General features: G+C 62.5%; 1 protein-coding gene across 18 annotated transcripts; it reads left to right on the top strand.

Annotated features, from left to right (window-relative positions):
• The first annotated feature begins 6,196 nt into the window (after nt 1-6,196).
• Nucleotides 6,197-113,398, top strand: MEGF6 (multiple EGF like domains 6). 18 transcript variants are annotated; one of them, XM_058552701.1, is made up of 38 exons: nt 6,197-6,563; nt 12,401-12,535; nt 17,640-17,749; nt 31,351-31,455; nt 81,322-81,444; nt 89,894-90,019; nt 90,933-91,055; nt 92,192-92,314; nt 92,710-92,847; nt 93,425-93,544; nt 93,953-94,075; nt 94,659-94,829; nt 95,232-95,363; nt 96,108-96,236; nt 98,314-98,442; nt 99,228-99,362; nt 99,439-99,573; nt 102,084-102,209; nt 102,733-102,864; nt 102,961-103,089; nt 103,250-103,381; nt 104,029-104,157; nt 104,255-104,383; nt 104,683-104,811; nt 105,261-105,389; nt 105,702-105,830; nt 106,091-106,219; nt 106,351-106,479; nt 106,672-106,803; nt 106,936-107,064; nt 107,626-107,754; nt 108,758-108,886; nt 109,121-109,249; nt 109,585-109,713; nt 109,819-109,947; nt 110,566-110,694; nt 112,561-112,608; nt 112,933-113,398. In XM_058552701.1, the coding sequence occupies exons 1-38, from the start codon at nt 6,457-6,459 to the stop codon at nt 112,995-112,997; spliced, it is 4,734 nt and encodes a 1,577-aa protein (XP_058408684.1). In that variant the 5' UTR covers nt 6,197-6,456; the 3' UTR covers nt 112,998-113,398. The 18 variants fall into 18 exon arrangements, with proteins under 18 accessions (XP_058408684.1, XP_058408694.1, XP_058408687.1 ...); XM_058552711.1 differs by lacking the exon at nt 106,091-106,219; XM_058552704.1 differs by lacking the exons at nt 112,561-112,608; nt 112,933-113,398 and adding an exon at nt 110,799-112,554.
• Nucleotides 113,399-113,718: the final 320 nt, after the last annotated feature.

Below are 113,718 nucleotides of genomic sequence, written 5' to 3'. Positions count from 1 at the left end.
TGTCCATCTCCTCTCTAGGCAGGGTGCTCCCCCAGGGCAGGCACTGGTCTGCCTTGTCACAGCTTGTATGAATCTCCTGCGACTGCCATGAGAAATGACCACAGACTCAGTGGCTAAAAAACAGAAATCTTTTCTTTCACAGTTCTTGAGTTCAGAAGTCTGAAATCCAGGGCAGGGCTGGTTCCTTCTGGAGGCTCTGAGAGAGAGTCCATCCGTGCCTCCCTCAGCTTCTAGTGGTTGCCAGCAATCTCTGGCATTCCTTGACTTGTAGATGCATCGCCCCATCTCTGCCTCCATGTGGCTGCGTGGCCTTCTCCTTGTGTCTCTGTGTGTCTCAAGTCTCCGTCTCTTTTCTCTTGTAAGGACACCTGTCATTGGCTTTAGGGGCCACCCTAAATTCAGGACAATCTCATCCAGACATCCTTAATCACATCTACAAAGACCCTTTTTCCAAATCCAGGCACATTTGCAGAAACCGGAGGTTAGGACTGGACATCTCTTTTGGGGGGACACAATTCAACCCACTACACTGCTGTACCCCAACACCTGGCGCTGTTGTGTGAGTGGGGTGAAGGTTTCTGCTCTTGGTGTTGGCAGACAATCTGCAACACCCTTCTCGATGCTGCTGCCCGCCCCGCTAAAGGGCAGGGATGAGTGAAGGGGGAGGGCCTGTCTCTTCACCAAACAGCGGTGGTACATGTTGACCCAGCCCAGCAGGCGGGCGGGTCAGAGGCTGAGTGGAACCAGCTTCGGAAATGCCGCTCTGCTGTTTGTCACCCACGCGGACGGAGGCACAGAAGGGCACCCCGCCTGGTCCAGGGCCTCACAGCTGGTCAGCAGAGGGGCCCTGACCCAGGCATCTGCTCCGCAATCCCCATCCTACCCACCGAGCTCGGGGCCCCATCTCACGGCCCACTCTAAGTTTGTGTAGATTGCTTCTTTGATTTTAGTTTCTCTTCTGGAGCAAATGAGGAGATTTAGAAATGAACTTCAGAACCAGCTACTCAAGGACCTCCCACTGAATTGGCAAAATGTCTGGTGTAGGGTTTCAGATGCCAAGCTCTGCTTGTCTGGAGGTTTCCCCCATCTCTGGCTCCAACCAGAAATGCCGCTGATTCACGGTCAGCCCGGAGGGGCCTGTTTGTGGACACCAGCAGAGTCTCCCTCGCCGTTAGGGAGGCACAGACCCCTGTGGACACTGCATGCGCGGGCCTCTCATCCGAGGGCCTGAAAATGCCTTTGGTGCTAATTAATTTGCCTGCTCACTGTCAGGAGAGTGTCTGTAAACATTCAGACTAGATGGAGATTCGTCTCTCAGATTGCCAGCAAGGTGAGTTTGGGGAGCTCGGGAGGCTGTGTGGACCCCTCTCCGTGGGCCCTGTCCTCCGTCTCTCCGGGGACTAGAGCAGCAGGGCGGCTCTGGGCAGGCGGCAGGAAGCAGTCTGTGTGGAAGCGACCAGCCAAGCTGTGGGGGGACTCTCCCTTCTCCCCACGTTATTTTTCCTTGTACCAAAGACTGTTTTTATCATTTCCAACAAAGAATGAGACAAAAATATTGAAAAGCAGCACCTTTTAAAAATGCTTTCCCCGCACCCTAGAGCGTTGTTGGCCTGATGTGAAAGGGAACCGTGTTCTCCCCCTCCACTTGGGGAGGCTCCACACCACAAGTCTGTGGGTGAGCCCGGAGAGGCCACCTGGGTGCCGCCGGCAGGCTAGTGAGTGTCCACTGGATCTGAGGCTGGGCCGCTGTCAACTCCTGGCTTCCTCGCTGGCGCCTGCTATCGGGGGTCTCTTCCTGGCCCGAGTGAGGTGCCTTCCGTTCGGTGTCACACACCCACTAACACTCGGGATTGTGAGGGCCAGACCGTGTCTGTACCTTGTGAGTCGAGTCAGTGAATCCCAAGGTGGAATGGGGACGTCTTGCTACAGTTTGGCTAAAGGTTTCCAGGACGGGAATTTGGGCTGGGACCTGAGACCTGAGATGGGCACACTCCCTCCTGAGCTCCTTTTGAATCAATGGGAGTCTGAGGCCATGGATGTACGGAGGCCTTGTGGGTGCACATGGGGCCCGAGGTTTTCAATTCCCCAATCCTACACCAGGGCAGCGCCCCACAGTGTGGGCCGCGTGCCTTTTCTGCACCGCCAGAGGGTGAACCTTCCCGCCACAACTGTTGCCCTTCCCAAGGTTGATTACTGTGAAGATGCCAATTCTTCTGGAATTAATGTATATGTTTAGTGCAATTCCAGTAAAAAGTCCAATGCAGCTTTGAAGGAACTGGATACAGGGACTCCAAAAGAAGAATGACAGGCGAGAATTACTAGTGTAATTTGCGGAGTAAAATAAATGAGTGACAGGGAGGTGCTCCCGTGCAATCACCTGAGCCTGTCGCCGGTAGCTTCCAGGAGGATGACCATGGCGCACCGCTGTCCCACTGCCATGATGCAGGGCAGATGGTGGAACCCTTTGGGGTTGGAGCCAGAATCAGTGGACATACCTACAGGCAGATCCTATTTGCGGTTCGTCCAGGTTAAGATGCTGTGTCGCGTGGGTGGAAGCAGGCAGGCTGGCCAAGGGCGGTGGCACAACCAGACAGCTATTGAGTGTCTCGCTTTGCAGCACAGAGCAGGGTAAACTCCACTTGAAATAAATACATGCAAAGTTAATGAAGAAAGAACATATTCATGATCTTTGTAAGCTAAGTGCTTATTTCTAAGCAATGGAGGAAACAGCAGCGTGGAAAACTATACTTTATTAAAAAAACTTGGGCCGGCCCCGTGGCTTAGTGGTTAAGTGCGCGCGCTCCGCTACTGGCGGCCCAGGTTCGGATCCCGGGCGCACACTGATGCACCGCTTCTCTGGCCATGCTGAGGCCGCATCCCACATACAGCAACTAGAAGGATGTGCAGCTATGACATACAACTATCTACTGGGGCTTTGGGGAAAAAAAGGAGGAGGATTGGCAATAGATGTCAGCTCAGAGCTGGTCTTCCTCAGCAAAAAGAGGAGGATTAGCATGGATGTTAGCTCAGGGCTGATCTTTCTCACACACAAAAAAAAACAACAAAAAAAAACTAAACTGTGCATTCAAGTACACAAAATTAGAAACTTATATCGTCTGGAAGCATTGTCAATCCTATTAAAACTGAAACTACAGACCAGGAAAATGTGTGCAATGTCTCACAAAGTGTCCCTTTGTTATGAAAATGGACAAAGATAGATAATTCTTAGGGGCTATTTATTGTGTTCTGTTTGGTTTGATTACTATAAAAGAAAACTTGTTCGAGTTAAAGTTAAGCGGTCGGATGCTTGCCCGTAGCCCACATCTCAGGTCTCAGACTGGGCAGAGGAGATGGGTGGGGGTGCTGGGGGGAGCACCAGGGAGGCAGGACAGCCCGCGTGAAGGGAGCTTTGCTTTGAGAGGTGAGCTCCCTGCTGCAGAGTCATCCCTCTACACGTATGCCTGAGAATGTCAGCTCTGTCTGGGGCCCGCAGTCCTCCCCAGTGGGTTCCCCGCGGGATGGCAGGTGTCCGAGCCAAGGGACCTCCAGCAGGAAGGGCACACCCTCTTCCCACCTGCCTGCCGCCTGGCACCTGCCTTAGCACTGTTCACCTGGCAGCTGACCTTGGTGCCCGGGACTGTGGGGTGGGTAGATGCTTCAGGGGCCCTTCCAAGTTGGGGGCAGGAGGGGGCTGGAATGTGTGCACAGGGTCGTGTATTTTTGTACACTTAGCAAGGTAACTTATTTTTACATTGCTTTTCTTAAAGAAGGCCCCCTTCAATTTTATATATTTCGGGCCCTGCCAAACCTGGATCCCCTCAGGGTGCACCCAGATTCTTTCCCTCTTCCTTAGAGAAGCTGGAGAATTTTCTGAAGCCACAAGTTGCCCTCACTCCACTGTCCAGGGCAGGCTGGAATTCAGTGGGGAGGCTGGCGAACATCTGAAAGGTGTTCATGCATTCACTCAACACACACTTATTGGGCACCCATTTTGTGCCAAGCACAGCTCTAGAAGAGAAGGCTAAGTGGTAAAGACGGAGAAATGGGTGGGCCCGTTGGGAAGCTCTTGGGGTGGGGCACTCACAAATGCTTGCTTGCACTCCAGGACCGAGGTGAGGCGCGTGGCTCTCTCGGGAAGACAAGGTGCTAGGGATCCTGGGCGAGCGTGGGCCTGGAACCCTGGCGTGGGCCGGCCCTGTGGCTGTGATCCCAGCGAGGGACCGAGGGGCAAGAGTAGGAGCAGGGTGGGCACACAGGGGTCATGTTTGGGGCATCAGCAAGCAGGGGGCCAACCTGTATTTGGGGCTTCAGAAGACAGTGAAATCACCTTGCTATGTACTGAATTGTGTCTCCCCGAATTCACATGTTGAAGCCCTAACCCTAAATGTGACTGTATTTGGAGGGGCCTTTAAGGAGGTGATTAGGGTTAAATGAGGTCATAGGAGTGGGGCCCTGATCCTATAGGGCTGGAGCTTTATATGAAGAGGAAGAGACACCAGAGCTCGCTCATGCTCTCTCCCTGTCTCCCCCGACCACGTGAGGACACTGGGAGAAGGCGGCCGTCTGTAAGCCCAGAAGTGGACCTCGCCAGGAACCCAACTGCTGGCACCTTGATCCTGGACCCTCAGCCTCCAGAACAGCAAGAAAACAAATGTCTGTTGTTTAAACCTCCTGGTCTGTGGTATTTGTTACACAGCCTGAGCTGACTGAGACACCCCTCAACTTGTCCAGGGGCAATCAGACTTGCTGGACCTCTGTCTACTGTCTGGCCTTGAGTGGTTTTCTCTGATTTATAGGCAGCAGGGTAGAGGGTTTAGCGAAGGTCCCCACAGCCAGAACCCTGTGTTCAGTTCCCAGATCTGCAGTTTACAAGCTGGGTGATTTGGGGGTGCTGTCCCCCCCAACCTCAGTTTCCTCATCTGTACAGCAGGGTAATAGCAGCACAGACCTGACAGGACCTCTTTCCCCCCCAAATAAGATGACTGTAACCCTCCAGGCAATGTGGAGGGCTCAGATAGATGGGGGGACACTGTTGCATCTCCATTGCTTCTGGACAGCTGGGGGTCCCCGCCTCCCAAGCCCCTTCAGCCAATGCTCTGTGTGAGGGCAGGGGTTCTTCACCCTTCCTAGTCACTGAGACCACACGAAGTGTTGGGGGAGGGAGGTCCCAAGGAAGGGGCCCTGCTGGGCTTTGGAAGGGAGGCCGACCATCTGTGGGCCTCTGCAGCTGGGTCTGGCAGGGGTTCGCCCTCCACACAACTTCAGGTGACTAACAGGGTGCCCAATTGGCCCCCATCTGGTCCCACCCAAGACTGCACCTCCCTCCCCTCTTCAAAAACCTCCTGAGGGGATTGTCCCTACCCCAGGGACCCCATGACCGCCAGAAGCACCCCTGGAGCACCCCCGGAGCACCCTCTGGAGCACCTAGGAACCCCCTCCCCCCGGAGTAAGTGAATTCCAAACCGAAACCAGGTTTAAAAGGAGAGAAGTTAAGTCCTCCCCAGCGAGAGTCCTGCCCTAGACCACCTCTGGGGAGCAGGATGACCCCAACCCCAGGCCACTGGCCAAGAGCGCTCTGCGCAGAATAGGACTAAAAATGCCCAGGGGGTGGCTGGTGAGCACCAACGTGGGTGCCAAGGGGGAGTGCCCAGACGCACAGGGAGGGCTCGCCCGGAGCAGGAGGGGATGGGACGTCAGGGGTGATGGTGGACGGAGCATCTGCGGGGAAGACAAGCCGAGGCCGGTTCCTCATGGGACTTGAGAGGGACGGAAGGCTGAGGGCTGCCCCTGAGCACGGAACTCTGGCGTCCGGGGGTCCGCGGAAAGCTGCCTTTGCCGGGAGTGAGGGGCGTGCCTCCTGGCGCCCCGCCCCTCCGGGGTTTGCCTCTCTGGTCGCACGGGACCTGGGACTTTCAGCTTGAGGGGAGCAGGGAGAGCGAAGGGACTGCGCCGGCCCGGCAGGGAGACTGGGGGTGTGGACCCGAGCGGGGCTGCAGTGGGGCTGAAAGCCGGGAGGTGCCGGGCTAGGGGTAGGGGTCTGGGCGGGACTGGGGCGTGCCAGGGGCGTGGCTCGGCAGTGGTGGGCGGGGGGTCGGGGCGGGGACGGGCTGTGGGCGGGGTCGGGGCTGGGGTCCGGGCCGGGGGCGTGGCGAAGGCGGGCCGGCCTCTCGGACGCGCGGCTCCGCGCACACAGGGTTCACCGCGCCACGGCGGGTGTCGGCCTGGGCACACCCAGGCGCGCAGGTCTCCGCGCTGACCGTAGGGCGCGAGCGGGAAGCCGGACCCTCCGCACCTGCAGCGTCCTCGGGCTCGGCGGACCCCGCGCGGACACCTGTGGCTGCGCCCGGTGCGTCCCCCGGGCCATGGCGCACGTGGAGGCGGCGGCTCTGCGAGGCCCCCGGGGCCGCTTGTGAGCTGGGGACCGGAGGAGGGACCCGGCGCGGAGCCGCGGGCACGATGCCTTTCCTTCCCAAGGCGAGGGCGGCCGGGCGAGCGGTGGCCCTGGCCCTGGTGCTGCTACTCCCCGCCGTGCCAGCGGCCGCGCTCCGCCTGCAGCCCACCATGTGAGTAGCGAGAGCAGGAGGGCTCGGCGGGACGTCCGGAGACCCGGGCCCCTGGGCGGCTTTGTCCCTGGAGCCCTGATAACAGTGGGCTCTGCCGTAACTGGGGAGGGGAGGTTAAGAGGCAAGTTTCCGGGGTTGGGTCTGGGGGCGCTTCCGTGGCAGGGCCACCCCGCCTCTCTCCTTCCCCTTCCCCCTCTCCCTCAAGTCTGCAATGTGGATTTGCACACTAAGGCAGATGCTGCGCTCTGGACCAGAGGTGAGGGAATCTGGGTCCTTGCCGGGCAGGGTCTGGCTAGGGAGCCCAGTTTGGAGAAGGCAGAAAAGAAGCAGTAAGTTCTCACTTCCTTCCAAAGCCTGTCTCCTGGGGCCTGGGGGGCCTGTGCAGGGGCGGTTGTGCCCAGACAGGGAGGGGGCCGTCTGGAGTTGATTTATGTGTTAAACACGTGCGCTTTGGGGCTGAGAGACAGGAGATGGAATTCAGTACCAGAATGGGCAGGAAGAGAGGGTCAGGGAGCCAGCCGAGATGCATTTAATTTTGAAAGATGATTCCCCAACGGGCCATTTAGCGGTCTCTCTTAAACAGCAAATCGATCCTTGTGCTGGCCTCAAAGGAAAACTGGTGCCGACGCGAGCCAGTCTGGAGGAGGAGGTGGAGGGCAGCGTTCCTGCAGGGTGCTGGGCCTGGGGTCTGCAGAGCTTGGAAAGGCTGTTGAGGGGCTGCAAGAGGGGCAGGGGGCAGCCCAGGCTGGGGTTAGGGCCTCCCAGAGGGCCAGGCAGCACGGAGAGGACAGGTTTCCAGGCAGAGCTGGGGAGGGGGCAAGTCCATGCCCCCAGGGACCCTCACCCCAGGAGCAGGGTCTGGGGGCCTTTGCATCCAGGAATGTGAGCGGCTAAGTCCCAACTCTCCACGTGACTTCTGCCGGACATTCCTCTTTCTTGTGATCCATTCCGGGGAGTTTAGTTTGTCCAGGAGAAGCCGCAGCCTCCGACTGGATTATCATGGTGGCTGTCGGCCACTCAGCCTGCCTGCTCTTCACATGGTTGGCCAGGGACTTCCAGAGGCCCAAGCTCCTGGGAATTTCAGGGTGCTGGTCAGGGTGGGCAGCAGCTCAGCCGATGAGGACAGAGGGCTTTGCTCTTAAGAGGGGGCTTCTGCCCCTGCGCGCTTGTGGAGACTGCCGGCCGCCCTTCCTGGGCTCCCTTCCCTGAGCCCCTGGGGAGTGCAGCCAAAGACTGTTTCCATAAGGTCTGCCCGCTCACCTAGGGCTCAGGGAGCCTCCAGCCAGTCTGGGGAAAGCCTTTCCAGCCAGTGGCTAGTGGCTGCATGAGAGGTCAGTCTCTCTCCGCTTCACGCTTTTCCCAAAGCCTCCCCTCCCTCCCTCTTCCCTGCTCTTCAGATCCTGGGCTCTTTCAAGGCTCCACCCATTGCTCCTCCTCCCCCTCCTCTCCTCCTCCTTGGGGAGCCTGGGGGCCTGTGCCCCTATTTCTTGGTCCTGAGCTTAGCCACTCAGGGCTTCTATCCTCAGATTGCCCCACTCATGTTGAGTTCTGTGCCACCTACGCGCACACCTTCCCCAGCCCTCACGTTTTGTAAGCGCCTGGCACGGGCCCCGACATGCAGTAGGGCCGCAGTGGGCGCTGCTGGCTGGCTGAACGGGATTGGGGGGAGGGCTCTTCTGCTAGACCCCAGAGAGATTTCTCTGCTGGGCTGTGGAGAATGATGTTGCTTGTTCTTGGGCTCCCGCTGGCGGAACGTGTCCAGCTTCAAAACCAGCCACTTCTCATTTAAGCCTCTAAACTGAATTTCTGCTGCCGTGGAAGAGTGGCTTGCCTTTCTTCCTGGGGCCTGGAACGACTACGGACCACATGTAGGCCTGGCCCGAGGCTGCTGGCTGGGCTGTGGAAGCAGGGTCTGGGGACAGGGAGACGACGTCCCCACACACTGGAGCTCTGACCGGCTGCGGTCCGAGGCTGCACGAATCAGAGGAGACGTCTGCTCCAGGACTCGGCTTCCCTGGGGCCGGAGGCCGCTCTGGGCAGCTGAGCCAGGAAAAAGGCCAGGGCTTCAGACCCCTCTCATCCAGGGAGAGCTGGCCCTCCAAACTCAAGTCCCCACTTGCAAGTAGCCTTTGGACCGACCCCCGGCCCTGAGGGCTGGAACGGCTCCGTTTGCCAGGCTGAGCCTTCCTCAGGCCGTTCAGAAGCCCTCTCCTCACTGCTCAGGAGTCAGAAAGCTGAGCTGTACTTTCAGGGGCCCCTGGGAAGCTACTGGGAGCCCCCCTTTGGGGCCCTGCCTCCCTGCCTTTCCTGGGGGGAGGGGACGGAGTGCACCCCCATCACCAGCCGCTGCGCGCCAGGCCCTGTGTTTGGTGCTGCACACGTGCATGACATTGCACTTACTGTCCAGTTGTCTAGTGGGAGGGACTCCAGGGGTCATGGCATCCTTGGGCCCCAGGGCTGGAATTGGGTCACCTAAGCCCAGAGAGAGATGCTTCCCACGTGCCCGCTGCACCCAGGCCGGGGGACGCGTGTTCAGAGGTCAACTGGAGGGGGGGTAAAAACAGGAGTCCATGAAAGACATAATGGCGACACTCCTCGGCAGCACGGCCTCCTCCTGGACGAGGGGGTGTGTGCAGCCAGGCATCCCCGGCTGGTGAGGCTGGCTGTCCCTGGCTTTCCCAGCCTCACCTCCTCACCCTGGGGCCCAGGGGCCTAGAACGCCCACCCTGGAGGGCACTTCTCGTGCCCACACTCACCTCTAGCTCCGGGCAAAGGCCACCAGCCTCCAGGAGCCCCGCTCTGCCCTGGAGCGGATGGCCCCCCACTGCGATGAGCCCCACCCCCCGACCGAGCTGAGTTCACTTTGTAGTTTCCTGCCTCGCCCCGACTTTCCAAGCTCTGCGTGGGGCGTTTCTCCTCCCACTGACTCAGTGGCCAGACCACTGTCCCAGCTCTCCCCGCAGCCCCTGGCACCCCTAAGGACCCTTGCGCTCTGTGGCATCCCCTCCCTGAGGCCTCCAAGCTGGCATCCTGTGAGCTGAGCTGGGTCGGCAGGAGGGAACAGTGGTGATGTCCTAGGGGATGTGAGGCCCTGGGACCCAGAAACACAGGGACTTTCTCTGAGCCAGGGCCCATGCCAGGTTCCAGACATGCGCGGTCTCATCTCAGGAGCACAGGAGCCATAGACTCACCTGCTGCCGTCACGCCCTCTTTACAGATGCTGAAAGAGGCTCAGAGAGGGTCAGCAACTTTCCTCAGGCTGCACAGCAGGCCCCAGGTCTGGGTTGTTGGTTCTTTTTTTTTTATGAGGAAGATTAGCTCTGAGCTAACATCTGTTGCAGTCCTCCTCTTTTTGCTGAGGAAGATTGGCCCTGAGCTAACATCCATGCCCATCTTCCTCTACTTTATATGGGACACTGCCACAGCATGGCTTTACAAGTGGTGCATTGGTCTGCACCCAGGATCCGAACCTGTGAACCCCAGGCCGCCAAAGCAAAGTGGGTGAACTTAATGGCTATGCCACCGGGCCGGCTCCATGGGTTGTCGGTTCTAAAGCCCGTGCTCATAACTGCCCTCCTCAGCGTCACCTCCATCCTCAGAGGATGATAGAGCCACTCACAATGGCCACCCACAGCACAGGGCTATTTCAGGGTCAGGGCTGGGGCCTGCAGCCAGGAAGCTCAGGGGCCCGCCCCCTTCCACTCTTCACTAGGAAAGCTGAGAGTAGACATTTGCGTTGCCAGGCACAGGTGTGGGCAAAAGAATTTGGAGCAAAAATGGTGCAACATCTATAGCAGTTCGTTGGGGCAGGATTCAGTTTGCAAATGGCACTGTTTTTCCTGGCTAGAGAAGCAGCCCATTGGCTGCCTGGGTGCCCCAGCATCAGGAGTAACACCAGCTGACACCCACCTGGCCATCAGGAGCCTTTCCGGACTGGCTCATGTAAGCCCCACAAGAGCCTGCGCCGTCAGCGCCGGGAGTCCTCATGGTCCAGTGCGGAACCGAGGCAGGAGAGGCTCCGCAGGCTGGTGTGTCTCCTAGATGGTAGTGGGAGCTGAGGTCCAAACCCAGGCTGCCTGGCAACGGAGTCCTTGCTTTGAACTGCTGGGCTAGTGGTTCTCAAAAGTGAGTGTGCTTCAGTATCCCTGGAGGGCTGCTTGCAGCAGGATGCCTGCCTTCCCCAGCTTCTGATTCAGTGGGTCTGGGGCCCAGAGAATTTGCATTTCTGATGAGTTCCCAGGAGAGGCTGCCAGGGACCCCACTTGTAGAACCACTGCCCCGTGCTCTGCTGCCTGGGCATAGGGCAGGGTCAGAGAGACCGTCCTGGGTGACAGCCATGGGAAGGCGATTCCACCGCTGAGGTGAAGGGCATGGAGGCCCCATTTCCTGGAACCCAGAGAGAGCTGCAGCTGCAGACGGGGCGCCCAAGGGTGCTGTGGCCTGGTATGAGGAGCACAGCCCCCACCCAACCGCCCTTGGCAGGAAGGGAGCGAGGAAGGACAAGTACCCAGCTTTTCTCTCCTCCCACCCTCCAGTCTCCTGCTGGTCCTCCTGTGGCCAGACCCACCCGGGGCCAGAGGGCAAGGATGTGTGTGTGTGTGCTTGTGAGTGCGTGTGTGTGTAGCCAGCCTTGGGCCAGCACAGCTGGACAGGGTGGGCCAGAGTCTCCGAGTGCTGAGCCCTGGAGGACGGGCCAGCCCAGCAGACCAGCCGTGGACGTCGGGGCCTCATGGGGATTTTGAAGTCCCTGCCTGGCTTGGGGTGCGAGGGTAGTAATGAGGCCAGATGGTTTTAGGTACAGGGGCTGTGGGCTATGCCAGCGAGGCCTAGCAGAGTGGGGACCTCAGGTAGGAGTTGGGAAGGGGCCCTGTGCCCCATTTGCCAGGCCTTCTGCACCCCCAGCTTGGAACCAGACTTGTCCGAGGGGTGAGCCCAGAGCTTGGCTCATGTGGGAGGAGGCGCCTTGCCCCGGGCTGGCCTCTCTTCCTTAGAGGCCCCGTGAAATCTGGCTAGCTCAAAAACTTCATGAAGCAGTGAAACTTTGCCTTCTCTCCAGAAATTTACCTCTGTGGGGACCACCCGAACCCTGAATCAGGGCAGGCTTGCTTAGCGTCTCTCCAGGATGCCTTTCCCCTCACCTTCTGGAGCAGGGTGGGCCCCTCCTTCATCATCCCGATCACTACCACCTCCTTCCCGAGCAGGCGTGTTCCTTGTCCATATGCTCACCTGAGGGGGCTCAGCGGGGCTGGGGGGCCCCTGAAATTGCAGGGACGGTGGTCACTGGGAGTTGGCTGCACCCTGCCCCACCTGTGCCCCACCCTGTGCTGCCTGGTTGCCCCCCTCTCTTCCACACCTTGCTGGCTTGTCCTAGGAGCGAGCTTCCGCTCAGCCACGCGCCCCAGCACGACTAGCTCGAGGGACATCTCTGAGGCCGGGATGGCGGGGCAGAGAGAACCTAGGGGTGCAGTCAGACAGACTCAGGGTCAACGTTGCTGTTCCCGCTGACCCCCAGTTCCCATTTCAAGGGGGCAGTGGTGTCAACATGTTGGTGTCTTGGGAGGATTGGAGCAATGCTATGGGCAGCATGCAGCCTGTGCATGGGGGATGCTCAGATGTGTCCCTGTGGTTTTCCGTTTTCCTGCTGAGCCCCCACACCCTCCAGCCTGGGCCTACTGCAGGCCTGGGGTGGGCATTGGGCTGGGCACCCTGCCATGGGGGCTGGCCTGGGTTCTGGACCCCTGTCTAGATGGCTGGATACCTGTGGGCAGGCATGCAGGAGGGCTGGTGCCTGCCAGCTCTTGGTGGCCGGGACGCTGACCGTCTGTCCTCTGTCTCAGGCCCCACGTGTGTGCTGAGCAGGAGCTGACCCTGGTGGGCCACCGCCAGCCCTGTGTGCGGGCCTTCAGCCAAACGGTGCCCGTGTGGAAGCCGGGCTGTGGCCGGCAGGTGTGGTGCGTCAGCCACGAGCGGAGGTACGTGCTGGGGTCCCGGGGTCCCGTGTGGGAGTTGGGGCTCTGCTCACACCCAGAGCAGCGTTGACTACCCAGGAGCGGGGTGGTTGGGGCAGGACGCTCCCTGATCTCATGGCCACGTGCAGCCCCCTGAAACCCCTCCCTCATCTGAGGTCAAGTCCTCTCACACCCGCCTTGGGGTGAGGCTGCCACAGCAGCAATTCCCAGACTGCAGCATTCCTGCTCAGCGGGCACCGGGGGCCTTCATGGGTGGGTGGGGGGGACCCTGCAGGGAGGGGGTGCTCTTAGAGGGATGGGGAACCCTGTGGAGGAGGTGGAGACCCTTTGGGGAGAAGGGAAACCCTTCAGGGAAGGGGTCTCAGTTGGGGAGGACCCCATGGGGCAGGCAGGGACCCTGCGGGGAGGAGTGCTGGCCACTCGAGCAGGTGAAAAGCGGGCGCCCGGCCTGCTGAGTTCCTGGCGGAGACGGCTGCTGCCTGACCCTGGGCCTCATTCCCAAGCCCATGTGAAACCTTTTATTGCTCAAGATTTTATTTCAAAATCAAACGTAGGGCGTGCCTTTGCATACCTCTCCTCTTTTTATAGACTTGGGTTCTGGAATCTGCCTGATTGCAAAGCTGGGGCATGGGAGGGGCTCAGCTGGGGCAGCTCCCCCGGCCTGGACGCTGGCGGCTGCTCCGGGTTAGACGAGGAAAGGTGGGACCATGTCCTCAGACCGTGTCTAGCGTCTCTGCGAGGTCTTTGGGAGGTTCCCTGCGTGGTGTCATCCATGTGGGGTGTGCACCTGCTGCGTCTGCCCCAGGAGCTCCAGGGTGGCTGGTTCAGGGTGCAGCTTGCATGTTAAATGTGTGTCTGCTGTGTGATTTGTGCGTGTTCGCAGGAGAGAAGGTGCCGTGAAGCTCTAACAGTGGTTCTCGGCCGGGGGACCCTGGCAGTGTCTGGGGAGTTTCGGTTGTGTGAGGTGAGCTGGGGGGACGGGCTGCTGTAGCCAGCAGGTGGAGGCAGGGACGCTGCTCGACACACTACAGTGCACAGGCCGGCCCCTCAGCAGTGAAAGATCCCCCTGGATGTCAGGAGGCTGAGGCAGAGACACCCTGGGCAAAAAAGAAGAAATCTCCCTCATGCTTCCCGAGAGGTGTGCACTGTAGTCTGGCCTCTGGCCTCCACGCTTTCCAGGATGTACGTGTATTTACAAAACGGGCATCAGGTCCCGTCAGTCGCACGCACCCCCCCCGCAGCAGCTCGTGGTGAACAGCTCGTGTTTTGGAAGCAGCTGGAAGCCCTGTGGACCCAGGGCTGGGGAGTATGGTGGCCATGCCGGGGAAGCCCCCGGGGGTGGCCGTCAGGTGATTTCTCCATCGCTGGTCTCCAGGCTGGCTGGACAGAGGGGAACAGCGTTTCCAAAGTGTCTGGGTGTCTTCAGCCTCCTGGCGGGGCGTCTGGTGGGGAAAGTCCGACTGTTGGGGGGCCACGCTGCCGGGCTGTTTGCGGCGGGGCCACGGCCTCTCTGCTGTGCTTCGTGTCTGGGGGTCAGTGTTCTGTGTCGGGGTGTCCTGGGAAGGCTCAGGAGGGGCCCATGTGCAAAGCAGGTTCGGGGATCCTCTCCTTACACCGCCCAGCTCGAGGCGTCTGGAGCCTCCCTCCCCGAAATGCGGCGGTCCTGCCTCAGGTCTGCTGGAGCAGTTGGGCCCCTGGCCTGGGGTGGGGGCAGCTCAGTGGATGGGCAGCCATCCGGTCTGCCTGGCTCTGGAATGTAGCTGAGGTCCCCCTTCACTCTACACTGTGCTGTTCTCAGCACCAGGTGAGCAAGAGCTGTCACCACCACCCTGCCCATGGGCCATCGGGTGGCCTGTAGGGTTTTCTGGAACCAGCACCCAATGTTGGTGGAGGACCCAGCCTCACTTCCCTTCTGGAGGGCTCCCGGTGCCATTAATGTGTCAGCCTCTCCCACGACGCCCACGGCTGAGTTCACCATGCCAGCCGTGGGAGGTTTCCCGAATGCCTTGTCCAGATGTTCCTCCAACAGCTGTCCAGGCTATGGCTGGCACAGAGGACAGCCTCTTGCTGGCATGCTCCTGTTCGTCCTTCACAACCCCACAGAGCCTGGGGCTTCCCCGTGAAGCTGGCCCTGAGCCCCCGCCCTCCCTTCTGCCCATCTGCCCAGACCCGCGTCCAGCCTTCCTTTGTTGATGTCCCTTCTCCTCCTAGCGTGTCAGGATGTTTTCCTGACAAACCTGCCAGCCAGCACAGGCCACCCCAGGCTTGGGGAGCTCCCCAGGGTGTGTAAAGGGACCGCTGCCCTCTGGGTGTGTGGTCCATGCAAAGGAAGAAAGGGAGGAGGAAGGAGAGAGGGAGGAGGGAGGAGAGAGGGAGGAGGGAGGAGGGAGGGAGGAGGGAAGAGAGAGGGAGGAGGGAGGAGGGGATGCCTGGAGCATGGAGTACACGCGTGTGCCCCTCCCAGCAGGCCCACCCCTGCTGCGCTGTGGGCTGGGCTCTGAGGTGGCTGCAGAAGGTGCAGGAGTGGGCACCAGCCTGGTAGCCACGTCCCCCTGTTGACCCTGGCCCTGCCATGAGTGGCTGGAGCCCGGGTGAGCTGCGTCCTGTGTGAGCTGTGTCCCGTGTGAGCTGTCCCTGTGTGAGCTATGTCCCGTGTGAGCTGTCCTGTGTGAGCTGTGTCCCGTGTGAGCTGTCCCTGTGTGAGCTGTGTCCCGTGTGAGCTGTCCTGTGTGAGCTGTGTCCCGTGTGAGCTGTCCCTGTGTGAGCTGTGTCCTGTGTGAGCTGTCCCTGTGTGAGCTGTGTCCCGTGTGAGCTGTGTCCCGTGTGAGCTGTGTCCCGTGTGAGCTGTGTCCCGTGTGAGCCGTCCCTGTGTGAGCTGTCGCATGTGAGCTGTGTCCTGTGTGAGCTGTCCCGTTGAACTGTGTACCATGTAAGCTGTGTCCCGTGTGAGCTGTCCCGTGTGAGCTGTGTCCCGTGTGAGCTGTCCCTTGTGAGCTGTGACCCGTGTGAGCTGTCCCTGTGTGAGCTGTGTCCCGTGTGAGCTGTCCTGTGTGAGCTGTGTCCCGTGTGAGCTGTGACCTGTGTGAGCTGTCCCTGTGTGAGCTGTGTCCCGTGTGAGCTGTCCTGTGTGAGCTGTGTCCCGTGTGAGCTGTGTCCCGTGTGAGCTGTGTCCCATGTGAGCCGTCCCTGTGTGAGCTGTTGCATGTGAGCTGTGTCCTGTGTGAGCTGTCCCCTTGAACTGTGTACCATGTAAGCTGTGTCCCGTGTGAGCTGTCCCGTGTGAGCTGTGTCCCGTGTGAGCTGTCCCTTGTGAGCTGTGACCCGTGTGAGCTGTGTCACCTGATAGCTGCAGGGGAATGAGGGGTCTGCACTCTCGGGGGCCGTGGGGGCTGCAGGCTGACCGGCTCTCTCCAAGGGTCTCTAACTTTTGGGGACATGGGGGAGGGTGGCCGATGGGCCTGGTGGGCCCTGTCTTCTGGGTGACCGGGAGGAGCTGCACGTAGCCCCGGGAGAGGGATAAATATTTACGGTGGAAGGGCCCAAACACTCTCTGCTCTGCCAAATGTTGTCTGCTGCCGTGGTCGGTTTCTCTCAGGCAAGTGGTTTCATGTCCTGCCAAAGTGGTGTTTTGCAAAGCCCTCCCGAGTCACTCTGTGCAGTGTGCACGCACTCATGCTTCCGGGAAGCAGCCCTTGTTTGTTTGCGGGGTCTGGGTCCCCAGGGGGCCACGGGCTTCCCACCACTCCCAAGGGCCAAGCCCCAGCATGCTGGGAGGTGTTTGTTACCTGGGGATGGCAGCCCAGGTCCTCCCGCCGTCCCAGGGCTCAAGGGCCCTCGACCCAATGGCTGTTGGCCAGCGTCGGGTCCCGGTTCCCACAGACAGCGGTGGGGGTTGAGGTGGTTGTGCCTGGAGGCTGCAGGGTGGCTCCGGGGGCGTCCCTTTCCTCTCCTTCAGTTACCCCTCTCTGTACCTCTCCCTGCCTCCTGCCCCCACACATCCGCATGTCCAGGTCTGCCGTTGTAAACACGAGGGCCTCATAGCCGTGGGGCCTGAGGGGCTGTGCTGAGCGCTGAGTCCTGTTTGAGTTTCCTCTGGCTGCTCTAACAAATTATGACAAGCTGTGGCTTAAGACAACAGGGATTTTCTCTCTCTTAGTCTGGAAGCCCGGAATCTGAGATCCAGGTGTGGGCAGGGGTGGTTCCTCCTGGAGGCTCTGAGAGAGAGTCTGTCCTGGGCCTCTCTGCCAGCTCCTGGGGATGGCCGGCGATCCTCGGCGTGCCTAGGCTTGTAGACATGTCACTCCAACTCCGCTTCTGGCATCGCATGGCAGTCTCCCCTCTGTCTGCGTCCAGATTTCCCTCTTCTTGTAAGGGTAGCAGTTGTCGGGGTAGGGCCCACCCTAAGCCAGAGCCTCATCTTGACTTGGTGACATCTGCAAAGACCCTATTTCCAAATGAGGCCACATTCACAGGTTCCGGGTGCGCACAGATTTTGGGGGACACCACTCAGCCAGCGCAGCAGTAAGAGACACGGGGTTGGGGCGGGTGGGGGCAGTTAGCCGTCCGGCTTGCTGACCGTCACCAGATGGGGGTGGGGGTTGTCTGGGCAGGGGAGGGCTGAGGACAGGAGTCAGGGGGGTTCCCCAGGAGGGTTGGCAGGGGCGTCGGACAGATCCTTGGGTCGTTGCAGCCCACTCGCTGAAGAACCAGAAACAGAGCTTTCCGGAAGGGCAGAGACCCTCCCAAAATCTGAGGCCCACCTGAAGAGGAGCCAGGACGTAGGATCTCTGTTTAGGGGTGCAGCCAGAACCAGGGGCAGCCTGGCTGTGCTGAGTGGGGTAGAGAGGGGGTGGGGTAGCATGTTCCCGGGCAGAGCACGGCAGGAGGCCACTGTTGCTGGCTCCAGGACGGCCGTGCGCCCCCCTGCTGGCCCGTCGTCCATGCGGTGTGGCCCCCCCCAAGCGTTGACCTGCTCAGCTGTGAAGTGGGGACAGTCTGAGAGGCAGTCTTATGGAGGGGATGTGACCAGAGCCAAACGCAGTGGGTGAAATGCCGTGAGCGCTGGTCTCTCCATGGTAAAACGCTTCTCTTCTCTCTTCTTTTCTAGAACCATCTACTACACAAGCTACAGGCAGGTGTACGCCATGGAGGCCCAGACCGTGTTCAGGTGCTGCCCGGGGTGGAGCCAGCAGCCCGGTGACCGGGGCTGCCTCTCCCGTGAGTGCTCCCTTGCCCGTCCCGCCTGCCCTGCTGTCCGGCCTGCCACCCCCCGGCGGACAGAGGCCGCGTCTAACGGGGAGGGGTTCTCTGGCTGCAGCGGGATACAGGCCCTGGGTTTCTGCACTGGGTGGGATGGCTCCCAGGAACTTGAAGGGCTTCCAGGGCTACTCATTCTGCCACTCTGTCGCCAAAGCCTGTTAAAGTGAGATACTAAAGGAGAAGGCACAGCAAATTCCCCCCACACTGATGTTGGCAGGAGCCGCAGAAAGAGAGAACTGGGGTTGGGGGATGCTCTGAGCCAGACGGTGGGGAGCCAGCTGCTGGTGCCCGAGTGCCTGGCACTGGGAAGGGGTCTGAGGGCAGCCCCGGGCCATGAGTTGGTGTCACGGGACTCAGGCGCCTCTGAGCCTGGTTCGGGGCCAGCGTTATGGAGTGTGACCCCTCACCCATGCCCACACCCCTGCTCTCAGAGTCCTTCTGCCTGCTTTGTTTCCAGAAAGGCCTGGCACTGGGCAGCGGGCCCTCGGCCTCTGTGGGCGCATGAGACAACAGCTCCCATTCTGGCCCTCGCTCGCTGGCGCCCTGGGCCCAGTCTTCCTGTCTACCGAGTGGAGCCTTAGTCGCTGCCTCCCTCAGAGGGGGAGGACCTGACAGACGTGGGAGGGAGGGGACCCCGTGTATCAGCACATGCGAGCGACATGTGCTGTCGCACACGACAACCCAACCCCGGGCAGACAATGGCAGCCTCCTTTATAGACAAGGAGACTGAGGCTCTGAGAGGCGGGGCCGGGGCTGGAACTGACTTGTCGGATCCTAGCGGGCGGCTGTGAGGCCTCTGCTTTGGAAAAGGAATAGCGCTCCTGGCTGTGAAGTCTAGCTGCACGGGGTGTTTGGAAAGGGCGCCTGGCACAGGTGGGCTGGCAGGTGAGCGTAGGCACAGGAGGGTGTGGGCACAGGGGAGTGTGGGGACAGGAGGGTGTAGGCACAGGGGGATGTGGACACAGGGTGGCCGGCAGGTAGGTGTGGGCACAGGTGGGCATGGGTACAGGGGTTGTGGGGACAGCTGGGCTGGCAGGAGAGTGTAGGCACAGGTGGGTGTGGGCATGGGGGTGGGGAGTGGGCAGAGGGGGGCCGGCAGGTGAGGCTGAGTGGGTAAGAGGAGTCAGCAGGTCAGCCCAGAGGTCTGGCCTCCCCAGAAACAGTGATGTGGCATCCTGTGATGTGAGGTGAGGGACGAGACTGGGCCGTATGGGGTGGCTGGGGGTCAGGGCTCCCCCAAGTCGGGGGGTAACTGTGGGTGGGCCGTTCTGTGACTGGGACGGGAACTAGACACAGCCGTCTTCGTGGCCCCTGGGTCCCTCCTCATACAGAAAACGAAGGGGCCAGTAAACGGGGTCCAGAGATGTCCCCACCTGAACTCCAGCGGGAAGAGGGGAAAGAAAAGGACGTGGCGATGTTTTTCCATGAAAGGAAATGAACAGTTCTCTCCAGGAAGGGAGTTGGAGGATGGAGGAGAAGGAAGCGGCTCAGGGGCCTCCCGTGTGGGCAGGAGAGACGGTGGGGGCCGGGGGTGGGTGCTGGCCAGCCGGGCCCTCAGTGGGGCGGTCAGGCCCCGGCAGCGGCCCTCCTCCCCGGCGCTCTGATCGCAGCGGCTGATGGGAGCCAGTCTCTGCTTCTGGCGTCTGGGAAAACAAAGGGGTCTGTTGAGTGGGGCGCAGGGCAGACATCAAAGCCGAGGTCCCCTGCGTTCCTGCTCTGAGGCGGGGTTCCTCAGGCCTGAGGAAGGTTGCTCTAGTAACTGGTGAACCAGGAATTGGGGTGGGGAGAGGGATTGGGGTTTACGGTTGTGGGGAGCACAGCCTCTCACACCCGGGAAGGGACATGGGTGCACAACTGCACGGCCGGCCCGGGGAGTGGGGCCCTCTGGGCTTGGCCTCCTGGGCTTGGGGAGCGGGTGTGGGTGCCTCTCATGGGCCGGGGGAGGGGAGCCAGGGTGCAGGTCCAGGTTTGCACGGCAGCATCCCTGTGATCATTGTCCCCTCTGCACCCCTGAGCTGGGGTCTGGTGACCCTTGGTTTCTTCTCTGTCTTGGAGTGACCATTCCAGGGACAGATGGGGAAAGTGGCGGGGCCAAGGGCCGGGCAGACCCTGGGAGGCCAGGTTGACCTCTCCCCACTTTGGATTTGGGGCCTGAGTGCTGGCTTCTCGGGAACTTGGGGCCAGCACTGGGACAGGTCTACAGGGACAGGGTTGTGACAGTCTTTTGTCCCCAGTCTGGCTTTGCCTGAGCTCCCGGCCTGTCCTGCAGCTCTGCCTTCCTGTGCCCATGGCCAGGAAGGATGAGGTGGCTCTGCCCTGGCCTGGCCAGTGGGCAGCAGAAGGAATGCAGCTGGGGGCCAGGCCACACTGCTCACTGGGAGGTGGGGCCCCAGATGGGCAGAACCACTTCAAGTTCCTCAGCTCAGGGAGGGGTCTCAGCCGGGACCCTCCCAAGGGCAGCCTGGGCCTGGCAGAGGTGGAGGAAACGGGCTGGGGCTGGACTGAGATGGTGGGGAAATGGGGGATGGGGGCGTCTCAGCTGCTGGGCCAGGCCTGGGGGATCCAGGCTGTCACATCCACTGGAGACACAGGACAGGGTCCCCATGTGTATCTTGAACTTGAAGCTTTGGCTTTCTTGGTTGTTTGTTTTTAAAAAATCATTTTTAGGGCAGGATTTACTGATTTATGTATTTGGCTTTTGTCTGTTTGTTTTAATGATCCAGGAAAAGCCCTGTGATCTGGCCCCTTGGGACCTCGCTTGTCCCCCAGTGTCTGGGTCACCAGTGTGTGCAGGGGAGGGGGTGGAGTTCTCACGGGCGGGAGGGGTGCTGGCATGTGTGCATTTGTTCATTCATTCATTCATTCACTCACTCATTTGTTCGGCTTTTGCTCAGCTGCCACTGAGCACTGGGGATTCAGTGCCTGCCCGTGGGGAGCTCACGTCTGACGGGGAGGCTGGCCGCTGGCAGATTCTGATGTGACAAGGGTGTGATGGGGAGCACAGAGTCAACCGGGGCGTTGCTGTGAGGATGGGCAGGCGAGGCCAGCCAGGGGGGATTGGGGTGTGAGGGAGCCGGTGGGAGCCCTGGGCAGGAGGAAGTGTGGGGCGGCTGGGGAGGCAGGCGCACACATGGGAGCAGAGGGCAGCACGGTCGGTGTCAACGGGGTGGCCGAGGAAGGTGGGCGAGCACGGCCTTCCTCAGCTGCCCCTCTGCTGGGGAGTGGGCTTCTCGCTGTAGCTGAGCCCTGTGGTCACTCTGACTTGTAGTCACTCAGCGCTGGTTTCCCAGCTCCTGTGGAGTCAGAGCCTTCCGGAAGCCTCGCTCCAGCTCCTTTGTGCATTCCCCACCCTGTTGGCTCGTTCAGGGGGTGCTGGGGCAGGTGCAGGGTTGGATCAGGCACCGTCTTGGGCGGGGAGTCTCGGGGTCCCAGCAGGTACCGGAACCCCCAGTCCCTGGAGGCCCTGCCTCGGTGGGTCAAGTGAGAGTCTGGGGTGGCCGCTGGCATGCCTGTGGGCTCCAGGCCTGCAGGGGGGCAGGGTCCTCCGAGCCCCCCAAGCGAGCAGAGAGCGTGGTGACTGAGGCAAAGTCCCCATGTGGGAGAGGCGCTCTTTCCTGCAGGGGCCCCAAGGTCGCGATGCTCTGGCTCTGCCTCCTCCCCCCTTTCTCACCCTGTGCCCCTTCCTCCTTTCTCCACCATCCTTGCAGTCCTTTCCTTCCCATCCAGGCTTTCTGCAGCCAAGGGACCCCAAGAGGTGGTCAGGCTGGGGTGGGACAGGGCCAGACACCCGCTGGCCCCTGCCCCACTCTACCAGCCGTAGTGAAATCGCCTCACCTCCATGTGACCTGGAAACGCGGCCGCATGCGGGGCGGTGTTGGGGCCCGTGGTGTTTGTGTAGGGTGGAGGAGGAGGCATGATGCCCGTGTGAGACAATGGCAGGAAGCTCTGAGTGATACTGGGATTTCTCCGAGACCCACTTAGCAGCACTTTTGACCGGGACATGACCGAGAAGAAGTGCTGGCTGGGCGGGACGGTGGTGCCTAAGGACCAGAGGCTTCCCCAGGATCTGTGTGGCCCCGCTATGCATGCGCCGTGGGGGGCAGCTGGGCTCTGACCCCTTCTGCCATGGGGGGCCAGTCTCCCTGCTCAGTGGTTATCAGTGATAGTCAGGTGACAAATTCTGCCTGGAGCCTCCCCATGTTTCAGCTACAGTTGCCTTGGGTCCAGGTGCCCCCTCATCGAAGGGGGGGCCCTGAATGCACAGATGAGGTACCTGGCCTGGAGCAGCTGTACTCCCCAGGCCCCTGCATGCAGACTCTGAGATGGACACTCCCAGGAGTGAGGCACCAGGAAGACTGTCTGCAGCTCCTGTCTCTACCTCGCTCTGTGTGGGCTGGGCTCAGTCCATCCAAGGAGTCCGTGCGAGGAGGCCACAGGATGGACAGGCAGGGCCCGAGGAAGTGCCAGGAGCCACACCAGCTCTGTGGGATTTGAAGAGCTCTGGGAAGGGAATTCTGTGGTCCAGGAAGCTCTGGGTAAAACACGGTTAAGCAGATTCCATTTTTGCAGGACTTCTCAGAGCCTTTAAAATGCTAACGTGCACTGTAGATTCCTGAGACAGACTGTGTAGTGTTTTCCAAACAAATTCTTTCTTTAAAAAGAAAGGAAGAAAAAGAAACAAAGTCAAAATAATAAAAGTGTCCCTAAAGCATTTGCTGAGAAATACTGACACAGGCGATCTATTCGACAAAGGTTTGTGGAGGGCCAACGGTGTGCCCGGCGCTGTGCTCGGTGTGGGAGGGGGTGGTGGCGGAGACTGGTGCCAGCCCTGTTCTCAGTGAACTCGTGTTCTACAGCAGGCGACACTCAGGAAAGCAGGCAAGCAGTTCTGTGCCAGCTGGTGTGTGAGAAATGCTCCAGAGAACAGTGAGGGGGGCAGGGGCTGAGCGAGGGTGGTGCTGGCTTGGGTAGGGGTCCGGGAAGGCCCTTCTGTCCAGGGTGTGGGTGGCCTGTGTGATGTGAGCAGTGGGCCTCGCGCATGCCTGGGGAAGAGATGCCGATGGCAGAGGGAACAGAAGGTGTGAGGCCCTCAGGCTGGAGCAGGTGGAACAGCAGGCAGGAGGGAGCAAGGTGAGGCCGGGGAGTGGGGCTCACACACTGCCACAGCTGGGGGCTTAGAAAGCTCGTGTGTACTCTCTCACGGTTCTGGAGGCCAGAGGTCTGAAATCTAGGTGTCGGCAGGACCGCGCTGCCTCCGGGACTCTAGGGGAGGATCCTTCCCGTGGCTCCCAGCTCCTGGCGGCTGCTGCAGTCCTCGGCTTTTGGCCGCATCACCCGTCTCTGCTCCGTCTTGCCGTGGCCGTCATCTCCTTGTGTGTCTGTGTCCCTTTCTGTCTCTCATAAGGACACTTCACTGGATTTAGGGCTGATCCCAATCCAGTGTGAACTCAGTCCTTACCTTAGTCACACCTACCAAGGCCCTGTTTCCAAACAAGTCGCATTCTGAGGTCCTGGGTGGATGTGAATCTTTGGGGGACGTGATTCAGCCCACTACATGGGGGCAGGTCCTGGGGCCCTTGTAAGGACGGGGAGCCAGTGCAGGGTTTGAGTGGAGGAGGGACACAGTCTGCTGTGCAGGGCAGAGGCCCAAGCAGGACGGCCAGGAGCCCCCTCCTGATGGCCCAGGGGAGAGGTGACGGGCTCGGCCCGGGATGGTTGGGGAGTGGGGGTGAGACATGGTGGGATTCTGGATTTGCAGATGGAGTGAGAACTGGGTCTAGAAGGCTCTGCCTTGGCTGTGCCACTGAGAAGGCTGGGGTCACAGGACTTTGGAGGGTACCAGGCCCCGTGTGCCCTGGGTGGGTGGGGTGGCCTGGCCTTGACTCTGGAGCAGACCCTGAGAGGTGCTGCAGCCTGGGGAGGACACTGAGTGTGGTCACAAGAGTTTTCTCCATGGACTGTCCCAGCCCCTCGGCCACTCCTGCCTTCTTGCTGCCCGAGGGAGGCCAGGCCATCTGGGGGATTGACATGGTTTGTTGCTGCAGGAACTGGGGAGGGGCTGTGCCATTGCCCCCTGCCTACAGGTGAGGTTGGCTGAGCGAATGGGAGCCCCGGCCGCTGGATGCAGCCCTGGATCTGGGCGGCATTGCGCCTTCAGTCTTGGTACTTAAGGTCAGGGGCCCCTGGGGCAAGGGCTGGGCTTGGCGCCCCTGTGTCCAGCTGTCCGCTGCCAGGAGGTGGGCCCTGCAAGTCCCTTCCCTCCTCTACGATCCTGTGGCTCTGGGCCTGGCTGCTAGGGGCCTGCTGAGAAGGAGCCACAGGAAGGCCGCCGTGAGACCCCAGCGGGGGGCCGCCCTCTGCTTTCCTGCCTCTGCCTTCGGCTTTTCCTTTTCCGTTCTGGACGCACGTCAGCCCCGCGCCCGGCATGGGAATTTGCAGAGCCAGCATCTCTACTCTCCTGTCCTCGGTGTGGGCACAAATGCCCACGCGGTTGCTGGGGGCAGGGCATGTTGTTTTGTTGTCCCCTGACCCCCCAGGTCTCTCCAAACCGTGGAGTCACATCCAGACTCAGATGGCACCGTGCCCATGTTTGCACACCCATGCATGCTCCTGCATCGAGACGTGCTGTCTGCCTAGACGAGCTTGCACACTCATAGCCTCACATATATGTGTGCATACACACGCACACATGCATGGGTTAACTTGCACGCTCACTCACACATGTGCACACAAGCACACTTGCATGCACGTGCTCATGCTCACACACCTGTACACACACATGTTCATGCTCATTCATGCATGTGTGCACAGTCTCACACTTGCACAAGTGTGCACATACCCACACGTGCTCTCACTCATGTTGTGCTCACAATCACGATCGCAGTCCCACTGTGGGCCCATGGAGCCAAAGTCCCTCCCTTTGGAGTCCTCAAGACACATGGGGGCGGGGCAGGTGCAGGGGCAGAGGGTAGTGACCTACAGCCTGCCCCCTGCCCCCTGTGCCCTCAGGGCTGAGACCCGCATGGGGCTCTCTGTCATCACTGTCTCAGACACAGTCCTGGCACTTACTTCATGACCTTAGCAGAAGGGCGTGGGGAGTTTCACTCATTGATTCGGCCAGGAGTTACTGATGGTCAGCTCGGTTCTGGTCCCTTGGCGGGCCCTGCTGATTCAGGACCCTGAGCCTCCCCTGGGGGCTGCGGTGCAGTGGGGAGCACAGGCAATGGGACACAGACATGTCACTGCCACCCAGAGCCCAGAGCAATTCCAGTGCCAGACGGAGCTGGCAGTCCAGGTCCAGGCCTTCTGGAAGGTTCCGGGTGCACGGCCCCTGCCCTGCTGACCACCTTTGGGGAGGTGGGCATGGTGGGGGTCGGGAAGGAGGAGGAGCAGGCGGGGACGTGCTGCCCTGCTCGGGTCTGCTTTCTGGGGGTTCAGCGGCCTGGGATGGACGCTGGGGCCTGGAGGGGGCAGAGGCTGTCTGCACCAGGTCCTCTCGGCCTCCCACCTCTCTTATTGACAGGACACGGTCTCCCAGACCGGTGTGGCCAGCTTTTGTCCCAGACTTGCTGCCGTGCGGAGGCGTTGAGACCAGGGCCTGACTCTGGGCAGAGAGTCTGTCCACCCTCCTGTCTCCTGGGACCCACCTGTGTGGTGGGCGCTGGTCTAGGCGTGGGGCCTGCAGGGCTTGGCCCCTCCGTGGAAATGTGGAGCCTCAATGTCCAGCGTAGCCGGACTGACTGCCTCCCGGCAGCAAGGGTCTGGGTGGGGGCAAGTTGAGGTGGGGGCCTATGGTTGGGGCCCCTAGCCCCCAGCCAGCATTGGGTAGAGGGCCAGCAGGTTTGGGTGGTAGGAACAGGGACAGAGGGACAAGGCGGGGGCGGCTCAGGGCCTTGAGGGGGCTTGGGTTCCAAAGGAAGTGGCCTCCCTTCCTTAGCCACCGCTGGCCATGAGGTGGCACCGTGGTTCCCACGCCCGCCCGCTCACAGGCAACTCTTATCAATGGCTTGGGTGAGGTTTAGGAAACACTGCCCGCAGCCTAGGCCGATGAGGTGAGAACCACCCCTGAGCGGCAGCGCTGAGTCCCCATGGTCTCGTGCTGAACCAGCGTGCCCTGTGGGGTGTCTGGGCCGCTGTGGCGGAGGTGCCGGGGGACACAGGCATGTGCTCACTCTCAGGGCTGGCTTCAGGAAGGCCCACATTCCTTCCCCGTGCACATTTGGCGACCTTGGCTGTGTGTTCATAGCCTGCAGGTGCATGGCCTGGCAGACTGGGAGAAATTGGTCAGCCTGGATCACACCTGTCCACCTGGGCTCACTCCAACTTTCCACCAGATGGACGCTGGGGAGAGGAGAATGAGCCGGGGGCCTGGCCAGGCGGCAGTTCCGAGGAAGTGGCCTGGAGTCTGCACTTGCAGAAACCGAGCACTTGGAGGGGAGCGGAGTCCTGTTTCCATAGTCAGCCCGTCCTGGATGGGGCCTGCGCTGGGCGCTGCGCCAGCCGCTCACGGCGGGTTTGCTGGAGGTCCGGCCGGGCGCAGGTGTTTCTGGCCTTTCTGCATAAGAGGCGGTGGCTGGTTAAGATGCGGCAGAAGATGCCTAGATGCACTGCCCTCGCCCTGCCACCGTGCTCCCCAAATCTGCCATCCTGCACCCAGGCCCGGCAAGGAGCACCCTCGGGACTGGATGCCCTTCAGAGCCCTCCCAGCCGCTGGTTCTGGGGATATGGGCAGACCCACCCAGCCTCACCCCAAAGCAAAGGCCTGGTCTAGGGAAGCTGGGGTGATTGGCAAATGGTCACCGTCCCCATGCCTCCCGCTCCCAGTGTAAACTAGGGAGAGATGTTCCTCATGGCAGGTGAGGAGACCACACGGCCCTGGAAGTGGGCTCTGCGGGCGAGCTGTGTGTCTTCAGGTTCAGGTGACACTCTGACGTTGGAGGTGACACCGACAGAGAGAAGTGTCGTTGAGAATACTGTGTTTGATGTGTGCAAGTGGCCTGTAGTGGAGCGTAGCCCGAGTTTCTAACCCAGTGATAAATCAGAGCTGGAACTTGAACATGCGTCCACAAAACCCAAGCTCCCTTGCTCTGCAAAGCATCTGGGGCGGTGGGGAGCCCTTGGGGGTCAGGGCAGCAGTTCCTGGGGGGCCTTCTCCAGCCATGCAGTCTTGCCCTGGCTCAGGCCTTCCCTCTGCCTGCTTGGCCCTCACAGGACACGGCCGCCTGGTGGCAGCAGACCCCGTGGGCACTGTGGGCTCCACGTCACCTGCACCTGCCCTTGCATTTCTCACACTCGTGGGTTCAGATGGTTCCTTCCGGGGCCCAAGGGTCCTGTGAGTGCAGTCTCGGCCAAGCTGACAGCCACAAGGGATGGTCCCCAAGCAGACCTCTTGCCTCAGCCCTGGCACAGTACGTGCTTGTAAGATTCTTTTTTTTTTTTTTTAAATTAACTAATATTAAGTATAAAAACAATTTGTTACTTAGCAATCTCTGAATTGTTTTGCGAAGCCCCGGGCACCTCCCACTGAACACCACGTAGTGAGGTTTTACAGTTTAATTTCCAAGTTTCCCACCTGGTCTTCCTCCTGTCTGCCCCTTCTCTGCATTACGTGGTGCCCTCCCTCTTCTCACGGAGGAGATCCACGGCCCCACCTTAAAGCCGTGGTCGGATGCTCTGAGCTCTGTTTCCTCAGGGGCGAGCTCTCCCACTATGTGACTGTGGGTCTCTTTCCTCAGCTGTTGGGTGGTTCTTTGGGGGCTTGTCCTTGTGGTGGAGACAACGTGCTGCCACTGTCCCATCTGTGCTCTCCCCTGGGGGTGTGTGGGAGACACCACCATTGTTTGCTGGTTTTAGTGACAGTGGGAGCAGGTAGGCTCTGCTGCTGACCACTGCCCTGTGGTCCCTGACCACTGCCACGTCCTCCTGACGTGAGAGGTAGATCCCCGTGGTGCTGCCGGGCCTGTGGGGTGGGGTCATGTGGGGCTGGACCCCCCAGGTGCTCTTCGGGGGGCCTGTCACTTTGTGGTGGTGGTCTGTCCTGCCCCGGGCTCCCCTCCTGCCATGCGTGGAGCGTGCCCAGCGCCACTCCATGCCACCCACGCAGGCCCTGGTCCCAGGCTCCCTCTGTGGTATCCTTGTCTTTCCGGCATCCCACAAGCCTTGGGGCAACCAGGAGCACCCTTCTGGGTGTGGGGTGTAGCTTTGTGCATCTTTGTTGTGAAACCTGTTCTTTTTTTCCGTCTATGGATGTGCTGCCATGTGCCCCCCGTCTTGCATCCTGAGCGCCTGTCCTTCCCCCAAAGGCTGCTCGACAAATACCTTGCTCACGTCCAGCTCTGCCTGCCGTCAGTTGTCTGTTCATTCACTCATTCATTCATTCAAGAAAACTCATCCAGCACCTTCTAAGTATTGGCGGCACTGAGGAGCACGATGGTGAGCAAGGTGGAGATGGTGCCTGCCCTCAGCGAGCCACGGCTTGGGGTGGGAGATAACTGTCGCCCCCACTAAGTGCTTAGGTGAGATCGAGAGGTGCTGTGGTGGGAACCGCAGGTTGCCATGAGCTCTGACTGGGGCTCTTCCTCAGACTCCCTGAGGAAGTGACATTTGGGGGAGAGACAAGTGTCCAGGCAGACAGCAGCTGAGAGCTAGACAGGGTCTGACGAGAGGCTGGGTGGCTTTGTGCCAAGTCAGCGGAGCGCCACTGAAGGGTTTTCAGCCGGAGGCCCTGTGGTCCGATTCCTATGGTAAAATATCACGACGGCTGCAGGTGGAGAAAGTCGGGAAGCAGGAGCAAACACCAGGGCCAGCTAAGTGGCGTCTGTGGCGAGCGATGGTGGTGGCTCTGAGCGGCGTGGAGGTGGACAGAAAGAGTGTGCCGAGCTACAGTGGAGGTGGAACCCATTGGCCTAGCTTTGGGCTGGACACGGTGTGAGCGATCGAGTGCCCGTGAGGACAGCTCCTGGGTTTCTGGCCCGGGCCTCTAGGTCATGGTGACACCATTTACATTTATGGGGTGGGAGGATCCGTGGCCGTCTGTCTATAGACAGTAGTCTGATTGGCTCATCTGGGGTCTGTCCAGCGAGCTTGTGGCCGCATCAGCCTAGGATGGCGATCCATGACTGATGTCTGTCCTGGGCACAGGACAGAGCCGTGGTACCCTGGCCCGTGTGCTTGTCGCTGCCCAGGATGGCGATCGATGACATGTCTGTCCGGGGTGCAGGACAGAGCCGTGGTACCCTGCCCATGTGCTTGTTGCTGCCCGCTCCAGGGATGGATTCGGCTCCACTTGCCTCGAGAGGTGGAGTCTTCAGCCTGGACCGCCAGGGACGCTGCCGGTCACAAAGAGGAGGGGCGGGATCTTGATGGGCTTTCAGAGCTCTTCTCCTTTCCTCAGTTTAGAATTAGGCTGGGGGCGGGGGTGGAGAGGGGTGTGGGATGAGGGACATGGGAGCACCGTGGGTGCAGGCTCCAGAGAGAGGGCCTGACAACGGGGAGGCCTGGGCCAGCCGGGAGGACAGGAGGAGCCACCGGCTTCAGGCAGAGCGCCCACCTTGGGGGCAGGAACAGGCAGGGCGTGCTCCTTTCCCCTGAGCTCCGAAACCAAAATCAGAAGTGGATGCGGGGCAGGGCGCTGGCCACTCGGGCTCCCAGGCTGGGCCTTAATGTGGGCAGGACCTGAGAGAGCTCCTGGGGGCCAGAGTCCAGAGGGTGGGCTTCCAGGCTGGGCACCTGCTCCCCAGCGCAGGGGTGGCCCGTCTTGAGGTAGTTTGGGGCTGGAGGTCTCTGGGACAATGAAATCCTTCTCAAGATGTGAAAAATAAACACAGCTGGCTTCTCCTCCTCGATAAAAGTGCAGGAGTCAATAGGTTTCAGACCCTCAGCACGTGGGACACTGATGCTGCATGGGCGTGGTTCCAGGGTCACCACATGCTTCCTCCGTCACCCCCTATGCCACCTGCTTTGTCCCCCAGCCCCTCACTTCCGCCCCATTTCATTCGTACCCTCCAGCTGCAGGTGTGGCCTGGTGGGAGGAGGCCGGTTGGGCCTGAGTTTGCTGGGCCTGAATGAGCGCCAGCTGGGACCGCTGCAGGGTGGCCTGAGTGGGGATCCCTCCAACACGGGGACAGTGGCCTGGTTATGGGACATGGAGGAGGAGCAAGCATCCCCAAAAGGACCTGTTTCTCCCTGGGCTGGGCTGGGTCCTCCTGACCCCAGATGCTAAGTTGGAGAGCCTGGGGCCTGGGCCCTCCTCCCTGGCTGTGTGACCAGGGGCCATGTGCTGCATGTCTCTGAGCCTCGGTTTCCTTGTCAGGCACAGCATCTGGTGCAGAGGTCTGTCTGGACGCATGTGCCTGGCCAGCATCCCTCCCCCAGGGGCCTCCCACATCTGGAGCTTCTCTCCCTGGTCCCGGCGGGAATACCATCAGTGACACATAAGCTCGCTGAACCCACAGGTTGCACCAGGCTCTGGAGCTTTTGGGGAGCAGGTCACTGTTCAGAGCACTCACCCAGTGAGCACCCTGGAAGCCTCTGGACTGAGGCCTGGGCCATTGGGGTCAGGAGGGTGAGGGCACAGCCCACCTGCCCCGGCCTTGCCCTCCTGCATGTGGGGATGTGAGGATGGTGGCTGCAGGGCCAAGAAAATTGGTGCCAAAGCGCCCCAGGAGGTACCTGGTCCAGCCGGGGTCAGGGTACTTGCTGTGACAGGGGCCAGGGGGCAGTTTGGGACTGTCGAGCTGCAGGGGAGCTGGCTGTGAGCCTTAAGGACCTGTCCTTCCCCACCCAGAGCCCCCTCCTCCAGAGCCAGCTGCAGCCTCCTCCACCCGCTGGTGGCCTCGTGCTGGGAGGGTGGGGCTCATCAGCACCCCAAGGCGTGGGTGGGCGGCCTCCGTGGGCCTGGCGGGGTAGGGTCTGGAGAGGAGGTGGAGGGGGCCGGCCCCTCCCAGCCCTGACCCCCAGCCAGGACCCTCCCATCCTCCTCTCCCCAGGGCCTGCTGGCCTGGGCGGGCATTGCCCCTTCTCGGGGTGGGACTGGCCTGGTAGTTTCCACCATCAGGGTCTTGCAGGGAGATGGGGAGTCCTCAGCCAAATTTTCAGTCCCCCTTTCATCTGTGGGCTGTTCTCCCTGCGTCCCCCACTCCCTACCCTCCTCCCATAGGCCCCCCACCTCCTGCCTCCTCCAAATGCCCTGGAGCTCTTTCACGTCCAGTGGAAATGAGAGGGGGTTTCTGCCCCACTCAGGGGTGTGTGGGGCGGTGAGGCTCCCATGGGCGTGGGGTGGTGTGTGACCCAGGACAGCAGAGCTGGGGCCAGTGACCTCACGGGAGTCGGCACTGCCTGCCAGTGAGACCCTCCCAGGGTTCAGGGGCTCAGCCCTCAAGGTGCGTTCTAGGCTGCTGTGGGAGGATGGGCTTTCCTTTCTGTGTTGAGGCCCGAGGCCTCAACTTAAGGGGAGATTCATGGTGGGGGGGATCCCCAGGGACTTTGTGTCCTGGTGGGCGGGCTGGGGGCTGCCCCCAGGCTCTGTACCTCCTCACGTGCCTTCTCTCCTCTCTCCACAGCTGAATGTAGTGCTGGCCTCTGTTTTAATGGTGGCCGCTGTGTGCCCGGCTCAGGCCAGCTGTGCCACTGTCCCCAAGGCTTCCAGGGTCCTCGCTGCCAGTATGGTGAGTGGAGACCCCTCTGGGCACCGAGGCCCTGGCTGTGGGCGGAGGGGTGGGGGGGCACAGCTGTGCAGGGGCAGTCCCTGGACAGACGGGCATTCTCCAGTCCCCTCACCCTGCTCCCTGCAGCCCATCTGAGGTTGTTGGGAGGAGGGGGTGAACCTGAGATCCCATAATCTTAGCGCCCACCCTGTCCAGTCCTGCCCTCTGTGGATGGGGACGGCAGGCGCAGAGATGGCAGGGTCTGGCTGGGGTTGCTAGGCAGGCCGGGAAGCAGCCCGTCCCGGGGGTCTCCGAGCTGCACTCCAGCTTGCTGGCGGCTCTCGTGTCATTAATGTTGAAAGGTGGGGGACGTCGGGGCCCCACCTGAGGCGACTGGCTGAGTAAACCTCAGCACACCCGTAAACAGGCAGCCTGACACATGGTGCAAATCAAGCCCCGGTGCACGCGGCGTCCTGTGGGAGGATATTGATGGTGCCACCGGTGGGTACGGGCTCAGAGCCAGCACGTGGTGTCATAGAATTTTTGTAAAGAAAGGTGCATACAAATGCATGAATATTGTCAAAAGAACTCCCGCAAACACGCACCTCATCTCTGTGAGTGGTGGGGGGCGTGAGCGCTCCTCACTGCTTGGTCCAGAATCCGCTCGTTGTGCACGGAGCCCACAGCATCCTGTTGGGACAGGGCGCAGAGCCACGGCCACCCTTGAAATGAAATACTCCCAGACAGTTTCCGGTGCCAGCAGCTGGGGCTTCTTCCAGGTGGATGCTGGGCTTACGTCCTGCCACGCACTGCAAGCTTCTGGATGCCCAGCAGGCAACTGGAGGGAACTCAGGAAATTGGGCCATAGGAGGTCCCCCTGTTTGTAGAGGGGACCCCTGCTCTTTCGCTGTTCCCTGTGTGGTCACAAGCGGTGACCCCCTGCCACCCCAGCACTGGGCCGAGGGCAGGGGTCCTGGGGAGGTGCTGGGTCCCAGAGTTCTGAGACAGGTGCCCGTAGCCGGGGGTGCTGATGACTGTTGAAAAGGCTGGCTGTTTGGGTGGCTCTGATCACTTATCGAAGGCCCTCTGTTAGCTGGAAGGTTCTTTGAAGAGCCAGCTCCTTGAGCTACTGCTTCCTGGGCTCTGGGTGGCTGGGAGGGCTGTGCCCGGGCCATGCAGTGAGACTGCTGTGTTGCTCAGATGAACGTGCCCTTCCAGGGGCTGGGGGTCCCTGCCCTGAGCCCTGTGCCTTCCTGGCTCCAAGCCCCAGCCACGTCTCCTTGTGGTTTCAGACCCCGACCCCCTCTGTGGACTGAGCAGAGGTGACCCCCCAACCCTGATGCAGGCTGGGTCCAGGCCGGGATCGGGGGGACCCAGCTGTCATGACTTGCCTCTTCTCGGGGTCTTTAATTATGGCCCCAGGTGGGTGTGGAGAAATGTGTTGAGGACATTCAGTTTTATTCCTCTAACATTTTTGAAATGCACACCACTTTACTTCACTTTCGTTCGGGAATATCAGGGTGTGTGGGTGGGGTGGGAGGGATGTCCAGACTTGAGCTGGCTCTGGGAAGGTTGCCGGGACGGTCAGCAACACAGACCCTGCTGTGGTCCCTCTTGTGGGGGGAGGGTGGCGAGGCTGTGACTCTGGAGTGTGGCCTGTCCTGGGTCACGTCCTCCGGGAAGCAGCCAGGGACACCTGCCCTCCCCTGTCAGGGCCAGCCTTCCTCCAGTCCCCTCCCCTTTCCTCCACCCTGCTTTATGTCAACCGTCAGCTCCCCCTCCATCGCACCTCCTAGCCTGCCACTCTGTCCAGGCGCCTGGCTCTGAGCCTCACGGGCCAGCACTCCCTTCATACTGAGCAGCACTCCCTGCCCTTGGTCTCTTAGGTACCAGGGTACAAGGGCTTGCAGGGGTGTGGTAGGGAGGGAGCTAGGCATCCAGCGGGGGACTTGGGCATCTGGTGGGGGGCTCAGTATGGGGGACCTGAGCATCTAGCAGGTGAGGGGGTCCAGGCATCCAGCAGAGAGCTCAGTAGCCAGCGGGGGCTCTGCGTCCAGTGGGAGGGGGCCTGTCTCGCCCAGTTCCGGGGGCCCAGGGCAGCACCTGCTGAGTGGGCTCAGATCCACACTTAGGTGCTCCGGGGTTGGTGGAGGCTGTACTCACATGTGCCTGCCAGCCTCTTGTGGCTTGGGATTCGGGCTTGGCTTTGCCTCCAGAGCAGCCCCAGGTCTCCATGGTCATCGTGGGGATGGCCTCTCTGGGTGGGAGGAGGGCTGGGAAGCTGGGAGCACCTGCCTGTCCCTGTGCCATGCTCTGCCTGTGTCCCCTCATTGAATCTTCACTTCATCCGCTTTGTGGAAGAGGAAACCAGGGTCAGGGAGGCCGGGCAGCCGCTGACCACTCAGCAGAGCTGGGACTGAAAGTTCACTCTGTCCAAGTGAGCACCTGGAACCTTCCGGCCACGCCATCTCCCGGTGCGGTGCCTGACTTTGGTCAGCGTGGAGCCCTGTTGAGATCTGCTTTGGGGGAGATAGTGACAGATCCCTGGTCCCTACCCTGCGCTGACTGCCAGGCAGGGTGGGCAGGGGCATCTGCACCAGGAGAACTGGGCCTGTGACCACCTTCGGCCCTGTGGCGGGGGGCTTCCTGGGAGAGTGGCTGGTCAGGGGGCAGATGTGGCCTTCAGGGGGCAGTAGGTAAAGCTGGAGAGTGGCCACTGGGCCTCTTCTTGGGGTGCTCTCTCCTGGAAGAAAGGCCGAGTGTGCAGGGCTGGGTATGCAGAGCTGGTGTGCAAAGCTGGGTGTGAAGACTGTGTGTGCAGGGCTGGGTGTGAGGGCTGGATGCAGACATAGATGTTCAGGGCTGGGCATGAGGGCTAAGTGTGCAGAGTGGGTGTGAGGGCTAGGTGTGCTTGGCTGAGTGTGCAGGGCTGGTGTGCAGGGCCAGGCGTGAGGGCCGTGCCGCCTGCAGGGGCAGCCCCTGTCCTTCTGCTCACGCCCAAACCTCCCGCAGTGCCTTCCTGTCCCTGCTCCACGCTGGGTTTCAACACAGAAGACCTGAGCTCTAGCGTGGTTGGGAATATTTAACTAACTCCCAGTTATAATTGATTCCAGTTTTGAAAATAAAAGCCATATTTTTTGGTTCCCCCAAATTCTTTTATTGGCATAAGAGTGGAGGAGAGAGAAAGGGACCCTGCTGGGTTGATGTGGAGAGCAGAGGGGGAGGGCCCCTAGGCAGAGCCCCTCCCTCTGCAGGCTGCCGCCTGCCCACGGTGGCTCAGCTTTGTTCCACCTCTGCCTCCCCCGCCCCCGGAAGGCTGTCTGCGGAAGCAGCTGGAGCACAAAGGGGGCCTGTGCTGTCCAGCCTGAGGGGCCTGGGGGATGGGGGGCTGGTCCTGGGCGCGCCCACAGCAGAACCCCCATCCCGCCCAGCCCAGCCCCTTGGTGCAGTCAGGGCCAGGGCGCTGTTTGTCCAGGGTGGCTTCTGTGCCCTGTGACGCGCCTGTGGGACCCAGGATAATGTACTAGACCCCAGTTGCCCCTCCTGTTAGGGGGCATAAGATAGTGGGTCTGTGCAGGTCACAGGCGTCAACGCAGGTGAGGCACGGAGCGCCCTGGTGGGCGAGAGAACCACGGGGTGCTGGTGGCGGTCTCTCCCCAAAGGCCTGGTCTGTTGGGTGTGAGGGCGTCAGGAATGGGGATGACAGGGTGGCCAGGACAGACCCTTGCTCTTGGGGTCACCACGTGCACAGCATGCCTGAGCTTCTGTGGGGTGCAGCTCCCATGCAGTGTCTCCCTCGTGGTGGCCTGGGGTCATGGGGGAGGGAGGCGGACCCTGGGGACCCCCATCCCTTGCTGGGCTCTGGGGGTCCTGCTGGAGCATCAGGTCCATCAGATCGACCAGGAACGGTTCTCACCAGCTGAAAATAAGGATCCATCCTCCCTGCGTGCCTGGATCACACTGTGTGTGCTGCCTGAGGGGGCACGGCTGCATGCCCCCCACCCCCGTATCTGCTGGTGACGTGGCTCTTCCTGCCGCTCAGGTTAGCCAATAAAGACGTGTGCTTGGGAACATGCTACTTTTTTTTTTTGTGAGGAAGATCAGCCCTGAGCTAACATCCATGCTAATCCTCCTCTTTTTTATTGCTGAGGAAGACCGGCTCTGAGCTAACATCTATTGCCAATCCTCCTCCTTTTTTTTTCCCCAAAGCCCCAGTAGACAGTTGTATGTCATAGCTGCACGTCCTTCTAGTTGCTGTATGTGGGACGCGGCCTCAGCATGGCTGGAGAAGCGGTGCATTGGTGCGCGCCCGGGATCCGAACCCGGGCCGCCAGCAGGGAGCGTGCACACTTAACCGCTAAGCCACCAGGCCGGCCCCACACACTACTTCTTAATAGCTTTCTTTTGTACTATAAATGGTGACAGAAGGACCACTAGTCATTTCTCATGACTTGTTCTCACCTGACCTCGTGGATGAGAGCAGTCTCTGAGAACCGAGGCCTGGGTCACCTCCAGGTACCTTCTTGGTCCAAGTTTCTTGCCCTGTAAAATGGGCAGGTTGCTGGGTCTCTGAGGCAGTTCTGGGAAGGCTCCCTGGTCCAGCTGAGGACAGGGCATCAGCACTGCCCAGCAGAGGGCTGGTGGTCCAGAGGGCTTCCTGGAGGAGCTGGGCCTGTGGGCTGGAGAAGGTGTGAGGAGGTTCAGGTGGGTCAGGGTGGGCTTTCCAGACGGGAGATAGGCAGGAGCACAGGAGCAGAGAGGAGGGAGTAAATCAATTTGGCCCGGAGGGGCTCCCGCAGAATCTTTTCCGCCTGGAATCCGAATATCCTTAGCTTCCCTCTCTGAGGGAAAGACCTGGAACCAGGAGGGCTGTCCTGGGGCTGTCCTGGCAGGTAGCCCTGAAGACCTGGTGTGGCCTGCTCCTGCACCCCCACCCCAGCCCGGCTGGGAGAGACGTCAGTGGTCTTGCCTGGAGCCTCCACGCCCAGGCCCTCTCTGGGGCCTTTGGGGTCCTGCCTTTGGAAGGAGCCTCAGTTTCCCCACCTGAGTAGGAAGTGGAGGGCGAGGGTCCCCAGGAGTGGGCTGGATGGGGCTGTGGAGCTGTGGGGGCCCCGCGGCCACGCCAGGAAGCAGGGCAACAGGAGCAGGTGGCTTGCCCTGAGGGCACAGAGGCAGGAGGCAGGCCGGCGGGTCCTGAGCCCTGGGCGCTGGCTCAAGGGCGACTCTGTTTCTAAACTGGGATAATTGGTTAATGGCCAGGAAGCCGGCCTTCTCGGGCCGCCCTTCAGTGCTGCCCACTGTGTCCGATGGTGGGAACCTGACCGCTGGCGAGGGGGCTGCTCTCGGCCACCCGCTGTGACCAGGCCTGGGAGCTGCTGCTGCTCCGGAGTTTGACTCTCGGGAGGGGTGGGAAGGGAGGACGGCCAGCTGGCCCGCCCACGGGAGAGGCTCCAGGAAGGCCTGGCTCTGGGGCAGGGAGGTTTCCTTTCGCAGCCTCCCTCCATCTTGCATACGCTGAGGGCACGGCCCTGGTGGGTGCTGGAGCTGCGCCGGCCGGCTGAGGCCGCGTCCCAGCACCTCTGTGGTCCTACCGCCTGCCACAGGGTCCGTCTCCTGAGGCTTGCAGCCACAATGGCCCTAACCTGGCCTGATTCCGTCAGGAGGCAGCTCAGCCCTGTCCTGTGGGTGTGGTCTCAGGTTAACCTGTCCTGCCCCGCCTCTGACCTGGATCCTAGGCTGTGGTTCCTGCCTCCCCATGCTGTTCCCTGCATCAGCATCTGGGCTGGGCCAAGCAGAAGGCTTTCCAGTTTGAGGCTGGAGTGGCTGTGCCAGCTCAGTGTGGTGGCAGGGCCATTTGAGGGCCGTGCTGGCCGTCAGCACGAGGTCAGCTAGCTTCCAACCTCAGGGGTTGGAGTGCATCCTTCCTGAGCACCTGGCACCTTTCACCCAGGTGGGCACGCGCCTCCTGGCTTCTGTCCCCTGCCTGGGCTGCCCTCAGGGTCCAGCCTTTGAGGAGCTTGGTGCAGTTTCTGGGTAATCAGAAAACCCGGTGACCCAGCAGCCTGCCGTGCATGGCTCTCCTCTCCCTGAGGGTGGCCCCACCAGGCCCCTCGCTCCGCTCCGCTCTACTCCGCTCCCCGCCTGGGTGGAGAGAGTGGCTGTGGCCTTTGGCTTCTCCCCACATGCCCCATTTGTCTACACTCGATCCCTCCTTCGAGGACAGTTCTCGGAACCTCCAGAGAGCCCCACTTCCCTGCAGGAGTGGCCCTGGGGCATCCACCGGTGGCTCCTGCTGTCTGGGCTGGGGGCTGTCTCTGCCGTGGGAGGGCAGGGCCTGTGTGTTGAATGGAGGGTGTGGGTGGCTTTGACTCTGGCCTCTGGCCTTGGTCCCTACTGGCGTGACAGTTGGCAGGGACAGGAGTGGCTGCTCCAGGTCCGTCCTGTGCTTTGCTCGGGCCACGTCCCTGCAGGGCGGTGGGTCTGCAGACAGCCTGCTCCCGGACAGCCTGGAGACGGCCCGCACGCGGAATCCCAGCCTGTCTTTCAAGGCGGCTGACTCTGGGAAGGGCATTCGTGTTCGCCCAGTGAGTCGTCTAATTACCAGGTTCATCCCATCCCCAGCACCCACAAAGGCGCCTCTGTCTTTTGGGAGGACTGTGTCCTCTGGGCCCGGCCCGTGCACAATGGGCCTCTCCCAGGGCTGGTTTCTGAGACGGGGTGGTCTCTAATGACATAATTACAGCAGGAGAAACGAAGAGGCAGATCCTGCAGGGCATGGGGGGTCTGTGAGCTCGTCCCACCTGCCCCCATGCCGCCTGGTGGGGTGTTTAGTGAGTGGGTGTTTCAAGTGCCCCCTGCCCACGCGGGGCCTGCTGTCCAGGCAGGATTGAGGCTGGGTCTTCAGAGAAGGCAGAGACCTCCATGCCTCCCTGGGGCTGCCCCAGGCTAGAGGCCTCTCCTCACCCTCCTGGGAGGTCTCCTGAAAGGATCCTGTGAGTCCACCCTCCCCTGCTTCGGCCACACTGTGCGCCGCCCCCCCCCAGCCCAGGAAGCTGTCCCAGCCTCCCGGTGAAATGCTCTTCTCTGGACTTGGAGGGCGTCCTGGTGTGTGCCCTGGGGGACTGGATGCTTGTCTCGTTCTACAGATGGGGACACTGAGCCCGCAGTCCCTGAGTTGTGAGGTCAGTGATGGGCTCAGTGGTGGCAGACAGCCCCTGGACCCACCAGGGTGGGGCCAGATGGTCATGGAGGCCCTGCTGGAGTCCGGGAGCCTGGATGGGGTCTGGATGACCCATGCTGCCCCAGTACCCTGTGTGAGTCCCCAGATCGTCAGCGCCTAGGTACTGACAGAGTGTGGGTGCAGGAGCTCCCTCCGGGTATGTTTGGGGCTGAGGGCCTGCGCCTGGGCCTCTGGCAGACCTTTTCCTGGCAGCCCACTGGGCCGAGTGAAGCCAGACGGCTGCCCACTCACTAAGAAGCCGCGGTGCCTGATTTATAGCCCCCGGCTGGCCACGGTTGATGACTTGGTGCTTTCTATTCTGGGCAGAGGAATAGCTGGGCCAAGCCGGGTGGGGTGGTGGTGACGGCTCGGGCCGCCTGGCCCCTGGCCCTCGGAGACCCCGCACTGCACAAAGGTACTCCCATGCGCCTCCCTGCACCCTCTTGTCCTTCAGACCCTTGCCGGCTCAGGCTTTCTCAGCCAGTGCAGAGGAGCAGAGGGCAAAGCCCAGCCCAGGAGGCTCGATAAGACAGGTGTCTGCCCTGGAATGCTCACGGCCCTGCGGGGGCGGGGGGGAGGGGGGACCGGGGTTGGGGACGCCCGCACCAGGAGGGGCTGAAGGGCGGGCAGCCGGGTCGGGGCACCAAGGCAGCGGAGGTGGCAGGAGAGGGCTGGGGAGGGGAGTGCAGCCTGTGGGGGTCCCTGCACTTGGAAGAGACCCCACAGTGCACGTGATGGGCCCTGCCCTCCAGACATCGTGTATGTGGAAGGGAACTACGTACAGAGCTGCCTGAGCCCTTCCGTCCGGCCCGGGTGGACCCACCGTCCTGCTCCCAAAGGGGCCACCCCATGGGGACCCCCTAGGGTATCCAGGGCCACTGCTGAGTCCCCCACTGTGTCGGGCCCCTTCTCATCACCCCAGGAATCTGCCCTCCGTGGGAGCCTCCGTGGCAGGCTCACCTCTCACCCCCAGCGTAGGAGCGCATTAATGAGGCAATAAAATGCAGCCAGCTGGAGGAGGCTGCGGGGTCTGAACTCCTGGAGAATTGCTGCCTGGGGTGATCCTGCAGTCAGCAGCCAGTTCTGGGCCTGGTTCAGCCTCCACAGCACTCCCAGGCCCCTCGTCCGTCCGTCCCTCCGTCCGGCCACGTCCCTGTCTCCTGCTGGCAGTGCCCTGGGGCCTTGTGGTGGGAGGGCCGGGGGCAGCGGGCACACAGCCCTGGGTGAGCCCCCGAGCCCTGGCTGCTTTCTGGGTGCCTGGACGGGCGTCTCAGCCTGTGTCCACTCTACCCCGCTGTGCCCGCCGAGCGCTGGCCGCCCGGAGCCGCAGCTGTTCAGGAGCAAATTCCAGGAAATGTGCTGATTGCCCGTTTTCAGGATTCCTGGGGCCTGTGCCTGTCTCCCCCTCCCAGCAGGATAATTAATGAGGGGTCTGCGAGCGAGGGAGCTGGCATCGGCGTCCCAGAGTCAGCTCTCGGGTCTCGGCGGCTCCAGGCATTCCAGAGCAGGGCCTGGCCCTCTGCGCCGGGGGTTGAGCTGGGGCCTGGGCAGTGTCTCACGGAGGCAGGCCAGCTGATAACGGGGCGGTTACCGCGGAGGAGGAGGCGCGGCCAGAGCGTGCTGCCAGCCCGCTAAACTGGTCTCCTGCTGGCTGTGGGGAACTGCTGCCCAGGTCAGTCCTCTGCCCACATCTGCTCCGCTGGGAGCCAGGCGCGGCCGGGGGCCAGGGCAAGATGAACCTGTGGGTTAGCCTTCCACAGAGGGGTCCTCCAGCGGCAGCCCTGGGGTCAGTGGTCTCAGGAGGGAGGAGGTTGCATCCCCACAGGGCCCCACGCTGCTGCCTGTCCTGTGGCGTGTCGGGATTCCGCAGTCGGCCTCGATGCCAGGAGGGAGCACAGGCCAGTTCCCGGAGCGCAGGCATCGCACACATCCGTGCATACCCGTGCACATCCGTGCTCTCCGCGGTGGACGTGGCCACCCTGACGTGCAGACTCTCGACCTTCCTTAGGAAACTGCAGTGCGTGTGGGCATGTGAACCCCTGAGGAGGAGACACCCTGACAGTCCTGTGGTCCCTCCGTTTAATCAGGCAGTTCAGAAGGATCTAGGACAGTGGACGCCTCTGTGCTAAGCCCTGGTTCCCCTCTGCGGGGCCTGTCCACCGCCCAGCCCAGGCTCAGTGCCCCCACAGACAGAAGGGGCGCCCTTTGCTCGTCTCAGCCTGACGCCACCAGCATGGCCTTGGCCTTCCCGTGGGCTAGCTTTGTGCTGGTCATCTGTAGGCTCCCTTCCAGAGGGCGGGCAGTGCCCTCTCTGCCAGGGAAAAGGAAGGGCGAGGTCTGGCAGCAGACCTGCCGAGGACGGCACGGCTTGTTCATCAGGCCAGCGCGCTCCACACCGCATCCCCTGACTATCGGCCTCCTACACAGAGCGGGTAGGACTTTTCCTTTTGTGCTCCAGCTGCATCCTGGGAGGTTCGCAGGGCTGACGGTTCTGCCCAACGCTGGCTGGGCCTCGAGAGCCTGTTGCAAGCAGGCAAGAGGGCCTGTCGCAGGGTCAGTGTTCCCTGGGATCGTGAGTCCACCAGGCCTTTCTGCTCATCCTGGGGACTCTGGATCCAGCACCCGGGATCTCGGATCTGCCCACCTGGAAGTCAGGGCAGCAGCGCTGGGAGCTAATGCCTCCCGAGGGCCTCCCTCTGGGCGTCAGTCACAGCGTGATGTGCCGAGGGCACAGGCGGGGCGGGCTCAGCATCAGAACTCCTGGCTGCCTCTGACCTGCTGGGGACCCCTTGCACAGCCCCTTCCTTCCTCCCCATGGGGCACACTCACACCCGAGGACCACCGCCACTTTAGAGTCTCGGTGCCTGTGTCCTGCGCTGGCCTGTCTACCCCCAGCCCACCCTGGCTGGACTTGCCCCTCTCAAGGACTGTCCTCCAGGCTGAGAGCAAGGCAGGCTGGGGACAGGGGGATTTGGGCTGGCTCTAGGCTGGATCCAAGACAGACCACCACCTCCCAGGGCTAGTGAGCTGGGCCACAGGTGGGCCAAGGGTGGTAGAGCTGCCCTTCCCTTGAATGGGCATCTCTGGGTACCCCTGGGTGACAAGGGTCACAGGAGGGGCAGGAGGTTGTCCTGGGGAGGAGGTGGCACAGACGAGGTGTCCGGTGCCCAGTGCAAGCGCCTGACCCATGCAAGGGCCCTTCTTTGGAGCCCCTGCGGGGAGCGTGGCCGGCTCATCGGGAGCTCGCACAGCCTGACCCTGAGTGGAGCTTCACGCGGGGTCACCGCCCCCCAGACCCCCTGCCAGAGCTGCAGGCCTGGGGGGCCCAGGGGAATGTGGCGCTCTGCTGGGCTCTTGCGCTGTCCTGTGGGGTCCTCCAGCCCCTCTACACAGGCTCCCACCCCCGCTTTGCAGATGGGGGCACTGAGGTTTACGAGGGGCAGTGTTCAGGGCCAAGTGGCCATCCTCCCACCTGCCCTGCCTCTGGGAGACTCGGTGCAGGGCTGAGCCAGGTGGCTTGTTTGTTGTTGGCAGAGCTGCAGGGGCAGGTGTGGGCACAGGGTGGGCTGCAGGCTGTGCCGACCACTCTGCTCACAGCCCCCAGACCCTCCCATCTCCCGTCTTTTGGGGAGCATGCACAAAGTTGGCTGAGCCATCTGGATTCCCATGTGAGGGGGAAGGGGCCAGGCTTTCTGACCCTTTCTGTCGCCTGTGGCTAGAGGATGCCCCACCCTGGCCCAGCCAGCCCCGGGATCTCCCTGCTGGACCCATAAACCCAGAGCCATCAGGCAGAGCCTAGAGTGCCTTGGGCCTCCAGGATGGAGGAGCTGAACTTGGACTCCAGCCCGTCACTCTCCTCCTGCCCCCTGACCCGCCTGGACAGGCTGCATGGTCTCTGAGGTCGGTACACCGTGGCTCAAGGTGCCAACAGGCGGCAGAGTGAGACCCAGAGCCTGACCATGTTCCTCTGTCCCTGTGGCCGGGAACTGGCCACGATCATGGTTTTGTTACATGGGGCTTTGTATGACGTCCCCAGGACTAGGAGGGCCGTCCCAGGAGAGTTGGGAAGTGCTGGCCATCATGCCACAGAGCTCCTGCGTCACACCCGGGAGGCAGAAGGGCTCTTTCCTGGACGCTGGTCCAGCTGGGGAGCTTCTGAGGACCATGCCAGGAGGGTCTTGGGCAGTGTGACCCCTGTGTCCTGGGAGCCCAGGACTGCTGGAGTGCCTTGAGGTTGGCCACCTCCGCTAGCCCTCGGAGGCCACAGACACACCCGCTCCCTGTGGGCGTAGGCAGAGGTCAGGTGGATGGCTTCGGGGTGGTGGGGCCAATCCTGGGCAGAGCTGTCTTTGGCAGCAGCATGGGCACCTGCTCGTCCTCGAGTGAACATGGTCCCGTCTCCTGGTTTCTGAGCCTCATCCAGGCCAGGACACCAGGGAGGGTCCGGATGGGGGTGCAGCACACAAAGTCACCCCACCTGGCTCCCCTGCCCATTTCTGATGCCAGGGCTCCAGGAAGTGGGCACCTGGGCCCCACGCCTTGGACAGCTGCCCTGCCCGTCTGTCCCAGGGCAGAGGCGTCTCCTAGGTGGGTGGGGACTTGGTTTCCCCCAGATGCTGTGGGATGGTGCTTCTGCCGGGATGGCTGCCCTGACCTGAGAACTGAGGCCCTGGGTCAAAGGCGGCGGACAGATGCTGTAGGATCCCAGCCTCTCCTTTTACAGACTGAACTGTGGCCTATAGAGAGGGCGGGTCTGCCCAAGGCCCCTCTCTGTGTGCTCCGGAAAGGCAAGCACCAAGTGGATCCCTGCTGGGCTCCCTCTGCGCTGTGTGAATGAATGAATGAATGAATGAATGACATGGGGGCTCCGAAGCTAGTGGGTTGGGTAGGGTTCCTGCAGGGAAGATGCCACACCCGAGGCCTCAGGGCACAGGCCTGGTGGGATGGGAGAGGGGGCAGCTGGCCTCGCACACTGAGCAGTGTCCACTGGGCTTCACCCACACAAGGCAGACGATGTCCACACGAGGCAAGGCTGAGTGTCCCCTGCCCTTCTCGGCCCTTGGTTGGCGCCAAGCTCCGAGACTGCTCCTGGCTCTGGGACCCCCTGGAGGGTCCAGGGATGGGGAAGGAAGGCCCAGAGGCTGTCTAGGAACATGGGGGCCCCAAGCAAATGGGCTCAGGAGCCTCCCCTCCCCAGAGCTGCAGGTCCCCAGCCTCTCAGCTCAGAGCCAGCCCACGGTGCCCTCAGCCCTCCCTGTCCTTCCAGAGCTTTCCCCGGGCTGCAGGAAGGCACCGAGAGAACAGCCACAGGGTGGGTCAGGGCTCATGGACCCTCCTGGAAGGGCCCCGCCCACCTTCCCCGCTAGCGCATCAGGGCGGGCGCCGGCGTCCCCTTGTGGCGACGATAGGCCAGAGCAGGCACCCTGGCTGCCTGGGATTTAACGTCCCTGTGAATGCGGGCAAGGGGCGTCAGGCTCCGTGCATTCCTCACCCACTCCTGGTGCCAGCCCAGCCTAGTGACGCCTGGTGTCACATCTGACAGCTGCTGAGGCCTGAGGGACACAAGTGGGAAAGAGGATGACACCCCGACAAGGGGTCCCGGGGCAAGAATGGGGAAGGAGTGGCCTGGGCGCGCACCGCATTCGTGTATTCACTCATTCACTCATTCATTCATTCATTCATTCATTCATTCATTCACTCACTCATCCACCGTGTGCCAGGCCCTGGGCTGGGAGTCAGCTGAGAAACCAAACAGAATCCCTGCCCTCTCGGGCCTGCGTCCTGGCAGGGGAGATGACAGGAAGCAAAGATAAGAATTCAGGAGTGGTAGCCGGGAGAACCTGTCAGCAGGGGGATAGGGCCTGACTGGGGCCGGGCTGCATGAGTGGGGGTGGCGGGGCCTCCCAGGACTTAGTAGATGCAGTGGACAGCTGTGTGAAGACCTGGGGCGGGTCCAGGGAGGGGACACCGCCAGCACTGTGAGGCAGGGGGCCGGGTCAGCCGGGGTCTTGTAGGGCACGGCCAGGGGGTTTATTTGGCATCTGTCACTTAGTGTTCATTTGTGGAGTGTGCACTTCCGTTAGAACTTCTGAGAGCTTGAACTCGGGACGGGGCAGCAGACTTGTGCTTTAGGACCCTGCCAAGGTGCTGAGGCCAGAAGTTCAGGGAGCCACGGTGTGTGTGCTGGTGGCCAGGGCCACGTCAGGCCAGGGCAGAGAAACGGAGCCAGCACAGTGGGCAGAGGAGGCCGGCTGTGGGTACAGGTGAGGGGAGGGCAGCACGCTTGCTGATGGGCCCCTCGTGGGCTGTGAGGGAAAGAGGGGGCTCCCAGGGTCTGGTCCTAGTGATGGGGTGGATAGCAGTGCCTTTCCTGAAATCAGGAAGACCAGTCTAGGAGCAGACCACTGGGAACATGGAGCTTCTGTTGAGGCTTCTGTGCCAGGAGGGGCAAGCCTGGAAGAGAGGTGCCCTCTGGCCACGGGGTTTTGCCCAGCATCCTGGGGAGCGGTGGGCTGTGGTCTCTCCGGGCATCTGGGCACATACCTGGGCAAGGCCACAGCCTCCCCTTCCTGGATGTGTAGACACCATAGGGCTAGAGCCTCTAGATGCTCAGGTGGCTGCACCAGCCTCCGTCTGGTCTGTGTGTCCATCTGTAGAATGGGGGCTGCACTTGCCAACCCTCGCGGGCCTCTTGCGTGCTAACACCCGAGTGTCAGCCTCATCTCTCTTCCTGGGGGAGTCTGGGGAGCTGGAGGAGGGCTCTTTGCAGGAAACGTGGCTCTCATACCAAATCCAGATCCGAAAAGAAATGATTATTACCGTTTAATTTCCTTCTTTCTGCAAGCATTCTTCTAGCAAATACGTGTTGGCCTTTCCTCTGTGCCAGGCGCGACTGGGGTCTGCTGTGTGCAGCCAGGGGGAGGCAGGTGTCCCACTGCCAGAGCTGTGATGTGGGCCATGGAGGGGGGACGTGTAACTTGGGCCTGGCCTGGTCTGGGGTGGGGTAGCTGCTCTGTGGGGTGGCTCCATGCTCCTCTGCACTTGCCTAAAATCGACCATCTATCTGTCCGTCTAGCTGAGCCTGTAGCTCTGGGGTGCCTGTTGGCACCAAGCTTGGGGCTCGACCCTGGGAGGCATGGACCTGCCCTCGTGGCCTTAAGTGACCTATAGAGAGACAAGGGTGAATCTAGGGGGCAATGAGGATAATGCTGAGGGTTTGGACAGATGAACAGACCACGTACAGAGGCATAGGTGATATATGTGCCTGCCTGGGCTGGGCTCCCTTCCCCGAGCTGGGCAGGGGGCTGAGCTGGTCAGCAGAGCGGGCGGCCTCTGGGGAAGTGGCCCATGTGTAGGCTAAGAAGGGGTGTAGATGAGAGCCAGGCCATGGGATAGCATAGGCACCCGGGCGGGCAGAGGGATGCCTCTTTGGAGAGGTTTTCCAGCCATGTCCCAGGAGCTCTTGGAGAGAGCGAGCCACCCGCCCAAGGGTGAGTCCTGGGAGGGGCCAGCTCCTCGCCTCCACTGTAACCTCACCTGCTCAGGAGCCGGCCCGGGGGAGACGCTGCCACCCCGGCCTCGTGTCCTGGTCAGGGGTGGGTCTGGCCGAGGGGCTCCAGGCGGAGGAGCTGCTTGGCTGGCCAGAGGCTCAAGGTGTCCAGCCCAGAGGGGGATGCTCCCGCCAGGGAGGCATAAAGGGACAGCCAGGCATCGAGCAAGGTGTCGGAGCCTGGCTGAGCACTCTCACCTCAGCCTACGTGGGCTCCCATGGAGGCCCCACCCTCTCCTGGAGAAGTGCTGAGTCCCCAGTTCTTCCTGATCTTGGCCTAGAGACTGAGGAAGAAGCAAAGAGAGGGTGTCGCGTCCTGTCGTCCGGACCAGAGGGTGGACGCCTGGTGTTGGGGCCCTGCGAGTCCTCTGGGTTGCCCTGTTCAGGTCTCAACTATTCTGGGGATTAGAATTGCTCTGAGTGGACCCCACATGAGCCCAGAAATTTGGGTTCTTGGCACAGAGAGAGAAAGACACGCACGCACATACACGCACATGAACGCACGTGAGTGCACACACCCAAGCATGCACACGAATGCACACACGTGCACGTGCACACCCTTGCACGCAGGCACACATACCCTCATGCACATATGCATACACACACACTTGTGCATATGTGTGTACACACATACACTTGAGTACACTCATGCACACACAGAAGAGATGGGCTGAGAGTGTACATGGCTCGGCCCACACCAGCCCTTCCTAAGCCTCACCCCCTGCCGTGGAGGCAACTCCAAAACAGGGCGCTGGCCTCCAGGCTGCAGCCGGGCCTGCGCCGCCAAAAAGCTGAACCGTCCCAGGAACTCGGCTCGGAGGGGGGTGTGGAGACCTGGACGTTTGGGGAACCAAGGAATGTTCTTGGCTCCCTTCTGGGCCTTTTACGTTTTGTCTTGTTTTCTGGGAAACAAATGGGAAAAAAAAGTCCCATTCCCACATTTTTGGAGGCTGATTTGTATAAACAGACCAAACCCGATAACTTTCAGAGTAAACAGAGAAACTGCCCGAAATCAGGAAGGCGGCTTCGGCCTCGGGCGTGGCCCAGACGCACTTGCCTGAGCTGTGCCTTCTCCCACATCCCATCCTCTTCCTTCCGCTGCTTCAGCATTTCTGGAGGAGGCGCGTTTCCGTGGGCACACGCGGGGTGTAGGACGAGAACGGTGCGTTTTCATGGGACCCGGCTCCCATGGGCTGGTGGCCTTAGGCAAGCCCCCAGGGTCGCCGGGCCCAGGGTGTCCATCTCTAAATAGGCAGCGAGTCACTTGGCAGCTGTCAGGTGTCTGTGTAAAGGGCTTCCGAGTCCTTGGTACTCAGTGGATTTCGGCCCTGATGGTGGCTGTCACCACGGTGGCTGTCACTCACTGCCGCCTGCCGGGCGTTGGGGCTGTTGGGTCCTGGGCTGATGGCAGAGGTGATGGAGTCCTTTTGGTTCTGCCCCAGGTGGTTGCACGTCCTTGAACGCCATGAATGACACCTCAGGCCGACTGCTCCCTGGGGTCCTGCTTAGGAACTTTCCGGGCCCCCTGCTGCCAGCTTTGCCTGACCGTCTGTGATGCCCCCTCCCCCTGCCATCTTGGACCTCAGGGGGCTAAACTGGCCGCCGAGGGTCTCCCCTTAGCCTTTGTGCCTTGGCAGAGCGCGTAGCGCCCCCTCCCTTCACGGGTCCCCCGAAGCTCTGCTTGAAGCCTGAATCTCCTTCTTCTGCCATCTTCCAGCCAGACCCAGAGCCTGTGTCTGATGAGACTGTGCCCGCCTCCCCTTCTGAAGGCTGGCTCCAGCCGGGTGGGGCCTCTTCCTTCATGGCACCCCCTGCCTGCTGGAGTGCCCCCTGCCAGCAGGCGCTTGGTGAAAACTCGCAGCTTCACTTGACCCCGGCCACCTCTGTGCCTGCCCGGGGGGTACAGAGGGGCCAAGAGCTGACCGCTACCCTGCGGAACCTCCGGGTTCTAGATAGGTGTGTGCCGAGCACAGGAGAGCCTGGGAGAGGGAGAGCCCAGCACCCCACTTACAGCTGGTCCCTGTGACCTTCTCCCAGGAGACTGCCGGGTGACCCTGGAAATCCAGAGCGGGTGAGGCCTGTCTGACCGTTTCTAGGCGACCCACTCTTGGTTTCCATGGTTGCTGTGGAAACCACAGAGGGTGGGGGGTTGATGGGCCAGCCTCTCCCGGCCCTGGGAAGGAACCTTCCAAACCTGGAGAGCTGTCTCTGCCTCCCCAAGCTTTCCTCTGGGAAAACCATGGGAACAGCTCAGCCTCCTTCAACGCATATTGCTAAGTGGAGGAAGCCCGTCTGAAAGGCTGCATACTGCATGCTTCCAACTACATGACGTTCTGGAAAAGGCAGAGCTATGGAGATGGTACGAAGGTCAGTGGTTGCCGGGGCTTGGGGGAGGGAGGGATGAATAGACGAGCAGGGAAGATTTTTAGGGCAGTGAAACTACCCTGTGTGACACTGCAATGGTGGGTACCTGTCGTCACATTTGTCAGACCCACAGACCGTGCAGCTCCGCGTGAGCCTCTGTGAACTGTGGGCTGTAGTTGATGACGCCGTATCGGTACTGGCCTCTCCATTGTGACAAATGTGGCAGGAATGTAGGACGTTAGGAACAGAGGAAGTGGCGTGTGTTGGGGGAGGGAGCACGTGGAACTCCATACTTTCTGCTCAATTCTTCCATAAACCTACAAGTGCTCTAAACATAAAATCTATCAATTGAGAACAAAGGAAAACAAAATGAAAGCCCAGTCTGTGGGACTGGCTTTGGCTGACCCGGTCCTGAGAAGGCCCCCCACTTTCTGGTGTTTTCTTAGCATATTGCTTAGTGTTTGTCTCCTGAAAATGGGCTCGATGGTTTCAGTCTCTCTCTATCTGTCCTCGCACCCCACCCCAGAAGCCATGTATTTCCTAATTGTCATTGTTACAGACGTTTGGAAGTTGGTATCTCGGTCAAGCATCGAGATTCCCAGTGTCGTCCACGCAAACCTCTGAGCACGTGACGTGAGGGGGCTGTTCTGTTGCAAGGTCAGTTACTTCGCCTAACTAGGAGAAACCACCCAAGGAATGCAGGGGTCTTAAAATGAGTCTCGAGACTGAGGTATCATTAGGGGGCGAGGAGCTGGGTGTGCTGCCCGGCCCCACCATGTGCTGCCCGAGCCCCCAGGTTTCCTTCTTCATCCGCTGGTCCCAGCGCTGGCCTCGTACAGAATTAGGTCCATGCCAGACCTTGCAGATGTGGCAGTGATGGATGGGAGACAGGGAGAGGTCTTCCAGGGGATTCAGTTTTAGAAGAAAATGAGAAAGCAGGTCGGAAGAGCCACGCATTCGCATACATATGAATGAATGTCAGAGGGAGAATGTACTGAGAGAAAGGAGGAAAGGGCAATGCGGGAGGGCGGTCCTGCCAGGCTCCCAGGAAGGAAGGAAGGAAGCTGGCCAGGCAGTTTCTGGAGCTGCCACTAGGGGGTGACATTGGACCAGCACAGCTTGGTTGCTGTCCAGGTGAGGATGGACAGGAAATGTGTGTGCTTCAGAGTGTGCTGGGAGTCCAAACAAGAAAGCCTCGCTTTAGCAAAGCCAGGCCGTAAATCCTGAACTTCCCGAGCCAGTAAACCCTGGGGGTTGTGGAGGGGATGGTTGCACTGCCAAGCAGTCTTCCTGAGCAGGGGGGTCTGTGGGATTCCTTTAGATGGCAGACTGTCCAGCAGCACTGAAGACAGGCGTGGCATTCAATGTCTGTTCTTCACACAGTGGGAAGCAAGGCCTTTGCCACCTGCCGCGCCTACTCGAGCGGGGCCCCATTGGAGGGACAGATGGGTTCCTCTGAGCCCGTCTAAGTGGCTTCAGCCCCAGGACGCTTCTTCTGGGAGGCCTCCCTGATGCTCCCTTCTGCGCTTCTCCCCCGGAACGCCCACCCTCTGGATGAACGTCTGGGGCTCCCTCTCCCCCATCCTGTGAGTCTTCCCCTCCCTGTCTGACTCGGGAGCCCTAGGAGAGCAGAGACGGCATTTCCTTGCACGGACGCCGGGCATCTGTCGACACTCAATAGATGTTTGCTGTGGGAGGGAGTGAGTGATGAGTGGGCCCCTCATACGGCTCCCTCTGGCCTGCGCTGAGGTGGGGTGGGGTCTGACAGGAACTCCCTTGGAATGTTCCGGCTGCCCCGGGCTGGCAGGACTTCTGAGCTGCTGGAGAGAGATAACCACTCAGCGAGGTGGGCCGGGGGCCTGGTAGCCAGGCTTCCTTAGGGAGTGGCTCCCCCTCAGTGCGGGGGCCCCTCCCCAGGCCAGCGCAGGGGGCGGGACGCCCTCCTCCCGGCCCTGGAGACCAGGGACACATTGCAGCAGGGAACAGCGTGAAGAACTCTTCTCTAAAGAAGTGGATTTTTTTTTTTTTTTTCCATTTTAGAGGTGATACACGCCCTGGTGGTCTAGTGGGTAAGATTTGGCGCTCTCACCGTGGCCCGGGTTCCTTTTCCAGTCGGGGAACCACGCCCCCCATCTGCTGGTTGTCATACTGTGGAGGCTGCATGTTGCTGTGATGCTGAAAGCTCTGCCACTGGGATTTTGAATACCAGCAGGGTCACCCACGGTGGACAGGTTTCAGCGGGACTTCCAGACTAGACAGACTAGGAGGAAGGACCTGGCCACCCACTTGCAAAATACTGGCCATGAAAACCCTGTGAATAGCAGAGCATCATCTGGTACAGCGCCAGAAGGGGAGAGGGTAACGTTAGAAAGACAAAGCAGGGCTCCGCTCTGCTGTCCACGGGGTCACTAGGAGTCGGAATCGACTCCAGGGCACTGACAACAACCACATGCCTAATAACCATGTTCATTTTCTTTTTCTGCCGTGACAAATTGCCACAAACTTAGTGGCTGAAAACAACAGGTAATTATTCTCTCCCTGTTCTGGAGGTTCCAAGTCCGACACGGGCCTCACAGACTAAAGCCAAGCTATGGGCAGGGCTAGTTCCTTCTGGAGGCTCCAGGGGAGACTCTGCTCCTTCCTTTCCAGCTTTCGAGGCACCTGCGTTCCGTGGCTCGTGGCACCTCCTCCATCGTCACAGCCAGCAGGGCAGCGTCTCTCTGACCCTGTTTCCCACGTCCTCCCTTCTCTCTCACTGACTCTGGCTCTCCCTCTGCCTTCCCCCTCCACTTGTAATGGCCCCTCGATTACACTGGACCCACCTGGATTGTCAGGAACCGCCCCCCCCCCCCCCCCCCCCCCGCCTTGTAAGGTCAGCTGATTAGCAACCTTAATTCCAGTTTGCCGTGTCGAGTTCTGGGGCTTAGGACGTGGACATCTGGGGGCCATTATTCTGCTTGCCTGTCAGAGTAACTAAATACTGGAAAACAGAAGAAATGATTGCGGCCTCGCCAGCACGCCCGCAGGCCTAGTGTTCTGTGAGGTTCTCGCTCCCGAGAGTGGCTACATGGTTGGGACAGTACGTTTATTATCCTGGTGTAATTCTTGCTGGGGCCTCTTCTACTCTCCACAGTGTCCCGTTTGGACGATAGGTGACATGCCGCCTGCCCCCGACTATGTGTTCCCCGTGTAGCAGGGGGTCATCTTGGTTGTCACTGGGGACCGCAGGCTGTTCCGTGGGGGACGTGCTTCCTCCTTGACTGGCCCAGAGCTGCCGAGAGGGCCTGGGGGAACAGGAAGCCTGGTGTGTGAGTGTCAGACAGGAGTCTGCGGGTGTCTTTTCTTTATGGGAATTTCTCCCACCTTGGCTTGCTCTGGCTCTGGGAGGAGGTGACTGTGCAAATTTAATTCCATCCAGCAACAGTTCTGGACCTGCCAGTTACCATGGCAACCTCATAAAATGTGTGTGACATTTTCTACCCCAGGGAGATCATGGGGGTCTCTGTGGACCAAGGTCATGGAGTACAGTCTGGAGACTGGCCATCTGGCTTCACCCACGGAGCTCCAGGTTCCCCGGCCTCCCTGCCCCACTCCCTGTCCTGGCAACTCGTAGGAGTGCGGGGCTGAACATGGACCCTCAGGATAGCCCAACTGCACAGCCAAGTCACGCAGTGCCCAAGTCAGGGAGGACTGCTCCCTCTGTGACAGGCTGAGCGCACCTGGAAGAGGGGCTCCAGTGGCCACAGAGCCTGCTCTGGCTGTTCCTGGGGCCAACTGGGATTCTGTCATCCTGGGGGAATGGTGGACTGGAGACGAAGGCAGTCGTGATGGGCACCCACAGGGCCTGGGAGCCAAGACCTCTTCCCCAGGCAGTGGTGGGACAGCTTTTGGAGTTGAGGGCTTGTTCCGGGCAATTTTCTCTTTGAAGGATATTCAGAAGGATGCCGGCAGATCCTCCACCATAACTGTTTCCTTGGCCAGAGGCAGGGGTGGGTCTGCCTTTGACTGCCAGCCCTAGTCTCTGCCCACCTGGCGGACGCTTCCTTGGGAGCCAGGAAGCTCAGCCTTGGCCCAAGCACCCAGGAGGGAATGTGGTCCGGGAGCTCCTGGGACAAGCCCAGGCTGGTGCCTGGCCTGCTGCTGGGAGAACGCGGGTGAACGCGGGGAGGGCTCTGTGTGGCCCTGTGGGGCCTCTGCCTTGTCCTGGTAGGCCGAGCAGCCACGGAGAATGGTCAGGGGGCTAGGTTCTGGCTCTTGCGGGCCTGGGCCCCAGGCTGGGCCCTGGGGCTGCGCTGCTTCGGGCTTCCGTTTCTGTCCCAAATGGAAGTGAATACTGACGGGGCTCAGTGCTCTCTGTGGGGTCCATTGGATCCCCCTAGCAATCCTTCTGTGTGTGCATTCTTCTCCCCGGTTTAGAGATGAGGAAACCGAGGCCCAGAGGGGGTTTGTAATGGGCCGTGTTCACCCAGCAGCAGAGTGGCCAAGCCAGCCCCGACCCGTGCCTGCAGGACCCCAGCCCTGCTTTTGGGTGCTGCCTCCCCCAGCTTCCCCTGAGTGGACTGGGGGTGCAGAGGGAGGCCTCCTTCGGTCTCAGGGCATCTGAGCACTGGCTCTCGTGGGAAATGCCCCAGAGGCAGGAGGAGCACACTCCGGGGTCCCCCCTTCCTGCACCGCTGTCCAGTCCTGGGTGCGGGTGTGGGAGCGATGCGGCCACAGGCCAAGGAATGCTGGCTCCTGGAAGAGGCCTAGAGCCTCAGGAGGGAGCGCAGCCCTGCTGACACCTTAGTTTCAGCCCAGTGACACTGATTTTGGGCTTCTGGTCTCCAGAGCTGTAAGAGAATAAATTTCTGTTGTTTCAGCCCCCAAGTTTGTGGTACCTGTTCACAGCAGCCCCAAGACACTAGATAACCATCTCTCACTGTGGCCGGGACACCCTGGGCCCCTGGCCTGACTCCCTGTGAATCAAAGCCAGAGCTGCTTCTGCAGCTCTGCCCCCAACTGGGAACCTGAGACCTCTAACTCAGCCCTGCCTGGTCTTCCTGATGGCTGCCCCACCTTCCCAGCCTGCTCACTGCTGGGAGCCACTTTCTCTCTCAGTGGCTGACTGACAATGCTCCCAGCCCAATGTCACGTTTTGTCACCACTTTGTGTGGCCCCCATAGTGTCTGCCCCTAAAGCTGGCTCGGAGCCCCGCAGGGGCCTTGTCTTACCTGTCTCGGGAGTTGGAACCCCCACCCGCGACGTGCAGTAGGGTGCATGGGGTGGGGTGCATGTGCTCAGCCTCACCCTGAGCGGGCCCCTGAGGCAGGCCCAAACCTGGCCCGGCCAGGATGCCGAGCAGGCGTGTCGGCCCCGCAGAGCAGGCTCACACAGGAAGCCCCAATTGTCCCGCTGCCCCCCGAGGGAAGGAGGGGCCGGCCCGGCTCTGGGGGCAGAACATTCCTGGGGAGATAGATGTGTAGGCCCCAGCCATGCATCCTGCCCAGGGAGGGGGTTCCCCACTTTGGTGCCATCTGGCGTGCTGGCTGTGGGGATGCTCCCGGGCACCCCTCTTTCCAGACGCTGGACCTCCTGTCCTTCAGTGGGCACAGGGGTGAGGGGCTGCCCACCCCTCCCCAGGGAGGTGCCTTTCCAAGCCCCTCGCAGCTCAGGGCCCTTTGTGCAAACACGAGGCTAGCCCTCCCCCACACCCCGTTCCTGCGTCTCCTCCATCTCTGTCTCCAGAGCCCTGTGTGGACAATTCCGGTCCAGCTGGTTTTCGTCAGCTCTCCCGGCTGAGATTTAAGGAGCAGCCCTGGCCTGTCTGGGTGACACCTGGCTGCAGGAAGGGAGGATTCTTGGCCTCCTCAGCAGGCAGAGCCTCATAAATCCTGGCTCCTGACAGGTAGCCCAAGCCTGGGTGGGCGGACAGGGATGAGGGCTAACTGTCCTTACAACTCTGTGAGCCGAGGCTCGGCCATCTCCCTTGCCTGGTGGGCTTGGAGTGGCTTCCCTTTCGGTGGTCTCAGCTTCCATTCTGCAGGGTGAGCCTCCCTCAGCCTCATCAGCTCTTCTTTGTCACGGGCAGGGTGCTGGGGTCCCTGTGTTCCCTGTGCCCTCCCACCCTGCCTCTTCCTACAGACTCCTGGGAAGGGACCTGACATGCTCAAGGGACACAGGGCTGAGGAGCAGTGCCCCCTCACCGGCAAGTCCAGTTCCAGGGGTTACCAGGTCACCCAGAGCAGCCTGGGCGAGGGGCGGGCCTGGGTCCCAGGCAGGTGGCTGTGGGTTCCCCACGCTTAGGTTGCGAGTAGGGGGGTCGGAAGAAAGAAGATGAGGAGACAGAGCAGGTGGGAGGCAGGACTGCCCGGGCAGGTGAGGGGCAGCCTGGCTCTGAGGCCCTGACGGTCAGGCTGGGGGCCTGGCCTCCACTGCGCCCTCAGAGGGTGGCTGTGCTTTCCCACTGCCCCTGCCCCCCTCAGACCAGCGGTGCTGTCCACCCTGGCTGCAGGGGCAGCTGGGTCTGTCTGCAGGAGGCTCACGGTGGGGGCCTGGCCAACAGACCACAGAAGCGCCAAGCTCGCAGCCCCACACGTCTGGACAGAACACACGTTCTCTCCTCCACCGTCAGGAGATGGCCACTCACGGGCCTGCCTCTCATGTGAGTTGGGAAGCTACCGTGTAAAGGCCTGGTTCCCAGAGGGTAGGCTCAGCAGGGTGATGCCCACGTGGCTGGTTCCCTGGTGAGAAACCCGCAGTCCGGCTGGTTTGCGGCTGACGTGCTGCGGCTGCTGCCACCTGTCCCGTGCCCGCTCTTGGCCTCTCCTGCAGGAAGACGCATCTGAGAGAGCTGTGTGCTGCCCTGCGGGGGCACACAGGGAGGGTCGGGGGCAGCGACTCCTGTCCTGGGCAGGCCAGCGTGGTGCAGGTCTCTGGGGCCGCCCTGGCTCAGAGCCAGCCTCTGGCAGCTGAGGTCCTGGGGGGGTGGGGGCAGAAGGAGGGAGAAGGTCCTGAGTCCTGGGAACCTGCCTGTCTTGACTGCTTCTGGGCTTCCCGTCAGTCACCCTGACGGCATCCATTCCCGAGGGAGGCCCTGCAGACATGTGCAGACCGGGCCAACCCGAGCCTGACCCTGCACCGCAGACTCAGTGTTTGGCGGAGCCTATCCTGGGGGGTCCCCACATGCCACCCCCTCCAGGCCCCCTCGAGGCCCAGTCACCCCCAGCAGCCTCCACTCCAGAGTGATTGATGATGGCTGAGCGGGCCAAGCATGCAGCCTGTCCCCCAGGGTCTCTGCGCTGGACCTGTTGCTGGGGGCTGCTCCGTCCTGGCTCTGTGCTCCTTGGAAACGTCTCTGTCACTGGGCAGGGGGGAGGGGGCCACCCCCAAGGAGCCCCAGGGTGTCTCACCGTGAGGAGGGATGGTCCCTGGCCCTGTGTGGGGCACCTGCCCTGGTGGTGGTGGGAGGCTGGCACTGCTTGGTGAGCTGCGCAGCCGTGTGACCACCCAGGCCTGGCTCTGGGAGCCTGGAGCCATGTGCCTCACCTACTTCCACCCGGGGGGCTCCAAGGCCCACAGCAGCCAGACCAGGCCAGGCTAGGCTCTCCCGTTCTACTCCTGTCGGTACCTCCCGCCTGACCTGTGAGCCCCATCGTCGCACGCAGGCTGCTGGTGGACAGGCGGGGGCCCGGAGACCAGCTCTCCCAGGGTGGGCAGGCTGGCCCTGGGGGCGTGGGCCCCCTCTCGTTCCCTCTGGGTGCTGAGGGCTCTTCACTCTGCAGCGCGTGGCCACTGGGCCAGCTGAAGGGGCAGGGTTTTCAGAACCCTCCCCCAGGCCGGGTGGCCGCTGACTACCTAGGACCTTTGCAGAGTTGCTGCCCCTGAGTGAGGGCTCTTGTGATGGGCCAGAGCCAACCAGGAGCTGAGGCCTGGGCCCCCTCTTCCTTCTGCACCAAAACCCTGGAGAAGTGGGGTATGGGGTCCAGTGTGAGGAGTACTTTATTATTATTTTTTACTTGGGGTGAAATGCACGTAGCACACCATTGACCCTGTTGAAGCGTGCAGTTCAGTGGCATTTAGCACTTTCACAGTGTTGTGCACCCACCACCTCTACCTCGTCCCCAAACATTTTGTCCCCAGAGGAGACCCTGTGCCCATTCATCGGTCACTCTCACTCCCTCCTTCCCCAGCCCAGCCCCTGGCAACCACTGAGCTCCCTCTGTCTCTGTAGCTTTGCCTATTGTGGAGGTTTCCTGTAACTGGAGTCACACACTCCTCTCGTGGCTGGCTTCTTTCACTCAGCGTCGTGGTTCCGAGGGTCGTTCATGCTGTAGCCGGTGTCAGTGCTTCCGTCCTTTTAATGGCCGAGTGGTCCATTGTGTGAGTGGACCACAGTTTGTCCATTTGTCTACTGATGGACACTCGGGTTGTTTCCATCTTTGGACTATTGTGAACAGCGCCGCTGTGAACATTCTCGCAAAGGTATCCGTCTGAGTCCCTGGTGTCAGTTCCTTTGGACAGATGCCTGTGAGTGGAATTGCTGGGTCATGTGGTGACTCTGTTTAGCCTGTTGAAGGAGGCGTTACTTTCTGCTGGTGGAAGAGTCTTCCCGGGGTGGAGAGGGCCGGGGCAGCCAGCCTTGCCCTCGCCACCCTGCAGCCTGGCCAGCTCTGTGGCTTCTGCCACACCTGCAGCTTTGCGGAGGGCAGGGGCCCCTGGGGTGGTTGGCGAGAAGGAGCGAGGGCCAGCCTTGTGAGTCAGCGTCTGCATCCCACGCTCCCTGGGGGCCTGGCTTGGGGGCAGAGGCGACTCTGTGCTGCAGCCTCCCTCCAGAAAATGGGGACAGTGCCCCCTCCCTTCCCGCAGGAGGGAAGCCTAGTCTCCCTGGATGGACCCTTAGAAATGCTGCCCTTCCCCCGGTTGGGGGGCGCTCCTGGGCTGGTTGCACAAGAGGCCAGGGTTTTGGGTCACCTGCGTCGTCAGAGCTTGCTGATGCTTTCTGGAGCAGAGCACTCTCTACCAGCAGCCAGGTGGGCCTCCTGCTCCGGCTCCGGGGGAGGAGTTGTCTCCCGGCCCTCGACCTCCCGACCCCATCTGGGCTCAGGTCACCACTGCAGCAAGCCGGAGTGAGGGGACCATCTGGTGCTCAGGCTGCTGGGCTCTGAGAGGGCCCCCCACGCTGGCTTCCTGAGCAGGAAGGGTGGTCAGACCCCGGGGTGGTTTCCTGGGCAGCAGCACCACTCAGGTAAAGTTCCAGGTCCACACGGGCCAGGCCAGAGCTGGACCGGAGTCCTGTGGGGCTGGCCGCTGGGTCAGCTTCGCGGGGCGTGGGGGCTGCAGGGAAGAACCTGTTGGAATTTGGCTCCAGGCTGTCCCACGCTGGGGTCTTTGGTGAATTGATGGATCGTTCTGGAAGCTGCCAACCAATGAAGTTTGTGCTGCATGTCAGCCTGGGCCCATACTTCCCAGGGTCTGCTCCCAGAGGCCCCCAGGCAGCCCCAGTCCCACACCCAGATCTGGAGCCCTGAACAGCTGGTCCCCGGGGGAGGAAGGGAGGCTGAGGGCCTTGGGGAGGGGCCCTCATCTGCTCCTGGAGCCGAGCCTGTCCTTCCCGGGCCTATGCAGGGAGCTCCGGGCCCTTCTACCACTGGTCTCCCTCTGGCCACATGGCCTCTGCCCGAGCCCCCGGGTTCCAGCCCAGCTGAGCTGCAGCAGTCCCCTCCCCCGAGGCCGGTGGGGAGGGGTCATTGCTGCCCCTGTCCTTGGCGGGGTGCCCACAGAACCTACAGCTGCCCCTCAGCCCTAGACTGCCCCCACCCACCGGCCCCCAGCACGAGAGATCTGCTGTTTATTTGGTTCTTGATAGGTAACACCGCAGGATATAGGGTGTGGAGTACACTTCCCTCCTGTCACTCCCCCCAGGTACCCAGGAGGGCCCCAAGGGGCACCTCCACTTCCAAATTCATTCAGCAAACACCTGAACACCTGCCACATGTGAGGCCTTGTGCTAAGCGTGACTTCCTGCCCCCGAGGCCCACATTCCCAAGGGAGTGGTGTACCGTCTTTCACTCGTAGGTGGGTGCTGTGGAATTAAACAGGGCACCTCGAGGGGGGCGTGCTGGGCGGGGGTGGACAGTCCCACTGAGCAGGTGACTTTGAACCTGAAGCACAGCGTCTGGGCCCTTCCCCCCTCGTGGTCTCTCCCCTCCCCGTGCAGCCCCCTGCCCAGGATGGTGGGTCCCTGACGTCTGTGTCCCCGACCCCTCAGCCGTGTGCACAGCAGGTGCTCAGCAGAGGGGAGCCTGCTGAATCTACCCGGCCCCTCCCTGGCCTGGTCAGGGTCCCCTTCTCGGTCTGGGCTACCACTTCCTGGGGAGTGGGCAGCCGCCTCTGCCTCTCTCCTGGGGGCCCTTGAGTGTGAAGTCGTTCAGTGTTCACTGAGGGTCTCCTGCGGCCCCCTGCGTGCCAGTCCCGGGCTGGACATGGGGACCACAAAACTAGTGGGACCCAGTACCCACGCTAAGGATGGCACGGTCCAGCTGTGGGCCAACACAGGTGCTGGGCAGCTCGCCCACTGCAGAGCCACGAGGGGCTCGGCCCAGCCTCGGGGAGCAGCGGCCACCTCTCAACCCCGTGTCCAGCGAGTCAGAGTGGGGTGCTGTGAGGCTGGTCCCACCCTCACGGTGGTGCCCAGTGCTCACGTGGTGGGCAGCCATCTGTGCCCGGGTGGCCAGGGACCCTGCCATGAGCAGCTGTGAGCAGCTGTGAGGGAGCTTGCTTGGCCTGCAGCCCTGCCCACCTGACGGCATGCCCTCCTGGCTGCCCAGCCAAGCGGCCTGAATGTCGGTACAGGTCCTGGAGCAACTGGGCGTGCCTCAGACCCGGCCTGTTCCTCGCCTGCCAGGCCTGGCCTCTGTGCTGTCTCCCCAGGCCTAGTAGGGAAACCCTGGGCACCCCGGCTCTGACCCCTGGGCTGGGCTGACCTCCGTCTCGCCCTGCGTAACTCTCTAGGAATTCCCAAAAAATTCCGTCGGTAACCTCGGCAGGCCTGGGCTGACTGTTGCATTCCAGCAGTCCCGAGGAGGGTTCCGGCCACAGCCTTTCCCGTGGGACTGTGGCCACCCCTGCACCCTGCGCGCGGCTCAGGGTCCTCCAGGGACCCTCCCAAGGAAGTGCAGAGATGAGTGATGGGAGCTGTGGCTCACGACTCGGCCCGTGTCTGGGTCTCCTAGCCTACTCTGCCCTCCACGCCAGAGCCCAGTGCCCCATGCAGGCCTGAGTCACATGCCACACGATCCCAGGAGACCAGCAAGTAAGGGGAGATGTGGGATCCCCCCACCCGGGCCGGGGCAGCTGTGAGGGCGACTGTGTGCGCGTCCTCCTGGCCTCAAAGCCGGGACGCCTGGTTTTCCCTGGCAAACCGATAGCTGGACCGGAACACACACACAGCCGTTCTTGTGGGCTCACACACGCAGGTGTGGCTCCTTTTGGGGAGCAGGGCCCACTCCTGGGCCAAGCTGTACCCGCATGGCATTCCTGTAACATCCCACTCGAATGCCGGAGGACAGGCTTGTCCTGGGTGCGTGGGAGGGACCCGGCCAGTAGCGTGGCTCCCTGAGGCTGGATTGACACGGCGGGTTCCCCCTCTCGGGCCTGTCCGGAAGAATGAGGTTTACCTGTCTCCGCTGGACGATGTCCTCTCCTGGCGTGGGGGTCCTGAGCCTCACCCGCCTGAGGCCGGTGGTGGGAGAGAGGTGCTGGCTGGCGTGGCCCGCTGCTCACTGTGTCACCCCCTGCAGACGTGAATGAGTGCGGTGCTGGTTGTAAAGGCTGGTGCTGCAACACTGTGGGGGCTTCTAGCCCTCACCCTCCCTGCCCATCAGCTGCAGGGAGACAGCAAGACCTGCTGAGGTAGGCCCACTGCCTGCCCATGGTCACCGCCTGGCCTCGGCCTCCCTGCCCCGGCCGGTCTCCAGCCCCCCAGGCTGCTCTGAGGGGGGCCTCTCAGAGTTCTGGACCATGTCCAGCTCCTCGGGGTCCTCCCAGCCTAACCCGTGCCCCACGCCCCATGTCTCCCCTGAAATGAGCCTCGGGGGATTCAGAGAACCTGATGTGGGTGAGGGACACGTGGGGGCCATGCAGGGAGAGGGAGGCTGCTCTGCCCCAGGGCCATGCAGGTGGTGGGCCCAGGGCTGCAGCTGGAGAGGGTGGGTGGGCGGCCAGCAGGGCCGAGCGCAGGCAGCAGGGCCGGTGCTGGAGGGAGGGTGGGCTGTGTGTCTGGGTGTGCATGGGGCACCGGTGGGCACCCTGCCCCTGCAAGGGCTCCCTGAGGCCCGGGGATGGAAGCTTTGAGCTTTTCCTGTCCCTCAGCCCTGCCATCACTGGTAGGCTGCCAGCAAAATCAAGAATAGGCAGAAAGAAAATTCCCCTGAGAGAGAGAGGACCAGATTAGAGTTGAGGTGAAAAGGCAGGGGGAGGCCGGAGTGGGGCCTGTGCCGTCCCCCTGTCTCCCCATCACACTCTTTAACCTCTGCTGCCCGCACCCCACCCCCGGCACCTGACCCCAGGGCCAGGTCTGGGCAGCTCGGCCCTCCCGAGAGTGTGGGTGTGGGGCCAGCGGGCATCTGCTTTCCCTCACCCCATATCAGACAGTTGCTGTCGTCTCCCATCTCCCAGAACTTCCTTTCCTGAAAAGAACAGTCTCCAGCTGTGCCGAAGCCAGCTGTGAACCGGCTGTCCATTGGAGGGCGGGGGTGGGGCACAGCCTGCTGGACTGGGCGTCTAGGGGCTGGGGGAGTCTGCCCTGGCCGAGATGTTCTGCAGTGTCTGTGAGCTCCTGTCTCCTTTCCAGGTGACTTCATAGTCTGCAGGGGGAGGGGAAGGGGAGCAAGTGCAGCAGAGAAGTCACAGTGACCCACTGCTCATACTCAGGACCTGGGGGCCCTGGCCTCCAGGAGGGGGGTGCACAGGAGCCAGGGCTTGGTGAGAAGGGGAGACAGCTCCACATCACTCACCTCGCCCTGGCTTTGGCTTTGGTTTCCAGCTCTGTGAAATGGGCCCCGTTGGGGTGACAGAACCCGCCAAGGCCTGCACCCCCACCCCAGGACGTGCTGAGTGCAGGTGGAGTTAGGGGAAGGGGAGGAGTACCTGACCCCAGACCCAGGGTGAGGGGGGTGACCCGGCTGCCAATGCCCCGCTCTCCTGCCCGTGCCCGGTAGAGTGGGAGTGACCGCGTTGGTGTAGGGAATGAATCCAGGGGCCTAGAACACACCAGGCCCAGGACAAGCTCCCCATGAGTGTCAGCCCATACCCCCCAGCCTCCCAGCCTCCGCACCCCAGGGATGCCCACATGGACGACAGAGCAGCCCATGACACACACCCCCTCCGCTGAGGTTCTCCTGGGCTTCAACACCAGGATCCTGGAGGATCCTGGTCCACACCCCTGTTTGCCACTGGCACACAGCCCGACCTTGTGGGCCTGGCCTCTCTGGGCCTTTTCCTCTGCATCTGGGGTCTCCCCCATGAGGGGCTCCCAGCCCAGTGCCTCCCAGATTGGGGCTGGGCCTTGGATTTCTCATACATTGCCCCTTCCAGTCCTCGGCCCCCAGAGTCTGCTCAGAGCCTGCGGGGTATGCAGCCCCAACCCCTGGTCTGTGTCCGGGAAGCCCTGAGTCTCTCAGGTCAAGGGATTGTGCCAGGCCCTGGGGGCCATGCTGGGGCTGCTTCAGAGCTGGGATTCTTTCGTCATGTGCTCTGGGCCCCCCGTGCTGACCCAGGGCCCAGTGGCCAGGCATGGCCAGCGATGTGTCTGCAGGTCCTGTAAGACCACAGCTTGGCCGCTGGCCGGATCCCAGCATAGCATTAGCAAACCCAGCCTGGACTGCGTTTCTTAAGAGGCGCCGGAATCCCTTAATCCAGAGGCTCCCTAAGGACAGGCGAGGTTGTCGCCATCTGGCAGAGTTGGTTGAAGGCAGGGGTGTGGACAGATGACCAGGGAGGGGGCTAGACAGGAGGGATTGGCCTGCAACCCTGCCTCCCCCTGCACCCACCCTTTCCTCCCTACCCTGGCCCCTTCCCCGGCCTTGGCCCCCCGGGAGTTTGCTTACCCCAGCTCTGCGTGTTTGGGATGGCTGGGGCTCGAGTCACCGCATGGCCGAGTGGGCTCTGCCGAGAGCCAAGCGCCTGCTCTGTTTTCTCTGTCCCCCCGCCAGCCCAGCCTCCCCCGAAACTGCAGCCCCGGCAAGCGAGTGGGGCTCGTGGGGCACCGGCTGGCCACGTGCGAGCAGAGCCATCAGGAAATCAAGATGTTACCGTGGAGAAAAGGACGGCTCTGCTTGCTCACACGCAGGGCGGTGCGCGCCGGGCTGACGGTGGGTGAGCCCAGAAACCGCTCAGAGTGATGAACTGGCGCAATAAAACTCCGAGCGCTGGCACGGGAGCCTGGCCAGAGGGCGCCTTGGCCCTTGCTCTGGGAGCGTCCCTGGGCCGGTGTGTTTGTCATGTTCTGGGAGAGTGTCCTGGAGCAGGAGCTGTGTGCACTGCAGGGGGGCTGGGTGCGGGCACATCTCCCAGGTGAGGCTGCCCGCCTGCTGCTGCTTCCCCTTCTTCCCAGATAGGGCGCGGCCTCTGACAGGTGCCAGCCCTCCCCCCAGACCCGTGGGCGGGTGGGCTCAGACCTGTGGTTTAGGGAGGTGGCAGGCCCTGGGGAGAAATGTGGGTTCCTCCATAAAGCTACTCTCCCGGCTGCCTGGGGCCCTGAGCTCCCATCCGGGATTGCCCAGCTTTCCATGTCATGCCCTCTGGGGAGGCCCCTCTGGGGCCAGACTTTGCTGTCAGCGAGGCCCAGGATGAGCCTCAACTCAGCCACTTGGGTAAGTAACTCTGAACCTCAGTCTCTTCATCTGGACAGTGAGACTAATCCTCTTGCCTCTTAGGGCACTGGAGAGGACTCAGGGGAAATGTCTTGTGGCCCACAGCCCAGCACCTGTAGCAGGCTCCCAGCCCCCAGGCCAGCTTCAGGGGGGACCAGGGATGGAGAGAAGAGCTGAGCTGAGCCCATCCTCTGCCTTCGCCTTGGAGCGCCGGCCCTCCTCTCTAAGCTCACTGCCTCCTCTAGACCAAGGTCTGCAGGGACGTTGGGGGCTACATCCAGGCCTAGGGTAGAAGGGTACCAAGGCCCAGGAAGGGGAGACCTACGTCCAGGCCCACGATGGGGACCAGGACCTCCATCAGGCCTGGGGGACCTGGCGGTGCTGCACGCCTGCCCCAAGGCCCTCTTGTTTCCTCCCCTCCTCCCCTCTCTCCGCTGGAGGCTGGTGGGGATGCTCAGTCCTGTAAACATCTCCCTCTGTGAGATGGGTCCAATCCTTACATTAAGCTGGATGGTTTGGCTTGAAGACCAGAGTGACATTGGAATGGGGAGGATTTTTCAGTCCTGTTCAGAGTGAGAAATTAATGCTGCCAGTTGGAGAAAATCCAGGTGTCTCTATGGGGGAGATGTGAGGCACGGGGTGGGGCCTCCTGGGTCCCGGCCCACAGGCCTGCCTCCCCATGCTGGGTCGAGACTGTCCTGCTGTTCCCACCCCCACTGACCCCTTCCCTCCAGGAGATAAGGGGGGCCTGGGAGAGGGGGCTGCGAGTGACTGCCAGGCAGGGCTGGGCAGCGAGCCAGCTTTCTCCGGGTGGACATCTATCTCGGCCCACCGTGAAGATGACTGGCTCTTTCTGGGGGGCTCACCGTGTCCACCCCTGCCTCTCAGCTGCTCCTTGGCTGTGAGGGCGTCCTGAGCAGAGCCGGGGTCTTCATCTGGGTGTCTGTGAGAAGCCCGTGGGAGCTGGAGGCCTTGGCACTGTTACGGTTTCCCTGGACCCTGACCCTTGTGGGCCCAGCTTTGATGTCTATGCTGAGCAGATGGTTCCACTGCCCTCGTGGTGGGAGCCACCCTTCTCAAGAGCGAAGGGGACCTGCTCTAAGGCGCGTGTGCTCAGGATGGCACAGGCCGCGGAGGAGCCTCTCGCTGCAGGCCTGCCCGCCCACCCCTGCCCCCCTCAGTGGTTGCTGTGGGCTCCAGCCTGACCCCATCCAGGAAAGCATCTGGGAGATGCGTCCCGACAAGTGCTTCTCTCTCTCACCCACTCGGCCTGGCTGGAGCGAGGGAACTGCCAGGCTCTCACCGCCCCAGAGGAGAGGCAGGAATGTGGGACGTGACAGGCCTTGCTTAGGGAGCCTCCGGGGCTCAGGCCTGGGCTGGGAGGGCTCTGGGCTGACCCGGGCCAGCTGTGCTGTCCTCTAGCCATGGGGTCAAGGGGAGATGCTAAGGACCCTCGTCATGTGCCCAGGATGGGGCCCACTGCACTTCCACTAGCCCCTTCTGGGGGGGGGGCTTTCCCTGGGCCCCCTGCTGGGGCAGTACCTGGCCCCACTGATGACAGGACTCCCCACTGCCCGAGGGATCTCTCGAGAGGTGTTAGTGCTGTAAGGGCGTCTGCATTTCCCGGGATGCCCCTGCTCTCGCTGACTCAGGAGAGCAGGAAGGTGCCAGGAACTGTCACGGTGCCCTCAAGAAGGTTGCCCCCCTGTCCAGCCCGCACTCCACATCAGGCCTGGCTGCAGCCCCCAACTCTGTGCTGCTCAGTGCTCATGGCCACCCTGTGGCCCCCATTTTATAAAGTGCAGTGGAGGCCCAGAGAGGTGCAGTAGTGCATTTGGGGTCACATAGGCAGGGGGTGCCGGGCGCGAGGGATGAAGCCCAGGGCAATGTTGTGGGCCCCACCAAGCCAGGGCCCACTGAGGTCTGGTGCTCAGGCCCCGTGCAGAGGGTCCCCTCCCTTCTCCTCTGGCCTGCCAGCTTTCTTGGGAGCTGGAGGGGACTTCTTGCTCACTCCCCACTGCCTGCACTGCCAGTGCCTGGCACATGGTGGGCATTCAGCATGTATCTGTTGAGCCACCTGCCCTTACAGACATGGAGACTGTGGCCGGAGAGGCAGTCTGGCAGGCTTGTGGTGCACCTGTGGGCCGCGGAGCCCAGCGTGAACTTGGGCCTTCCGGTCACAAAGCCCCTGCCTCGTTCCTGCGAGGGCCAGAACCTCTGGTTGGCTGTCCTTCGGACATGGCGAGGGAACCCGGCTGTGAACCGCAGTCCTTCCAGGCAGGATGGCAATGTTTCCAACAAGGCGTCTGCGGCCAGAGGCTCCTCCGTCAGAGGAGCTGCGAGTTGAAAGCTTTCATTTCCCAATCCTGGCTCCATTCATGCCTCTAGGGAGCAGATTCTGGCAGGTGTGTTCTTGGTTAAGGCCAAGGCAGGAAAAATAATAGGCTTCAGCATCCGCAGGCAGAGCAAGCCAGTGACAGGGGCCTGCCTCGTGGGCCTGCACTGACCCCCAAAGCCCAGGGCACTGGGCAGCTTCCCAGGAGGAGACCCCAAGATGTGCAGCCTGCAGGCATCGACATGGCTGAGCTCTGGGCGCCCACAGCTGGCCACAGGACCCGTAGGTGTAAGCAGAGGGGCAGGGGACAGAGCTGGATGTGGGAGCCGGATGGGCCGGGCTTGCTTCCCTGAGCCCCGACCTAGCACAGGTGTGGCCCTTGGAGGCACAGTCCCCAGACTCGGGGCTCAGTGAGAGGAAGTGCGGCGTGGCTCCTGGCGGGGCTGGAGGCCTGAGACAGGCGTGTGCAGCCTGGCTGGGCGGGGCGGCCCTCAGAAGCTTGTTCCTGGGAAGGGCAGGCCTTTGCCCAGCCCTGTCCACCTCGCCTCTCCCCTGGCCTGGCGGGGTGGGAGAGTTCTTCTATCCATTCTTTGCATCTGTCACTGAGTCCGGTTCCCTTCCCCAGGCGTTTCTGCTCGCCCATGGGCCCACCTGGCGCCCGGCCTCCTCGTTGGAGTCTCCTGCTGCCTGTGTCTCTGGGACGCCTCTTATCTCTGTCCCTCCCTCTGTAATGATGGCTGCACCTTTCCCACCATGCCCCTGCCTATCTCTTCTCCAGGGTCTCCTGAAAAGGGGATCTGGGCCGGGCCTCCATCCCACCCTCTCACCCCCCACCACTCCCAACCCTGCTGGGTGGCTGGGCTCCTGACCCCACCCAGCCCTCAACCAAACCCTGGAATCCCGTGGTCAAATCCTTATGGCTCCCTGCTCCCCAGGGTCTGGCCAGAGCAGCTCTGGGCACGGGGGTGGGCGTGGGGGTGGGCACGGGGGGTGGGTGCGCGGGTGGGTGGAGGCACCAGAATGCAGAGGGGAAGAGCTTTTCCTTCCTCCTGGCAAGGAAATGAGATGCCTGTGATAATAAGACCCTGGGGGCTAGTGCATCTTCTGTGTAAGGCCTTGGGGGGAGGGTGTGAACGCTCAGAGCCAGGGACCAGCAGCCGGTCAGAGCTGCGAGGTCCTGGGGGCTTAGAAGTTGCTGCTTTGCATTTATGTGGACGGCAGCTGTCCCCGAGCTCAGTCTGTGCAGCAGGTGGCCCTGAGGACTAGTGGGCGGCGTGGGGGCCTCAGAGACAGGAGGGGCCAATGGCTAGCCCTGCCGGCTTCAGGTCTGGGCACCTTGGGAGGCAGCTGGCCCTGGGTACCCGCCTGGAGCTGGCTGCCACCCCTGTGACCCAAGTCCTACAATCTGTTTGGCCTTTGGGTGGGAAAAGGGCTGCACGAGGGGTGACCGACCGTGGGGGTGCTGGAAGTGAGCCCGTGATGTGCCGGGCTGTTCATTTGCTGGTTCGCTCTGGCAGCTGGGTGCCTGCTGTGGGCCAGGGCCAGACACACAGATTCGGCCAGACTCCCCGCCTGGCGTTCACCCCGTACCGGCCTTCCCTGCTTCTGCGCCAGCAACCTGCACCCGCCCAGATGTCCTCCGACAGGGCAGTGTGCACGTCCTGCCCCTTGCCCTCTACCTGTCCGAAGCCTGCCTCCTCCAGGAAGCACTAGGCCTTCACCATCTCCTCTCCTCTGAGTGTGGGGTGAGCCCTGGGGCTGTCCGGGCACCCCTGCTTCGGTCGCTGCTCCCTGGCATCTCAGATGTCCCCAGTGAGATCTGGGCCTCAGGGGCTGTGCCCGTGGTGGGGGCCATGTCAGTATTCCGGGGCCCAGGTGCTCCCCGGGGCTGGACCTGACCTCACCCTGGCCTTCACATGGCTACAGGGGAGTGAGTCCGGGCAACCGAGAGCCACTGAGAGGACCTTGTCACGTGCACACCTGTACACACGTGTGTGGAGGCCTCCAGCACGGCCCTGGGTCTGGCCGGCAGCGGGCGCCTCCTGGGGCGGACCAGGCCTTGGGTTTTCTGGTGTGGTGCTGGGGTCTGGGTGCCCCCGAGCTGTCTGGGCTCCGGAGCAGAGCACGGTGACGGAGGCTGCTCCATCTGCTCCATCTTGGGCTCCCCCAGGGGGCCCGTGTGTGTAAGAGGAGGGGTCTCCCGCATTTCCGCCCAGCCCCAGCCAGGGGCAGCTGCAGGCAGGAATGTCAGCTGGGCTCTCGGAAACAGCCGAGGTTTCAGTTTCCTTCCTTTGGCCTGGCTGAGGAGCGAGACGGTAATGGGTTTAACGTGAGGCTGAGCGGAACCACAGGCCGGTGCTCTGCTCCTGAAATGAACTGCGGCCGGGCGACCGTGGGGGAGGGGTGGGAGGGACGTCCGGGAGGCAGGTCTACTCGGTCCATGTGGAGGGGGAGGACAGTGTGTGACAGTCCTGACGGCAAACTGACCTCCTGCTCTGGGCTTGGCTCTGGACATCAAGGGTGGAAACAGCCAGGCAGGGCGTTTGTCACCTGGGGGACCAGAGGTGGCGAGGAGGGCTTCTGGGCTGAAAGTCCTTGAGCCCCCTAAGGCGGATTGAAGACATGCCCGGGGGATCAGCAGCCTTCTAGCACCTTCCTGCCCCTCTTCCCTGCAGCTGAGGGGACTGTCGGGTGCCGTCTGATCACTGGCCTGTCTGCTTACAGTCCTCGTGGCCCTGAAGCTCCCGGATGGCACCCACACTGCTCCCCCTGGCCTTCAAGGTCCTCCAACCTGGCCTCTGCGCTCCCAGCCCCGAAACCAGTCACGTGACGCACCCGACTTCAGCAGGAGGGGGAGGGGAGTGAGCGTAGGTGCTGGTGAGGCCTGGAGTCCCCCCCACCTGCCAGCTGCTTCACACTCCTGTGGCCTCGATCTGGGTCCACCTGTCCACCTGTGAGCAGGCACAGCCTGGCCCAGCCCCTGCGCAGTGCCCAGTGGCACAGAGGACACCACAGGTATCTGTGAGCAGTTGCCTACTGCTGCCCACCCTGGGCTGGCTGTGCCCGTGGACCTTCACCTCCCACACCAGGCATTTTGGGATCACGAGCAGTGACTTCTCCGAGTGCCACTCTTCTCTCTTGCCCCCTGCCTGCCTGCTGAGGGTTTAGTTCCTTCTGAGACACTGGGCCCTGGGAATGCGCCGTCCCCCACTGCACGGGAAGGACCCGTGTCTGGATCTGTGGGTTTCCCCCTCAGCGGCTGGACAAGGTGCCTGGGGCCTTGGCCTCCTCAGGTCCCACTGGAGGGCCTCCTCACCCCGTGCCTTGACCCCTAGGAACCTGGAAGTGGGGTATGAGGCAGCCCCCCAAGGTACGCAGGCACCTCATGCTCCCAGGCCCAGCCAGACTTCATCTGGCACCTGCTCTGTGTTCAGAGGCCGGGGCGGCCTGCTCGGGCAGGCACTGCCTCCCTCTTGGTGGGTTAGCAGCATGTGGTCAGGTCCCTGAACCTTGAGGCTGAGCGAGGCGGGGCCTTGAGAGGCCTCAGGGAGGGCTGCATGGAGGAGGTATCCGTGAGCACCAAGGAACAGACACCCCAAGTTGGGGGCGTATTTTGCAGGTTGGCCGTGTTCTGGTTCCTGCTGGCCCCAGAAACATGGCAGTTCTACTCTAAGGCCCCAGTGTCAGGGGCCTGTGGTGGGACGGGCCCAGCACTAAGTGGGAGCTGTGGCCTTCGGGGGGCAGCATTGGGCCCTTGCCCCAGCCTGGGTCCTGGCAGAGGAGCCCGGTGTCCGCCCAGCTTGGAGAGGAAAGCTGGAGCCGGCCTGGTGGGTGGGGAACGGCTCCTGCTGACACATAGACATTCCGCGGGGCAGAGACGCCCAGCCTGCCTTTCTGCATCGGGAAAGCATTTCCCAAACAGCTTCCAGGCCCCACAGCCACAGGCCTGGATGCGCTCGGCGGCACTGAGGGGGGCAGTGGGGTGGCTGTGAGCACTGTCTGGGCTGCTGGTGATATTCTGCACTTGGCAGGCTGCAGCCCCCATGGCTGTGCCTCAGTCCCCATGCCCGGCCTTGTGGGGATGGAGGCCCAGAGCCATCGGCACCCCCAGTCCTTCAGGGAGGCACTGCCAGAGCTCATCCGTACCAAGAGTTGTCCCGGGGTCCGGGGACCTGAATGTAACCCTCAGTTGGATGGGGAGGCTTCACTGCACCCCAGATCTGTGTCCTGCCCAGAGTGGATGCACAGGTCATTGTTGAATGAAAAGAATGAATGCGTGAGTGAGTGAATGGGTAAGCAGAGAGGAGGGCTGGGCCAGGGCAGGGGGAGCACAGAGGCGGCAGCGGCTGGCTCTGGAGGTGAGCCGGCTGGGGAGGTTTTGCAGAGAAGGTGATCTCTGAATTGGCACTCAACGGATGCATAGGAGCTCACCGTCTATCAGGCGGGAGGAAGGATGGGCATCTTGGCTGCTATGGAAGCTGGGACTCCGGGAGAGCCAGGCCACCCAGACAGGACAGTAAGAGTGGGGATCTGAAGCCAGAGCTTCCTAGAAACGCTTTGCCCACGGTCCAGCTCAGCCTGAGGGCCCTCTGCGGCCCGGCCCGGAGGAGCCCCAGCGCTGGGTTCTGGCTGACAGTCCAGCGATGCCTGTGGCGAGGGGCAGTGGGTGAGCGGGAGAAACCCCGTTTGCCCCTGCACGGGCCCCCTTCCTCCTCCTGGGCCCCTGCCTCCCACTCACTCGGGACCTGCTGGGTGCCCACGCAGAGGGGCCGCCAGGTGCCCACGGGGGCCCTTTGTCTCAAGGAGCCTGGAGCAGATGCCCAATGAGGACAAGATTTGGATCAGAGTCAGACCGGCCCCTCGCTGCCCCCTCTGTCCTATGTGACCTTGGATGGGTCACTTCTCTGGAAAAGGACTGTCCTGGAACGTTCTGGGAGCTGGTGTGCAAAGTGCAGAGCCCAGGGCTGCCCAGGTGGGCACTCCTGCATGTGGGCTCCCTTCTGGGCGGAAGAGGGTTTAATGACGGGCATGTCTGTGAGGAGCAGAGCAGAGGTGGGCAGGGAGAGGAGGAAGGAGATGGGGGGGTGGGAGCAGCCCCCCTGCTGGCCCGTCCCTGTGTGATGAAGGAGACACGGAGGGTGGCATGGGACTGGGACGTCAGGAGACTCTCGTGGCTCCTGAGGGCGTCCAGGGCAGAAAGACGATGTTTCCTTTGCCTAAACTTGTCACAAAGCGTTCGGAGAGCCTCACTGTGCTTCAGGAGCTGCCCCTGGAAACTCCAGCTGCTGTTTTATTGGCTGCTTTCCTGCTCCCTGGACCCCGTGGGCATGGAGGCGGGGGACACACCTGGCCCCGTTTCTCCTTTCCAAGTCACGTGTGTCCCATGGCTTCAGGCCCAGGGGCCCCTGCGCTGCCCTAATCCAGCCCCCCGCCTGCTGTACAGAGGAGGAAACTGAGGCCCTGTGGGGTCCTGGGGCTTCTGCCATCCAGCCCTTCCATGGGCCAGGACCCGTGTCTGCTGCCCCCCAGACTGTGCTCTGCTCTGCCCCAGCCCTGCCCTGTGCTGGCCTCTGGGGACAGGGGCCTGAGGCAGCACACTCCTGCCCCGGGAAGGCCTGGGAGTGAATGACCTCCGCTCTGGCCAGGATGTGAGTTGGAGTCCGGGTGGATACAAAGAGGTGGAGGCAGCCCTGAGGTGGGATCAGAGGGTCAGAAGGGTGGTTCCCAGCAGACTTGTGGTGGGGAGGTGCGGGGGCTGGGGAGGGTTGCTGGGGGTACCTAGGTGATGGCTATGGTGGGATAGAGACAGTCCTTGGGTCCCATGACTCTTCTCAGGCTGGCCTGGCTGCCTTCTAGGATGCCTTCTGGACCATGGCCGCATGCAACATGGAGCAGGGAGATGGATGGGTCCCAGGATACTGCCCCACTGGCCTTTGCTCTGGACACTGCCATGGGTCTCACTGCTCGGCCTGGGAGTATCTGCCTGAGCAAAGGGCCTCGGTGGGCAGGGGGTCAGGCATGCAGATGCGGCCACCAATTTTTTTTTTTTTTGGTGAGGAAGATTCGCCCTGAGCTAACATCCATGCCAATCTTCCTCTATTTTTTTTAGTATGTGGGCCACCAGCACAGCATGTCTGCTAACAAAGCAGTGTAGGTCCGTGCCTTGGAACCAAACACGGGCCACCAAGGCAGACCACGCCGAACTTAACCACTAGTCCACCGGGGCTGGCCCATGGCCACCAACTTTTATCGATTCTTACTGACTCTCAGTGAAGCACTTCTCCCATCATCTTATAATCGCCATATGAGGCAGGTCTATGATTATCATCCCTTGTTCAGACATGGGCACAGAGAGGTCTGTGACTTGCCTGAGGCCACACAGCGCTGTCCCTTACTAGCAGAGCAGGGGTTGGGCATGGGGAAGACCAGTGCTATCTAATAGAAATAGAATGTGAGCCACATATGAGAGCCAGATATGGAGTCTTAACTTTTCTTGAAGACATACTAAAAAGATAAAAAGAAATAGATGAAATCAATGTTAATGATATTTTATGTAATGCAATATATCCAGCTATAATCATTTCCACATGTAATCAATATAGAAAGGATTCAGGAGGTGGTTCGCCTCTTATTCACGCCGAGAAGGTGGCGTGCGCTTTACTCCTGGCGCACATCTGGCTTCAGGATGAGCCACACTTCAAGGGCTCAGTGGCCACAGGGGCTTGTGGCCGAGGGTCATCCAGGGCCAGGCCCCCGGCGCCTGCCCTTCCCTGCTGGGGACCTCACCGAGGGGCTTCAGGGCCCTGCCGTCCACCTGTCGACAGGACAAGGCAGGAGGCCTTTCCAGGGTGGGCGAGACTTGGAGGCCGGGGGCAGCCCCTGTTTCCCTCCCCCACACGTCCACTTCCCACTTGTCCTCTCTGTTCCTCCTCCAGTGGCCCTGGTCCTAGAGGATGGCAGAGTGGGGTCTGCATGAGCAGGGAGCTAGTGATACTGCGAACAGCCACTTCAGGGAGGCTTCCCCCCAGAAGGGGTGCTAACGGAGGAACCCCAGGCCCTGTTTCCATTGGTGAGGGTGATCTTTGAGTCAGGGTTTCCTCTGGCCACCCCAGGGGGTTGGAGCTTGTCTCCACGGCCCCCTACCCCCTGCAACCGGGCTGGTGGCTGCAGAGGGTGGGACCCTCAAATCTTTGTTAGCACCGGTTCATGCTGTGGGCAAATGAGATGCATGTCATGATAAATGGCGTTGGCACGTGTGGAAGGCACTGTTCAAGCAGCCATCTGACAGTGTGTCCATCAGGGAGATTTACCGAGGCCCCCCAGGGTCAGGGCCTGGAGTCTGCGGGCTGGTGTGCCGCTCAGAGAGAGAAGGAGAGACGGGCACCCCCAGGGGGCCTCGGCAGACAAGCAGTCAAGCCCCAGGCAGGCCCGTTTCTGCACTGCTGGGCGCCTGGCGGGCAGGGGGCCAATGGGATGGGCTTGCCTCTGGACTGCAGACAGGACTAGGTGAGGCGAGATGGTGCCTCTCTTCCATGGGCTCAAGGCTGCCCCCTTGGACCTGCCCATGGGCTGGGCAGAGTGATGGCCAGCAGGGCCTTTGCCCCAGCAGTTCCCGAGGACATGGAGGGCCGGGCCAGGCCATGGCCTGGCCAGCTTAGGTGGGGTGCCAGGGGCGAGACATCAGGGGCCAGCACAGGGCTGCATGAGATGAGGGGCTGCAGGCCAAGTGCTCCTCAGGGCCTAAATGCATAGGTCCCTCGGATGCACAGCCACTGCAGCCCCCTGACCCTAAGGAGGCTGCTTCAGCCACAGCGGGGACCTAGGCAGTGCCTTTGATCCAAGTGGGGGTCAAGGGGCCTGGGGTTGGATGTGCGTCCATGGCTTCCACAGCCTGACACCTGGGACTCACTGTCCCTACTGGCAAGTCCTCCCTTTGCTCTGGCCCTCTCCCACCTGCTGTTGGGGTGCAGTGATCCCCTGGCACAGGCTCCCTCCGGGTACTGGCCTGGTCCAGTGGAAGGCATGACAGTGCTGGGCGCTGGACACTGGGCTTGGAGGCCTCAGGCATCTTCCCTCCTCCCAGGATTTGCACTGTGGTGGGTTGGCCTCAAAGTGCCTCTGGCTCCCCACCCTCCCCAAACTTGGCAGAGCTCAACCCTATCACGCTGCCTCCACCAAGCCCTCTGGTGTTGCCAGAGTGGCCTCCTTTGCCACTTTGGTGTCTTTTCCGTTTTGGCTCTGGGAACACACATGTTTGTGGGTGTGTGTCTCTGTGTATGTATGTGCCTGTGCATGTCTGTGCAGGGTTCTGTGTGTCTTGTGTGCACGTTTGCACACGTGGGTCTGTGTTGGTGCACGTGTGTCTGTGTGTTTGCGGGGGGGGGGGGGGGGGGTGCCTGTGTTTGTGCGTGGGTCTGTGTCTGTGTCCGGGTGCGGGAGCGCGCGCACTGGAATGCGCGGGGCGGGGGTGGCGGGCGCGCAGCGGGTCCGGCGAGGGGGGGGGGGGACCAGCTCGGCCTGGGGGGCGGGGCTTGGGGGCGGGACTGGGGGCGGCCCCTCTGGCGTACAAGGACTTGGCCTTTACCTGCGGGGGGCGGAGAGAAAGCTGAGAACATAAAGGCGAGAGGTGGGGCGCGCCGGGCCAGAACGGCTGCTGGCGGCGCCGAGCGTTTTGGAGCGGGGCGGCGGAGTGTGCGCCCCGGCCCAGAGCCGGGACTGGGAGCCCGAGCCCTCCCGGCCGCTCTGCCGACCCGGCCATGGAGGCGTCCCGGGGCCGCGGCGGGCTGGCCGCGCTCTGGTGCCTTGGGCTCCTAGGGGGACTGGCGCGCGTCGCGGGCACGCACTACCGTTACCTCTGGAGGGGCTGCTACCCGTGCCACTTGGGTCAGGCCGGCTACCCCGTGAGCGCCGGCGACCGGAGGCCAGGTGGGCGCCAGGTGGGCTCTGCGCGGGCGGGCGGGACGGGGAGCCTGCTCTGCCGTGCGCTCCCTTTGTTTCTTCTTTTCTAAGTTTGCGCCCATTGCGCCCTGGCGTTTGGTAGCGCCAAGGCTGGAGGGAGCGAGTGGGGGCAGTGCCCGGCAGGCGGCCGCTGCCTCTGAGACAGGGCCCGTGTGCTCTGAGTCATCGGACATTCCCGTCGCCTCTCGGGCCTGGCTGCGGGGTTGCTGACGGCAGAGTGGTCTCATGACCAGAAGGAAGAGAAACATCCTCTTGCATTTGCCGGTGGCCACAGGGAGTGCATTGCCCCAGGGCACTGGCAGCTGTGCCGGTCAAGTAGGAAGGCAGGCTCGAGAGAGGCCCCTGGGCCCCTGGGCCCCTTGGGGGTCGTGTATGGTTGTGGCAGGCACCATCCTTTCTGCCTGCCACCTCTCCCTGGTCCTTGGGAGCATGGTGGTCAGCCTAGTGGGCTGCAGGGTCAGCTTCGAGGACCCCAGCAGCCCATGGGAAGTGGATACACCCCTGTCCTGGGTCCATCTTGCCTCTCCCTGCGGTTCAGATCTGGTACCCAGTCTGGGCCAGCCTCCCTCTAGGAAGCTCCTTTGAGCGTCTGTGGATCCTCAGAGCTTGGAGTTGGGCGGGCATCCTCAGGAATGTGAGGTGGGGCATGGTGTGCTGCTCCCGGTGAATCATCACCTAGATTACCCGGCAGCCACTCCTCTCCAGGCCCTCCCAGGCCCCTGAGTGTGGCTCTGTGCAGGGCACCTGGTCTCCTTGGAGACACTGGCCCTGCTCAGCATCCTCTGGGCCAGTCTCTGCCGCACTCCATGCCCAGAGGGCCCGCAGAGCCCGCAGAGCACTGAGCTGCAGGCCCTTGACTTGGGCAAAGTCTCCTGCCTCCCCTGGCTTTGTTACTTGGCCAGCTGGGGCCCAGGCTTGGTCCCCATGGGGTAGGCAGCCCTCCCACTGGGTGGCTCAGCCAAGGCTGGGCGGGCACTGTCCCTCCACCACTGGCGGTGCTAAATGCCGTGAGACTGTGCAGCATCCAAAGGCCTGGGCCAGGCGGGGCTGGGCTTTGGGGAGCCCCGCCCTGCTCCAGGGCCTGCTTGAGCTTTCAGAGGAGAGAGAAGGGTCCGTGGATAATGGGGTACACACTCCGGGGGTGAGGACCCTGTGACATATTTAGGGGGAAAGCAGGACCTTGAACTTGATGACTACTTGCGTAGAGCTTTCTGGCGGGATCCTAGAGGGCTCAAATTTTCCCGTAAGTATGGGTGAGGCTTCAGAAGGGGCTTATTTTGGGTGGATCTGCAGGTGCAGCTGATTTGACCCTGGCTGTGTGCTTCTGGGCCAGGAGCTGGTGTGAGTGGGTGACAGTTGGTGGAGACCCCACGGGCTCCCAATGGCATCGTGGTGGGCTCCCCGAGGCACCACCATCGCCCAGCTCAGCAGACACCGCAGGTCCGGCCAGGCTCCCAGGTGAACTGGCCCAGTGTCGGCACAGTGATGTGTCACCGTATGCCAGTGTGCGAGGCAGTTTCCCTCCCCGGGCTGCCTAAGTCCCCAGTCACACGTCTCAGCTGATGGCAGCAGCAGGGCTGTGGGGACTTTCCTGCAGAACCCTGGCTGAGCTGTTCCTTAAAATAGGTGCGGTCCAGAGGCTTCCGGGCCACAGGGCTTTCCGACAGCTCCCCTCCGTGCAGGTGGGTGCTGCACCACAGGTGTGGCGACTGGGCCTTGGGCTGGAGAGGGCCTGGTGGGTCTGCCCTGGGCTGGGTGCTGTCTCTGGAAGGGGCAGGTGTCCTCCTCTGACTCTCAGGTAAGCACAGGAGGGGAGGCGGCCTCCCAGCTCCCTTTCAGCCTGGGGGTGTCCACACTGCCGCAGGGACCAGGCCCCCCTCCGTGCTGTCTGGGAGAGCGATGTTTTCTGCTAAAGTGTCAGAGTCTGAGGGGCAGATGCTCGGTTGGGGCCCCGCTGTCTGGGGTGTCTCAGGGCGCTGGTCCCACCACAGGGATCACTGCCTATTGGTGGTGCAGCGGGGCCCACGAGGGCAGGCCTGCCGGACAGGACCCAGGAGTACAGCTAGCCCTCCAGAGGGCACAGCGGACCTGACTGTGGGAGTCAGGAAGGCAGACTGGCCAGAGTGAACGTTTGGGAGCCTGGGTTTCTGAGACTCTGTGAGTCGTGGCTCTGCAAAAGACTTGAGAGCTAACAGTTATGTGCTCCACGTTCAGTTCCTGTGGCTGGTGTAACAAATGCCCCAGCCTTAGTGGCTAAAACAACACAGGTCTGTTACCTTACAACTCTGGAGGTCAGATGTCCGAAATGGGCTAAAATCGAGGTGTGGGCAAGGCTGGTTCCTTCTGGAGGCTCTGGAAGAAGAACCCATTTCCTGCCTTTTCCAGCTTCCAGAGGCAGCTGGCATCCTTGGCTTGTGGCCCTTTCCTCCATCTTCAAAGCCAGAGTCACAGCATCTTCAAATCTCTGTTTCTCTGAGCCTTCTGCCTCCCTCTTATAAAGGCCTGTGTGATGACACTGGGCCCACCTGGATCTCCTGGAATAATCTTCCATCTCAAGGTCCTAATCCTACGTGCAAAGTCCCTTTTGCTGTGTAAAGTTCCAGGGAGTAGGATGCAGACCTCTTCGAGGGGCCATTATTCAGCTAACCACACTCTCCTTAAAGACTCCTGAGCCTGTGGCTACTTAGGTTATGGCCACTGCCAGCATCATCACAGGGCCCACAGCTGCGGGGTCTCTGGGGCTGTCTGAGAGCGGCTCTCTTCTGCCACCACATGGCCCGCCTTGGGAGCCGGGCAGGCAGGGTTCAGGTAACTGGATCCTGCCTTGTTTTCTGAGTGTAAGTCATTTCTATAAAGGGGCCTAGATCTCAGAGCTGGGGGGACCCAGACAGGAGGTCATCTGGCCAAATGCCCTGCCCCCTAAGCCGGCTTCTACTGCCTGGAGAGGTGAAGGAGGAGGCCTCAGACCCTTCAGCCTTGAACTGCCCCGCTGTGTTCAGACATCCAGACCGGGGGACAGCAAACAGTGGGCGCTGGAACCCGGAGCTGAGCCTCGTAGCCCCCGCCCGTGCCGCCAGTCATGAACGCAGTCTCCCTGCCTCCTGACCACCGGGCAGTGCAGCTCCGGGGGTGGGCAGGGCTTGGGGCTCGGTCAGCGTGGGGGGAGGCCCGGCTGATGTGGGGCTGTGTGTTTTAGGCGGGAGCGGGATTTCTGAGAGTACTAGGTGGGTGGGTACTAGGTGGGCGGCCGAGTCTGAGTGTTCCCATCTGCACAGCAGGAGGGGGATAAGAGTGCAGGTCTTGTGCGTGGTAGGTACGAGCAGGGGCAGGAGGCCGGCTGTCAGGGCCAGCCCAGTGGGATGGTCCTGCTGACCGATGGCTGCACCCTGCCCCAGTGTCCCCGCCTTGCTTCTTCCCAGACTGTCCATCAGTTTGGTGTCCTTGCGGCCTGCAGGGCTGCTGGGCTGGCGCGAGGGGCAGACGCTCGGGGCAGACGCTCTCCCGGGCTCCCCATGTGTCCTGGACGGCCCGCTCACCTGGGCGCTGCTTAAGGACGTGGCCCCCCAGCCAGGTGTCCGAGGGGCTCAGGAGCGTCCCTGCTCTCGGGGGAGCAGTGCTGCTGAATCAGCCTCTCCTCCAGCTGAGTGTCTGGAAAGCCCAAGGTGGATGCCAAGTTGCCCGCTGAGAGCCAGGTTTCTGGAAGCCAGTGTCCCCTCAGGCTGCTGGCTCGGTGCCTGCCCCTGGGCCGTGTCCGGAGCACATCGGCCGAGCTGGGAACAACCTCCCCTCTATCCTTCTCTCCCTGCTTTGTCTGCTGGCTGGGCAGGGCCACTCTAGACACATGAGACCCGGTCCGTCTACCCTCCTCCCTGGACAGCACACACGTGGCACCTCTTCCCCCAAAGCCTTGCTAAGCACCTACTGTATGCCCAGTGCTGTGCTCTGTGCATTCACATCCTGACGTACTGGGGACCCTCGCAGGGGTCTCAGAGCCAGCGGTCTCCTCTCTGAGCCCCCTCGGGTGGGTGCTGCCTGCCCGCCCTGCCCTGCTCAGTTGGTGTGGGTCTGCCTCTCCACCCCCAGCTGATCTGGACGCTGAGCCCTGAGCCCTCCCCCCACACCCTGGTGCCCTGTGTCCCTCAGCCTCCTTGGGGCTCTGTTGGGGGTCGCTAACCCTTTGCCTTCAAGCTTCTTCCCGATCATCATCCTGGCTTCGTTCTGAGGAGGCCACAGGTTCCCCCGGTGCAGGTGGAGAGATGCTCTTGGTCTTGTCTGCCCCCTCCTCTCTGAGGCAGCCTTGGGGCTTGGGAGGGGTCCGGGGGTCTCCCCAGAGTGGACGTGGCTTGTGCATGGAGCAGATGGCCCTGGGGGTCCAGGCAGAGACCCTGGTCTCCTGGGGTTCGTTTTATGTCATTTCTGGAATGCCAGGCACGTTCTCAGAGCGTGTACTGGTGGAAGGGTTCCGTACGTGGGAAGCATAGCCTTATGGGCAGGCTCGGGGGACAACCAGGAGGGGCCTCACCCTGGGTTCCACCTGTGGCCTTTGGCACCCGTCACAAGTGTACTCAGATGGCTGGAGTTTGAGGATGGGAGCCTCGGAGGTGGGCGTTTTTATGGGGCAGTGGTGGGGGGACTGGAGAGTGGAGTTGTGGTGGATGACGTGGGCCTGTCGGATGGTGAAGCAGAATTAGAAACGTCAGCTCTGTGCAGCCCCTGCGTCACGCCCACTGGCCGTGTTTTCCACACAGCTGAGGACTTGCCCCTCGAAATTGTATTTTCTCCCAGTGGAGCCATGCAGAGTGGAATCTTTCGCTGGCACTTTGAGCCGATCATAGCCTTCCCCTGTGAGGCACGGTCAGCGGTCAAGGCCTCTGTTGTCCAGGCGAGGGTGCCTGGGCCAGTCGCCCAGCTGCCCCAGACTCGGCTGGTAGACGCCTGTGAGCAAAGAGCATCTATTCTTCGTTCTCCTTTCTTCTCTGGTCTGGGAAGCTGGTCACCTCGTTGGCAAAGCTGGCATCTGGAAGGTGTGGACTTGCCTGAGGAACACATGCCCGTGCCTGGTGCCCCGGGGCTCCTCCATATCTGTGCTGCACGAGCAGCGGCCTCCTACCCCCGTCTCCTGGGCAGTCGGGTCACTCCTGGCGTCAGCCTCGCACACAGGTGTCTGAGGCGTCGTGCCTCCTATCTTCCTGCCACTCTGTTCTGTCCACCTTGGTCACTGCCCGGGTTGCTGGAAGTGGGCCTGGAGGGAGAGATGAGAGGCGAGGCAGCCCGAACCTCCTCTACACCTCTCCGTTCCTGCAGGCGGTGACCCTCCTGGGGTGCAGCCCCCCTGGGCCTCCAGCCCTGGGAAGGGTTTTTCCCACCCCTCCACCTCCCGGCTTGGCTCCTGGGGCAGCTTCTTAGGCCTTTGGTCAACACTTTCCCTGTGGCCTGAGGCAGGTGCCGGGGGGAGGAGCAGGTGTCCGGTGCAGGTGCAGGTCGTCGTGTGGTCTCAGGTGTGGGGTGTCCTCCTGGAAGCAGAGTGCCTAGGACCTCCGCTAGGTCCTCTTCTGGGGAGGTCTGCTATGCTGGCCTCCTGTCTCCCCGGCATAGGGAGCCCACGGGGGCACCCCAGGCTCACACCACGTGTGCTAGTTTCCTGGGGCTGCTGAAACCAATACCACGATAGAGATTTATTCTCTCCCAGTTCTGGAGGCCGGAAGTCTGAGATTAGGGTGTCAGCAGGGCCACGCTGCTGCTGAAACTTCCAGGGGATGACCCTTCCTTGCCTGGTCCTTCCAGCTTCTGGTGGCTCCCCGTGCTCCTTGGCTTGTGGCTGCCTCCCTCCGGCCTCTGCCTCCCTGCATGTCTCTGACCAGGACCCCAGGCACTGGATTTAGGGCCTTGCTTACCCAGGATGATCTCATCTGGATCCTGAACTAATCATGTCTGCAAAGACCCCATTTCCGGATAGGGTGACGTCCTGAGGCTCTGGATGGACGTGAATTTTGGGGATGCTGTTCAACCCAGGACACACCCCCTGCCCTGCCCTCTCTTGGGCTCTTCCCCTGAAGCCTGGGCAGGGGCATCTCATGAATTATTGGTTTCTCCTTTTGGGCTCGTGGGCCCCAGAAGAGGGCTGCATTGTCCTGAGGGCATTTGTGGCTTTGGAGTTAGGATGAGCGTGTGCTCCAGGCTCAGTCTTGAAAGGTGCTAGAGCGGGGCTTCCCCGCCCCTGGTCTGCTCCCCCTGCAGCCGCTGTGTTGGCTGGACCACTGCTCCTTGCATTCCAGCCAACCCCCAGGTGTTGCCCACATTTTGACCGACCCCTGGTTGCGCCCCACATTCCGGTTGCCCCCAGAGGTGGCGGCTCTTCCTCTCAAGCAGGCTGGCCAGGCCTCGAGGATGGGCCCTGCCCTCTCTGCGCTCTGCTCTGGCAGGCATGGGTGAGGGCCTCTGGGAGCGTTGCAGGCGTGGCCTGAGAGGAGGGTCTTGGGTGCGGCCTGGGCGCCTGTGCCAAGGGCGGTGTCCTCAGGGAGGGGGCTGGGCTGGGGATCTTGGGGCCGGCGCACAGTGGGTGGGCAGCCTGGGCAGGTACTGACTGTTAACCCCTGGCCCTGTGTCCTCTCAGATGTGGATGAGTGCCAGGTACACAACGGCGGCTGCCAGCACAGGTGTGTGAACGTGCCAGGCTCCTACCTCTGCGACTGCAGGCCTGGCTTCCGGCTCCACGCGGACGGCAGGACCTGCCTGGGTAAGCACCCCTGCCCCACTGGGAACGGCTGGCTCTCCTCCTGGCCTTGGCTGAGTCCTTGGACTCCTGAGCTGAGAGGCCTGACGCCGCTATTGCTGCAGCTCTGTGCTGCTGAGTGTGCGATGTGTGGAACCCGATGGCCGGCCCGCTGTGGGCCTTGCCAGCTCCACTCACATGGGGGAGGCTCAGGCAGGTGAAAGAATGTGTCTTGAGGGCTCCCCCATGCCGAGCTGGAACCTGTGACCCCAGGCCTCTGTGACCCTGTGCACCCCTCTGCAGCCACACCTGAATCCTGCTGGGATGCCGAGGCCATCTCCCCGGTGGGGGGCCTCTCGTGACTTGCGAGGAGCCCCTGGGCCGCCGTCCTATCAAGGGTCCTCTGTAGCAGAAGCCGCGGTGGTGGGTCAGCAGAGACCCGGCCTGGTTGTGCCATCCCCAACCTTGGGGGAGACTCAGATGCTTTCTGAGTGGTGGGGGATGCTGGCCAGAAGGCCTGGCCTGGGGTGGGGGCAGCATGAGACCACTCTTGGCCTGCAGAGCTGGGCTTCCTGGACCCAAATCCCCCGCCGCAGCCTCAGGGAGCCTGGGAGGTTGGGCTGTGGCAGGCGGGGATAATGGAGAAGGGGTAACCGAGAAGTGGGACCCTGACCATTGGCTCCTCTGCAGTGTCTTTTTGCCATGAGGAATGGGCTCAGTGGAGGTGCTGGGGCCACAGGCTGCTGCCCCTGCCAGCTCGGGAGGGTTACAGGGAGAGAAGGGGAGAGTGCCAGGTGCCCACCGAGGCTGAGGGAGGAGGGGCTGGAGGCCAGGAGTCTGGTGTTGGGCAGTCAGCGTCCACGCCCCACCCTCCCCCACCACTCTCCTGGCTGCTCTGGACACGGGTGCCTCAGGCACAGGGCTGACCCCTCCCTGATGGCCTCCCTGCGTCTGGGAGGCTGCGTGGGGGTGGTTCTCTTGGAGCAGGGGGCTGGGGCAGGGCACCCCTTCTTTGTGCCCTGGAGATCCAGAGCGGCCAGGCGGGCTCTAAGCAGCCTTCTTCCTGCATGCCTTGCTGCTATGTGGCAGGGCGGCCTGCCAGCCCTGGGGGGCCCTCCCCGCACACTCTCACATGTCCCGGGAGCCAGGCAACTGCCCTGTGAAGTTTCTCTGGGTCGGAAAGTGGAAACAGATGCAGGAATGTTGTGATGTGCTTCAGACAAACATGACGCGGATGCAGCCCCCAGCTGCTGCCTCCTGAGGTGGGAGGGGGGCTTCTGGAGCCCGTGGCCAGGGGATCTTCAGCCTCAGGGTCCTCTGGTCCCCCAGATCCCCTGATGTCCTTCCCACGCGTCTCCTCTGGGGCAGGGTTCTCCTTGGTAAAAGGTATCCCTGGGGGCTGGTCCAGGTGGGCTGGATGGGGCCTGGTGGGTACCCATTGCTCCCTTCCTGCTGTGGGCACCCTCATGAGGGGCCTGGGACACCCCCTCCCCATCTCCCTAGTCTCCCCCATCTGTGCTGATGGTGGCCTTCCCAGAGACGCTGGAAAGGATGAGGACTGGGTGGTGATGGGTAAATAGCATGCGAAGGGGAGGGGGCCCTTCAGAGTTTTGGAGGGACGGATAGGGGCCTTGAGCTGCTGGCTTCGGGAACCCCAGGAGGGGTGCCCCTCGGCCTTGCCCCTGGCCCAGCCAGCCCACCCCATGGCTTCACTGGAGCCCCTCCCATGAGCCTCTCCTGGGAGAGGCCTGCGCTCAGGGCCCCAGAAGTCTTGATTTGTGGCACTTGCTTATTTTAAAGGGTCTTTTCGGGGTCTGATGCCAGGGCTGCCAGGGGTGGTTTGCACAGCCTGGCATGAGACTGCTGGGACCTCACCACCCCCTCTGCCTGCCACCCACACGCTGCACACCCAGACTGACTGGGTGTGTCCCAGGAGGTCCCCGGCTCTCTTGGGAGCTGGTGCCCACCTCCTGGCACTCCCACCAGAGGGCGCAGTGAGACTCCTCTGCAGTGGCCTTTCCTGGTCTGTGGCTGGAAGTGCTTTACTCCATGCTGGTGTTTGGCCTAAGTCGGTCGCTGTCTCTTTCTTCTGACTGCGACTCCCAGCAGGAAATCCATGCTGGACCCGGGCACTCATGCACACTCACGTACACCTGGCTGCTGTTGGCGGAATTCCTGGGAGCTGACACCTTGCCAGGGTGCAGGCCGGTCCCCAGGTCTCCTGGGAGTGTCTGGGATTGGGGTGGGTTTGTCCACCTGGGTCTGCTGGGAGCTGCTCTCCCTGGGTGGGGGGCCTGCGCTTTGCTGAGAAGCTCCCAGAGCAGACAGGGGGTCTCCTGGGGGCTTCTTCACAATCACAGTGGGAAGCCTTTCCTCCAGGGGTACCCCACCCTTCTCGCTAAGGTGCCCTTTTTGGTTGCTGAGGGACCCACCTGGCTGCCTTGGACCTGATGTGCTGGCCAGGGTGGGTAGGTGTGGCTGGGCATCTCAGATCCCGAATGAGGGACTTCCAGGTGGGGGCTGGTGGAGGGCACTGCCCGGCCCATGCCAGGCTGCTGGACCCTCCTAGGGCTCTGAGGGGGGTGTGGGGCCCTCCCCGCTTAGCTTCTCCTCCAAGACTCCCAGGGTGCAGGGCCTGGGGAGGAACTGGGGCCTTGTCCGAGGTTCACAGTGGCACATTTTGACCCCAGACCACCCTAGGGCCTCGGCAGGCATTTATGGGAATAATCAGTGTGGGAGCCATGCCCTTGCCTGCCCTCCCTCGTCCACGTAGGCTGGCTGTGGGGCAGGCTGCACAGCTGGGGCACAGCTGCTCTGGACCCCTCCCCCGGGGCCTGCTGGGATCCCCTTGGAGGGAGGGGTGCTTGCACTCTTCTGGGGCTTTGCAGGCAGGCAGGGAACAGGCCCTGGCACCTCCTCTCCTCCAGCCGCTTGGAGTGAGGATGATAGAGATGCTGGAGGTTGGGCGTGGAGAAAGTGCCCACAGGGATGTGACTGTCCTTCCACGGTACGGGGTGGGGTTGCTCTGTGTGCTGGGACCTCTCAGGGTAGTGCCACATCAGGAGGCCCTGAGGGATCTGGGACGTCCTGAAAGGAAGCAGGCTTGAGGGAGGCTTTGAAACACTTGTCAGATTTGCCTCCGAGGCAGGGAGAGGACTGGAAAAGCACAGCTTTCTTGCATCCCTCCCTTGTGAAAGAACTTATGGAAATAAAACACAAGAACGTTTCAATTATTAAAAGTGAGAATTTGCTAGAAGGATTTTGCCGTCGTCCCCAAGGCCCCTGAGTGCTTAGTGTCCCCCCCCCCCCGCCCCCGGCCGTCCTGGCCCCAGGAGAAGCAGAAGCAGCCGGGTGTCCTGGGGTACCCCATTGCCAGGATGCCCTCCTGGGTGTGTCTCCCAGGCTCTGGGGTGGCCCAGGGCTGGTCCACCCTGCTTCTCACCCTCAGGGTGCAGAGCCAGCCCTTGTCCTTCCCCAGCTTGTGGAAAATGGGGCCTGCAGAGCGGTGGTTGCCAACGTGTCTAGGAGCATCATTGTTGCTTTTCTGCGTCATCTTGCAGAGCGCCAGCGTGCAGACCCACAGAGGAGACCAGCTCCCAGGTCGTGTGACACGGCGCTGGGGAACCCTCTCCTCCGTGCGGCTGGGCGTGCTGAGCCAGTGTGGCACCTGCCCAGTGGTCCCTTCTGCACCCTGCCCTTGCACATGCTGCTTCCCCATGTCCCCCAGGGCAAGCAACACGCCCAGGGCCAGTCTGAGGAGCCATGGTATCACCAGGTCAACCAGCATGAGGTCTTTCCAGGCCGGTGCCCTGGGCTGGCCACGTGGAAGAGTGGGGGTGTCCATCCTCCTCCCCTCGCCTCAAGCCTGTCGGCCATTTGGACAGATGCCGTGGGGAGGATTCTACTGTCAGCATGTGTGCCCTCTGGCCCAGCTGCCCCTCCCACATCCCCTCCCCCTGGAGTCAGATGGGCCCGACTGTGCCCACAGCATGAGGAGGGTCTCCCTGGCCCTGCCTTCTGTCGGGGCTCTGCCCCTGTGCAACGTGTGGCCTCAGGGCAGACGCTCCCCTCAGGCCTGGGTCTCCCCAGGGGCTGCACAGGACCCTCCAGCCTGCCATTCCCTCTGCTCATTGGAGAGGAGACCTTGGGGAGGCCGCTGCTGGCAGCGTCTGGGGCGGGTGCCAAAGCCACAGGCAGCAGAAAGATAGAGATGGCGAGACTTGTCTGCAAAACTCATCCCTGCGAAGCCGCAGATGCAGTTCCTTGAATGTTTTCTTATCCCCTCCAAACAGAAACAGGCAGCGGCACGGGGGAGGTGAGAAGGGCAGCCCCGCCCCATGAAACTGCCCTGGGAAGTTGAGGCTTTGCCTGAGACCAGGACCCCAAAAGTGCAGCCCGCTGGCACCCAGGGGGTGGTGGGATTGTCACATCCCCACCCGGGGAAGCCGGGGGCGGCTGCAGACCCTGGGCTGAGCGCAGAAACCCAACGGGGAAGCAAGGGCTAACTGGGGCCCCGCGGGCGATGGCGGGCTGTGGGGTTGGAGTCGGTGAGTGGAAGGGCAGAGCAGGAGGAGGGAGGGGGATTCGAGCTGAGGTGCGGGTGGCGTTGCATGGCGTGGGAGGAATGAACGATTTCAGACGGGCACCAAGGGGCTGCAGCGGAGGCTGGGGTTCATGCCTCTGAGTGCTTCACCCCAAGTGGGAGGGTGCTGGGCAGGACCGCCAGCACAGCCTGGGTCCTGGGTCCTGGGTCCCGGGTCCCTGCTCGCAGCCATGTGGAAGGCCTGGCTTTAGCGCTGTCTCTGGCGGGGACTGAGGAGCGGGGGCTGCTTGGCGGGTGTGCAGTCTGTGATGCTGGGGCCGGTGCCAGCCCCTGGCTTGTGGGCGAGGGCTTACAGGGCTGCAAGTGAATCGTGTGTCCCGTGCCGCACGGAGGCCCCATCCCAAGGGTGGGAGATGGGGCAGGACGCACAAGACAGAGCACTAGGTGACCCATGAGCTGCCTGGGGGGTGGGATTGGGCAGAGCCCAGGTGAGTTTCCCCTCCTGGCTGAGCCAGGTGGGCCACCCTTTTCCTGTCCTGCCATCCTGGCCCTGTCCCCAACAGATGGCTTCCTAGAAAGAAGAGCGGCAGGTGGCTGCTGACCACATGGGTGTGAGGCTCGTGGGATCTGGAAACCAAGCCAGTCTGGGGGCAGTGGTTACAAAACCTCCTGGAGGCAGCCCTGAAGCCACCTGGTTGGGTTTGGAGGCTGGAGCAGAGTGGGCTCGCCCACTGCTGACAGGCTTGCCCTCCTCCCGCCTGGCCCTGCATCAGCACAGCCCCTTAGATGACCAGCTCAGGCTGGCCGGCAACAGAGCTGCCCTCAAGGTCGGCCCTCTACAGCGTACACCTGCTACTTCGCCCTCACACTCAGGTGCACCTGTTGCTGGGCTCCAGCCCTGAGTCTGTGCCCAGGTCTCAGGTGCTGCCACTTGCACCTCCAGAATCGGGGACAAACGGGCACAAACAGGCTCTACACCCTATAGGACGTTTGTTTTCTAAGGTCCAGTGTTGTGCTCAGGTAGGGCCCGTTCCCTTGGATGAGCTGGATGCCGCACGCCTGAGGCTCCTGGGTAGGGCGGCTCCTGCTGGCAGAAGGCGAAGTTGCAGCCCAGCTCTGTTAGAACCCGCGAGTCCCCTGGCAGAGGCCCCGGGTCCTAGAATTTGCAAACTGGGGAGTGAGGGTGTCTTAGTCAGCTCAGGCGGCCGTAACAAATACCACAGACTGGCTGGCTTAAACAACAGAAATTTATTTTCTTATAGTTCTGGAGGCTGGAAGTTCCAGATCGTGGTGCCAGCCAGCTTGGTTCCTTCCTGCCGAGACCTTTTTACCTGGCACCTTCTTGCTGTGTCCTCATATGGCGGAGGGAGAGAGAGAGAGATCCTGGTGTCTTTTCCTATAAGGACACAAGTCCCATTGGATCAGGGCCCCACCCTTATGACTTCATTTAACCTTACTTACCTCTGTAAAAACCCTACCTGTATCCTATTTGGATACAGTCATGCTGGGGGTTGAATTTTAGGGGGACACAACCATTCAACCCATTAGGGGCTATGAAACCCCTAGTCTCCCGTTTTCAGTGGGTGCTGTCAGCTTTGCTTCAAGTCTGAGCATGGTCCTGATTTGCACAACTGCCCAGGCAGGGGTCATTGGGAAGTGAGTTACGTGGCCTGGTGTCACAGTGACCTGGGGGACCTGGAAACTTCACCACCAGCTCTGGGCACTGGCCACACAGAGGCTGGCCCTTCCCTGAGCCACACAGCTCAGCGCCTGAGAAATCTGCCTCGTTCAGCGTTCCGGGAATCCGTGGCACAGGATGTGCAAGATGAGACTGGGCTTGGCTCTCTCGTGTGCACAGCTTGGGAGCATCTGGAATGTTACAAGTGGGGCAGCACAGTGGTAAGAGATGGGCTTGGGAGGGTGTGAGGCCGCACGGGAAGCCTGGACCCCCCCATCTGCGCCTACCTACCTGTGCTTTCTCTCCCAGTGGGCTCCAGGGGGCTCGGTGCCAGATTGCCCCTGGGACCACCTCAGGGCTCTGCCCATTTGGAGGGCTCCTTTCTTGTCCTGCCCCAGCTCCCTGAGTCCTCCTAGGGGCCGTGGTGCCTGCCCAGCCAGCCCGCCTGCCCAGGCTCCAAGCCCCTCTGTCTGTGTGCCTACCCGGCCCTGCCAGGAGAGCTTCTGCTTCCTGTTACAAGTCCTAAGCCGGGATGAGGTTGGTTTCGGGAACACAAACAGAGCCCCAGGAGTGGGGCCAGCTCAGGCCATGCTCTGAGCCTCTGAGCCATGGCGGTGGGTTAAGCAGAGCTATCTCAGGTGAGGCAGGCGGGACCTGGGGGTCAGTGCAGAGTTGGGGGTAGGTGGGTAGGCTCGGAGGCTGACGGGAACATGAGGTGGTGGCTGCCCTGCTTGCCTCAGTTTGGCTCACACCTCGTTTCTCTGCCGCTCTTCCCCTGCATGTGGCAGGGCCAGGCGCAGCCAGGAGACAGAGCCATCACTGCCACCCCTGGGCGCCCTCCTGGCCCCCACAGGGCTAGCTTGGCCCCAGGAAGGGACCCTGGGCATGGCTCCCCACCTGCACACCCCACGTGGGGAAACGGGGCAGTATGGTGACCCCTGTGTTTGGCTTTTTTCAAACAAACTTGCTTTGAAGGAAGCTTTGCTTTTGGCAGACAGTGTGGCCCGGGCCTCGTGAGAGCCCTGAGGCTACTCACGTGCTCTGCGTGTGCACGCTGCGGCTGCTCCCAGCTCAGCTGGCCTCCGAGCTCCTGCTCCCGGGGATGCCAGCCGTGCCGGTCTTGGCTCCTATACAAAATGACGGTGAATGGCCTCCCCAAAGTCGGGCCAAGGCTGGCGGCCCCCCAGGGTCTGTGATGACAGCACAGGCGGCATCTCGGGGTGCAGCCCTGCCCCTCAGCGGCTGCAGTGTCTGAGTAACGGGACTCAGGTTTGCTCCAGGTCCAGGCCTGCTGGGCAGTCACCCGCACCTCCCGGGGCACAGACACAGTGCATTCTTGCTGCTTTGCTCCCGGGGAGGAAGCCGATTCCCTCCCTAACCATGAGGCCCCTACCAGAGACTCGATGGAGCTGCCAGAGGCCCAGTGCCCACCCGGGGGGCCCAGCCTTGCCCAGCGCCTCCTCCCTGGCATGGCCTCAGCCCATCCACCCAATACACAGGCGCCCACTCGGCCAGCCTGACCCACGGAGCCTGACCCTTTAGAAGCCTGAGCGTGAAGGCCTGGACCCTGCATCCTGGGACTGGGTTATGGGTCCCTGGCTCTGTGGGCTCCCCGAGTGCTGTTCCCCACAGCCGCTGGGAGGAGTGGGGACTGTGAGGTCAGGTATGGGGCTGGGCCCGGCCTGGGGTGGGCATAACTGCACTGGTCCGTCGGGAGCTGGGGGAATTGGGCCGTCCATAGCAGCCCCCTGCCTGCCCCTCTGCCCTGGCCTGATGACCAAGATAGTGGAACGTCTGGACCTCCACCACCCTCTGCTGGCCTGCCGCCTCCTACAGGGAGCTTCCCAGCCTGCTTGGCCTCTGAGCCCTGGACTCCCTGGCTCTCAGGGGGACCCTGATGTTTTGTGTTGTGTGCTGGGTGGCACTGGGCTTCCATTGAGACGAGTGGTCTGCTCAGCAGTGCCTCTCTACGCCCAGTCCTCGGGCAGGCTGGGGCTGGGGGGATCCAGAAGCGGACCATGGTCCTGCGTACCCTGTGTGTGGTCTGAGAAGCAGAGCTAGGCCCGTGAACCAACAGAAACAGTGTTGTTCTCTCAAAGACCCTGCATCTGGGGCAGAGACGGGAGAGAGGAGAGGCCCGGTGTGGCCTGGAGGGTCTTGGCAGCTTCCTGGGGGAGGTGGTCACGGGTTGTCCCCTGCTCTGTGCCTGCCCGTCCTCCTGGGCTGACCTGGGCTTCTCTCTGTGTCCCTAGCCATCAACTCCTGTGCCATGGGCAACGGTGGCTGCCAGCACCACTGTGTCCAGCTCACGGTGACCCAGCACCGCTGCCAGTGCCGGCCCGAGTTCCAGCTCCAGGAGGACGGCAGGCGCTGTGTCCGTGAGTATGCCGCCAGCCTGGGGACCCCTGCTGGGACCCCCGTCCTCTACAAACCCATAGATCTTTCCAGGGTCCCACAGCCTTAGCTGGGGTAGATGCAGGCCGTGCCTCTCCCTTTGGCTATTGGGGCTGGAAGGGGGGCCTCAGGAGGTGGGGCCCCTGGGCTGCTGAGAGGTGGTGGGGCATTGTCCAGCCCCCAGCGGGCATCGGGAGGGAGCCCCTTCGGCTGTGCTCTGGTGTCGCACATTGATGGGGGCAAGAAGCTCAGGTTGGGGAATATGGGGGAGGCTGAGGAAGGGCATCTGATGTGTCCCTCAGGTCCAAGGCTCATCCTGGGCTTGCTGCGGGCGTGTGGGACCCAGGCCCCGGCCCTTTGGCAGAGAAGGCAGACCAGGCCCCATTTGGCACCTTACTCTGGGGTCTCAGGTCTGCTCGTCATGGAAAGAGGGGGCTTTGCTGATGGAGAAGGTGGAGCAGGCTCCGAGGCCCTCTGAGATATGGAAATGGGGGCCAGGGTGGGGCAGGTTCTGAGTGCCCCCTGCCTGTCCTCCTGGGTCCTGGGCCAGGAGTGAGTGTGGGCTGAGGGCCTGAGGCCAGCAGTGGGGGCAGAGTGTCACGGGGTCACAGGGCTGGGGGCTGCTGGGCACCTGGGCTCCAACTAGGAGAAGAGGTGCAAGAGGAGCCGGCCTGAGCCCTGCTGTCGTCTCTGGAGTCTTCTCAGGGGTCTTGGGGGCTCCCACACCTGGGAGGAGGGAGACCCACTGCTCCATCACGCTGGAGCAGGAGGGGCGAGAGCGCCAGGTAGGGGCCTCTCGAGGGACCCTGGGGCAGGCACGCTGAATCTACCAGAGTCCCCCACTTCCCACCCTGATCTCTTCCCTTTGCCTCCATTCCTCCGGGTCCGTGACTGCAGGGAGAGACCCGTGCGCAGACCAGAACGGCGGCTGCATGCACACGTGCCAGGCCCTCCGGGGCCTTGCTCACTGTGAGTGCCACACGGGCTACCGGCTGGCGGCCGACCGCAAGGCCTGCGAAGGTAAGGCGCCCCTCCCAGTGCTTGGCCCTGCCCCAGGGTCAGCTGTGGAGGGACCGTGTCCTGCTGCACCGGACTTGTGGGAGCAGGGCTGAGCTGGGATGATGCACAGGCTCATCTCTGCCGCTGGGGGCCGGGGCCGGGGTGGGCGGCCGGGGGCTGGGAGGAGGGGCAGGGACACACTCAATGAGCCGCTTCCAACCCGAGTCTCGTTTCGGCCAGAGCACGTGGGAGAGCTCGGGTTGCGTTTTTATTTTTTAAAGATTTCTGGTGCCATCTAAGCAGTACCCGCTCGTTAGGGAAGCGGAGAAATGAGGCACTATCACCGTGAGCCCAGGTAGCAGCTCCACGTTGGCTTCCAGTCGTTTCTGTGGGTTGTTTGTTAACAAATGCGTTAGAAACCCAGATCCCAGTTGGGTGCCACTTTCTAGAACATGCTCTCCGTCCTTGGCTGCAGGGGTCTCCTCTGGGTGCTGTGCGTGTTTGTTAGTTACCCCCTCCCAGGACTCTCGGGTGCCCTCCTGTTACACGCAGCTCTGGGTGAGCAGCCTCGGGGAGGGGTCCGTGTGCGTCCCCGAAACCCTCAGAGAGAGTCTCTAAAGTGACAAGGGTGCGTCCAGGGCAAGCAGTGATCAGAGAGACAGGGCCTGTAGGGTCCACACGTCACCAACACTGGGAGGGAGTGTTTTAGGAATCGTTGCCAAAGGGAAAGGTATGCCCTGCCGCTCTGGACGCAGGTGGCTGCGGCGGGCTCAGCAGGAGACAAGGCTAAGGGTCAGCTTCTTCATCCCAGGGAGTCTTAGGGGGCGTGACCGAAGCAGTAGTCGGACATACCGGGGTTCAGGTCTTGACAGCCAGTGCCATGTAGCCACAGGGATGCACCCGGATGTCAGCCAATCGTGCGCTTTTTCCCCTGGCCCCCCAGAGACGGGGGGTGAAAAGGCCCCTCCTAAACTGGGCCCTGGACAGGGGCTTGGTGAGAGGGCAGTGGACACAGCTGAGGGACCATGGCCTCACAGAGGTGGAGCCCGAGCCCTGACCCTCCGGTGGGGACCCCTCCACACTAAGGCACCACTCCTAGGGGCCGCGTCTCCCAGGCCAGCGGCCCACAGCCGTCCCCCTTGATCTCTCCTGTCCAGACGTGGATGAATGTGCCATGGGGCTGGCCCAGTGTGCCCACGGCTGCCTCAACACTCTCGGGTCCTTTAAGTGTGTGTGCCACGCGGGCTATGAGCTGGGCGCCGATGGCCGGCAGTGCTACCGTGAGTGGGTGGGCATTGGCACCATGGGGTGTGGAGGTGCCTGGGGGTGGCAAGATGGCTCCCCAGTCCCCCACGGGCCACCAGCTTGCTTTCGCCGAGGGGCAGAGCTTCCTTGTCAGTCAAGGGCAGTGTTGGGCCTGGGGGCTGTGAGTGGGCCCCAGGAGGTCAGGGGAGGATGGGGGGACCCCGGGAAGTCAGGGAGGATGGGGAGTCCCTAGGAGGGCAGGGGAGCATGGGGGGCCCCTCGGAAGGTATGCATTCCAGAACCCGCCTGGCCCAGGAGCTCTGCACTGGGGGGCCCCAGGCGCCCTGCTGGGGTCGAGGAGGATCATGCTAGGTGGGGGGGGGGTCACCCCAGACTCTGTCCCATGTCCTGGTGGTGGGTCTTGTCACAGGGATAGAGATGGAGATCGTGAACAGCTGTGAGGCTGACAACGGTGGCTGCTCCCACGGCTGTAGCCACAGCAGCACGGGGCCCCTCTGTACCTGCCCCCGCGGCTACGAGCTGGACCAGGACCAGAAGACATGTATTGGTGCGAACCAGGTCCTTCCAGAGCGCCCCATCCCCCCCAAACCAGGGACCTGCTGCCGTCCCGACTCTGCGCATTGGTTTGATGCCGTGAAGCGGACGCCCCCAGTCCTGCTCTCTCTGCCCTGGGCCAGGGGTGTGGTCCGAGGGTGGGCCTGGTGAGAGGCAGCATCATGGCCGCTGGCCCCATTGGCCCATCAGTGTCGCCGCCTCCGGCTCTGCTTGGTCACTTGGTTAAATCCCCACGTGCTGGGAGAGGTGCCCAAAATGCTGTGGTGTGCGAGGGTTCTCTCTTCACAGGGAGACCCTGCCTCCAAGATGCACCCCACACACCCTCCAGCCCTGGTTTGGCCCCCACAGCAGGCGGGGTGGCCCTGGGGCTGTGACGTGTGTCCTCTGTGTGTCTGTGTGCAGGACCAGGAACGTATGTGGGTGTGTGTGTGATCATGTGTGTGTACATGCACTCGTGTGTGGGTGTGCATGAGATTGTGTGCAGGTGTGCATGCATTGGTGGGCGTGGGAGGGGCGTTCGTGCAGGTGGGCGCCTGGGTGCCAGCTGGGCTCGGGTGTGTACCCCGCAGATGTGGATGACTGTGCCGACTCACCGTGCTGCCAGCAGATTTGCACCAACAGCCCTGGTGGGTACGAATGTAGCTGCTATGCCGGCTACCGGCTCGGTACCGACGGCTGCAGGTGTGAGGGTGAGTGCCGGCCGGCCGCTGGGCAGCTGGGGTGGCCAGGAAAGTGGGGCCACCCTAAGGAGGGACACGGGGTTGCTTCTGGTGCCTCTCTTGCTCCACCTCTGGGCATTACTTGAGCGCCTGCTGTCTGCAGGGTGTGCAGTCCTGCCTGCTCCCTCCCCCACCTGTGGTCACTGGTTGCTCTCATGGGATTGGCCTGCACCCCTGGCTGCCCCTAGCCTGGCCTCCCTCGGACAGGGCGTCCACTGTCACTCTGACCCTGGGGATGGGAGGATGGCTGCAGCGTGGGCGTCACCCAGCAGGCATGTCTACCAGGCCTCAGTCCAGCGGGCAGAGCGGGGCCGGAGGGGCCTCCCGAGTCCCCGACCCCTAGAGGACAGGCTGCAGCAACCCTGCATTTGCCCGCAGATGTGGACGAGTGTGCCTCCGGCCGTGGCGGCTGTGAGCATCACTGCGCCAACCTGGCCGGCTCCTTCCAGTGCTCCTGCGAGGCCGGCTACTGGCTAGATGAGGACCGCAGGGGCTGCACTCGTGAGTCTCTGTCCGTCACTGCCTGTCCCCAGCTCCCCGGAGCCCCGTGCCCCCTGCCTTCCTGGCACCTGCTCCCAGTGCCCCTGCACCCACCTTCCGGGCTGTGTGGACCCCATCTCAGTGGGACAGGTGGGGGGCAGCAGGGTGGGGGAAAGGGACTGGCCAGATAGGTGTCCCCAGGGCAGAGTGTTACTCAGGGTCCTGGGTGGTCCAGCTTCTGCTCTGCCCAGAAGAGAGAAAGGTCATCGTCCCTGGGACTGAGGACAGCGTCCAGAGGGGCAGAGAGCTGCCCCTGCCCCCCACCTCCCCTCCATGTTCAGGGTCCCTAGGGTCAGGGTGGGAGCTGGGACAGTTGGGGTGGACATGGCATGGGTCAGGTCCACAGGGCCCGGAGCCTTCTCTGTCCTGAGAATTAGGGTCAGGAGTACAGCTGGGACGACCCCTGGTGACCAGGGTGAGGAGAGGTGGCGGGGGCTGTGGGTGGGGTCCGTGGGGTGGGGCTCAGATCCTGAGCCACCTGTGGGCAGTCCCGGGGAGGGCAGGTGAGCAGCAGGGGCTAAGCGGCCTCTGTACCCTCGCCCAGCCCTGGAGCTACCCGAGGTGGACCTGGAGGGCCAGCTGCCCTTTGTGCGGCGCCCCCCGCACATCACGGAGCTCCGGGACGAGCTGCCCCACCTCTTCCAAGACGACTACGTGGCGGCCGAGGAGGAGGAGGCAGAGGCCCGGGGCGAACACACTCTGGCGGAGAAGTTTGGTGAGAGGTGGGCCCAGCTCTGGGGCTTCTGCTCTCTGGGACGGCAGCCAGCGCCCCCTCGGGCCAGGTCGCTCCCCTCCCTGAAGTCTTGGGCATGAGGAAGGACCTCTGCTTGTTTGACCAAGGCTCAGAGAGGTCGAGCCGGTTGCTTAGTTTGCACAGCACGTCCAGAGCTGAGCCGGGGCTGGACCAGGCCCCAGGCTCCCGTTTAGAGCCCTTCCAGGCCCCAGCATCTGGCTCCCACATCCTACCTTGCCCGCTTGGGGCCTTCATGGGCTGAGGACATCCCCTGTGCCCCCTTCTCTGGCCTGAGGTGCCGAGCCAGCCTTTGTGCACCCGAGCCCTGGCGGAGTTGAGGGCAAGGGTCTGGCTCTGAGGCCCCTTTCCTGGTCTGCCCTCCAGTCTGCCTGGATGACTCCTTTGGCCAAGACTGCAGTTTGACCTGCGACGACTGCAGGAACGGAGGGACCTGCCTCCCGGGCCTGGACGGCTGCGACTGCCCCGAGGGCTGGACCGGGCTTGTCTGCAATGAGAGTGAGGCTGCTGTGGGGTGGCAGGGGGCCGTGAGCCCCAGACCTGCCAGGAGCCCGTTGTTTTGCTCCCCCCGCTAGCCCTGGGCAGGGCGCCGTGTGGGCACATCCCTTCACTCATTCATTCACTCATTCGTTCAGTGTCTGCTGACTGCCCGCTCTGTGCAGGCCCAGTTCTAGGCACTGGGAGACTCCGGGAACTGGGGAGCCAGGGCTCTGCCTCTCACAGATGTCACAGTCAACGGGTCCAGTGATAAGCAAGCCGACAACTCACTGAGACCATAGAGGGGGTCGTCAGAGTGGCTGGTGGGTGGGCTGGTTGTGCCCGTGTTCTGGGTGGGGCAGCCACTTCCCCGGACCACATGGTACTGGTAGCTGAAACACATTGGAAAATTGCTCTCCCAGCTTCGGTCCAGAGCCTGTTGCACTCCCTGCTTAATGACCCGAGACCAGGGATGTCACTGGCAGTTTGGTCTCAAGAGCCGTAGTGACCATCTCTGCCTGTTGGAAGTGCTCGTTGAGAAGGTGGATGTGTTGGAGTGCAGAGGGAGGATGTGGTGATTGATTAGTGATGTCTGCTGTGTGCGTAGTAGGGGCACGGGCACGACTGCCATCGGTTGTTGCTCTGGGCAGTTGCTTTTGACCTGGGAGGCTCACACTCCTGGTGTCTCTGTCCTTGAAGGGGCTTCTGGGCCTAGAGTCCTTTTGCGGGCCGGTGACCCTCTTGCTTCCCTGTCATCCCCTGCAGCCTGTCCTCCAGACACCTTTGGCAAGAACTGCAGCTTCTCCTGCAACTGTCAGAACGGTGGCACCTGCGACCCCATGACGGGGGCCTGCCGCTGCCCTCCGGGTGTCAGCGGAGCCCACTGTGAGGATGGTGGGTGCAGCCCCTCCTGTGCCTCTGGGATTGTCTCTGGGGGGGAGGGGACAGGGGGCACCAGCTCTCAGCCCCCTCCCGGCTTCTCCTAGTGCCTTCTTTCCATGGGAGTGGGGAGAGGTACACAGGTGAGGCCCTTTAGGAGAGGCATGGAGTGTTCATTGTTTGCTAATTTTTCCGGGACCTAACTATAGCAGTGGGGGTCTAGTGGTTAGGATTCGGGGCTCTCACCTTGTGGCCCAAGTTCGTTTCCTGGTCAGGGAACCACACCACGCCCCTGTCAGTTGTCACAGTGTGGCAGCTGCCTGTTGCTGTGATGCTGAAAACTCTGCTACCCGGATTTCAAATACCAGCAGGGTCACCCATGGTGGACAGGTTTCAGCAGAGCTTCTAGACCAAGATAGACCAGGAAGAAGGACCTGGCCACCCACTTCTAAAAATTGGCCATGAAAACCTTGTGAATAGCAGAGCATTGTTTGGTAGAGTGCCGGATGGTGAAAGGATGGCCCAAAAAGACTGGGCAGGGCTCCGCTCTGCTGTCCATGGGGCACTAGGAGTCGGAATTGACTCGATGGCGCTAACAACAAAACTATAGCAATGGTGAAGACTTGACAGAAGAATAGTACTATTGGAATGGGTTCCTCGGGAGGTAGTGAGCTCTCCATTCCTGAAAGCATTCAAGTAGAGCTGCATGATGTCTGGGTGGGATTTGCAGAAGGGATACACCTTCTGCAAAGGTGTATTTGGATGCAGCCCGTGGCTGCATGGGATGACACTAACGTCCTTTCTAACTCTGAAGTTTCAGCGTTTCTGGAGGAATTAGAGAGTCCACATAAGTTTCCCAGGCGACTAATGCTTCATCTTTAAGTCTTCAGACCATTACAATCCTGCCTCTTTTGCTGGAGAATGTAGCTAAACTTATCAAGAACTTACTGCCTTAGCACATGGATGGTAGCAATCAATGGAACCCACCCCCCGTGCCTTGGGGTGGCCCGTGTGAGCTCTACAGGGCAGGTTTCGAAGTCCCAGGTCCGGTCCTCCCTCTGGTCAGCCTGCTCGGCTCGGTCAGCATCCCTGCCTCTCTTCCCTTTCAATCTGCCATTCCTGTTGTGCTGAGGGCTGAGAAACCCACTGCCTGTTAGGAGCTGTGTGGGTGACCGGCCCTGAACGGACCCTAGGGACTCCTGGCAGATCAAGGGCCTGCATTTTAGTGCTTCTGCTTGTGATGTGGTGTGGTTCCGGAGACCTGGGTCTCAGTTGGGGACCTGTGGGTACAGTGTACCTGTGCAGCTAAGCTTGAGGAGGTTAGTCCCAAGAGAGGCCTGGCAGGCCAGTTTTCAGGTGTGTGAGGGTTTCTCGGGCCCCTGTGTGAGTTTCCTAGACTCCAGGCATCCTGGGCTGGTGGCCACATCCCCCAGTCTCTGCCTCCATCTTCCCATGGCCTCCTCCTCTTCCTGTCTCCAGCCTCCATCTCCTTTCTCTTCTAAGGACACGTGTGGCATAATCCAGGATGGTCTGACCAGATCTTGGGGATTAGGACATGGACATACCCTGCCCTTCAGTAGGCAGGACTGGGGCAGGACCGGGCCAGAGGGAGGCGTTTCAAGAAGGAAAGCCAGAAGGCCTTCCCAACCCTGGGCCCCTGAGCTCAGGCTGGGACCCTGGCCAGTTGAGGCTGTGTGTCCTACCCTCTTTGAGGTCCGGAGGTTGGGCTAGGTGACCACCGAGGGACAGAAATTGGGATGCTGTAGGTGCGGGTCAGACGCAGGTGATCGGATGAGGTCTTTGTGCATCTGCCACATGTGTGCTGAGGATGTACTTGGCCTTCTGCCCTGGCCTACGTCCAGGCCACAGACCCTGGGGGGAACAGGCCAGCCAGGGTGGACGGTCACATCCATGGGGCTTGTCTTGTGCCTGTCGTGCCCTTGTGGTGCCTTGCCTACCCCCTGGGCCCTTCCCTGTCTGGGGTGCAGAGGCCCAGGCCACTCCTGGCTCATGTGCTGGGGCCCCTTGGAGCGTCTCCTGGGACGTGGGGGCTGTATCCGGGGGACGTTCAGGAGGCCCCACCTTCCTACAGGCTGCCCCAAGGGCTTCTACGGCAAGCACTGCCGCAAAAAGTGCCACTGCGCCAACCGGGGCCGGTGCCACCGCGTCTATGGGGCCTGCCTCTGTGACCCGGGGCTCTATGGCCGCTTCTGCCACCTGGGTGAGTCCTGCTGCCCACTGACTGCCCATGTCCGGGGGGTTGGGGGGCAGCCTGTAGTATAGCCAAGCACTCACCCTGTGCCTTCCTGCCCACGGTCTGGCCTGGGGTTGACTCTTCCCCCTTTGGAGACAAAAACACAGGGGGGCTCAGCGAGGTTCCTGGCTGGGACGTGGGGTCCACCCCAGGTCTCTGGACTCAAAGGCACGTCCTCTGGACTGCTTTGACCTCTAGGGCGTCTGGGTGGGCAGTCTCCAGCCTTGTGGTGCCTCCCAGCCCCAACCGGGCTGGTGGGTGGGCTGCAGGCGTGGGCAGGGGCAGGCATCCTGTGTAAGCTCCCAGAGCACAGGGCTTGTCTTGGTTTTGGAGTTTCCTGGCAGCAAGGGCGAGTCCTGAGCCCCAGTGGGTCCCCCCTCCGTGGGGTCCACAGACAGCCCAGGAGGGGAGGGGCGATGGGCTGGTGGAGAAAAGGTGAGTGATGAGGGGTAGACTTCATCCCAGCAGCTCTGCAGCACTTCGTAAAAGGATTATTTCGAGGAGAGAAACCCAGATCCCGAGAGTTTCCCGGCTGGGAAGTGGCGGGCTCCAGGGCAAATTCCTGACTTCACTGAGACCCTGTTTCTCATCTATAAGCGGGGCACAGCGGTCCCGGTCCTCTGGGCACCAGTGGCTGGGGGACAGTGCCAGCTCTGTGCCGGGTCCTGGGGACACATCTCAGTAAGCAGGGGCTGGAGAGGGGAGGGGCCGGTGCTCAGGTAGACAGGCCCCTCATGGTTCTGTGGGTGCAGCCTGCCCGCCATGGGCATTCGGGCCGGGCTGCTCGGAGGAGTGCCGATGTGAACAGCGGAACACGCGTGCCTGCGACAGGAGGGACGGCAGCTGTTCCTGCAAGGCCGGCTTCAGGGGCGAGCGATGCCAGGACGGTGAGTGCAGGGGCGCGGGGGGAGGGCTCCGGGGCCGCCTGAACCCTGCAGGGTCCCTTCTCCTCGCCCCCTGCAGAGTGCGAGCCGGGCTTCTTTGGGCTGGGGTGCCGGCAGATGTGCGCCTGCCCTCCGGGCGCAGCCTGTGACCCCGTCAGCGGCGAGTGTGGGAAGCAGTGTCCTGCTGGCTACCAAGGGAAGGCCTGTGACCAAGGTGAGTGGCCAGCCCTGGTGCCCAGGGTCTGGGTGGTGTGCAGGTCGTTCACCCTGGGCTCTGGACACCAGAAACTGAGTCAGCCCTGCAGTCTGGCCTGGGCAGCACCTTTACCAGCTGTGTCCCTGTCCTGTACCAGCAGTGACAAGGCCGCTGGTCTGCCCGTGGCTGTGTGGCCGAGAGGACTGCTCAGGCAGGAGCTGGTGTGTATGCCCAGAAAAGGGGTGGATGCCTCTCCAGAATCATTCACTCACTCCCTCTCTCACTCATTCCATGGGAACATACTGAGCCTGGTTGTGCTGAAGCTGGCTGCAGGAGCTCCTTCCTGACGGACTGAGCAAGCCATCAGAGGCGGCTGCTCCTGGGGGTGGTGGCTCAGAGCGAAGTCTGGGCTGGAGGTGCCAGCATGGGGTGTGGGACATGATAGAAGGCCCTCCACGTGGATGCCAAGGCCTGGGGACGCACAGAGTGGTGGGCGAGGCTGGAACCTGGGGGCCCCACGTTCACGTGTTGTGGGCAGATGGAGGGGAAGAGCCCTCAGCATGAGTAACGGGGCTGTGCGGCCCCTGCTGACAGGGCACGGCAGGTTGGACCTCCCTTGGTACACGGCGCACACAGTGTCCACGTCCATCGGCCAGAGCAGTGGGAGCCATAGAGGTCTAGTCTAGGGTGTCACTGCATGGGGCGACCCCCAGCCCAAGCTGAGGGGTCAGTCTCCCTCTGCACCCAGGCCAGGTCCCTCCCATGTCGTGGTCCCAGAGACCCCAGAGATGATGCCATCGAGGGCTCTCAGGTCCCGTTGGTGCAGGAGGGGTGGGTGTAGGGCTCAGAACCCAGCCTGACCCTCCCACCCCCACCCCCACCCCAATCTGCATGAGGCCCTCTGGGGGCTCGGCCACCATCAACAACGCCAAGCGTCTCTTTTCCGTAACGATCATGCCGACTCGATGTGGGCTGCGTCTCCTGACTCTTCTCTTTCCCCGCCTCCCCCACTGCATGTGCGCGCGCACACACAAACACACGTGCCGCTTGCCCTTCCGCGAGGCCTGCTACCCTCCATTCCCGCCCCCCTGCACACCGAGGGGCCTCTCCGGAGAAGAGCCGCCATCTCGCCCTCCCTACCCGGTCTGTTTGCTGAGACGTGGAGGGGCCTTCACCCCAACCCTTCCCTGCTGGTTTTCTTATTCTTTCTTTTCATTTTTTCTTTAAAAGCCTCCAGTGCCCTAAGGATGAGCCACAGGAAATGGCACATTTTTATAGAAGTGATAGGCTCCCCACTGTTGTTAGGTCTGGAAAGTGTTACCGCCCCAAATGGACATCTGCCCCCAATTAGTGGAGAGGGGGCTTTCCGAGGCCAGGTGGAGCACCTCCAACTGGCGTCGCAGGACCTCTCTTTCCCTGGTCCATATTACGTGGGTGCTATCTGTGCTCCTAGCACGTGCACCTGTGCTGCGCCCGGGCACCTGGCGCATGCACCTGCCTGTGCTGCGCAACCTGTCCTGTTGACGTGCCTGTGCCCCGGGGTGGGATGTGGGTGGGTGCCCGTGGGGTATGGGTCCTCATGACAAGGGTTCACTGGGGTGTGTCCTTTGTCCCCAAATCCCCCTCTCAGGGCTCCAGAAGGCCCCAGATCTGGGGCTCTGCCCCATCCAGCTGACACTCCTCCTGAGGCAGGACACGTCCTCAGCTCCCAGCTCCCCCCAAGTGGGGTGTTCTGATCAGTGAGCTCTGATCATTCAGGCGTGGAGCGTGGGCCCGCAGCCCGTCCCTTCTGGGTGCTGTGCATGCCTTCGTGGGCCTGGGAGAACTTTCCTTCCAGCAGCCTCAGTGCGGGCCGCATGGCGCTGGGGCAAGCAGGGGCCTTCTCCATCCCCGGGGCTTCCTGTCCAGCAGGGCAGGCGTGGGGAGTATGGAGGGGGCTCAGGGGCTTCAGGCACCCGGGGTTCTGCAAGGCCACTGGAGCAGCCACTGCAGGCCCTCTCGGGGTGGAGCAAGGCTCCAGGGCACCTACATTCTTTCTTGGGGCCCTGCCCCATGCCACTGTTCCCGGGACACTGTCACTCCTTGGCAGTGGGGAGGACACTGCGGTGACCAGTGGGGGGTTCTCTGGGCCAACCAGGGTGGGAGGAAGGAGGGCAGAGCCACCCTGCCACCTGCTGCCGGGCGCTCTCTAGGGTCCTGGATGCCTGAGATCCTGCTTCGGCCTCGCCCTTGCCCTCTGCTGCCCCCTGCCCAGCCTGCCCCTGGATCCTGTCTGTCTGTGCCCTCCGGGCTGCCCTTCACTGCTCCCCCGTGCGTGGTCAGCCCAGGCATTGGCTGCTGGCCAAGCACAGGTCAGCCACCCTGCCCCGGGTCCCCTGTCCCCTGCCTGCTCCTGTGACATCCCTGGTTACCCACACCGTCGGTGTCCAGCAACCCCGCTGGGGCCGGGGGCAGGTGCTAGGGGCCCCAAGGGGAGGAGGGCAGCTCCTCGTGGGGGTGGTTGAGGCCCTTCCTGCTCCCTCCTGCAGAGTGCCCAGAGGGGACGTTCGGTGTGAACTGCTCGGGCTCCTGCTCCTGTGGGGGCGCCTCCTGCCACCGGATCACGGGGCAGTGCCAGTGCCCTCCTGGGAGGACCGGGGACGACTGTGGGGCAGGTGAGTGACAGCCGTGTTCTGAGGTCCCCCCTCACCTTCTTGTGGCATGGGGCCCCAGCCCTGGGCCGTGTTTGGGGAGCCGACAGACCCCAGACCCATCCATAGCAGCTACGAGAGCCCACGCTGAACCACCCTTGGGTCTCGGAGTGGGGTCTGCGGCTGCCCTGGGTGGCCATGCTCATAGAGGGGCCCACTAGGAAGTGGGGACAGGTCAGCCAGCAGAGGACCCAGTGGTCCCTCAGCCTGCTGGTCACCCTCCTGGCTGCCTGTTCACTGCATGCGGTGTCCTGGCCCTTCTCCTGGGCCCCCGTCTGCCTGTTGAGCCGTCCTGGGGCAGGAGCTCCTCCTCCCGGGGTGGGCACGCTGCAGCCTGCAGCCTGAGGAGGGGCCGGGCGTTCCGATGGCCTGTTCCTGTTCCTCCCCTGGCCCGGCTCAGATGGGAACAGTGGTTCCCACTCCTGGGCTGTGGCATGGGGGGTCAGTGCCGTGCCACACAGGGAGACTGACTGGTCGTGGGGGCTAGATTGTCCCGAGGGCCGCTGGGGGCTTGGCTGCCAGGAGATCTGCCCGGCGTGTGAGCACGGGGCCACTTGTGAGCCTGAGACCGGAGCCTGCCTCTGCCTCCCTGGCTACACGGGCAGCCGCTGCCAGGACGGTGAGTGCCGCACCGCCTCGCCTCGGCCCCCGTCTGTGATCCCGGGCTGGCGGGCAGTGCCCGGCCCCACCATGCTCACCCGCCCTCTGCCCACAGCCTGCCCAGCAGGCTGGTTTGGGCCCGGCTGCCAGATGAGGTGCTCCTGTGCCAATGATGGACACTGCCACCCGGCAACCGGACATTGCAGCTGTGCCCCTGGGTGGACCGGCCTCAGCTGCCAGAGACGTAGGTGGCCCTTTGTCCGAGCATCCCTCCCATCTCCAGAGAAGGCTCCACCCCAGCCCCGGGACACGGGGGGCCAGCGGGAGGCCCCGTCCCCTCGACCTGGCTGTGGTGCCCGTGGGCTCCTCTGGGCCCGCACGGGGTGACCCGGGGTCTGTTGCAGCCTGTGACAGCGGGTACTGGGGACCTGACTGCAGCCACACCTGCAACTGCAGCGCAGGCCACGGGAGCTGCGATGCCGCCAGCGGCCTGTGCCTGTGCGAGGCCGGCTACACGGGCCCCCGGTGCGAGCAGCGTGAGTCCTGGCCTGGCCCACAGCCGTGCCCCGTGTGCACACGCACGTGCACGCACATAGGCACATGTGCACACACACACGTGCACACACGCATGCACATGTTGGGGGACCTGGTCCTGCCCTCCTGTTCCCCAGACAAGCAGGGGTCTCCTCCCCTGCGCTCACCTCGCTCTCCCTCCCCAGCCTGGGCCAGGCCCCTCCCTCCTACCTATCTGGGCCTGACATAAGGCCCGCCTGGAGCAGCAGGCAGGGCAAGGTGGGGCCAGTCATACCCCTCAGGGCACCTGGCACTTGGAGGAGGGGAGGAGGGAGTCCGCTGAGCACTGAGGGCCTTGCCCTTCGGCGTGTGGTCCCTCCATGGCCAGGTTGTTGGGTCCGGGCCAGGCCTGGGGCAGGTCGTCCTAGAGGCAGTTCCCAAAGTCACGCCTGGGGCTCCTGCCTCCCTTGGGGCTCAGTTCCTAGCTGGGCGGGGTGGGGGGTGGGGGCATGTGGGTGAGCCCAGCCCTCCTTGGGTAGGGAAGGGCTTCTCCATGAGCCAGCTCCTACCCCACAATCCCAGGCCTCGTCTGATATGGCAGGGGCCCGGGCAGGACGGGGTCAGGCTCACTACCCCCCAACTGATGGTGGGCCGGGGCTGCGTGTCTCAGAGTGTCCCCAGGGCCACTTCGGGCCAGGCTGTGGGCGGCGGTGCCAGTGTGAGCATGGGGCAGCCTGTGACCACGTCAGCGGGGCGTGCACCTGCCCAGCCGGCTGGAGGGGAACCTTCTGCGAGCACGGTGAGCCAGGGTATGGGCCAGGGCAGGCTAGGGTGGCCGGAGTGCGGGCAGGGTCCTGTGACCCATGGCCGTGTCCCCATCACGCTCCTGCCTGCAGCCTGCCCAGCCGGCTTCTTTGGCATGGACTGCCGCAGTGCCTGCAACTGCACCGCGGGAGTGCCTTGCGATGCCGTGAAGGGCTCCTGCCTCTGCCCGGCCGGCCGCCGGGGCCCCCGCTGCGCCCAGAGTGCGTGAGGCCGCGTCAACCCTGGGGGCTGCGGGTGGGGGGACCCGTCCACTGTGCCAGACTCTCTCCTGGGGCCCCGTCCTGGGTGTCCGAAGCTGCCAGGTGGCCACCCCAGGTGGCTTTGCCCCAGAGGCCCAGCATGTTGGTCCCTGTCTGTGGTTGCCCTGAGTGTGTCCAGGCCAGAGGGAGGGGAAGATCGACCACAGCAGCCCAGGGGCATCTGCCCAGCGGCCCAGATCTGCTGCAGACCCTCCCCGGGTGTGTCCCCCCAGGCCCCTGATGGCCCCTCTCCCCTGCAGCTTGCCCGGCCCACACCTACGGGTACAACTGCAGCCGGGCCTGCTCCTGCTTTAACGGGGCCTCCTGTGACCCTGTCCGTGGGCACTGCCACTGTGGCCCTGGCTGGACAGGCCCCACCTGCCTGCAGGGTAAGCCTTGCCCAGGAGGATCTCCTGCCCCCACGCAGGAGTCCAGGGCCAGGGACCGTGCTCGCCGCTTGCCGGGCCGTGCAGGGTCACATGCACATAGGATGCTGGGTGGACATAAGGTTACCGGGGGGCCATGGGCAGGGAGGACTGGGGTCACACACCCGTGGGGCACCCAGGGGAGGGGAGGAAGATGGCTGCTTGGGACCCAGGGCCACAGCCTTCAGCGCTGAGCCCCGTAAGGGTGGGCTGGTGGGCCCGGGGTGGCCTGGGGCAGGTCATTTTAGGAACAGCCCTGGGCGAGGTCCCCATCCCCAGTCTGATGTTGGCTTGGGGTGGGCTGGAAAGCCTGCAGGTCCCCGTGGCTGGCCCTCCTGGGGGAAGGGAGGGTGCAGGCCCCAGTGGGCCTGGCCGGCAGCACACTGCAAGTTGTTTCCCTCTACATCCCCCAGCCTGCCCCGCGGGCCTGTACGGCAAGGACTGTCAGCATTCCTGCCTCTGCCAAAACGGGGGCACCTGTGACCCTGTCTCGGGCCACTGCACCTGCCCAGAGGGCTGGGCTGGCCTGGCCTGTGAAAAGGGTGAGCCCTTCGCAGGCAGAGGAGGGAGGAGGGACCCTGCGGTCTGTGGGAGCCAGGGCCGGCACCTCAATGTGCCGTAGCACAGCGCCCTCCATCTATGGCCAATGACTGCTCCCTGGTTGTGGGGGGGCAGTGTCCTGAGGTGTGGCCGCGGGCCTGTAGTGTGACCAGCCCCCGGGCACCCTCCTTCCCAAGGACACAGGATCCGGGGCTCTGGGTGCAGGAAGCATGGGTGGGGCGGGGGTCTCTTGGGTCCCAGGGGCACAGCCCTGCTCCAGGAGGTGGGACCCTCACCCGTGCCCGCCCCTGCAGAGTGCCTCCCTGGGCGCTTTGGAGCCGACTGCCAGCACAGCTGCGGATGCCTCAATGGCGGCCTCTGTGACCGGCACGTGGGCCACTGTATCTGCCCGGCCGGCTGGACTGGGGACAAGTGCCAGAGCCGTGAGTGGGGCGGGTTAGGGACCAGTGCAGGGAGGCCAGGCGGCCCCACTGGGCCCGTCAGGGGTGACCTCAGCCTTGATCCAGGTGTGGGGGCCTGACCGAGGCTGTCCTTGGTAGGTAGGAGATGGGGCTGCTGTCTGAGCTGCCAGGGTCCCCTGCAGGGGTCTGGACCCAGGAGGCTGGCCTGAGGGGTGGGGTGCGTTTGGCCTGGCCCAGCCCCCTGGAGCAGGACTCAGCCTTCTGCCTGTCTCATCCCCCAGCCTGTGCCGAGGGCACATATGGGGCTGGCTGTGCGGAGCGCTGTGCCTGCCGGCGGGGAGCCACCTGCCACCACGTCATGGGGTCCTGCCTCTGTCCCCCAGGATGGAGGGGCTCACGGTGCGAGAATGGTGAGCTCCCCAGCTCCGCCAGCACCCGGGGAACCACCTGCCTGGGAGGGGGTGGGTCCTTTACCCAGTGACCCCTCCGGGCTTGCGCTGGCCCCAGGGCTCCCGCCACCCCAGCCCACGCCTTCCTGCAGCCTGCCCGCCTGGCTGGTTTGGAGAGGCCTGTGCCCAGCACTGCCAGTGCCCACCTGGTGCTGCCTGCCACCATGTCACTGGGGAGTGTCGCTGTCCCCCAGGCTTCACCGGGCCCGGCTGTGAGCAGGGTAGGTGACCAAATGGGGTGGACCCTGGGGCAGTGGGTGGCTCAGCCCCTCCTGATGCAGCCTGAAGCTCAGGCCACATGTACCCCTGAGCTCTGCCTCAAAACCTCGTGCAAGGGCGGCCTCAGGGAGCGACTCCAGGGAGGATGCCCGTTCCCGGGCTGGGCCAGGACTGACCCCCCACCTGTACCTCAGCCTGCCCGCCCGACACCTTTGGGGAGAGCTGTGGGCAGAAGTGCCAGTGTCCCGGCGAGAACCAGGCCTGCCACCCGGCCTCGGGGGCCTGCGTGTGCGCTGCCGGCTTCCACAGCGCCGGCTGCCGGCTACGTGAGTGCTGCCCGTGCGGCCTGCCAGGCCGTCCTGGGAAGGCGTTCATCTGAGGGCGTGAGGGGGGGACCTCAGGGGCTCTGCGTGGGGGGCAGGGCCCAGCCCCCTGGCAGCTGGCCCCTCCCCCTGCAGGGTGCCCACCCGGACGGTTCGGGCCAGGCTGTGAGCAGCTGTGTGGGTGTCTCAACGGTGGCTCCTGTGATGCGGCCACAGGGGCCTGCCGCTGCCCCGCTGGGTTCCTCGGGACCGACTGCAGCCTCGGTGAGTGGCCGGGGTGAGGTGGGGCGGCTCTTCCCTGCGCTTCCGTGGGCAGGGCCCCGCCAGCCAGCCTGCCGGGAGGACAGCCCCCTGACCACTCTCCCACTGGGCCTGGTCCCAGGCTGGCTGAGTTGGGGGGTGCTGGTGTGACCCCAGTGTCCCTGCCCGCCAGCTCTGCCCGGCTGTGTGCTGTGCCCCCTCACCGGGTTGTGCCCACCAGGGGCTTGTGCACTGCAGTGCAGGCCAGCCAGGCGTCCTGCCAGGAAGAGGGCCTTTCCCTGAGTCGTGGGACTTTCTGCCCGTCTGGGATGCTGGCTGGGCTGGCAGGGAGGGTTGAAGGCCGCGGTGAGTCACTGTCGCTGTGGAGCAGGCCTGGCCCCCAGCAGAGCCTGCGGGTGGAAGGAAGATGCCAGGGTGGGCAGGGGCTGGGGAGCAGGCAGTCTCCACCCTGTCTGGGCCAGACACAGGGGTCCCCCTCCCTGCCTCGTCCTGTCCTGTCTCTGGGTTGACAGGGCAGAGAGAGAAGCCAGCCAGGGGCAGCCACCCCCCTTTCTCTCCCGGCAGCTTGTCCCCAGGGCCACTTCGGCCCTGGCTGTGCCCACGTGTGCAAGTGTGGGCAGGGGGCAGCCTGCAACCCCGTGACGGGCGCCTGCACCTGCCCCGCGGGGAGGACCGGCGTCCACTGTGAGCACAGTGAGTGCCCGCGCCGCTGGCTGCCGTCAGCACTTCGCAGGCGTTACTCCGTCAGCCCCAGCAGTGGGGGGCGATGGGGGAGAAGCGGGCCCCTGGGTGGCACGTTGACATCAACGGCCTCCACTGACTCCCCCAAGTGGCCGGTTGGGGCTGAGCAGGTTCTCACCCAGAACCCCTCTAGCAGGAGGGGTCAGACGGATGTTTCATCTGAGGACCAAGCCAGTCTCTTGGTTGATGTCCCGTTGGTCCTTCTGGCTCTTTCCACTGGGCCCAGGGGCAGGGCCCCCAGGTAGAGGGAGGCGTGGAGCACAGGCCATGGTGGGGACATGGGGTGGCCCCTGGGGACAGTCGTGGGGCTCATGCTCCTGATGGGGAGCATGGGCATGCCCCAAACCTCTTGGCCTGGCCCCCACACCTGGTAGGTCTGAGCCCGCTGCCACCCTCTGGTCACCACAGTCACTTCATCGAGGGGCCAGTGACACCCCCCTCCCCGGTTCTCAGCCCGTGGCAGCAAAGGGTCAGAAACCCTGGGAGACCCGGCTACAGCCAGGCCTTGTCCTCAGCCTCAGGGAAGGACGGCAGCCGTGGGCTCAGTCAGATTACGAACGGGCTGCAGATAAGCCAACCCTGAGTGCACGACTGGCTGGCCTCCTCTCAGCCTGGAGGATGCACTCGTGCAGAGTGCTGCCACCTCCAGGCAGGCTTCCCTGATCCCCTCCTGCCGGCTGGGCAGGTGCTCGCAGCCCCTGGGGGTCCTGGTACCTTCACCCTGAGTTAGCCTCAGCACCAGGTCAGGCCTGGCATTTGCTGACAGAGGATGGATGAATGGGCAGGACACAGTGGGTGTCACTCCCTGGCACGTGTGTGCCCTAGGGGCAGAGACCGTCCCCGAGAGGCTCCCGGAAGCGTTTGTTGAGTGAATGTCAGACCTGGTGAGATGTGTCCGTGGAGAGTATCCAGCCCTGGGCCAGAGCTCCAAGCAGCGTCCACCTTCTGCCCCCAGGCTGTCCCCAGAACCGGTTTGGAGTGGGCTGTGAGCACGTGTGTTCCTGCAGAAATGGGGGTCTATGCCATGCCACCAATGGCAGCTGCTCCTGCAGCCTGGGCTGGATGGGGCCGCGCTGTGAACTGGGTGAGTGTCTGGGCCAGCCTGGAGGGCCGTGTCCCTGTGCGAGCTGGAGGGTCAGCAGCTGCACAGGACGGAGGGATGTGCCCCACTGGTGGGGGGCCCATGGCGACTTGGTGGGCCCTGGGCTGCCGTGGGGCTGAGCGAGGCTCCAGGGTCACCTGAGTCAGGCTAGCACCCGAGGGGCCGCCCTCGTGCCCTGTTCTCTTGCAGGAGGCTGACCTGGGGCTCTCTCCCCAGCCTGCCCCCCAGGGCGCTACGGCGCCGCCTGCCGCCTGGAGTGCTCCTGCCGCAACAATGGCACCTGTGAGCCCACCACGGGTGCCTGCCGCTGCGGTCCCGGCTTCTATGGCCAGGCCTGCGAGCACCGTGAGTCGTGGGCTTGGGACCTTTGCCCTGCGTCCGCTCCTCCCACACGGGGGATCCGGGCCCACCTTGGCTCCACCACAGTGACGGCCACTTTCCGTGTCACTCCCACGGGGACCCCATGAGACGAGGCTTGACCCCAGCTCACAGTGGGGCTCCGAGGCCACAGGTCCCTGGCTCAGGGTCAGAGGGGAGCAGACAGAGCTCCCACCTGAGCCCCAGCTGTGACGGGGGAGCTGGGCCTGGGCAAGAGGAATGGGGAGCTGGGGCCCCTGAACCCCGCCCTTTGCTCACTCTGGGCAAACTGAGGCGGGAGCTCTAACCCAGGTCTCCCTCAGCCTGTCCCCCCGGCTTCCACGGGGCTGGCTGCCAGGGGGCGTGCAGGTGTCAGCATGGAGCCCCCTGCCACCCCGTCAGTGGCCAATGCCTCTGCCCCGCCGGCCTCCATGGCCAGTTCTGCGAGAGGGGTGAGTGTTCCGTGCCCCCATGTGCTCCCCCCGACCCCTCTCCCTGGCCCTGTCCAGTCCGGATGAGGCACAGGAAGAGACACTGAGCCCACTGCCCCCCACCAGGGTGCGAGCCTGGCTCATTCGGAGAGGGCTGCCGCCAGCAGTGTGACTGTGAGGGTGGGGTGCCCTGTGACCCCGTCACTGGCCACTGCCTTTGCCCCCCGGGTCGCATGGGGACCACCTGTGACCTTGGTGAGTCTGGGGTCCTGCTCAGGGGGACACAGGTGTGGGTCTCTGTCAGTGGCAAGTATCCATTGCATTGGTTGAGCCCCGGTCTGGGCACAGTGCCCCCATGTGCCTGTCCCCCCTCTGCAGGGGCAGCTGCTCAGAGGGGGGCCCAGCATGGAGCTCCCACTCGGGGTTAATCAGGGCCACGCCCTGCCCTCTGTCTGCCCACAGAATCCCTGGGGTGGCCTCTTGCTGGGGTGGGTTCTGCAGTCATAGGAAGAGGCCCTAGTCAGGTGGGAAGGAGACCTCTGTGATCTGCCAGCCTGCCCAGGAATAGGAGGGGCCATCCTGCGCGGACTGCACACACGTCCTGCCCATCTTGCCCTGGGGAAGGACATCCCTAAACTCCGGGCCCCCCTTTGCCGTCCCCGGGGCTGGGCAGGAATGTGGGGCATGATCCTGGGCAGGTGCCCGGTGCCTGATGCTTTCCCACATGAGAGCTCACACAGGGCCGGGAAATAGGCCCGAGGTCTTGTCTCCCGAAAGCCCCTACCAGGAGGGTGGCTTGAAGGCCTGGGTTCCCTGACCGGGGCAGACAGGACTAGCACTCAGGTGTGTCTCTCCGACCCCTCCCGCCTGCAGACTGCAGAGGGGGCCTCTTTGGGCCGGGCTGTGCCCTGCGCTGTGACTGCGGGGGTGGGGCTGACTGCGACCCCGTCAGTGGGCAGTGCCACTGTGTGGACGGCTACACAGGGCCCACATGCCAGCAAGGTGAGTCGGGCTCCCAGGGGAGAGGAAGGAGGATACTGTGCCCCTCAGTCCCACCCCTGGCCGAGGCCCTGTCTCTCCTACCCATCCCTCCTCCCCACACGCAGAGCTGGCTGGGCCGGGCTAGCCTGTGCTAACGTCACCATCCCCTCATGGTACCCATGGTGTCTGCACGGTTTCCGGTGAGTGAGGTGCGAATGTTACAGCCACTGGACCATGAGGCAGGGCTCACCCATGCTGCCAGCATGAAGCAGCCCCACTTCTCCAGCCCCAGACAGCAGCAAGGGTGGGCTCAAACTGCAGATGGCCATGACCCCACGGGCAGGGCTGGGTGTTCCATTGTGGGTGGGCACTGACCCAGCCCCCCATCCCACCCCCTCCTTGCCTTGCCCGCACATGGACCAGGGCATGAAGGTGTGCCTGTGTGTGTGTGCAGTAGTGTGTGTGTGTGCTCCGTCAGTGCATGCTAACGCCTGTGTGCCCCACTGTGTGCGCTCCAGTGCATGTATGCTCCAGTGCACACGTGTGCTCCAGTGCGTATATGTGCCCCAGTGCATGTGTGTGCTGCAGTGCATACGTGTGCTCTAGTGCATGTGTGTGCTCCAGTGAGTATATGTGCCCAGTGCATGTGTGTGCTGCAGTGCATACGTGTGCTCCAGTGCGTATGTGCCCCAGTGCATACGTGTGCTCCAGTGCATATATGTGCCCCAGTGCACGTGTGTGCTCCAGTGCGTATATGTGCCCCAGTGCATGTGTGCGCTCCAGTGCATGCGTGCGCTCCAATGCATGCATGTATTCCAGTGCATCCATGTGCTCCAGTGCACATGTGTGCTCCAGTGCACGTGCGTGCTCCAGTGCATCCATATGCTGCAGTGCACACATGTGCTCCAGTGCATACGTGTGCTCCAGTGCATACGTGTGCTCCAGTGCATACATGTGTTCCAGTGCGTACATGTGCTGCAGTGCACACATGTGGTCACACGCACCCACAGGCATAGTCAGGGAAGCTGCAATGACCGCACCATGGCCTCTCAGCCCCCTGAAGCTCTGGGGGGAATGTGCTGTCAGCAGGCACAGCTCCGGGGTGCCCCTGCTCCTCTGGCCAGCCAGGCCCCTCTGGTGTCCCCTGGTCAGCTCCGCAGGCCCAGCCTGCTGTTGGGATGGCCCTGTGCGCACTGGGAGCATTGTGTCTGCAGAGGCCGGCCCTGCAGATGGGGTGAAGGGGGAGCTGTGAGCACAGATTCCAGACTGGGGCCCTCGACTTGGGAGCCCCAAACACAGGCTTGATGTGGTGTATGCATGCATCTTGTTGAGCCTCCAAGGCAGCTGTGGCCCCAAACTGTTAAAAGCCCTTAGGGGAAGGATTCCTCCTCCCACAGTGAGTGGGGTCGGGGAGGTGGAGGCAGAAATTGCAGGGCTGGTGCCTGGGCGGAACCTGGTGGTCAGGTATGGTACTGCACTGCAGCCCCAGCCCTGGGCAGCCTTGACATTTGCCTGGGGGGTCTGGAGCCAGAGATACACCTGCCGGAGCCACCCCCGACCCCCGCCGCTGCCCGAGGAATCTCCTGCGTGAGGCTAGGTGGGAAGGAGGATAGGCAGGGCCTTGCTGTCTCCTGCCCTGGAGTGGACCTGGCTTGACCTCGAGTGAAGCCCTCCCATCCTACCCACAGCCCTGCCTCCCAGTCTTCCGTGCTTCCCAAGCAGGACAGAGCTGGGAGCTTTAATTTGAGAGGGGAGCCCCCCGTGTGCATAGGAGCGGGAGCAGGCTCTGCAGGGTGGGAGTGGGGGTCCCTGCAGGGCTGAGTGGAGGGTCTGATGGTGGGTGCCAAGGGTCCTCGGGCACTAGCGTGAGCTACTGTCTGTTTTCAGGTGGGCCCCCCCAGCTCCCCGAGAGCCCATCCCCAACCCTGGGCCCAGGTAAGGGGGCTGGAGGTACCCCCACATTTCCAGGAGTGTGGCGTTGTTGGTGCCACTGGTCCATTACCAGCAGACTGAGGCCTGAGGAGGGATGGGGACTGGGCACTTATATATCTGGGCCCCACAGGGCAACGGGCGTTCCAGGATCTGGGCCTCCAAGTGAGGCTGGGTGGAAGCTGGGAGGAGGGGGTGGCTGTGTCTCCTCTATCAGGCTGGAGCTGGAAGGGCAGGAGGGGAAGCGTGAAGTGCGAGCCCAGAACTCTGGCACCTGCGAGAGTTTCCCCCCCGCCCCGGGGCTGACTCTCCTTTATCTTGTGCCTGCAGCAGCCTCACACATAGCCTCTCACAGACCAGCGCCTGGGCTCAGGAGCAGGACGGAAAAGCACTAACTCATAGGCAGCTCACGCTGAGGCCTGCCTCCTGAGGGCCACCAAGGGGACCAGGGGCTTTGATGACGACAAAGGAGGGAAGCCCGTGGGCCAGCACTCCGGCCCTCCCCTTGTCTCTAGGGGCCGTGGACAGCCTGCAGCTCTCGCTCTGCAAGGATCATCTGGCCACAAGGAGGGAGGCCATGTGTGATCCAGCTCCACCAAGCCCAGGCGAGTGGACCGGACCTCGGGCCACCCAGCTGCACTGGCTGCACCTCCATGTGTGCTGAGGAAGCCCCGCCCCTCCCACCGCCCTGGGTCGGGACTGAGGGCAGGTGTGGTGCAGGTGCAGGCTTGGGCCCCTGCCCTCCAAGCAGGTTCTTCTGGTGCTAGGCCCTAGGGCTGCTGCAGCTCAGCCTATTTACCTGGAAACGTAGCCCTGCCGTATTTATGTAAAGGTATTTATGGGCACTGGACACGCCCGCTGTGCCCCAGGCACTGGAAGGCTGCCTGGCTCCTGCTCCACCCCGGGAAGCCCTGACCCTGGACTGTGGGGCCCTGCGGGGCCTCTGGGCGCGGGCTCTGGTACTGTGTGAAACCCAGTCTTTAAGAACGGAGCAGCAGCTTCCTCGTGGTCCGTGCGTTTGCTGCTTTGTGGGGTCCCCACTGTGGCGGCCTCCTGGGCAGTGGCATGAGTGTGTTTGGTTAGGAACCTCCCCTGACCAGGGAGGCCGGGCAGGCA

This window comes from Diceros bicornis, chromosome 13 (assembly GCF_020826845.1).
Source record: "Diceros bicornis minor isolate mBicDic1 chromosome 13, mDicBic1.mat.cur, whole genome shotgun sequence".
NCBI lineage: Eukaryota > Metazoa > Chordata > Mammalia > Perissodactyla > Rhinocerotidae > Diceros > Diceros bicornis.
The sequence above is the reverse complement of the archived record's forward strand: the minus strand, read 5'-3'. Positions and strand labels throughout refer to the sequence as shown.

Excerpts from the sequence above, each read along its gene's own strand:
- MEGF6 (XM_058552700.1), top strand. The coding sequence starts at position 6,457 with ATGCCTTTCCTTCCCAAGGCGAGGGCGGCCGGGCGAGCGGTGGCCCTG. Across the intron at positions 103,382-104,028 it reads GGGCCCCCGGTGCGAGCAGC|AGTGTCCCCAGGGCCACTTC; the intron begins GTGAGTCCTGGC and ends TGCGTGTCTCAG. Across the intron at positions 108,887-109,120 it reads GGGGCCGCGCTGTGAACTGG|CCTGCCCCCCAGGGCGCTAC; the intron begins GTGAGTGTCTGG and ends CTCTCTCCCCAG.